The 144,179-nt window shown below is 41.4% G+C and overlaps 1 protein-coding gene across 1 annotated transcript; it reads right to left on the reverse strand.

Annotated features, from left to right (window-relative positions):
- Positions 1-55,467: 55,467 nt before the first annotated feature.
- On the reverse strand, positions 55,468-109,659 carry LOC126272233 (putative ribosome-binding factor A, mitochondrial). Its single transcript, XM_049974935.1, has 6 exons — positions 109,231-109,659; positions 94,157-94,343; positions 85,410-85,578; positions 67,402-67,541; positions 58,536-58,655; positions 55,468-56,186 (listed from the first exon to the last, which is right to left on the reverse strand). Exons 1-6 carry the CDS (start codon positions 109,386-109,388, stop codon positions 55,869-55,871), a joined length of 1,092 nt encoding a protein of 363 aa, XP_049830892.1. The 5' UTR covers positions 109,389-109,659; the 3' UTR covers positions 55,468-55,868.
- Between the last annotated feature and the right edge of the window lie 34,520 nt (positions 109,660-144,179).

Here is a 144,179-nt window from a genome sequence, read left to right on the forward strand (position 1 = left end):
GCATAGCCTTCAGCTACGTCAATTGCTACGACCTAGCAAGGCGCCATATTGATATTGTGAATCATATACCGTCAAGAACGACGTTCATCATTAATGGATTAAAGTTAAGTATTCCACCAGCTACGTCCGTTTTCCTAAATTCTAATTTCCTTGTCATGTTCCAGACCTCACGCCAGCCTGCGTGAGCTGAAACGCGTGCATTTCAGCTTCCTTTAGGAACATGGTTGGCTCTCCTGCCAACCACAACAAAAACACTTCCCGGTGTTGTGTAAAATAACATCTATGTGGTCACCAACCGGCTTTCAGCTTCTCAGGTCATCTTCAAGTGACAAGTGAATATCGCAAACACAGATAAACTTTATGTACGACTTATACAGATATTATTTGTTCAGAAGATACAAAACTGACAAAGCGTTTACACAGGAAAACATTATACACTATTGGCCATTAAAATTGCTACACCACGAAGATGACGTGCTACAGAAGCGAAATTTAACCGACAGGAAGAAGATGCTGTGATATGCAAACGATTAGCTTTTCAGAGCATTAACACAAGGTTCGCGCCGGTGGCGACACCTAGAATGTGCTGACGTGAGGAAAGTTTCCAACAGATTTCTCATAATTTTTTTTATTTATTTCGTATTCCATTAATCCGTATTGTGATAAATCACAAGGATGTGGAATGAGTCATGATTACATACAACAGATATAATACACATATATAAAATGACAAAAATGTACCATAAGATTATGAATAAGTTTGTAGGTTAAAATCAAATCAAAGGTATAGCTCAAGTAATATAAAACAATACCTAAAAAGGAAATATAGTACATTTTCCAAATTAAACAAATAATACACATATATAAAATGACAAAAATGTACCATAAGATTATGAATAAGTTTGTAGGTTAAAATCAAATCAAAGGTATAGCTCAAGTAATATAAAACAATACCTAAAAAGGAAATATAGTACATTTTCCAAATTAAACAGTTAATGTGATCTATAGCAAACAAATTTTTATCAGTATAAAAAATCATTGCTTTATCTGTAGATACTCATCAAGAGAATAGAAGGAATTTACCATTAGGTATTCTCTCAATTTACATTTAAAAGTAGGTAAGACATTAATGTGATCTTTAATACCTGATGGAAGGGAGTTGAAAATTTTTGTGGCTGAATAATGAACACCTTTCTGAACAAGACTTAAATGTTTCAGATCCCTGTGTAGATCATTTTTAGACCTAGTATTATGATCATGACATTCACTATTAGTTTTAAAAAGAGATAGGTTGTTAGAAACAAAAATCATCAAAGAAAATATGAATTGAGAGGTAAGTGTTAATATTTGTAACTTATGAAACAGACTTCTGCAAGAATATCTTGGATGAACACCACTCATGATTCTAACAGCTCTCTTCTGTGCAGTAAATATTTTTTTGGCTAAAGGCTTGTTGCCCCAAAATATTATGCCATACGACATGATAGAATGAAAATAACCAAAGTAGGCAGCTTTAGTAGCGTCCTCATCACCAATGGGGGTGATTACACGCAGAGCATAAGTTGCCACACTGAGCCTTCTATGTAGGTCTAAGATATGCTCAGACCAGTTCAGCTTGCCATCAATTAGAATGCCCAAGAACTTAGATGATTCACAGTGTAGTATATTTTGGTTACCACAGTTTAAGTGGCATACTTCATTTTCTTGTTGAGATGTGTGAAATTGCATATACTGAGTTTTCTGAATGTTTAGAGTTAGTCCATTGCACTTAAACCAGTGTAGGATGTCAACGAGTACAGCATTACATTTATTTTCTAGGTCACTGTTAGTTCGACTTTCAAGCAGAATAGTGGTGTCATCGGCAAAAAGAGTAAATTTACACTCGGTGTCTGTGCAAAGTGGGAGATCATTGATGAAGATAAGGAAAAGCAAAGGTCCTAGGATGGACCCCTGAGGCACACCACACTTTAATGTGCCCCAATCAGAAGAAATGGGACTATCATTGGCACTATTAATTATCACCTTCTGTTTTCTGTTTTGCAGATATGATTCTATCCATCTACCAATGCTACCTCGCAAGCCATAAAAATTAGCCTTATGTAAGAGAATGTTGTGGTCCACACAGTCAAAGGCCTTAGACAAGTCACAAAAAATTCCAATAGGTGACATTTTATTATTTATTGACTCTAAAATTTCATTTGTGAGAGAAAAAATAGCCTGCTCAGTTGATCTACCTTTTTGGAAACCAAACTGGTTTCTGTTGAGTATGTTATGGCTGTTAAGATGTTCTACAATTCTTGTATACATTAGTTTCTCTAATACTTTTGAGAAACTACTTAGTAGTGATATTGGACGGTAGTTAGATAAATTAGTTTTGTCACCCTTCTTGAAAAGTGGTTTCACAACGGCAAGCTTTAATCTCTCTGGGACAACACCTTGCTGGATAGACTCATTAAAAATGTGACACAGGACTTGACATATGTGGTCACTACAATGCTTCAGTATTTTTGGTGAAATGTTGTCAATACCAGTGGAATTTTTATTTTTTAAGGCCTTGATGGTATTTTTAACTTCTGTAATAGTAACTGGGGCAATACAAATTGGGTCATACGTGTTAGGGTTAGCTCTGTGTAATAAATGCGTAGCAGCATTTAAGGAACCGTTACAACCTACTTGTTCTGCTGCAGTTATGAAGTGATTGTTGAATATGTTGGAAACTGTTACAGGATTATGAATAACCTCATCCTTATAGCTTACCTCTGTGGTATTAACATTCTTGTTACTCTTGCCACACTCTCTCTTTATAACATTCCAAACTGCTTTTATTTTGTTCTCAGATTTATCAATTTCAGACTTAATATACAGGCTCTTGGATTTGTTTATCACCCTTTTTAAAATTTTACAATATAACTTATAATGAGACCTTTCAAGGGGATCATTTGATACTCTTAGTGAGGCATGTAACTCCCTCTTAGTCCTGCAAGAAATTTTTATACCTCCAGTAATCCATGGTTTACTGGAAGAAACCTCATTGTTCTTTCTGACAGTTTTTTTTGGGAAAGCCATTTCAAATACAGATATAAATTCATTTAAAAAAAGGTTAAATTTATCATTAACATCTGATGTGCTGTACACTGGCTCCCAATCTATCTGTGACAAATAGTCGTTAAAGGCAGACACAGTTTCAGTGTTTATACATCTATAGGACCTATAGGTGTGGGAGATTTTATTGCACAAACTGATGTTATTTACTTTCAGAAGTTGTCCATCATGGTCAGACAGGCCATAAATTACTTTGCTCACACTAGCACTGTTGACTCTATTCTTGTCAATGTAAATATTATCTAGAAGGCTCTTGCAATTTTCTGTAACTCTAGTGGGCCAGGTAACCATCGCAGCCAAGTTGTAAGAATTCATTAAGTGGTCCAGGTCAGTTTTGAGGTTGTTATCAGTTAAGAAGTTGACATTAAAGTCACTTACAATTATTAAATTTCTAGTTTTAGAGAACAATTTGGTCAAAAGAGATTCTAACTTATTCATAAAGATGCAAAACTTCCCTGCTGGAGCTCTGTAAATTGCAAGCACAGTAAGTAACATGTCCTTTGCAGAAATTTCAGTCCCGCAAACTTCAAAATGTTGATCTACACAATACTTACTTAGATCTAAAGATTTATAAATGATTTTACTGTCTATATAAATTACAGCACCACCTTTCTCCTTACTTGTTCTGCAGTAATGAGTAGCTAGATCATACCCATCAAGCTGCAGCCCACCAATTCCAACTGTTACATGATGCTCAGTAAGGCATAAAACATGAGGACGGTCAACAGTGTCCATGTCCCCTAAATTTACAGATAAAAACTCTAATTTACTTTTGAGACTTCTGATATTTTGATGAAGAATAATAAGATTCTTATAGCTACCTCTACTGTCTTTCTGCTGGTCTGCTTGTCCATTAACACCGTTTGTCCCCGTTGCACTCAAAACTGTGTTGGATACATTAAGACCTATGTCGCAGCTGGAGATTTGTTCACTAGATGTTGTTGGCGAGGTCGGGTGGGTGCTGGCCATAAAAAATCACTGTTTCTTTTTGGAATTCTTCTTTCTCTCGTAGAAAATCGGGGATTACCTTTTATCCTTGGAGATACTGCATCGGAATTATTTTCCAGTCCTTGAGGTTCTTTGGGTGGAACTTCATCATATGGTATTAATATGTCATTGGCAGTGACAGGGTGAGACACAGCTATACATCTGTTTCTTGTATTCACATTGGTTCCCTGTCTATCTTGGCATGAATTGGTTTCTACAGTACCGGTACAAAATCTGACCTTTCTTGCAGAGCTGGTTGTAAGTGTTTTTACTACATCACACTGTTTCCATGGGTTTGATACTGATGAAGCAATGTTCCTGCACAGTCTGAGCTTTCCTGTTTTGTTCAGGTGTAGTCCATGATTAGTGTAATCAGGCCTTTGCAAGAAAAAATTGACATCAATTACTTTCACATTAACAAAATTAGATGACAAATTCATTATATATTCATTAAATCTGTACACTGTTTCGTTGACTTCTGGCTTGTCATAACAGTAGGGAACGGTACATAACAATAGCTTTGTATGATCAAGTGCTGCAGTCAACTTTTCTAAGTCTGGAATAAAGTTGTTTTTCTTACGAATGTCATTTATTCCTGCAAGGATAATAACTGCATCGTCCAAATTGAAATCACTAGTAAGATCTGATGCCCCTTCAACTACACCACTGAGGCATGCATTTGGTTTAACAACAGATGATGTGTAGTACTTGGGTTTCAAAAATTCATTTAGCAATGATGCACAGTTTCGCCCATGACTGTCCGATAGTAATAAAATCTTATTCGTTGGCTGACTCTCAATTGGTCTTTTTGTCGAATTTTTAGGAACATTGTCTCGTCCTACCACCTGAGTAGATTTCTCTGTTTCATCAATTTTATCACTTAAGACACTAAAACGGTTGCTTGTATTCAGATGATATAACTGCTGAGAACCGAGATGTTTTGGTATCTTCTTGGGCTGGTGACAATTAGTGCTCTCGTCTTGAGATTCACTTTTGTTCTGTTGACTTCTGGCAGACAATGTGACATTTTCAGCTTTCAGTCTTTGCAGTTCTTCTAACAACACGGAAATTATTTCTTCCTTGCTGTCTATAGTGCCCACTTTTACGCAATTATCACATTTCCATATCTCTTGTTTTGAGTCCACCTTTGCACAGTTATAATGATAAACAATTTTACACTTAAAGCACATAATACCTTTAACGACTTTCTTTCTGCATGAGCATAGTTTGCTGTTTGTTATTTCTTGAAGCGCTATTTCGTGGCTGTATGATGAAGTTGATGCTAAGCAAACACTGAGTTTCTCATTTTTTACTACCACCTTCATAATTAAATAACAAGAGATGCACTTCCCATCACTAAATACGTCGAACTTCTTACACTTCACACAAACTTAGGATTGTTTGCTTTTATTTGCGGAACTCATGCTGTTCTGTTTACCGATCGTCAACATGGTTTCTTTTTCACAGTTTATAGATGCATCACAGTTTTTTTCAGATACTTTTAACACAATATAACACGTAATACATAACTGGTCACAATACCAACCGACATTTCTGCAAAATGCACACTTTTCTTCATTAAATTTACATTTATTACTGAAACTAACACAAACAGCAGTTGACCGGCGTTGCCTGGTGAAACGTTGTTGTGATGCCTCGTGTAAGAAAGAGAAATGCGTACCATCACGTTTTCGACTTTGATAAAGGTCGTATTGTAGCCTATCGCGATTGCGGTTTGTCGTATGGCGACATTGCTGCTCGCTTTGGTCGAGATCCTATGACTGTTAGCAGAATATGGAATCGGTGGGTTCTGGAGGGTAATACGGAACGCCGTGCTGAATCCTAACGGCCTCATATCACTAGCAGTCGAGATGACAGGTATCTTATCCGCATGGCTGTAACGAATCGTGCAGCAACGTCCCGATCCCTGAGCCAACAGATAGGGACGTTTGCAAGACAACAACCATCTACACGAACAGTTCGACGGCGTTTGCAGCAGCATGGACTATCAGCTCAGAGACCATGGCTGCGGTTACCCTTGACGCTGCATCACAGACAGGAACACCTGCGATGGGGTACTCAACGACGAACCTGGGTGCACGAATGGCAAAAAGTCATTTTTTCGGATGAATCCAGGTTCTGTTTACAGCATCATGATGGTTGCAACCATGTTTGGGGACATCGCAGTGAACGCACATTGGAAGCGTGTATTCAACATCGCCATACTGGCGTATCACATGGCGTGATGGTATTGGGTGCCATTGGTTACACGTCTCGGTCACCTCTTCTTCTCATTGACGGCACTTTGAACAGTGGACGTTACATTTCAGATGTTTTACGATCCGTGGCTCTACCCTTCATTCGATCCCTGTGAAACCCTACATTTAAGCAGGATAATGCACGACTGCATATTGCAGGTCCTGTACGGGCCTTTCTGGGTACAGAAAATGCTCGACTGCTGCCATAGCCAGCACATTCTCCAGATCTCTCACCAATTGAAGACGTCTGGTCAATGGTAGCCGCGGAACTGGCTTGTCACAATACGCCAGTCACTGTTCTTGATGAACTGTGGTATCGTGTTGAAGCTGCATGGGCATCTGTACCTGTACACGCCATCCAAGCTCTGTTTGACTCAATGCCCAGGCGTATCAAGGCCGTTATTATGGCCAGAGGTGGTTGTTCTGGGTACTGATTTCTCAGGATCTATGCACCCAAATTGCGTAAAAATGTAATCACATGTCAGTTCTAGTATAATATATCTGTCCAATGAATACCCGTTTACCATCTGCATTTCTTCTTGGTGTAGCAATTTTAATGGCCAGTAGTGTAATAATTAAACTGGAAAAGAGGTAAAGAAAGTTTTATGTGGAGTTACATGTAATAAATGATCGGAAATAAGATGAACTTACAGTTTGATTTAGTATTTGTAACGAAAAGTTAATTCAACAAAGGGGGAAACGGAAACTGAGTCTGATCATTTAATACTAGACTGGCATTCTGCATCAAGTGTTTGTTGATTTCCAGTATTTCCAATAGGGTTATTTTTCTGTTTTTGTTGAGAGAATGTAAAACTTCACATTCTACATCATATCAACAGTTTTCTGATAAAAGATGACCAGCAAAGGTCGAATCTTTCTTTCTTAATCGCCAGCTTTTCTAATGTTCACATAGCCTAATTGCCGCAACTCTGCCTGACTGACCATTATACACTTTTTCACCGCTTGCAAGTGATTTTATATACACCACTCTGTGTCAAGGACTGCAATTTGTCTTCCTTACTGAATACAAATTTTGATACATTATTGGTATTATAAAATGCAGATCTGTAGTTGTGAAACTTTAACTTTCTTGCAATACTATTTGAAATGTTGGCAGCATATGAAATTTTGCACCAGGTTTTGTAACATCTGAGTGACTGCTGTTGTTCAGTGTACAGAAGTGGTGTAATTTTAGTCATTTTCTTTTTGTCATAGAACCTTATCAACCAGGGCAGAGCTAAAGCCGTAGCTGGGACCCATTTTTATTATGGTTTATGGTGCTGTTTCAAAAGCTAATTTGGGACTTTTCTTACCCCTTTTTTAGTTAATGTGATTATTGTAATGTTTTGCTATGTGAATACGTTGTTATTTTTTACCCTTCTGTATAAATAATAGCTGTGTAAGTCGCACATCAGGTTTACCTTTGTTTGCGACATTCAGTTATCACCTGAGGATGGTCTGAGATGCCAAAAGGCAGTTCGTGACCAAATAAATATGATTTTGCAGAACATTGCGAGTCGTTTTCCTTCTTAATGGTATTATCATGTTCTGCCAAGCCTCCACGGTAAATTCAGTTAATGTTACAGTGTTATAATGTCAAAAACCTCATTTGGGATGGCAAGAGACACCACATCGCTACCATATACTCCACACACATCAAAAAATTCAAAACATTTAGAAGCACTTAAAAGCATAAATCAGAAACTGGAAATGGAAAGGGCGTTATTTACGAGGGCTTATAAGGGGAATTCGCGTTGTCGTAATTTATGATTGCGATTACATCCAAAAAACTGAAAAATTTGTTGCAGATACTAACATAGTAGAAGTCAAGAAAAATCCCGTCAACAAATTTCAGTCAGATATGAAGAAAACAATTGAGGAAAGTATCTTTTTGTTTCCAGATGAAAAAGAAAAAGTTGATTAAAAATGATGAATCCATCCATTCCTGTGATTCGTTCGCAAATTTAGTTACACAAGAGAGGAGAACTGATTCGGCCGATTATTAATAATATGCCATGTCCCAATTACAAATTGAACTGGTAATGCAACAAGATACTAAGAGCAGCATATACTTATAAAAAAAATCATTCAGTGTCAATAATAGTTACGAATTTGCGAATGAGGTTTAGGATGTATCAATCCCAGATGGAGCTACATTGGCTTCTTACGACATTGTTAACCTTTATAAGAACGCCCCAGTAAATGATACGTTGGAGATTATAAGGAGAAACTTGTTAACATATAAGAAGACTAGTCAAGGGGACAGTAGAACTTTTGTATATTTCAGAACTTGTGTTGTTTTTTAATTATTTTAAGTTTAACGATAAGATTTTTTGTCAGAAAGAGGGGCTGGCAATGGGTAACAGTTTGTGTAGTACTTTAGCTGAAATATTTGTAAATGAGCTAGAAAATAAGTTTATTGAACAAAATCGTGACATCTGCGAAAAAACTGTCTGTTAAAGACGTTTTGTAGACGACATCATACTACTGTACAATGGCGATGAAACTGAAATATATGAGGTAACAATAAGAATGGGTGAGAAGCACGAAAAAATTAAATTCGCAGTGGAAATGGAAGAAGAAAGAAGTATAGGTTTTTTTGATCTTAGGTTAACTAAAAGGGATGGAAGGCATAAGAGTAGCATATTTAGGAAGATGACGATCATAAATGTGAAATCCCATCACCCTAAGAAGCATAAATGGGCATACTTCAGAGCTATGATCAACAGGATGCTAAAACTGCCACTCATCCCTAACGACAAGGTGGAAGAATTAAAATAATAAATTAAATTTCAAAAGTATGTGACAATAAGGAGACAATAGAACCAGAGAGCAAGAAGTTTGTTGCTATGTGTACAATGGTGTATTTTCCAACAGAAATGGACAGGCTTTCATAGAAAGCTAAATAAAAATGGATTTCAAACAACAAGTACAGTTGGCTGTAGGCTATACCACAAATTTGGCAAGAACAGCAACAACCATTTGGAATCTGGTGTCTATAAGATCAACAGCCAAGACTGTGACAGATTTTATATCCGTTAGACAGGAATGAATTTCAAGACTCGTTTTAGACAGCATACATACACTCCTGGAAATTGAAATAAGAACACCGTGAATTCATTGTCCCAGGAAGGGGAAATTTAATTGACACATTCCTGGGGTCAGATACATCACATGATCACACTGACAGAACCACAGGCACATCGACACAGGCAACAGAGCATGCACAATGTCGGCACTAGTACAGTGTATATCCACATTTCGCAGCAATGCAGGCTGCTATTCTCCCATGGAGACGATCGTAGAGATGCTGGATGTAGTCCTGTGGAACGGCTTTCCATGCCATTTCCACCTGGCGCCTCAGTTGGACCAGCGTTCGTGCTGGACGTGCAGACCGCGTGAGACGACGCTTCATCCAGTCCCAAACATGCTCAATGGGGGACAGATCCGGAGATCTTGCTGGCCAGGGTAGTTGACTTACACCTTCTAGAGCACGTTGGGTGGCACGGGATACATGCGGACGTGCATTGTCCTGTTGGAACAGCAAGTTCCCTTGCCGGTCTAGGAATGGTAGAACGATGGGTTCGATGACGGTTTGGATGTACCGTGCACTATTCAGTGTCCCCTCGACGATCACCAGAGGTGTACGGCCAGTGTAGGAGATCGCTCCCCACACCATGATGCCGGGTGTTGGCCCTGTGTGCCTTGGTCGTATGCAGTCTTGATTGTGGCGCTCACCTGCACGGCGCCAAACACGCATACGACCATCATTGGCACCAAGGCAGAAGCGACTCTCATCGCTGAAGACGACACGTCTCCATTCGTCCCTCCATTCACGCCTGTCGCGACACCACTGGAGACGGGCTGCACGATGTTGGGGCGTGAGCGGAAGACGGCCTAACGGTGTGCGGGGCCGTAGCCCAGCTTCATGGAGACGGTTGCGAATGGTCCTCGCCGATACCCCAGGAGCAACAGTGTCCCTAATTTGCTGGGAAGTGGCGGTGCGGTCCCCTACGGCACTGCGTACGATCCTACGGTCTTGGCGTGCATCCGTGCGTCGCTGCGGTCCGGTCCCAGGTCGACGGGCACGTGCACCTTCTGCCGACCACTGGCGACAACATCGATGTACTGTGGAGACCTCACGCCCCACGTGTTGAGCAATTCGGCGGTACGTCCACCCGGCCTCCCGCATGCCCACTATACGCCCTCGCTCAAAGTCCGTCAACTGCACATACGGTTCACGTCCACGCTGTCGCGGCATGCTACCAGTGTTAAAGACTGCGATGGAGCTCCGTATGCCACGGCAAACTGGCTGACACTGACGGCGGCGGTGCACAAATGCTGCGCAGCTAGCGCCATTCGACGACCAACACCGTGGTTCCTGGTGTGTCCGCTGTGCCGTGCGTGTGATCACTGCTTGTACAGCCCTCTCACAGTGTCCGGAGCAAGTATTGTGGGTCTGACACACCGGTGTCAATGTGTTCTTTTTTCCATTTCCAGGAGTGTATAACTAAAATCAGAGCACTTTCGGTACACATTTAGACAGCGAAAAACATCGGTAGGGAATAATATAAAAGTGTTGCCTAGGGCGCCAAAGGGACAGTTACTGAACCTACTCGAAGAAATAGAGATTTATGCGCACATAAAACGGAATTACTGCTGAATGTACAGAATGAGTTTGACCTAAATGCTTATTTTGATGTACCGGTATTCAGAAACCTACTGGTTTGATCAGCGTCGGGCGCCCCAGCGGATTGGCGTGCGGTCGTTGTGTGCGCCTGCCGCCGGCGACGAGGAGTCTGGGCCTTCCTAGGGAAGTTCCACCGCAGGAAAAGGAGCACGACATACAGAGCAGCCACGATGTGCAGCCATTGAGACCACACTCCAGATGTATGATCGACTATCGATTTTTTAAGTTTCAATTAATAGTCGCTGCTTCGTTAATTACCTTACAATAACGTTTACGGTAAATGATCAGTCAGGCTGGAAGATTTTATTTTATAGGTGTTTTTAATGATATACTTTTTTATAATGGCCTTTATACGAGAATATGAGAACGAAGGCGATCGTCAGAGTAAGGACACGACACACCAGGTATGAACTGGATACTAATGCTCGCTGTTTGTATAACTGCCATCTCCATTTGTCTGCAGTCCTCTCAGCTTTACATTGGGAGTGGGTCGATATGTCGACGACAGCTCATCAAAGAGCTCATTATAGCAATACAACGGCTAAACAAGCTAAGAAATTTGAGCGGCTTGCAGGCACAGAAAGATTGGGTTCATCTCATGAACCAGCATGCACTGTCGTCAACCTGTCAAGCAAGAATTTGGGCGAAGGAACTATTTCGGCCCTTAATAAAGGACTGAATTTTGCTCCTACACCACGCACTGTTCCTATCGTAGATTTTATTAGTGAAGTGGAACAGGCTGTTCGACATCTTTCACAAGACGACGCCGACGAGGTAAGACTTACCACCAGTCGCATTTTAGCCTCAGCCAAGCCTCCCAAATCTAATATTAGTAGAGAAGAAAGAGAGGGTCTCCGTGCGTTACAGAGGGATGAAGATCTTGTTGTTCTGCCAGCAGATAAGGGTAAGACTACAGTGGTTCTTGATGCTAAAGATTATCATAGCAAAATAGCATCTTTATTGGAGGATAGCACTTATAAATGTTTGAAACAGGACCCAACTCTGTCATATAGCAGAAAAACAACGGAGCTCTTGAAAAATTCTGGTCTTCCAGAAGATGTCATAAAAAATCTTAAAGTTCGAGCCCTTAGGCCTCCAAGGCTTTACGGATTACCTAAGATCCATAAAGATAATGTCCCTTTAAGACCCATCATTAGTGCCATTGGATCTTCTACATACAGGCTAGCGAAATTCTTGGCTAATTTAATGACTCCCATAGTTGGCCATTGTGAACACCACATCAAAAACTCTCAAATATTTATTGAGAAAATCAAACAGATTAGAGTTGGTCCAAATGATATTTTAGTTAGCCTAGATGTGGTCTCGCTTTTTACCAAGGTTCCTATTGAGGACACATTGCAATTTCTGACAGAACATTTTCCTCCGGAAACTGTACAGTTGTTTCGACATGTCATGACGACCACCTACTTTCTGTATGGCGGGAAATTTTATGAAATGAGGGATGGAATCGCCATGGGTTCTCCGTTATCCCCTGTATTGGCTAACTATTTGATGGAATAATTTGAGGAACATGCACTAAATTCGGCTCCACTCCGTCCATCTATTTTTTATCGTTATGTGGATGATAGTTTTTGGTTTGGTCGCATGGCGCAGGAGCCCTCGAGAATTTCCTGGAACATATGAATAGTGTGCACCCGAATATTCAGTTCACTGCCGAGATAGAGAGAGAGGGAAAACTGCCGTTTCTAGATGTACTGGTGCAAAGAAAAGCAGATGGGCGGCTTGGCCACTCTGTGCACCGCAAACCAACGCACACCGATCTATATCTCGACGCAAAGAGTTTCCATCATCCAGCTCAGAAGAAAGCCATTCTAACTACATTGATATATAGAGCAAGAACTGTGTCTGACAAAGACCATTTAAATTCTGAAATTAATCACACTAAATACGTGTTTCGTAGGAACGGCTATGGTTCACGGGATGTAAAGTCAGCGTTCTGCAAGAGAAAGAAACGTGAAAATAATGATTATTCGCATGATGAACAACCTAGCGTGTTTCTTCCCTTCTTCGGTTCTATTTCCAGTAAAATAGGCAGGATCCTTCGTAGACGAGGTTTAAGACCGATCTTTCGACCTCCAAGAAAAATCAAGGGGATGTTGCGTCCTGTGAAGGACTGCCTCGGTCTCAGGATTCCTGGTATTTACAAAATTCCTTGTGAATGTGGAAGCAGTTACATCGGTCAGTCAGTCCGGACGATTTCCGATCGCTGTACAGAACATCAACGTCACATTAAAAATAGGGAGCTGGAAAAATCGGCAATTGCGGAGATAGCCTCACTAGGAAACATAAATTTTTTTTCGGTTAAACATAAGTTCTGTCTCAGGCCTCCACATACTGGGACTCGGTAATTAAAGAGGCGATAGAAATTAGAATGTGCGATAGCAATTTTAATCGTGACAATGGTTACAATCTTAGTGGTGCATGGAAGCGAGCGCTCGATATGGAAAAGCGTCAGAGAGATTCGCCGCGGGTCTTCGAGACTCCGGAAGCGATGGCGCCACCAGTGCAGGCGTCGACAACATCTGCGACACCGTGACGTATTCGCCATCCAATCAGGAGCCGTCCAATCACAAGCCGTCCTGGGGCTACATAAGGTCCACCACAGTTGCTGTTTAGCCAGTCAGTTTCCTGACGATGACGATGGTGGTGAATATCGTCGAAAGCTCGAGGTTTTACCAAGATTTGACGCGGCAAGAAGTCCGAGAATATTTTATTCATCGGCTTTTATACGACTGTATATGTTTTACGTTGAAAGGGTAGAAGCTTCACATTATTAATATTTGCACTTTTTATGTGGATTGTAAGTATGAATCCAATTCCACGTGGAGTATGTCAGTACATGTTTTACTGTCAGGCGCTCGTTTTGCCATGTGAAGTAATTTTAATTAATGACTACGCATACCACATTTTAACCATTACAATTGCGATACTGGTTAATCACGTAGCCCAGCTATAGTGCCTTCTGCTCGCCTCAGGTTCCTTGCATGAATACCAGGCGCATACAGACCATCACCAGCACTTACTAGGTACCTATATGTTTAATTTGACGTTGATGCTACATCAGAATATTTTATGGTGTGTATAGCTGGAATACATGGCTGTTAATCATGTAAACATTTTATCCTTCCTCTGTAGCACCAGGACTTTTATAGATTTAGGGTCAGCAAACTAACTTAGTTGGTTACACAGTGTTTTTGTTTTTGTAACATATCTGAAGATGGCAGTAGCCGAAACCGATCACAGTGAAAAGTAAAAAAAAAAAAATTATGTGATCGAGACGGACCTATGAAATAAAGACACAGAAAGCTCGCTCCGCACCTGAACTCGCCATGTTTGCGACTAGCGCTGAATATCGGCAAATTATCAAACTACGCTGTGGCGGTGTACATAAAAAAGTTTAGGGTTTCTCTTAAAAATGATATATGTATGATATCTGTAAAATGTTCGGTTCTTGTGCAATAAATAACTGAAAGTGTTCCCAGACTTTATGTACATCCTGTATGTGGAAATGAAGAGTAAGGCAGACAAAAGAGTGGATTGGTGTACTGCTGAAAGCTAACCTTAGGACTGAACCCTAAACAAGAAGAACATACATAGGTCAGTTTCTCAAAGATCGACAATGCCAGCCACTCGTGCTGGCGAAAAACGTCGACCGAAGACAGCGGGGCGAAAGGCAACAGAGAAAACGTAATCGCCATTGTTGTTTGGAAAGTAGGAGAGAGAGAGAGAGAGAACTGAAACTGTGAGGGCCGGTCGTGATTCTTGTCTGAGTAGCCCAGTCAGTATCAGTGTTGCCCCGAAAGACAATGTTCCAGTCCTGTACACTTTTTTAATCTTTCAGAAACTGTTCCACTAATCGATATGAATTTCCATTGTCGCTTCAGTCTCCATAAATGCATCACATATGTTTGAGACTTGAAAGTATCTCTGGAACCATATCGTTTCATTTGATTAAAGCACCTTAGTCTGGGTTTCAGTCAGCGTTCCTCACTTCATTCGAGGCTGAGATATTATTCCAGTACAGTTGGAGAGCCACTATGATGCTGTTTGAGTTTATGGAGAATACCAACTGGTGAGGTGTGAATGGGATTTGGATTGAAGACCATGGCATGCTATGGTAGGCTGTGCACTATGCAAAGCCATTGTGCCATGGTGGCACAGTGGTTAGTGTTCCTGCCTACTGAACAGGAGGCCTGGGTTCGAATTCGTAAAAATTTTCTTTCGTCGCTTCAGTCAGTATATATATATATATATATATATATATAGGGTGGCCCATTGATCGTGACTGTGCCAAATATCTCACGAAATAAGCGTCAAAAGAAAAAACTACAAAAGAACGAAACTTGTCTAGCTTGAGGGGGAAACCAGATAGCGCTATGGTTGTCCCACTAGATGGTGTTGCCATAGGTCAGACGGATATCAACTGCGGTTTTTTTAAATAGGGACACCCATTTTTATTACATATTCGTGTAGTGCGTAATGAAATATGAATGTTTTAGTTGCACCACTTTTTGCGCTTTGTGATAGATGGCGCTGTAATATTCATAAACATATGGTTCACAATTTTATACGAACAGTTGGTAATAGGTAGGTTTTTTAAATTGAAATACAGAGCGTAGGTACGTTTGAACATTTTATTTCGGTTGTTCCAATATGATACATGTGCCTTTGTGAACTTATCATTTCTGAGAACGCATGCTGTTACAGCGTGATTATCTGTAAATACCACATTAATGTAATAAATGCTCAAAATGATGTCCGTCAACCTCAATGCATTGGACAATACGTGTAACGACATTCCTCTCAACAGCGAGTAATTCGCCTTCCGTAATTTTCACACATGCATTGACAATGAGCTGACGCATGTTGTCAGGCGTTGTCGGTGGATCACGATGGCAAATACCCTTCAAATTTCCCCACAGAAAGAAATCCGGGGACGTCAGATCTGGTGAACGTGCGGGCCATGGTATGGTGCTTCGACGACCAATTCAGCTGTCATGAAATATGCTATTCAATACCGCTTCAACCGCACGCGAGCTATGTACCGGACATCCATCATGTTGGAAGTACATCGCCATCCTGTCATGCAGTGAAACCTCTTGTAGTAACATCGGTAGAACATGACGTAGGAAATCAGCATCTAGCGGCCAACCATAGCGCCATCTGGCTTCCCCCTTCAAGCTAGACGAGTTTCGTTCTTTGTGGTTTTTTCGTTTGATGCTTATTTCGTGAGATATTTAGCGCGGTTACTATCAGTGCACCACCCTGTATATCTCATAGATGTCTGAGACTTCAAAAGACCTCTGGAAGCATGTAGTTCCATTTGATACGCTACTTTCGTTCATTGTGTCCATTGTTTGACTTCGAAAGCACTTAAGTACGTTCTTGCTACTGAGGCACTCCGCTAAAATATTAAGTCGGGCACAGTTGAATTCGTTGACGAGGTGGTCGGACATATTCGTGGAGGCTGCTGATGGTGTTGCGATTTCCAGTTGGCTACAGACGAACGGCCTGCCATTATGTAACTGTCTCGACCAAATAGCGATAAATATGCTGAAACAGATCAGCGGCTTAGCTCTCTACAACAGCTATGCTGCTCCTGTCAGTCAGGATTATACGATCTGAACCACTCATTTAAATCACCACAATTCAATATTCATTTGGAAAATTGTAACTATGTCTGCTTAGCTTATCATTATAGCGCAATCACTCTTCTTACTGCTGAATTTGAAAGCTTTTTAAATAGTATATTTAACAGTCACTGTTGTTAAAGACTTAGTTAAATATAATTCCACATCGTTGCACTAAAATTAATGACAGCATAAATCAATTCGTCGTTCATTTAATCTGTTGCATTCGTAAAATAATTGTCGTCAAACAATTCAGTTTAACTAAATAAGACTGCCTTGCGATAAAACGGTGATTTTATTAACAGAAGCAGTTGGTACTAGTTTAATCTGCATATTGTACTTTAATTCGTCGTGTCATGCATGTGAGAAAATAAAGTCTGTTCTGGCACGATTGTCAGAGTGTATATGTCTTTGTGTTTCAGCTATTGATTTTCAAGTACCATCTGTTCGATGATCTAACTGCTCTGTTCTGAATGGCAACATACGTTATACTCCTTGTTCCACCTGGTGTCTGTTTTAATTTCAATCTCTTTCAGTCACTTTCAGATCTGGTTGACGCTCATAAAAATTTAGTGGGAAACAAGTATAACAGAGTTCCGTCTTGCTACAAATAACCTGTCATTAAGAGTCGGATAGGGAGCACAGTCACACAGTTGTACATGTCATATCGCTGTGGTATAAATCAAACGCCTCTATAAGCGCTTTTCAATAACATTACGGGCCTGTGCGTTGGTCAAGACGGATCTACTTAGCCGAATTTATTATGACGTGAGCACGACTTTTACCGTCCTGTAATTGTTATTTTTTTCCATATTTGGGTAACGAGTCAGTATTTACACACATTAGCTGTCAAATAGTATTACGACCTATATTACAGTAAACTAATAAAGACTAAGGTATTGACGTGCAGACTGTGGTGCCACCGTCAGACACCACACTTGCTAGGTGGTAGCCTTTAAATCGGCCACGGTCCGTTAGTATACGTCGGACCCGGGTGTCGCCACTATCAGTGATTGCAGACCGAGCGCCGCCACACGGCAGGTCTAGAGAGACTTCCTAGCACTCGCCCCAGTTGTACAGCCGACTTTGCTAGCGATGGTTCACTGACAAAATACGCTCTCATTTGCCGAGACGATAGTTTAGCATAGCCTTCAGCTACGTCAATTGCTACGACCTAGCAAGGCGCCATATTGATATTGTGAATCATATACCGTCAAGAACGACGTTCATCATTAATGGATTAAAGTTAAGTATTCCACCAGCTACGTCCGTTTTCCTAAATTCTAATTTCCTTGTCCTTTTCCAGACCTCACGCCAGCCTGCATGAGCTAAAACGCGTGCCTTTCGGCCTCCTCTAGTAACACAGTGTTGGCTCTCCTGCCAACCACAACAAAGACATTAGTGACAATCTACACGTAAACATTGAGAATCACAGACTACAAGAAATGAAGACATTCTGACACTTTGCAAGTGAAATAACGCATGACAGACGAACCAAGTGATCCTTACGAAGCGAAGTCTACTAGCATTAGACATAGGTTCTACTTTGAGAAAAAAAAGCGTGAAAATGTATGTCAAAACCACAGCATTGTACGTCGCCAGTCTCAAAATTTTCAACACTGGATTAATAAATAAAAATACAGAAACGGGCACTTGAGTACAACGAACAGAACGTTCATCCAACCAAGTAAATTATCAGAAAAGTCCTTGCCTGACAAGTAGCTTAATTCACGCGGCGCATTGGCTTGAATGTCGGTGACGTCGGTAATGCCGTCAAAGCTTTGACCCTTAATGTGAATCTATGATGGTTTTGTAATAGGTGCATGCTGATAACTCCAAGTTTCGTCGCCCGTCACTTTCTTATTTGTTTTTCAGAAAAGAATTTTCTGCGTTTCGCGTTTCAGCTAAATCGCTGTAGGAACGCACGCGTCGTGGTTTTTTGTTCGGGAGTCAAGGTGTGCAGGACGTCCACGCACACAGTTTTCTCTTCTTCAAAACATGTGTAGAATGTCTTGAATACTTGGAAATGTTGCTCCACTGCAATTTATGACACATCGACGTTGACACACTACGGTCACAAGTCCATTCCAGCTGTAGTCATTTATAACCTCGGAATAAAATCAGCCCCGTAACTTTTGGGACGGACAGTGTATGAAAGTGAATCATGGTCTCTGGCAGAGGTCTAAAATGACTAGACTATGAGGGCTACATATCAAGTTTTGAATCTCAGTGGGGGCCGAATAACAGCTTTTCTCTGAAATTAAGGAAGAACATTATAACGAAATTCATTGTTGTTTAACACAGATATAATATTTAGTGAAAACCTCAGATACACCTTATTACTCTTTAGTATACTTAGAGAGAAGTATGAGATTTATCTTTTGAATAAAAAATTTTCTTGAACTGTAACTCTGACTTAGTCTCTTGTATGAGTAAAATATCTTATATATGTTTGTCACTCAAGTTACTTCTGCATTTAAATTTGGTAAATTTCAGCATCATAGAAAATGTTGGTTCATACCTGTAGCGAACGCCAAATACAGATAACAAACCTCGTGTAAAGTCTTTGATCTTGGTATAGTTTTCTTCTCGAAAAAACATGTAGAACTGAACAAGACTTTCTTCTTTAAACTTGTCCTTCATGGAGTCATCAGCCTGCAGATCAGTGATTTCCATGTGCAGTGCTGTCTCAATATCTTCTACTTCTAAAGGGAAACAGCTACGGGAAGTTCGGATCTCCTCGCAATGAGTATCTAAATCTGAGAACCTGGAGAAGACATATTGCACACGTATTCGAAAGAAAGAAATGTTGGAATAACGACACAGCAAACACAGCCAGGAAGACACAGTCGTCTCCAGACAGAGAGCTTTTGGTGGATTCTCTGTTATTTATGAATAAGTCAAAGCAATGCTGCTAGAGGTCTCTCTTGGAGTGGGGAGAATCGTGCACTACTTAAAAAATTTTACGCTCAAGTGCGGGCCGGATTAAATTCGTTTGCGGGCCGTATCCGGCCCGAGAGCCGCATTTTGGAGAGCCCATGGACTACTGGAAACCCGAAAAGAATGAGAATCAAAGCGTTTAAGAAGCATGCTGTAAATTTAGTGGAGTGATAAGTTAATAAATGAGAAGGATTTTCGCAGACTCATCGAGGAGAAGACAACGTGGAAAACAAGAAGAAGGGATATGATGAAAGGACGAATTAAGAGAACAGCGAACAATTTCCATGATATTTCATGCAGCTGTATAACTCAAAAACTTTATGGAAAGACAAATATTGTAATATATGCAACAAATGGATGAGGATTCTGGGTGTAAGTACTACTCTGGAGATGAACAGGTTGCTACAGAATAGTAAATCGTGGCGGGCCACATCAAACTAGTAGCAAGACTGACAACATATCCCGTACATGACACTGATCGAGCGTCAATAACAACGGAGACAAAATACGAGAGTCACTCCAAAATAAATGCACACTATTTTTGTAAAAATGCAGTTTTCATTCTGCATGTGTGAAAGTTTTACAGTGTGTAGATACATCCTTCCCGCTTGTTTTCAAACTTAGTTCAACCTGTTCCTGAGAGTGGCGCCGTCACAGCATGCCTTCTCGATGGCTGTTACAATAGTTCGTCAGAAGCAACGTGCTGTCATAGAATTCTTGTGCTGTGAAAACGAGATTGTGGGAAACATCCACAAGAGGTTTAAAAAGGTGTATGGAGATGCTGCTGACAATCGCATTACAATTAGTCGGGGGGCAAGCAGGTGACGTGATGAAAGCGGGCACGCCAATATTGAGGATTGTCCTCGCAGCGGCAGGCCTCTTACTGCACACACTCCAGACAATGTGCAGAGAGTTAACGAATTGGTGACTGCTGACAGACGCATCACAGTGAACAAATTGTTTCGCTACAATGGGATAGGGGAGGGAAGTGTTTGCAGAATATTGAAAGTGTTGACGTTAAAAAAGGTTTGTGCCAGGTGGGTACCCAGGATGTCGACAGTGGCTCACAAAGAACAAGTAAAACGGTATGCAGCGAACTTTTGGAACAGTACGAGAATGGTGGAGATGAATTTCTTGGAAGAATTGCGACAGGTAATGAAACATGGCTCCATCATTTTTCACCAGAGACGAATAGGCAATCATTAGAGTGGCATCATGCAAATTTACCCAAGAAAACTTCAAAAGCACACCTTTTGCTGGAAAAGTTATGGCTACGGTGTTTTTCGATGCCGAAGGACTCTTGCTTGTGGACATCGTGGCAAGTGGAACCACCATAAATTCTTATGCATATGTGACGACACTGAAGAAACTTCAAGCTTGACTGAGTCGTGTTCGATCACATCGGCAAAAGCAGGATGTTTTGCTGTTGCACGATAATGCACGGCCAGTCAAAAAACCATGGAAGCGATCAAAAAACTCGGATGGACAACACTGGAAAACCCGCGTCACAGTCCTGACCTGGTTCCATGTGACTATCATCTCTATGGAAATCTGAAAGACTCTCTTCGTGAAACAAAGTTTGAATATGATGACTCCCTTGTGCACGCTGCCAAACAGTGGCACCAACAGGTTGGCCAGAATTTTACCATGTGGGTATACAGGCGCTGGCTCCAAGATGGCGTAAGGCAGTTTAGAGGGATGGAAATTATGTGGAGAAATGAAAATATTGTTCCTAAAGGTTGTATCTACACACTGTAAAACTTTCGAACATGTAGAATAAAAGATGGATTTAAAAAAATAATAGTGTACATTTCTTTTGGAGTGATCCTCGTACGATGGTTGCCACAAAGTAATGCACCACATTTTTTTCTTCAGTAATTCTTTATTGAACACAATGAGAATTACACACACGAAATAATGGCGTTTTAACTGCAATCCCTATTTTTCCATGTAATCTCCACCCCGTTCTATGGCATCTCTCCAGCGCGAAACAAGGGCGTGTATTCCCTGTCGGTACCGGTCCTCCTCCTGGTGGCGGAGCCAATGCCTCACTGTTCGAATCGCCTCCTCATGTCCTGAAAATGTCTTCCACGAATGCGTCTGTCCTCGCGAATGACATCAGCTCACTGCACATGTCAGATATAACAGCCATGGATGGTCTCCCCGACCGCTGCAAATCGTGAAGCTCCGCCGAACCGCCTTCTGATGACCTCACTCTCCGTGCCCAGAGACTAACCGTATTTCGGTCGACAGCAGCGTTTGTGAATATTCCCCCACTTTCTTTCTCTGCAGTGAGCAATCTAATGGCGGAACGTTGCTTGTAAGGTACATCACCTACAGACGCCGTTTTGAAACTGTTCTGCTGCTACGCTATCTGTCGGAAGTGACAGAAACTTGGCGCGCTCACTTAGGAGACTTCAAATAATACATACGTAACGTTTCGCATTAGTAGCATTGTTTACAGCTGAGAAAAAAATGTGGTGCATTTCTTTCTGGGCAACCCTCGTAGTAGTTAGACAACTAGCAGCATACCAAGGTACGTACCAGAAAGAAGCATACAGCGTTCTGGCAACGCCGTTAACGGAATGCAAAAAACTAACCATCATCCCAGATGGCGCGGCGATGTGAAATGAAACATAAACGGCCGTAACACATTGAAAATTAACCATTCTACACCTAAAAAAAACTTCTTAGCCAACTGCAAGTTACATTTACCTGTAGATGAAGTTTTTCAGCATTTTTAACGACTGATGCGCCCTGTGTTGGATACTTCTATACTTCGTCTTTTAGCAAACCTACTATCCACTCTACATTCATAGAGAACTAATACACAATATTCCCGTGTGTGTCGACTGCCTAGACGACATGGTCATAGGGGCTTCCTACTAGTGATACCTGCAAAATTTGCGTACACTAATCACAGTTTTACCACGCGCAGGCTGTTAGTTAATTATTTGCATGCTCCATGTATAACACGGTCTCCTAGAGAGTCATATCAGTAGATGGTGGCTCTCTCCTTTTTACCTCAAAAACTGAATTATGTATTTTCTTTAGGATGAGCAGTCGGCTCCTCTACACGGCCTGATCTGCTTTGAATGTTACGAAACTGTGAGAAAGTGCAACTTGTGAAGATATTGCCATTGCTGACAGGTAATTTCTTCTCCTTTTTCCTTCATATATATATATATATATATATATACATATATACTCCTGGAAATTGAAATAAGAACACCGTGAATTCATTGTCCCAGGAAGGGGAAACTTTATTGACACATTCCTGGGGTCAGATACATCACATGATCACACTGACAGAACCACAGGCACATCGACACAGGCAACAGAGCATGCACAATGTCGGCACTAGTACAGTGTATATCCACATTTCGCAGCAATGCAGGGTGCTATTATCCCATGGAGACGATCGTAGAGATGCTGGATGTAGTCCTGTGGAACGGCTTGCCATGCCATTTCCACCTGGCGCCTCAGTTGGACCAGCTTTCGTGCTGGACGTGCAGACCGCGTGAGACGACGCTTCATCCAGTCCCATACATGCTCAAGGGGGGACAGATCCGGAGATCTTGCTGGCCAGGGTAGTTGACTTACACCTTCTAGAGCACGTAGGGTGGCACGGGATACATGCGGACGTGCATTGTCCTGTTGGAACAGCAAGTTCCCTTGCCGGTCTAGGAATGGTAGAACGATGGGTTCGATGTCGGTTTGGATGTACCGTGCACTATTCAGTGTCCCCTCGACGATCACCAGAGGTGTACGGCCAGTGTAGGAGATCGCTACCCGAACCATGATGCCTGGTGTTGGCCCTGTGTGCCTCGGTCGTATGCAGTCCTGATTGTGGCGCTCACCTGCATGGCGCCAAACACGCATACGACCATCATTGGCACCAAGGCAGAAGCGACTCTCATCGCTGAAGACGACACGCCTCCATTCGTCCCTCTATTCACGCCTGTCGCGACACCAGTGGAGGCGGGCTGCACGATGTTGGGGCGTGAGCGGAAGACGGCCTAACGGTGTGCGGGACCGTAGCCCAGCTTCATGGAGACGGTTGCGAATGGTCCTCGCCGATACCACAGGAGCAACAGTGTCCCTAATTTGCTGGGAAGTGGCGGTGCGGTCCCCTACGGCACTGCGTAGGATCCTACGGTCTTGGCGTGCATCCGTGCGTCACTGCGGTCCGGTCCCAGGTCGACGGGCACGTGCACCTTCCGCCGACCACTGGCGACAACATCGATGTACTGTGGAGACGTCACGCCCCACGTGCTGAGCAATTCGGCGGTACGTCCACCCGGCCTCCCGCATGCCCACTATACACCCTCGCTCAAAGTCCGTCAACTGCACATATGGTTCACCTCCATGCAACCGCGGCATGCTACCAGTGTTAAAGACTGCGATGGAGCTCCGTATGCCACGGCAAACTGACTGACACTGACGGCGGCGGTGCACAAATGCTGCGCAGCTAGCGCCATTCGACGGCCAACACCGCGGTTCCTGGTGTGTCCGCTGTGCCGTGCGTGTGATCATTGCTTGTACAGCCCTCTCACAGTGTCCGGAGCAAGTATGGTGGGTCTGACACACCGGTGTCAATGTGTTCTTTTTTCCATTTCCAGGAGTGTATATATATTTCCTAGACTAAGTATTCGTATCTTGGATCGTGTAGAGTATCTATGTTTGGTAATAATGTTAAAATGTAACTGCAATTTATTTCTGTTTCTCTCGTGCATAAGTATGTTTTCTTATTATTACTTGAATAAGGAAATATTTTAATTTCTTTTGTTTATTTTATCTACATTTGTAATATTAACTGTGATGTGAAGAGCTGCTATTTAAATTGCAGACATGAGAGCACAGTGAATGATATCGAGAGTGACAATTAAGCAGCGATATTCAGTGAGGGAGGGTTAGTCAACATTGTTGATCTGAGATGTAAAAGCTCTCCGAGACAGTGAATCATGGAACTTAACGACTGACGCTTGGGATTGCCGTCGCTGTGCATAACGAAAGCTAAAGTGACCATTATGAACAGAAACGTCGTACGGTTTGAGTTCTACTAAATGGTCCGTTTAGGAGTACAGGCATTGCTTACGCGAGGTGGTATTCAGTGAAACTGATTTTACATTTAACCGCATCACGACGGACAAGCCTCCACAAAAATGTGTAGTGTATTTGCCTTCTTAATGAACAGCCGATTGTCTGAAGCCGTAGCTGTCACAGTAAACATAATTACAATTGTGGATCAGGTGCAAGAACGGTTTTACTGCCTGTTAATTTGAGATTGCAGTGGTTATATGCAAACGTGACGAACCATTAATCGGACATTATCACTAACAGTGTATAAAGTACTGAAATGAGAACTATTTGCGAAAAAATAACATATAAAGCTGCTGTAATAAATTCATCTGAAACATCACGAACCACCGTTATCATCCCAACGCGCCACCACGCCTCTCCAACAACGAACAGATAAGTTGCATTGCTGTGTGCTCTCGCCACTTAAAGACTAATAGAATTTAGCAGTTCATACTGAAAATTGTTTGTTTCATTATAAAACTATTTTCTTTCTTTTCCTTTCCTTACGTTTGACACCGAGCGAAGTGGCGCAGTGGTTAGCACACTGGACTCGCATTCGGGGGCCGGCCGCGGTGGCCGTGTGGTTCTGGCGCTGCAGTCCGGAACCGCGGGACTGCTTCGGTCGCAGGTTCGAATCCTGCCTCGGGCATGGATGTTTGTGATGTCCTTAGGTTAGTTAGGTTTAAGTAGTTCTAAGTTCTAGGGGACTTATGACCTAAGATGTTGAGTCCCATAGTGCTCAGAGCCATTTGAACATTTGAACATCGCATTCGGGACGACTATGGTTCAAACCCACGTCCGGCCATCCTGATTTAGGTTTTCCGTGATTTCCCTAAATCGCTTCACACAAATGTCGGGATGGTTCCTTTGAAAGGACACGATCGACTTGCTTCCCCATCCTTCCCTAATCCGATGGGACCGATGACCTCGCTGTTTGGCCCCCTTCCCCAAATCAAACACCCAACGTTTGCTATGTCAATGAAATTATACACTTATGCCATCGTCAGCGTCGGGGCGATCTGAAGTACTGTGAACAATGAATCAATTTTCAGCTACCAAGATCGCTAAAATCATTTATTCGTACAGATGACCGTTTTCGGAAATTCTCTGTTGCCATCTTCGGATCTGCAAAAGATGGGACAGATTACAGCAACTAACATAACAGCACACATAATTATATCCAAAAATCTTGCAGTACCTGAAATAGCAACATACGTATGTTTACATCATTACATGATCTTTTCCTTCAGTACCGTAAGTGATGCCATACCATTTATGTCCATGCTGGTATCGTGAGCTATACTAGAAGATAGCAAGTGAGTTGTAAATTAACAGCTATGTACACACATGTTACTGAGCCGGTTACAAGTATTCACATTCATCACCACTTTACAACTGACAGATCCCAGCGTAACCATTCTAAAAAAAATGCTTCAAATGGCTCTGAGCACATGGGACTTAACATCCGAGGTCATCAGTCCCCTAGAACGCGGAACTACTTAAACCTAACTAACCTAAGAACATCGCACATATCCACGCACGAAGCAGGTTTCGAATCTGCGACCGTAGCGGTCGGGCGGTTCCAGACTGAAGCACCTAGAACCGCTCGGCCACATAGGCCGGCAAAACATTCTCACTGATAACGTAAGTGCATCAGATGGCGCAGTGGTAGTACAAATCGGTAACACCACCTCACCTTAGATTGAGGCATGCACCTACTATTCCATATAATTACATATGCCTAAATTATTATCATTAGATGTAAGACAAGTCGGTACCATACATTTTTCAAAAACAGGTCTGTAAAACAATATGAATATTCATAAACTGTAATTTGTAGATACTTCTTTGTATATTGTTTTCAGAGTCCATCCCCGGTAGCTGAGTGGGCCAGCACGGTAGCTCAGCGTGTTCGGTCAGAGGGTTAGCTGCCCTCTGTAATAAATAACTGAGTTCACCGATCAACAACAAACTGAAACGGATGTCTTACGGCGTCCGCCTAAGCCAATGCAACGAACGAAAACGAACAAAATGAGATTTTTAAAAAAAGTGGTCAGCGCGACAGAATGTCAATCCTAAGGGCCCGGGTTCGATTCCCGGCTGGGTCGGAGATTTTCTCCGCTCAGGGACTGGGTGTTGTGTTGTCATAATCACCATCATTTCATCCCCATCGACGCGCAAGTCACCGAAGTGGCGTCAAATCGAAAGACTAGCACCTGGCGAAAGGTCTACCCAACCGGAGGCCTAGTCAGACGAGATTTTATTTATTATATTGTTTCAGAAAAAATTTTTAAAACATTTTATAAACGTTTTTAATAATTCTTTACCAAATTTTCATTTATACAAAATCACAACCAGCACGACTAAATATAATCACCTAAAAGCTCTCTATGTACACCTAATGGCATCATGTGAAGACTGATTTTAGTACATTCAGGAATAGCACGATATCTACATCTACAGATATGATATTACATGAAGCATACAGGGTGTTACAAAAAGGTACGGCCAAACTTTCAGGAAACATTCCTCATACACAAATAAAGAAAAGATGTTATGTGGACATGTGTCCGGAAACGCTCAATTTCCATGTTAGAGCTCATTTTAGTTTCGTCATTCCAACGTGATCAAATTGTAAATTTTCACAATCAACATGTGTGGGCTGACGAGAAACCGCACGCAATTGTGCAATCACGTCATCAACACAGATTTTCTGTGAACGTTTGGGCAGGCATTGTTGGTGATGTCTTGATTGGGCCCCATGTTCTTCCACCTACGCTCAATGGAGCACGTTATCATGATTTCATAGGGTCACTCTACCTGCGCTGCTAGAACATGTGCCTTTACAAGTACGACACAACATGTGGTTCATGCACGATGGAGCTCCTGCACATTTCAGTCAAAGTATTCGTACGCTTCTCAACGACAGATTCGGTGACCGATGGATTGGTAGAGGCGGACCAATTCCATGGCCTCCACGCTCTCCTGACCTCAACCCATGTGACTTTCATTTATGGGGGCATTTGAAAGCTCTTGTCTACGCAACCCCGGTCCCAAATGTAGAGACTCTTCGTGCTCCTATTGTGGACGGCTGTGATACAATACGCCATTCTCCAGGGCTTCATCAGCGCATCAGGGATTCCATGCGACGGATGGGGGATGCATGTTTCCTCGCTAATGGAGGACATTTTGAACAAAGTGTTTGAAGTCACGCTGGTACTTTCTGTTGCTGTGTTATCCCATTCCTAGATTAGGTTGGTTGGTTGTTTGGGGGAAGAGACCAAACTGCGAGGTCATCGGTCTCAGCGGATTACGGAAGGACGGGGAAGGAAGTCGGCCGTGCCCTTGCGAAGGAACCATCCCGGCATTTGCCTGGAGAGATTTAGGGAAATCACGGAAAACCTAAATCAGGATGGCCGGACGCGGGATTGAACCGTCGTCCTCCCGAACGCGAGTCCAGTGTGATTCCTAGAATAATGTGATTTGAAGGGAAGTAATAAAATGAACTCTAACATGGAAAGTAAGCGTTTCCGGACACATAACCACATAACATATTTTCTTTCTTTGTGTATGAGGAATGTTTCTGAAAGTTTGGCCGTACCTTTTTGTTCAAATGGCTCTGAGCACTATGGGACTTAACATCTGTGGTCATCAGTCCCCTAGAACTTAGAACTACTTAAACCTAACTAACCTAAGGACATCACACACATCCATGCCCGAGGCAGGATTCGAACCTGCGACCGTAGCGGTCGCGCGGTTCCGGACTGAGCGCCTAGAACCGCTAGACCACCGCGGCCGACTACCTTTTTGTAACACCCTGTATATTTAAGGTGTACCAACAATGGAACTATTTAATGTTTCAGTGTTTACACGAGCGTATCCAAGCAACACGTTACTCAAGTTCTAAGTGGAATCTCGTCATGTCAGGTCCGTGTTCAATTTAATAAACTGATGTCTAGGTGCACACGCATCCATCGTTTAAAATAACCACTGTACAGTTATTTAATAAACTAATGTACAATTATTATAATGTGGGACTATAATCGCTCTTAAACTGAGCCCATGATCCAGAATTACTATAGCTGGAGTCAGCAACTGTGCCGGTCGAGTTTAGGCTTGTTCTGTGTGCCTCCGTCACGCGTTCTCCGGCAGCCAATGGGCGCTCAGTAGTACTCATGAGTGCTGTGATGAACGACAGAATCTGCATAACCAAGCTGGATACACACTTTCATTGAGAGCAAACCAAGTGTATCCGCGTACGGTAACTGTCGTTTTGAACCGGCAACAATGCAATCGCCGTCTTTGTATCGACATGCGCGAATCGCCATCATTCGTGGAGCGGATCTGAGCTCACTCTTATAATGATCAGCCAGAACGTTATGATCTATGGCCACCGACCTCCTATCGATTTAAACCCATCTATAGCAGTGTCACTTGGCGAGGAATGACTGCTAGTCGGACATACACACATTGCATGTAGTATGTGCCGCCCGTGTGTAGAATGGAGAAGGCGCCCGATCTATCTGTGTTTGACCGAGGGCAGATCGTGATGATCCAGAGGTACGGCAAGAGCATTTCGGAAACTGCACGATTTGTCGGGTGTTCGAGGAGTGCTATGGTGAGTGCCTTCAACATGAGGCGAAACCAAGGTAAAACAACGTCCAGACGTCGTGGGGTTGGGCAGCCACCCCTCATTACAGGTGTCGGACGTCGTAAGCTGGACAGACTGGTAAAATAGGACAGGCGGCGAACCGTGGCGTAACTAACGTCAGATTTTAATGCTGTGCAGAGTACAAGGGTGTCTGAACACACAGTGCACCGTATACTCCCAATGATGGGGCTCCGTAGCAAGTGCCAATGTTAACACCACAACATCGGCAACTACGACTGAAATGGGCACGTGACCATCGGCACTGGACGTTGGTGCAGGGGCAGAGCATTGCATGGTCTGATGGATCCCAGTACCTTCTTCATCATACCGATGGGAGGGCGCGAATCCGTCGTCTTCGAATGAACAGCACCTTGACAATTGTACTGTGGGATGGAGACAAGCTGGTGGTGGCTCCATCATGCTCTGGGATACAGTCACGTGGGCAACCACGGGTCCAGCGGAGCTCGTGCGAGGCACCATGACAGCAAAGAAATATTGTACAATGGTTGCACACCACATACATCTCTTCATGACGATCATGTTTCCCGACGACAGTGGCATTTCTCGACTATATAATGCCTCATGTCACAAGGCCAGGAATGTGATGGAGTGTTTTGAGCAACACACTGATGAGTTCCAGTTGATGTACTGGCCCCCCAACTCACCAGGTCTGAAACCGATCAAACACATCTGGGATTTGACTAGACATGACGTCAGAGTTTACCATTCCTCTCCGGAATATACAGGAATTACATCTCTTGTGTGACCAGATGTGGTGCCAATTCCCTCCAGCGACCTATCAAGGCCTCTTGCTTCCATGCCACAACATGTCGCTTCTGTTATCAGTGCCAAACTTGGACATACCAGCTGTTAAGTCATAATGTTCTGAGTGATCAGTGTGTGTGTGTGTGTGTGTGTGTGTGTGTGTGTGTGTGTGTGTGTGTGTGTGTGTGTGTTTTAGAACAAATATGTTCACGTGATATTTCCCTTAGATGACTAATTCCAAAATCCTATCGTGTAAGAGAATACAGCAGTGTCCAAGGCATCACAATTTTAAAACCATTTATTATACAATAAACCCTTAACACTTTAACTGGCAACAACAGCACAAACAATAAATAGCGCCATTGTTGGTACCAATACCTTGAATGTATTCTTGAAGTAATATCATATCTGTGCCTGTACATCTATTCCTGGATGTACTAAAACCAATCTACATACAATACCAGTAACTGTATATAGATAGCTTTTTAGTGATTATTGGTACCGGTAATCGTATTAGTTGTGATTTTGTATAACAGTAAATTTGTTAAAGAATTATTAAGAATGTTTATAAAATAGTATAGCCCACAAGACCAACATGGAGATACATTGTATAGCACCACTTACTGTGCTGAAGGAGGAGATTATGTAATGATGTAAACATAAGTATATTGCTATTTCATGTATCGCAAAAATTTGTGGATATAATTCTGCGTGCTGATATGTTAGCTGCTTAACCTAGCGTTTTCAGTCCCATCTTTTGCAGAGCCGAAGATGGCAGTGGAGAAATGCCTGAACCAGTCATCTGTATGAACAAATTATTTTAGCAAACTTGGAAATTTTAAAATTTATTCAGTGTTCGTAAATAAAATTTCTGAAAATGAACTATTAACTTTAAGTGTGGCTTTGTTGACCCACCTTTAGGTACTTAAACTATCTTTCTTTCAAATTAATGCTGCTACAATTGAGTGCCTTTTGAGGGGATTTGTTACAAACGCTTGAAATAGTGTTTTAGTCTATGTCAGTCATATTGCAATATAAGCAATGTACGTATAAATTATCCGAATTTAAAAACATTTTAAAATCCTTGCCATTTAGCTCATTATTTGTAGTTTAAGGTGTATAAAATTACTATAGACAACATTAGGTATATATGTTTATATGATGTGAAAATGTACCTGAATCAGTGACAAAAACGCATATCATGGCAAAAATATAACTGATGGAATTTCAAATAAATAAACACAGTAATGAAACCGCATAAAATAATTTACTTTCATTAAAAAAAACTTCTTCGCTGACCCCACGTGCACAACAATCAGCCTCGCGCCCTTCCGAAGAGGTACCTTAAGGCACCCATTTTAGCGCTTATTCTGCCAAGAGGAACTTCAGTGAATGGTTTTGAGTAACCGAAATTTCTTCCAAATAGTGTGAATTTGCACGGACGTCTCATAAAGTACACAGAGAATTCATCGTCCACAGAAATTCAATTCTGGAGGCCACTATGTAGTTGCGTTCAAGCGAAAATTATCTACTGTGATTCTGGCGCTTATATTTAAATCCTTTATTCCTCACTATGCGTATCACAGATATAGCAGATCCTGTAAAATTTACGTTTTAAATTAACTTTTTTCCTCAAGCCTAGCTGTCTGACAACGTCTTTATCAAACTCGTTTGGTTTGGTGAAAGAGCTGTGTTGTTTAATATTGTTCCCTAGAGAACCGAATGTTGTGGACCTCCTCTCACGAAATATGCGCTGGATAGTTCTCAAACCAACGCGACAAGCTGCAGCACAAAAATAGTCTGTACATTAGCAAGGGTTTGTCTTGACAATGATAGTATATTCCGGTAACATATCACTGTGTTTCCTGATATCATTGCTACTGATTATGTCTACCTTCCTCAAATCTTTCCGAACGAGTGCACATGTAGATGCTAATCGTTCACCATCGTTGTCAACAAGTTGTTTTAATATTTACGAGCGGTGTGAATGTGGATTTGCTTTGCCACTAAATTCGATTGCCATTTACAGTCGCATCTTCCAGCTGTTAAAGTGCGTGTTGTCGGAGTTTTCCGTAAAGCCGACTCACGTGGAACAGGGCAAATCTCTCTCCCTCTCTTCCTGATTTTCCGTTTAAACTTAAACACTTCAACTTAGCAAATAAATTGCACAAATAACGCCAAAAAATATACTTTTTTTACTCTAATTCAAACTGCCTAAGCTAATAACTAAATAAGGAAAGGAAAAGATGAACTGCACGAAAATGTACACACCGCCTCACTACTGACGCTCTACTGGCGCTCGAACTAAGTAATTACGGATGCTCAGAGTTGCTATTTTTTAACATTAGAGAGGGAATGCTATGTGAGGTGAGGCCCAAGTGCGGCATCAGGGCGCCAGTACGCCTAGCCACAGTTGTAGCTTCTGGGCTTGTTCGCTAGGGGTCCAAGCTTTGCGGCGAGGGTAAATTGAACGTGGCAGCTGTCAAACCACGCAGACTATGTTTATTGCGTACTTAGCCATATTACCACACTTCCACGGATAATTACTTGGTTGTAGATGATCCAATTTCAATTAAATTGTGTGTGGAATCTTATGGGACTTAACTGCTAAGGTAATCAGTCCCTAAGCTTACACACTACTTAACCTAAATTATCCTAAGGACAAACACACACACCCATGCCCGAGGGAGGACTCGAACCTCCGCCGGGACCAGCCGCACAGTCCCATGACTACAGCGCCTTCAGACCGCTCGGCTAATCCCGCGCTGCTAGATGATTACAGGGATAAGTGAACAAATGTATAGTCTAGTCTTACAGTGTTTAAAAGGGTCAGTAGCAGAATTGTGTGCGATTTTCAAAATTTAGTGACTTGGTTCAATCACACTGTCCACATACACAGAACTCAGAAGTAAAACGAGTTCTTCTGTGGCGAAAAAATCAGACATCAACTCAGTTACGTTAGGTTGAGACTACTTTTAACCGGTTTGTTAGAACAATGTGAGGCAGAGGTCCGCAATAAGAATTAAAGGCAATTTTCCCTGTGCATTGAAAATCGAAAATTCGGATTTCAGAGCCCAACGTTTTTCATTAAAGATAAGAATGGCAACCTGATGAATCGTATGGAAAGAATAGTAGAGAAATGGAAATAATATTTCTCAGAACTCTTTAATCGTCTAGACCCAAATGAGGTGTTACAAGCAGACACCACGGAGGACTGGAAGGATGAAGAAGAACGGGAACTCACTGAAGAAGATGCACAGATTGCAGTCAAAAGGCACATAATCAACAAGTCTCCAGTGGAGAACAGAATAACAGGAGAAATAATCAAAGAGGAATGAGAGAACTTGCACTTAAGAGATATACAGGGTGGGGCAAATAAAAGTGACCTGGACGAGTGGATACGATTGTGGCAGCATTAACTGAGGAGAAAAAGACCTACAGTTACTTCCAACAGAATTAAGCAATTCCCCTTACAGCCGACTGAACCTTAGAGCACATTTACACGATCTTCACGCCTGACTGAGTTGTTAGCAGAAGTCAGTTTGGTCGCAACCCTAGCTGACCACCCAGGCCACCTGGTCACTCAGTGTACGATTACTTGGTACGGGGAGCCCTCAAGTCTGAGGTGTATCACAACAACGCGCATAGTCTTCTCGAACTGCAGCAGAACATTTCGGATGAGGTTGCAGCAATTCCAGCAGTTCCGATCTGATCCGCCTTCAGCAAATCGCTGGCCAGAGCCCAAAAGTACCAAGACATGAATGGTGGTCACTTTCAGTATCTCCTATAGTCAGGTTAGTACTGAATTTTCTTTCCTTTGCTGTGTTTCTTTCTACCATAAAACTCTGTCCTCCAGGCTATTTTCATTTGCCGCACCCTGTATAAACCGCCCCTGTTGAATATGGAAGAATGACACATTGAGAGAAATGGGAATGAACCGTAATATGCCCAATGTACAAGAAGGGAAGCAACATGGAATGCGGTAACCACAGAGGTATCAGCTTACTGAATGTAACCTACAAAGTACTGTTAATCGTTATCCTCATAAAACTACAACAATTCATAGGCAACGAAGGTAAAGGATTACCAAGCAGGCTTTCGACCAAATAGATCGACAATATACCACACTTCCACTCTCAGACAATTGTTTGAAAAACACAGAGAATATTTAAAGATATCTACAGTCCGTTAGTCGATTTTCAATGTGCATACGACACCATCTACAGGAACAGCGTATGCAATGCATTGCGTGACCTCAGAATCCCTGAGAAGTTAGTGAGACTGGTGCAATCCTGTATGGATGGATCAAGGGCAGCAGTGCATTTCTGAGGGGTCACATCAGGAGCATTTGAGACTGAAACAGGTCACAGGCAAGAGGATCCTCTATCATGTGCCCTGGTTAACGTCATCTTAGAAAAAAAGTGGTAACGAAATATAGGCAATAGGGGTGGTGATTTCAGTTGCCTCACATTTTCAAATGAATAATACTACCACGTGAATCAATCCATGCGTTGCAGGAAATGTACCAGAAAATGGACAACTAAGTACAGAAAGTTTGGTTAAAGGTGAATCGAGACAAAACGGAGTTAGGAAGACAAGAGCAGGAAGAATTGTTTGAGAAAAACGATATGACGTTCAAGATAGTTCACCAGTTCAAACACTTAGGAGCTTAGTTTACCAGTGACAAAAGAATAGAAATGGACATCAAGGAAAGAATGGCAGTGGTAATTAAATCCATTTGTTCCCTCAGGGAGACGCCTAGCTCAAAATAAATATCAGATAACACTAAGAAGAGAATATGTAACACTGTTGACTAAACGAGAAAAGGAAAAACTATTAATGTTTGGAAGAAAGGTAACGAGGAAGATATGGGGACTGCTCTCAGATAAAGGGTAATGAAGGAGGAGGAGGAGGAGGAGGAGGAGGAGGAGGAGGATGAAGAACGAGGAATTCTACCTCTTGGTGCAACAACCAGCAATCGTATAGAAGCTGAAGAGCAAAAGAATCCAGTGGGCGGGCCATGCAGGCAGTATGCCAGAAGAAAGACAGGTGAAGAAGCCACATGACGGGACACAAACACGCGACCTCCCACAGGACGACCAGGGGCAGCGCTTGATGGAAGAGCTGGCCAAGGACGTGGCAACCCTGAGGACGGAAGATGCACAGATGAACTGAGCACAAAACAGAAAGGAATGGAGGCAGTTTGTGGATGCAGCGCGTCGTCTACAGAGCACGTGATCGCTGGATGTGTGTGTATGCACCCATGGTAACTTTATGAAGTGAACAATGAAAAGCACGATTAATAACAGTTAATGATGGATCACACGCGATACGATTTATTAAAAAAGTAATTACTCATTTGAAAACCAATTTAACTTTACTCACCTTCGTAATATCCCGCATGCCACATTACGAAATTAATCACTTCACACTGAAACTTTAAGACCGTCTTCTGCTGCACGGATAATCAACTCGAAAACATATTAGCGAACACTGCCGCCAGATGCCGACTCAGTACAGCAGCTGTGCTGTAGAGGTGGCAACATAAAAAAAACCATAACTGATAGAAATAACCGGTTACTGAGAAGTATCAGTTATTGCGATAACCGCTGTTCTGTAACTGGTGGATATTTTAATAACTGCCAATAGCGTGTGGCGCCATCCGCTTACCGACTTACGTACTACACTTTCCCATTCGTATCATCTGATACCTGACTACGGATAAATAAACAGAGGGATGGACCATCCATAAGGCATTATATAGCTCATTGTAAATAACTGTCAGACTGCACGCCATCTGTTTATCGATGTGTGTTTCTATTTCATGCTATCTCACTACACCGTGAATTTGTATCTAGATGTAAATAATCATCAGTTGAGTAGAAGGTGTTTTTCCGTCTCAGGTACTTTTCGCTCACAGTTATTTTTCTCTGGGAGTTACGGTCTACCGCTACAAGTAATCTGTAAGTTGGTAACTGTATCCTGGACTCCAGTAGGTCGTGGGAGACAATCCTATTTCCAGAGACAATAGATATCAGAGTGAAACAAGTATTTTCGCACTTTTACGGAAGGATACGCGGAACGTCAGGGGGTTCAGAGAGTTTACAAATAACTGGATACTATTGTCTTCAATTCTTGTAGTTAGAGAACTGCTATCACAATAGCAATAACGTCTGAGAGGTTTAACTCTATTACTCGTATAAGGGCTACCACATTAACTATACTTCTACTGGAATTGTGCATACAATAACGCTAAACGAGATGCCTATCCAACACTCTGAAGGCTTGGAGAATTAATGTAATTAGTCATCCACACACTAAAAAATTAAAACCCTATTGATCGCCGGAGGAATTTTGCAGAAATTGAGCAGTTTTTCAAATCTCACACAAAACTTTATTACCATACTCTCACTTTTCTCAAATAAAATACCCTATACAGGAGAAAATGAAACTATCACATTGCATCTATTTTTGTGTTGTCTTTTAAGGCCGTACACTTACTGCAGTAACTGAACAGCACAACAAATTAAGCTTCGCATTTCACCTACATTATGCACCTTACACTCACTGAAGTTCCAAAGAAGCTGGTATAGACATACATATTCAAATACAGAGATATGTAAATAAGCAGAATACGGTGCTGCAGTCCGCAATGTCTATACCAGACAACAAGTATCCGGTGCAGTTGTTAGATTGGTTACTGCTCCTACAATGGCAGTTCATCAAGATTTAAGTGAGTTTGACTGTAATGTTATAGTCGGCACATGAGCGATGGAATACAGCCTCTCCGAGGTACTGATGAAGTGAGGATTTTCCCGCATGACCACTTCACCAGTGTACCACAAATATCAGGAATCCGGTAAAACATCAAATGTCCGACATCACTGCGGCTGAAAAATGATCCTGCTAAAATAGAACCAATGATGACTGAAGGGAATCGTTCAACGTGTCAGAAGTGCAACCCTTCTACGAACTGCTACAGATTTCAATGCTGGGCCATCAAGTGTCAGCGTATGAAACATTCAGTGAAACATCATTGATATGGGCTTTCAGAGCCGAAGGCCCACTCGTGTGTTCTTGATGACTGCACGACACAAAGCTTTAAGCCTTACTTGGACTCATCAACACTGACATTGGACTGTTGATGAATAGAATAATGTTACCTGGTCGGGCCAGTCTTGTTTCAAATTGTATCGAGCAGATGGGCGTGTATGGGTGTGGAGGCAACCTCATGAATCCATGGACCCGGCGTGTCAGGAGGGGACTGTTGAAGCTGGAGGAGGCTCTGTAATGGTGTTGGACATGTGCAGCTGGAGTGATATGGGACCCCTGATACTTCTAGATATGACTCTGACAGGTGACATGTATGTCAGTCTGATCACCTGTATCTGTTCATGTCCATTGTGCATTCCGACAGACTTGAGCAATTCCAACAGCAGAAAACAAAGAGCTTGAAGAGGCAATATTCAAGTGGTTTTAGCAGCAGTGAGCACTGGAAACCCTCTTTTTGGGGCAAAAAAGCAAAACTTTTACCAGAGCAACTCAACAATTTGTCCTCACTTAAAGCGAAGAAAGGCTGGTTACAGAATTTCAGTGTAAGGCACAGAATTCATGTCTTGGATTTTTAAGTGGTGGTAAACTATCAGCAGTTCTAAAAGCAGCAAGAAAATTTTATTGAAAAATTTAAAATTGAGGCAGAATCTGATGACCCTCAATTTTTTTTACAACACTGATGAGGCAGGCCTTATTTGTAAGGTTTAGCATGAAACAACTTTAGCTTCTAAAAGAGAAACTATTGCTCATGGCCATAAGGCTAGTAAAGGCCATGTTACAGGTTGAATTGTGCTAACCCTTCGGGGAACCACAAAATAGCCCTTCTTTTGATAGGAAAATCGTGAAAAAAAACAGACTTTCAAAAATGTTAAAAAAACTTCCTGCATTTTACAAGAATAGCCAAAGTCTCGAATAACTGCTACTTTGCTTTGTGAATGGTATGATTCGATTTCTGTACCTGAAGTCCCAAAATACCAAAAGGCTATAGGGAAAGAAAGCGGTAAGGTGATGTTAATTCTGGACTAAGCAAGTAATCAAACCCACAGAAAGTCTTCTTGAGGGAGAAGCTGGAAGTTTTAAAACACTCTTCCTGCTGCCATGTGTACCAAGTTGACTGCAGCCAGTGGACCTATCATTTATCAAAACTATGAAGTGACATTACAGAAGATAACTGTTGAGGAAGTGTTTGATAGGAGATGGAAATGAAGAAGGCATTGAGGCTTTCGCCAAAAATTGAATTTAAAAAATTGCTGTTACATTGTGATAGGCACATGGAAGACAAACACATTAAAAAGAGCTTGGAATAAATTAGAAGCCATTTCATCCAAAGATTTCATACAGAAAGATGAAGATTAAAAGAAGAAGCTTGAAAAGGAAGAGGAAGAAAGAGAAGTGGAGGAGGATGAAATATCATTTGAAAATTCATAGATATTCTGATTGCAGTGCAGATTGGTGTTGATGATATACCAGCAGTAAAGGCTGCATGATGAACTGTTCTATCTCATACAAGTTATATACGAAACTGGAGAGCTCCCAACAAACTTTAAAAATGTATCAGAGTTCTAGTACCAAAGAAAGTATCTGCAAACAGATGTAAACAACATACAGCCCTCAGTTTGGTTACACCCACAAGTCAAAGATCTTGATCTCTATCATTCTAAGGTGGATAGAAGGTAGGATAGATGCAATGATCACTGTCACCCATTTTCGTTTTAGATAAGGTGTAGGCACACAAGAAGCAATACTCACCTTATGATTAATTCTTGAGAAAAGACTAAAGAAGGGTCAAGCCAAATATATTTCTCTCATCAAAGTATTTGATGTGCTAGATTGGTGACAGGTTTTTATGATGCTGAGAGAGACTGACGTGAAATATAGAACAGAAGAGTGATTCAGAGACTGTAGAGAGAAGAGGTGGCTAATATAAGGTGCAGGGAACGTCAAGAAGAAGCAGGGTGTACGACAAGACTGCTCTTCTCTCCTGTCTTGTTCAGTCGGTACATTCAGAGGGCAATAGATAAAGTTAGGAAGAAACTAAGTGCTATACGAGGAATAAAAATTCATGGTAAGAAATTAGACGTGCTCAGATTTGCTGGTGATATCACACTGTTAAGTGAAGATGCAGAACAATTCAAAGTGATGATGGCCCAGATGTAAACCAGCCTCAGTAAACCTTAGTAGTGAGCAGACAAAACACTATTGCCCAATGCTCACATAACAATATGCAACAGGAGACTGTTGAATCCTATGCCTACCTAGGGAGAATAATTGCATCAGGCAGAAGGTCAATTAGTTTAGATTTACTTTCATCCCAATTGATTCATAGTGCTGAGGTCCTCCAGAATGTAGAACATATCAGAAAAACAATAACAGGGTGTCTACGTGGACAAAGAAAAAAAAAAATCCCGAATTTTTCCCGCTTAAAAATATACTTTCTCCCGAGCAAAAATACACTTTTTCCGTGTTAAGTGACAGGTCTACGTCCTCAGCATCCAACAATGCCCGCGCATGCCTCGGATCAGCATCAGCACATGCCTTCCTACTTCGATACCTCGGCCTGAAAAAGGAACAATAACTTGTTATCTGTACCTGACCTCCAACTCCGTCCCACTGATACGGCTCAGTGTTTTGTGCCCTGACATTCACCTTATCCGCACACCGTTTTGAGCGGAGTGACTATGAACAGTGAACTTTCACACCTTCCATCCCACGTTCGACATCATTTCCCACACTGTGCTTCTGGACAGCCCGCACCTCCACAGCCTCCCTGCCACACAGGTGGAAATCAGCGCTCGTGCAGTCGCACCGGCATTCCATACACTACTGTTTGGTTGGCACTTAGGTGTACCCTCCGATCCTATCTGTAAAAAATCCATCGGCATCATGAACTGTTACCTGGCGATTTAATGAAGCGGAGGGCATATGGGTGTGGGCGTTTCAAAAGATGGTGGAAGATGACGATTGGTTGAGTAATATGTTGTGGACTGATGAAGCTCATTTCATGCCCCGAGGGTCTGTCAATGCCCACAACTGCAGAATTTGGGCTACCGAAAATTCTAGAACTGTCATGGAAACTCCATTGCACGACAAGATAGTCACGGTATGGGTTAGATTTACCATATTTACCGTTATTGGGCCTTTTTTCTTCAAGTAAATGTGTGATTCTGGTTTTGTAACTGCTACCGTGATGGGTGAGAGGTACGCCGATGTGTTACAGAATCACATCATCCCCAGCTTGGCTGATAAACACCTGCTGGAACGTACGATGTTTATGCAAGATGGTGCTCCACCCCATATTGCTAGACGCGTGCAAGATCTCTAGCATGCGTTGTTTGTTGATGATCGTGTGCTCAGCCGCCACTTTCATCATGCTTGGCCTCCCTGGTCCCCAGACCTCAGTCCATGCCATTATTGGCTTTGGGGTTACCTGAAGTCGCAAGTGTATCGTGATCGACGACATCTCTAGGGATGCTGAAAGAGAACATCTGATGCCAATGCCTCACCATAACTCCGGACATGCTTTACAGTGCTGTTCACAACATTATTCCTCGACTACAGCTATTGTTGAGGAATGATGGTGGACATATGGAGCATTTCCTGTAAGGAACATCATCTTTGCTTTGTCTAACTTTGTTATGCTAATTATTGCTGTTCTGATAAGATGAAGCACCATCTGTCGGACGTTTTTTTAACTTTTGTATTTTTTTGGTTCGTTAAAACCCCGTGTCTTCCAAGCATGTGTGTCAATTTGTACCTCTCTATCTACATTATTCCGTGATTTATTCAGTTTTCAAATTTTTACTGACTTTTTGATCACCCGGGACTTTTGGGTACTTACTGTATTTATACATAGTGTAATAATATAAACTTTGGGTAAAAGATGACAACATTGAAAAGTGATAACAAAGGAATGACAGTTTCATGGGAGACTTTACAAGGACTACAACAGCTGGAAGAGAAATAATAAAAAAATGTTTAGTGACGGATAGATGTGGACAAACAAATAGTAAACTAACATGCAATAGGGGTGATATAACACACTGAACAATTTTTTTTTTTTTTTTGGATCATGCCATAGCATGCGTTTTTGTGGGAAGCAAGAAAGTGTGCCTCTTTAAGGGGAGCAGTTATACAGAATGACAATGACTTGTAAAACGTAATCAGTTACTGAGGTGGCCAGGTGAACAGGTATGTTCAATAGATGTATGCTGATAGATGTGAATGACTGAATGTGTGTGGGGAGAGGGGATTATCTATAGTAAATTTATGTAAGTAACATAGATAAGGGGGAGGTTTAAGTAAATTGGTTAGGGGTAAATACAATCGCTACTCTTATGGGATGCTGACCATTAAAAATAGGATGGAGGTTAATGAAAGAGGGTGCAGGGAGGGGGGGAGGGGTAGTATGAAAATGTGAAATATGTTCGAGTCAGTGTTGATGAGGAGTATTGATGAGGGTAAGAATAAATAGGTACTTAGAGGAGCGGTCTTGAAGTAGATGGTATGACACAAATTAGCAGTTCTGCTTAGAATATGGTGATATTGGCCTACTGGAAGTTCCAGCATGAAGATATTCTTTTCCCTGCAAGAATGAGCAATTCTTGTTTCTTCTTCTTTCACTTACTTGGTGATTAGTGAGTTCATTCGGTATAACACCCGCTTGCATTGTCAAAGTAAAACTCTACAATGTTATTACCTCTGTTCAGCTCTCAATTAAGAGAAACAAAATGGGATTATATCTGGGATGGCAGGAGAGCAGAAACATTATGCTAAAAATGCTTAAAACAATATCTGACAAATGTTTACATGCATGGATAAGATTAACTTATTTTCTGAGATGATTTTATATATGGGCAATTTCATCTCAAATCAAAGCGGACATGTCAATTCATGATGATTCATTGCTTTGGAAAAGAATATGTATTAACCTCTATATCATGTGTGTTTAGAAATAAAATATTTTCATTTTAACCTGATTTTTATAAATGCTACAGTCCTTTGAAAAATTTATATTTTGTAACTATCTCTTAAAACAGTAAAGAACTAAAAACAATACAACCAATAAACCAATAAGTACTGGAGACCTGACAGATGTTCTGCTTTAAAGCTCCCTCTATATGCTCAAGTTTAGTTCACACACACACACACACACACACACACACACACACACACACACACACTTATGGGCTTTTTTTAAACTTACAAATTTGAGAATAAAATGCATTTTTTCTAGTAAAAATTTATTTTTTATAATTTGGAAAGTTACACAATGCTAACTTCTTTGTTATAGTATCAGGTAATACTGATACAATTATAAACAATATCTTATCTGCTCCAGCTATCTGCATTCCATAAACATAGGGTGAGTCAGGAGTAAAGGTACATGCTTTGAGAGTGATAGTATTAGTGATTCTGAACAAAAAACTTCATATGGATGTATGCCCTATTCTGAATGGTTTCAATATAGAACACATTTAATATCACTATTATACGTTTTTCTTGAATAACTTGAAATCCGCACCCTCCAGCGAAAACACGTTGCAGTACAAAATTAAACTACAATAAATTTCCTACCAAAAATTTCCTATTCATTTTTTTCTCTTGAACTAACGGTTTGTGTGAAGAGACCGTGAGAAGGTTGAAAAACTCGCTCGATGCCCATGCACTGTAGCTTATGTAGTTTTTGTAGGCCACGTTGAGGAAGTTTCCCGACTTGATACACCACAAGGGTCCCACATCAAACTGTTCGTCTCAACTTGCTGCCTCAAATTGGCCTACAAAAACTACGTAAGCTACAGCATGTGCGTGTTGAATGAGTTTTTCAACATTCTCATGCTCTCTTCACACAACCTATTAGTTCTAAAGAAAAAAATGAAGAAGACTTTTTTTGTAAGAAATTTAATATAGTTTAATTTTGTACTGCGACACATTTTCACTGAAGGGTACAGTTTTCGAGTTATTCAAGAAAAACGTACAAAAGTGATATTAAATGTTCTATCTCGGAAACCGTTTGGTATAGGGCATACATCCATATGAAGTTTATTGTTCAGAATCACTAATACTATCACCCTCAAAGCATGTACCTTTCCTTCTGACTCACCCTGAATTTATTACCAAAATTTAAAAAAGTAACATTTTTACAAGTTTTTACGAATTGTTTACTAGAAAACTCCCACCACAAAACTTTGAAAATTGTGTTGTATAGTGTTTGGTTAATGTACTAGTTGTTACTGTAGCCAGTATTTTTCTGTATAAAGAGTTAGAAATTTTTCAACATTCTGCGTATTTCACATAATTGGATTTCTAGTGCAAAATATGCATGTTAGCAACAGTGTTTCCATCTATCTTCTGTTTATAACAAATGAGCGAGAACTTGCAAATGGATCATTCTGCATAGAGCTTTGTGTATGGCTTGAACTTTTTGTTAGGTACAATGTTAATTATGAAATACAGTAGTAAAAGGGTGTGCTGTGTGGACTATGAAAAAAGATACAAGAAGGTGGTATTCATAAAAATGAAACACACTTCACAATTGTTGAAAAAATTGTCAGAGGTATTGCAAAAATATCTTCTCCTCAAGTAGCTGTGTTACCAACACATCCTTTTGACGTGAATTGCTATAGTTACTACAACAATAAATTCAGGAATAACCTGCTTGAACGATCACTGTCACTGGAATGTGAAACTGAAGAAGAGAGTGCAGATTTTTATAATCCTTGTTGTGAATATGTTGATGCATTGACTGTTAGCATTTCTGTTATACCCCTTCATATATCCTGCCTTAAATTAAATTTCCCAGGCAAAATAAGAAGCACAAGAAGAAACCTTTAAGTACAAAGAAAAGTGGAAGACCTTGAGACAAGTTTTACACAAGTAAAATCTCCAAAACTTTGTGATGTTTATAATGTAGATGCACTTGGTGTGGAACCTGAAGATAGTGACATGTGCAACCAATTTGATGTGTCTTTTCAAAACCTAATTACTGCTATCTCAGCAGCTACCTACACTGAGAAGGTTTAATTACTGACACTGATATCACTTAGCTACTTCAAGCAGCAGATAAAGAAATACACACCTACTTTCTTAATTTCAAAAGCTCATAAAATAAAGACTGAAAAAGGTATTTGGGAATGCCCAATTCCTACTCCATTGCAAGATGAAGCACTTGATGTTTCTTTGGACAATTACCTAATGATGACGAAGACTTCAGCAAGTTAAGTTCTGATCAGGTGAGAACATTGAAAAGGTAAAAAGATATATGATAAGATCAGTAGTAAGATAAGCATATCTCCTAATGTAAAAGGAGAACCCATATTTAAAAACTGGCCTCACAAAAATCTACTCCTTAAGAACAAAATGGGTGAAATGCCAGCCAGTGAAGAAAGTACGGATATGCATTTACTGCACTAATTTGAAACTTATTTGTTTCACCATACACACTGACAGAAGGAAGAAGTACACAGAAAGGGACCTTATGCTTTAGTGTATATGTCACAGGCTGCAAGATAAGTGTTGATTGCAGGAGTGTGAGGTGTGTCCTGGTGCTGAAGGAATAGCCGTTAAAGCATTACATCTTCAGGATACTGACAATAATGTAATCTACACATTGGGGGGGGGGGGGGAGGGGGAGGGGGGGAGGAGAGTTGATGATGAAGAAGAAGAAGTAGAGCTAGGGAAGTTTGTTTGTTACAAAGGTCAGACATTGGGTCATGAAAGGAGTAGCTCATCATCATCATCTCTGCAGGATTAAGAAACGGGCCATAGAAGTAAAAATCGGCCACTTCACTGAATACTGACACATTAGGTCTCCATTCTGACTTTGCTGAGAAGTGGTCTGTTGACCCATCACAAGTGTCAGTATTCACATGTGTTGCTCACTTTCTTGGAACACCAGATTGTTTGGCTATTGTCAGTTATGATCTCATTCATGACAGTATACATGCATGCTATGCTGACAGCATGACACTTGATGACATAGCATCTAGAGGCCTTACATTTCATAAACATGTGTATGGGAGTGATGGTGCCGTATTTCATGTTAAAAACCACTTTCAATTTTATGAGCTTGGGAAACAATCTACAGGAATTAAGACAAAAAATGGATATTTTCAGATACAGGTCATGGAAAACATGCATGTGATGGGGTAGGGGGCTTCTGTAAACATCTTTCAACAAGATTCAATCACCAGCATGAAGCTGTTGATTCTATAAGATATGCTAATTTGAAACTTGTTTGTTTCACCATACTTACTGACAGAGGGAAGAAGTACACAGAGAGGGACCAGACACCTTTGTGTATATGTCACATCCCAGAGTGGCATATGCACTGGAAGAACAGTTCTCCATTATATGCAGCCTGTTGCTGTGTGTGAAATCCAGAGACCTCAGTACTTTGTAAGACTTTGTTGTGAGCAGCTTCATTTCTTGTGTATATGGCCATCAGTGGTAGGTGGGACAAGTAACTAGTGTCTCTTATGAGCTACAAGATGTAACCTTCTCCTTTATGACACCTCATGGTCTGGCAAATTCATTGTCATCATCAACAGACCAAAGTGCAATTCCCATTTCCCATGTACTGCTCTTGTTGGATCATCCTTGTCCATGTGCAAATTTAGATGAGGTACACATGTTCAATGATGAGCAGATGAAAAAACAAATAAACTCTTTTCAACTGTGCAGTGTTGACTGTTAATTCACAGAATGTCACAAGTTTTGCCATCCGCCTCCTTCAATTCATTTTATTTTCCGTTTTGCCTAATTTGAGTATAATCAGCGTTTCTATCAAAGAGAAAGGTTGGCCATCAGTCTTAAGGGATATAGAACCAGGTACTAATTTAGTGGTTATTTTTGTGTATTTAATTAATTTTCTAATTAATTTTGACCATTCCTAATTAATACTTTTGTTATAAGGTGATTTCAGTAATTGTTTCATGACTTAGATTCTACTGTTGACTCATAAACAAATGTAAATTCTGTACAAATTATAAACATTTGGAGGAAGAACTACTAGGATTCTTAAAGTTTTTATTTGGCTCTATTCAAAATCATATTAGTAAAGCCAGCCCTTAGTTGATTCCAAAATAATCACCAGGTTTGTCAAAAGCATTGTTTGTTTAACTATATCTGTTCATTTCATTATTTAAACAAATAATTTGGCATAACCTTCGTAGTGGAAGGAACTATTAAAAAAGGAGGAATTTTTCGATGTTTTCAGTTAATTGAATGAGTTATGTTTTAATTGCAATTTCTGTAACTTAAAAATCTAACGACGTATAGTTTCAGTTCCTATTATTGTGAGCACATATAAAGGACGGATTTTCGTCCCTGCACAGCCAGTTCATAGCCAATTTTCAAATGGGAATTATGTATTGGTTAAAGTAACAACAATGCACCAGCTTAACAGTGGAATAAGTATAACACAAATAGGCCGTGCGTTAGATCAAGTAATGACAATGCTTGTACAATTTATTTGAGAAATAGTGCCACACATACATTATTATTATTATTATTCTTCAAGAACTGTGTGGTTAGGTTTTTACTGCTCGTAGATGTTCAACAGCAAACTATTGTAACCGATGTTTGCCTACAACCTATTCATGAGTCTTATCAACATTTACCAATAGTGGACTGGCCATATAATAGTGTAATATTTGGAGGGAGGAGTGGGGATGGGGGGAAGTGAACAGTGAAAGTAAAGAACTGTCAAACGTAATTCTGCAACTGCCAGCTACATCATTTACAGTAGTCAGTGTTGAACTTCCACCTCCATTTTTCAGCCAGTATAACAATGCAGTATGTCGACACTGAGGACTATCAATGAAGAAATAAAGCAGGTGAACTTCACAATTTGGTTTCAAATCCCAGTAATGCTGGGATGCACACAGCTTCATGATGCCAACTGAAGAGCTACTTAAGTAATAAGCAGCAGCTCTCTGGTCTGTAAAGCTGACAAAGGCTGAGAGAGTGACATACAAACTCAATGCATCTTAGTGGCACTTCTTCTGAATGATGCCACTGGCAGAGGATGACATGGTGGTAGGTCAGAGCTGAAAGGTTCATAAGAGTTAGTACAGAAGCTTGTAGTATTACACTGAAGTGCTAAAGAAATTGGTATAAGCATTTGTATTCAAAATGCAGAGATACGTAAACAGGCAGAATATGGCGCTGTGGTCAGCAACGCTTATGTAAGACTACAAGTGTCTGGTGCAATTGTTAGATCAGTTACTGCAGCTACAATGGCAGGTTATTTTGGTTTAAGTGAGTTTGAACATGGTGTTATAGTTGGTGCATGGGCAATGGGACACAGCATCTCTGATGTAGCCATGAAGTAAGGATTTTCCCATATGACCATTTCACAAGTGTACCGTGAACATCAGGAATCTGGTAAAAGGTCAAATCTCCAACATGGCTGTGCCTGGAAAAAGATCCTGCAAGAATGGGTCCAATGATGACTGAAGAGAATTTTTTAACGTGACAGAAGTGCAACCCTTCTCCAAATTGTGACCGAGCACTTGAATTACCGAAAATTGTACACACGTTGGGTACCAAAAATGTTGATGGATGTGCACAAAACGAAACATTTTGACAGTGCATTGACTTTCCTTGAGCAGTACAACGATGGTGATGATTTCTTAAGCCAAATTGTTATGGGTGATGGGACATGGATAGCCTAGTCACACCAGAATCAAAGTAACAGTCCACGGCATTCAGATTCACCCAGAAAGTGAAGTTTAAGCAAACAATTTCTGCTCGGAAAATCATGTGCACAGTTTTTTGGGACAGAAAAGAAGTACTGCTTGTGGAATTTCTACCTCAATGCAGCAGCTTACTGTAAGACATTGCAATATCTGCACCATTCAATTCAGAACAAAAGACATGGCAAGTTGAGCAAGGGCAGTGTTTTGCTGCAAGACAATGCCCGTCCACATGTATTGAATCAGACCAAACATCTCATCATATCTTTTTGATGGGAAACTCTAGATCATCCTCCATACAGCCCCGATCTTGCGCCCAGTGACTACCATCTGTTTCTGCACTTGAAGGAACACATGGGCAGTCAGCGTCTGCAAGATGATGATGAAGTCAAAACAGTGGTGATGCAGTGGTTAATAAGTCAGGCGGCAGACTTGTATGAGGAGGGTATTCAAAAACTGGTACAATGTTATGAGAAGTGCCTCAATATTGATGGAAATTATGTAGAAAAGTAGATTAAGGTATAGGCTTTCATGTAAAAATAAAATTATTGAGATATCTTAGCACGTCTTCTTTTTAATTTCAAAACGGTACTTACTCAAAAAACACGCCTCATACATCTGTAAGCATCCTGTCTGCATCGATTCATGTCCACTGTGATTCCGACGGACTTGGGCAATTCCAGCAGGACAATGCAACACCCCACACATCCAGAATTGCTACAGAGTGGCTCCAGGAGTTTAAACTCTTCCCCTGGGCACCAAACTCCCCAAACATGAGCATTATTGAGCATATCTGGGATGTCTTGCAATGTGCTGTTCAGACGAGATCTCCACCCCCTCGTACTCTTACAGATTTATGGACAGAGCTGCACGATTCATGCTGTCAGTTCCCTCCAGCACTACTTCAGACATTAGTTGAGCCCATGCCATGTTGTGTTGCGGCACTTTTGCGTGCTCGCAGGGGCCACAACACAATGTTAGGCAGGTGTACCAGTTTCTTTGGCTCTTCGGTGTGTATTTGTGACAGTAAATGTCACAACTTAATTAACTAACATCTTCTGGGTTACAAATCATTTTGTAATAATGATATGGTATTTATTATTTAGAATTTTCAAAATGCAGTTCAACTGATTTTAATTTCATACCCTTCTTTAAAATAATTTAGGCTCACATGTAGCTCACTTGAACCAAATAGTGCGTGCAGTTAAACTGAAGAATTTGTATTTCAAACAATTTAATTTGGATAGGGGAGGTTTGAGAAAATTGTTCACTGTGACCATATTTTGCAAAAAGCCATAATGCTATTTTCGATCATTACCAATATGTGGAAGATGGAACAGTAGACCTTTCATTCAGTTGTGCTTTTGGCTGATAATGTATATTACTGGAGGAAATGCACCAATGATGGCACCAGTGACACTTGACTATCACCATACAGAATGTAACAGGATAAAAGCTGCAGTGGTGGTGGGGAGGGGGGGGGGGGGAAGCAATGGTGGTGATTTTGGTGTTAAGGGAAGTGGAAGAAGGAATGGGTATCAAGGTTCCTTCGTTACAAGTTCAGAAGATGAAAAATATAGTAATTATGCTTGCAAAAAGAACAAATCATTCAGTTTCCTGTGTCAGACAGCTTGTCACCAACAACAAAGTAAACACAAAACACATGAATCGTCAATATAACTTGCATTTAAATCAAAATTAAACTTAAAGAAATGAGATGTGTTAGAAAATTAATGAGACTTTTCTTTATGAAGTTTATTTTTTGTACACAAAATAATTCCTTTCAGCAGTTTAGTGACAGAGGCATATATAAATGACTTAGTAGATAGTGTCGAAAGTTCCGTGCAGCTTTTCGCAGATGATGCTGTAGTATACAGAGAAGTTGCAGCATTAGAAAATTGCAGTGAAATGCAGGAAGATCTGCAGTGGATAGGCACTTGGTGCAGGGAGTGGCATCTGATCCTTAACATAGACAAATGTAATGTATTGTGAGTCCATAGGAAGAAGGATCCTTTATTGTATGATTATATGATAGCGGAACAAACACTGGTAGCAGTTACTTCTGTAAAATATCTGGGAGTATGCGTGTGGAACAATTTGAAGTGGAATGATCATATAAAATTAATTGTTGGTAAGGTGGGTACCAGGTTGAGATTCATTGGGAGAGTCCTTAGAAAATGTAGCCCATCAACCAAGGAGGTGGCTTACGAAACACTTGTTTGACCTATACCTGAGTATTGATCATCATTGTGGGATCCATACCAGGTCGGGTTGACGGAGGAGATAGAGAAGATCCAACGAAGAGCGACGCGTTTCGTCACAGGGTTATTTGGTAAGCGTGATAGCATTACGGAGATGTTTAGTAAACTCAAGTGGCAGACTCTGCAAGAGAGGTGCTCTGCATCATGGTGTAGCTTGCTGTCCAGGTTTCGAGAGGGTGCGTTTCTGGATGAGGTATCGAATATATTGCTTCCCCCTACTTATACCTACCGAGGAGATCACAAATGTAAAATTAGAGAAATTTGAGCGTGCACGGAGGTTTTCCAGCAGTCGTTCTTCCCGCGAACCATACGCAACTGGAACGGGAAAGGGAGGTAATGACAGTGGCACGTAAAGTGCCCTCCGCCACACATCGTTGGGTGGCTTTCGGAGTATAAATGTAGATGCAGATATCACTTCCAGCCTTTGGATTGGTTCTGGAAGATTTCTGCTGCAGTGCCTTCCAGCTCATCAGTTATGCTCTACTGTATATTGTGTCAGTAGGGGGGCCTAAGGAATTACAGAAGTACTATTTTCTGTCAAAACTTCATTGTTGGAGATTGCCATCTGACTGGTCAGACTGCTGTGGTCAGCATTAAAATGTGCAATGCCTGGTTGCACACATGCCATACTTTCCCTGAGTCTTTGAAGAAGTTCCGAATTCTAAGTTTGAGTGACAGGTTATCCTGGAGGCACAAATTCTTAGTGGACAATATCCCAGCTGTCAATTAAAAAAAAAATACTTTTAGATTTGCTCATTCTCACTTTCTCAGGATTGGGGGGGGGGGGGGAGGGGTTGGGTTTGTGCTTGTCAAACCCAACTTTGGTGCTTTGTGTTGAGAACTTCATCAAAAATACGATTCATAACATGTGACAACATAACGAAAGAATTCTGGTCCAGATGATCAAAACACACACCCTTCTGATTGTTATTGTGCTCAGACGTGAGATTCTTTGGAACCTTCTTTGTGCAAACCTTTTAAGTGTCCCAATTCTGAGTTAAAATTTAATGGACTCTAACCATGTTCAAATTTCACTACTTACCGACCATTCTCACCATCAACCAACAATCTGATCCCACATGGAGGTTCAGTCTTTCCACACTGGCATTATTCTTAAGGTTGAAAGTCTAACCACATGAGTTTTATCATCACCTCCTTTCTGGCCTGATAAAAAAGACTTGTACCATCTAAACTCTTTGTTTCCTGGACACAGAATGCTCTCCATAAGCCCTTTGTAACTTTTTATAGGTTACTGGAGAGGTTTCACTTAACTTCAAACATTTGGATGTACAATGTTGTTGCTGGAAAAAAAAACTTCAGATGCTCTCAACATTCATTTCACAGCAGTAACAAATTCAAACTAGCACTGACTCAAGGGCAAAATTCAACCTAAGTGCAAAATGGAGGGGTAACAGCAAAACTGTTGGTTAATGGACAGTGTTGCCAGTCTCATAACTTTTCTAACCCACCTCACATGTATATGTGCTGATACATTACTTCAAAACAAAGATTCCAAGACTTACCAAGCGGGAAAGCGCCGGCAGACAGGCACATGAACAAAACACACAAACACACACACAGAATTACGAGCTTTCGCAACTGGCAGTTGCTTCGTCAGGAAAGAGGGAAGGAGAGGGAAAAATGAAGGGATGTGGGTTTTAAGGGAGAGGGTAAGGAGTCATTCCAATCCCGGGAGCGGAAAGACTTCCCTTAGGGGATGTCTGCTTTTGTCTGTGTATGTGCGGATGGATATGTGTGTGTGTGTGTGTGTGTGTGTGTGTGTGTGTGTGTGTGTGTATGTGTGTGTGTGTATGTGTGTGTGTGTATGTGTGTGTGTGTATGTGTGTGTGTGTGCGAGTGTACACCTGTCCTTTTTTTCCCCTAAGGGGAGTCTTTCCGCTCCCGGGATTGGAATGACTCCTTACCCCCTCCCTTAAAACCCACATCCCTTCATTTTTCCCTCTCCTTCCCTCTTTCCTGACGAAGCAACTGCCAGTTGCGAAAGCTCGTAATTCTGTGTGTGTGTTTGTGTGTTTTGTTCATGTGCCTGTCTGCCGGCGCTTTCCCGCTTGCTAAGTCTTGGAATCTTTGTTTTTAATATATTTTTCCCATGTGGAAGTTTCTTTCTATTTTAGATACATTACTTCAAGTATAAAAGTGGGAAAACTATATTAAAAACAAAGATTCCATGACTTAACAAGCGGGAAAGCGCTGGTAGATAGGCACAATAAAAAAACACACACACAAAATTTCGAGCTTTCGCAACCGGCGGTTGCTTTGTCAGGAAAGAGGGAAGGAGAGGGAAAGACGAAAGGATGTGGGTTTTAAGGGAGCGGGTAAGGAGTCATTCCAATCCCGGGAGCAGAAAGACTTACCTTAGGGGGAAAAAAGGATAGGTATACACTCACACACACACACATATCCATCCACACATATACAGACATAAGCAGACATATTTAAAAGCAAAGAGTTTGGCCAGAGATGTCAGTCAAGGCGGAAGTGCAGAGGCAAAGATGATGTTGAATGACAGGTGAGGTATGAGTAGCGGCAACTTGAAATTAGCGGAGATTGAGGCCTGGTGGATAACGGGAAGAGAGGATATATTGAAGGGCAAGTTCCCATCTCCGGAGTTCGGATAGGTTGGTGTTAGTGGGAAGTATCCAGATAACCCGGACGGTGTAACACTGTGCCAAGATGTGCTGGCCGTGCACCAAGGCATATTTAGCCACAGGGTGAGCCTCATTACCAACAAACCCTGTCTGTCTGTGTCCATTCATGCGAAGGGACAGTTTGTTGCTGGTCATTCCCACATAGAAAGAATCACAGTGTAGGCAGTTTAGTTGGTAAATCACGTGGGTGCTTTCACACATGGCCGCAACTACCCTCCCGACCTGGTACAGAAGCAAATAACCAGAGCCACTTCCTCATCCCCTCAAACCCAGAACCTCTCACAGTAGAACCCCAAAAGTGCCCCACTTGTGACAGGATACTTCCTGGGACTGGATCAGACTCTGAATGTGGCTCTCCAGCAGGGATATGACTTCCTAAAATCCTGCCCCAAAATGAGATCCATCCTTCATGAAATCCTCCCCACTCCACCAAGAGTGTCTTTCAGCCGTCCACCTAACCTTCATAACCTCTTGGTTCATCCCTATGAAATACCCAAACCACTTTCCCTACCCTCTGGCTCCTACCCTTGTAACCGCCCCCAGTGTAAAACGTGTCACATGCACCCTCCACCACCACCTACTCCAGTCCTGTAACCCGGAAGGTGTACACGATCAAAGGCAGAGCCACGTGTGAAAGCACCCTCGTGATTTACCAACTGACCTGCCTACACTGTGATGCTTTCTATGTGGGAATGACCAGCAACAAACTGTCCCTTCGCATGAATGGACACAGGCAGACAGGGTTTGTTGGTAATGAGGATCACCCTGTGGCTAAACATGCCTTGGTGCACGGCCAGCACATCTTGGCACAGTGTTACACCGTCCGGGTTATCTGGATACTTCCCACTAACACCAACCTATCCGAACTCCAGAGGTGGGAACTTGCCTTTCGATATATCCTCTCTTCCCGCTATCCACCAGGCCTCAATCTCTGCTAATTTCAAGTTGCCGCCACTCATACCTCACCTGTCATTCAACATCACCTTTGCCTCTGCACTTCCGCCTCTACTGACATCTCTGCCCAAACTCTTTGCCTTTAAATATGTCTGCTTGTGTCTGTATATGTTTTAAGGGAGAAGGTAAGGAGTCATTCCAATCACCACACACCATACAGTGGCTTGCATAGTATGTATGTAGGTGTAGCTGCAGATGTAGAGGTGTCTGATATTCACACATCATACAAGCACAAAGCATGACTAACCCATCTCCCTGTTGCTCTCATGGAAATGCATGCTTGAGGCGTGCATTAGTAGCTGGCCACCTCTACAGTCATTACGACAATCATCAGATATCAGGCAAATACTGCTTTCTTTGGTGAAGAGAAATGGATGCCATTACTCTACATTCCACTCCAGGTGTTCCCTTGCTCACTTCTTCGTGTACCACAGTACATGCAGTACTTACTGTTGTTCATAATGGATGCCTAGAGGCACAAATTGATCAAGCAGAGATGGTTGCATAGTGGCCGTGGTGACAGTCCTCCCAACTGCCTCTGCTGAAATGCACTGAAAATGTAGGTTATGCAGGTACCTGTTCACAGTGATTTCCTAAGGTTCAAGGCGTACAAAGTAAGATGTTTTCCATAAAAAAAACACAAATTGTCCCAGTCATGAGTGTAGTGCAAAACATTATTGAGGCTCTTGCAGACTAATATAAATCTGCCAAGGGAATCAATGTCTGATCAAATTATCAACTCTTGATACTACTACATAAAAAAGAAAATAAGACCTGTTGTTTTCACTATTACTGTAACTATGTCAATATGTGAAATGGCACTCTATGTGACTACATAGACTTTCCTAATGTATTAATTCACTATATTCTTTCTGAGTCTGTAACTGTACCATACAGTCTTTTCAACACAATATTACTGTGGCCCACTTTGTCACAATCTTCCGTATAAAAACGCTACAGTTCAGAGCAGGAATCAGTTAATTATCTTGACACAGTACTTTAGCAGTCCATCTAGCCACTATCTTCAAGTGAGAATGCTGTTTGATAAATCTCACTGCACCTCATTCCTGCCATTCACAGCAGGATTTAGTTCCATTAAGATTTACCAAACTGTGTTCTCACCTGGAGATAGCAACCAGATGCACTGCTAAAGTATTGTGTCAGAGTGACTGTACGAGGCTGCTGCAGACCTGACAAGAATACAATAAAATGACAATTTGTCCATGCAATTCTACACTGCAATTCCTTCAATAGTTTCATCCAGTGTCTTCTTTGGTATAACACCATTAACTGTGGAATTCCTCATGGTTGTGAAATTAATTGTCCTGCAATTCATTCTTTTTTTTTCTTTTTCCAGCATATTCCTTGTTTAGGAAAGTAGACCATCAGTTCTGAAAGATCAAGGATTTATTTTCTACACTACTGATCTACATCTACTTGAATACTATTTTATGAAGTGAAACTAAATAAATTAAGTGTTCCATTTATTGCAGTACTATTATTTCAGATTATGGAATACCTTATTTATTTCTTTTGAGACAATGATGCACTTACTGACTGTTGTGGCCCAACGAGGACAGCTTTCTTCAGTTCCTGTTTGATTTTATGTCAGAAACCTGTATGCTCCCAATCATTGATTTCTGCACTCCATTTCACTTAATCAGTAACTCCAATTTTTCTCTTCTTTACAACTGAATGATATATGATGCATTTATCAAGGAACAGTTTTAATTTCAAACAAGGACAGACGCTTCTGATACATGGATTACAATGGAAATGATTGTTTTATGCTTTCACAAAAGGCAACATCGTTACAATATTTGTTAACTGTAACAGCTGTTGGTTATATACACAATTCATCACCCACATATTAAACATTGCCAAGAACCTGCTGCCACATGCACCACTCACTAAGCTACATCACGCCAATAACAGCTAGGAATACAACATAGAAGTCAAATTAAATATAAGTACAGCATTCACTGTAAGCTCGCTATTACAGCACCACACTGAAAATATCAATTTTCAACAGCCCAATAACTTTTAAGACATTAATTTTATTTGATTATTATTCCTTGTACATGGAGCAACATCCTTTCAGCACTTACAATTCAGTGTCTTCTTAAATAAGAATCATCATACTCAATAAAATCTTGTTCCTCTTTATCATCATCCAAAAACTGACTGAAGGAACTGTTGTGAGTGACGTTATTCTCATCCAACATGTCCAAATCCACATTGGACCTTGTGCGAGTCTTGTTTTTAAGATTCTTCCGTTGTGTTAGAAATTTACTTAATTCCAGTCTTTGTTGCTTTGGAGTTAGATATGCAATATTCTGATCTGTATCACTTTCTGAAAGAGTGCCCAATGGCTTTTCAGGACCCTCAAATCTATGAGATGCTTTTGCTTTTTTCATTGACCTCACTATCTGTAAAATGAAACAACATTCAAAAGACTCAAAATAACACAAATACTTTTAGAAGTTTTTATAATAGTAGAAAAACAGTAAAAAATCACTAATTACACTATTTTTCTCATTTCACATAATTAGTCTCATTTGTGCCATTCATGAATCTTAACTGAGACCCTCATATTAAGAGAAATTTGTAATAAATGATGGGCATTCTTATTACTAACTGAAATCTTTATCAGGCTGTACAGTAAATATTTCCTTAGGACAAAAATGATATTTATAAACTGTTAAATCTCTTAAAGCAGAAATTACCTCAGAACGCTAGTGAATTCTGTATAAACACAATAAAAATATTTTGAGCTTAGAATATTAGCTACATGTTGGAAAGTGAGAAGTTGTCTACAACAGAGCCACATGATCTTCATCCATATGACAATCAAGTTCTGAAGTGCACAGTACATAAATGAATTTTTTTTTTTTTTTGTGCTGCTTCAGTTCTTAAGATCCTCATGACTGTTCATGAGACAAACTATCTATTCGTTTCTGGCACAAAAAAAAAGTATAACTCATGCTGCAACACAACAAAGACATAACTCTTGATGAAGATTATGCTGCTGATGATGATTATCAGGAGCAATTTATAGTGATAGTGGTGAGCAAATGAAGCAAACTCAGTTACTATTGAGATCATGAAACAGAGTCAACTCAAAATCTGAGAGAAACTGCTCACACGGATAACAGAGCTGAATGAAGAATAATGACTTCAGACGGAAAACTGACACACCGCCAAAATTACTCCATACAAAGGGAGAAAAAAGATTAAGTGAAGTAGAAATGGTAATATGAAAAGTTTAATGAAACAATGGAAATTCCAGGTTAGAATATCCCGAATACTAGAAAAAGGATAGCTAATTACTGTAAAGATGATACACTGAGTTGCAGTCTGGTCAAAGCAAACCATTACACACACAAGTGGTTTCTCCCAAATCTGTTCTGATTTACCGATGGACTCTTTATTTTCCTCCACAAAATTTCCTACCAGTTGAACTTACTGTGTGTCCTATGTCTCTGCAACATATCAGCGATCTTGGCCAGTAATTCTGTGCACCCTATCTTTTACCCTTTTTGTATAAAGGAATTACCTGCACTCTGTTCAGTTCACATGGGACCAGAGCTTTTTTTCTAAAAAAAGTTTGACAGTATTCCGACATTGGATATCATGCAGCGAAAATTACTTATAACTGAAGCATTGGATACCACCCGACTGCTTTTAGCCATGACGTCAACAACATAGCAGTAGGGGGGGGGGGGGGGGGGGGGGGGGAAGGGAATAAGAAGAAGAAGAAGAAAAAGAAAGAGAGAGTATCGGGCTCTTCAATCGACTCCATTTCAAAGATGCGGCATCCGTTCTCGACAAATGAATCGCTGGCAACCAGTTCGACAAGCATGTAGTACCCTCGCCCGTTAATAGTGGGTGATGGTAGTGCTAAACAGATATGTGATATGATATAGGTTAAAATATGTGTTTGGTAATATTTCCTTGTATTGTTTTGTATGTCAAAGAGTTGATTGGATTCACCTGTTTCATTTGAGGTATACTATAGGTCAACTGAAGTGTACGATACCATTTTCTTTTATTGTTCAGGTGTTGATGGGAATCACATGCTTCACGTGAGGGGATGTAGACTGAAGTATTCAATACCACATTCTCTTGTATGTTTGGGTGTTTCTCGGTATTGCCTACTTCACTGAGCTTTTGAAATGCTTGAAACAATCAATGAAATTGCTTTTCCCACCAAAAACTGCACTGGTATTGTTCGTATTGCATTTACCAACAGAAAAAAACAAAATAAAAAATTTACGTCCATCAAATAAATCTTTGGCATTTTTCCAAGTTCTCATCGTCGTAAAAAAATTACTTTGACGATAAAAAAGTTTAGGGGTACTCATTCCCCAGCGTTCTCCCAGAAAAACAGCACTGCATGGGACTATGAGTATTTAGTAATCTACATTTATCTAGACTGCAGGTGTGCATGTAAAGATCCCCACCCCCCCCCCCCCCCCACCCCCGCATAACTGTTGAGAAAAATGGACTTTTTAAAAAGAAAATCAACAAATTTGTGATAGTTGTGGTTTTAGCCGTGCTCATCGTTAACCACTTTAAGTTTCTGTTTTTATCCTCAGCTGCATCTAATTTTATGGACATTAGGTATAACATGTTATCTGTCATGCCCATGTCACCTGCAGCTTCATTTTTATATTATTGTGCAGATTATGTAGTATGAAATGAGCTTAACAATATCAGAATTTTTTGTGAAAATGAGTAACTCTTTAGAAAAAATGACAAATTTGTTTTAAAATTACCTTTTTCATTATTGCACTATGATCAACACCCAACACATCCATTCTCATGACTGGTAAGTCCAGGTCATCATCATTATATTCCTCTTCATTTAACAAATCATCTTTACAATCCTTTTTCTCCTAAAAACAGAAAAAAATTTATAGATGCAACAACAGTAATTGTGAAATCTAAGGGAAATAAGGCAGTTTACTTTACCAATGCTCTTGGTATATCTCACAGTTACAAAGTAAATATATAAGAAGCAGCAATATCACTAATCTTCAACAGGATTTCTTTTCTTTCCCTTTTGCAGTGGTGTTGCTGATGTGGTTTTTGGGTGTATGACAATTACGACTGTAACTCCCATACATTACATTGTATCAAAAAGCAACTTTTAAGATAAGAAGAGTTTTTTGAGCTGTTTCTATGAAAGTAAACTTACACATTTACTCCACAAGCCAGCTTACAGTATGTGACAGAGGGTAACTTGTGTACAACTGTCACTTTTCACTGATTACTCAATATGTTCATTTCATAGCAATGTTTCAAGTTTCTTACATGTCATTTTTTGGCAAAGTCTCCAGCCTCCTCAGTGGCCCCTCCACATGCACTACAGACATTTAATGCATCAGATAGTTGAAACTTCCTGGCAAATTAAAACTGTGTGCCCGACCAAGACTCGAACTCGGGACCTTTGCCTTTCACAGGCAAGTGCTCTAACATCTGAGCTAGCAAAGCAAGACTCAGGCCCGGACCTCACAGCTTTACTACCACATCCAGTGGTAGAGCACTTGCCCGCGAAAGGCAAAGGTCCCGAGTTCAAGTCTCGGTCGGGCACAATCTGCCAAGAAGTTTCATATCAGCGTACACTCCACTGCAGAGTGAAAATCTCATCTCCCCCCTCCCCCACTTTCAATTGCAGGGGTCCACATTTCCAGTCGCTCAACTGCCTGCCACTCCCACAACACCGCCTGTGTCTGCCGCGCCGGTCTCTCGCCCTGTTCTGGAAGCGGGTCATTTCCATCCAGTGCTCGTCACTCACGCTCCAGTTACTGGGCCCCACTCGTGTGGCGTCCATCTGCCTGTTTCCACGGTACCGTCCATTCCTGCCGCGTCATGTTTTCATGACACACAGTCAACTAAATCAGCTGCCGCTACTACAGATTCGCTCACCTGGTTTAAATCTGGGCCTACCGCACTGACCTCTGACTTAACCTCAGTGTAGCCGCTACCCCAGGAGACACCAAAGCTGCTGCCGTCATCCCCTCCTGGCTGCCTACCGAAGCTACTGCCCTTATACAAGGACAACCCAGCATTGTGGTTCGCGCTTGTTGAGCATCTGTTCAAGTTACATCATGTGTCTGACAACAACTCAAAGTTTCTCTGCCTCATCACACACCTCTACAACTACTTTGGATTTGATTTGTGACCTGCTCCTTTCGCCGCCGCTTGCACCAAAATACAAGTTTGCAAGGAAGACTATAATGGAATTACTTGCCTTCTCGCCACAAGAGTAAGTAATCAAGATTCTCTACGAGGAGCACCTGGGGGAACACACCCTCTCACAACTCTGGCGCCGCCTTCGATTGCTTGTGAACGAGCATACCATGCCTGACGCCACGCTATGAGCTGTGTGGCCTGCTAAACTACCTACTGATCTACAGATCCATCTGTTACCAGACTCGTTTGAGTCCATCGGCTCCCGCCTAAGCATCGCTGACCAGTTGTATTCGCTGCTTCACCAACATCAGCCAGTTCATTCCACACTGTTCAACGACACAGCCGCCCCTGCATACCAAACTTCAGCTGGTAGAGGCGGGGCTCGTTCCGCTGTCACCTCTTCTGCTTCTCCTGGCAGTGTCAGCTCACTCTCTCCGCTGTCTGAGCACTCCAGGATTGTCCACACACCTTATGTACCGGTCTATTTACTGGAACAAATCAATGATGACAAGCCGCCCCCGCTGTCACAGTCTCCACCTCCTCCTGACCCTGCTCACCCTACTCGACCTTTCTGCTGGTACCACAAATTGTTAGGCAACGATGCCAAGAAGTGCAGGTTGCCATGCCAACACCCATAGGCCGACCACAGGAACTAAGAGACGTTGAGTCCTGCTGGGAACCTAACAGGTGTTCTCTTATATTACACTCTGTTCACTTGTCCGGCCGGCCGATTGGTTGTCTCTATGTTACTGACATTGTGTCATGTCTAGTTTTTCTGGTTGACACTGGTACTGACGTGTCGATCATACCTATTTTGATGGCTTCACCTGCTTCTTCACAGATGAAGTCACTTCCACAAGATGTCAACGCGTCAACAGCACCTACCTCAGGCTCAGTAAAGGTTACGGTGACCCCATCTTCTTCTCTACGTTTTCCATGGATGTCTACATTGCCGACATCAATGAACCAATCCTCGGTTTGGATTTTTGTCTCATTACGAACCATCTGTGAACGTAGTACAGGGTTCAGTTCTCCACCATCCTACGAACACTCACATACCATGCACCTGTATTTATGTCCAACGCTCTGTTTCCACCACAACATACGATATCATACGCGAGAGCTCCGCCCTTGCAGGCAACATTGTGACCTGTGTTACTGACCTACTGTCAGAATACGACTTGGTGACGCAACTCCGCCAGGACAACAAGAAGCTGAAACAACGCATTGCACCCACTTGCGAGCTTGTCATGGCTCATACCTCGCTTCTGCAACTGCAGTCCACAGCACTGCCACCTAAACAAGATTGCTCGGCTGAGCCTAGCTCAAACTCTCACCAGGTTAGTCCACAAACGTTACTTGTGTGTGACGTTCCAACCCCCCCCCCCCCCCCCCCCCCCCTCCCTCCGTCCCGCTCACCTCAACCAGTACCGTGTGTTTCAAACAGTGCTGCTAATGACAGTCGCGAGCACGCTACGACCACGCCTACCTCTCGGACAGCTACCGTGCGTGTTGATAAGTATTCCCCCTCTCTCACTCACCAGCCACATGACCCACCGGCCATTGTGGCCCCATGTGTGATGCCTGCGCTGCTCTCGTCCGGCAGGTTGTCCAGTGCAAGGTTAACAGCAGACAGTCGCTGCCCGTTCCCCTTCGCTTGGCACTGAGTGCGCACCTACCCCCTCCACGCAAGCGCACACCACGCTCCCGTAAGAGACATGTGACTCTGGTGCTACCTTTCCTCATTCATGTTAATGGCTACACCTTGTTGCGCCCTACTCGTCCGAAGACTTGGCACCAGGATGTTAACCAATCTCATGGACAGCTCTCAGTTTCCTCAGTCACTGATGGAATGACATACAAGATAGTTACCACTGCCGGCCCTCCTATTAGGCATAAGGTCTGACGCCTCAACCCTATCAAGTTGCACGCGGCCCGGCACCAGATTAATGAACTTTTGGCGGCAGGTGTTCTACAACCTTCACACAGCAACTGGTCTTTGCCAATCCATGTTGTCCCCAATCAAGATGGATCTTTTCAAATGTGCGGCGATTACAGGCGCTTAAATGCTCGTAGCGTCATGGACAATTACCCAGTGCCGAACATCAATGACTTCACTCATGTGTTATTGGGCGCCACAATTTTCAGTGTTATTGACTATAAACACGCCTACCACCAGATTCCTGTGGCGCTGAAAGACATTCCTAAGACAGCTATTATCACGCCGCTCATTTTATTCCAATACCACTTCATGCCGTTTGGCCTAAAGAATGAGGTGCAAACATGGCAACGTTTCACAAACTACCTTGCGACAGTTCGAGTTTTGCTTTGCTTATCTGGATGACATTCTCGTTTTCAGCAGCTCAGCCTCCCAAATCTTGTGCTCAGGCTATCACATCTCTACCGCCCAAAGCTACTTACAAAAAGCTACGCTGTTTTGTCAGCACCATCAATTACTATCATTGCCATCTGCCCTCTGCCACTACTATTCAGGCACTCCTGATGGTCGCGCTATCAGGTAAACAACTTTCCAGTATCAAACACTGCTCCAATGCTAGAGACCTTCAAGGCTCTGAAGACTTCTTTAACTCACACTGTGACACTCTCGCCCACCCTGACCCCTCAGCCGAGTTACTCATCACTATAGACGTATAGACGCCACCGACATCGCAGCGCAGTGGGGGCAGTGTTGCAATAACGCAAGGGCGACACAGTTTCTCTCCTTCATTTCTTCTCAAAGAAACTATCTACAGCTTAGAGAAAATATTTTGCATTCGATAGAGAGCTCCTTGCTGTTTAGGAGGCAATCAAATATTTCCGCCTCTACATCGAGGGACGTTCAATTTTCGTCCTCACTGATGACAAACCACTGGCAGAAGCATTCTGCAACCCACCTGAGGACCCACCCCCTCGGTGTTACTGCCACTTTGACCTGGTTTCTCAATTCACAATGGCCGTCCATTACATCAAGGGTGCATATAATGTTGCAGTCAGTGCTGTTTCCCGCATTGTTAATCTTTCCAATCTGGCCTCCCTCAAAGCTTCTGATGAAGATTCTCAGGCTCTCCTACGAGACCCACAAACATCACTTGTTTTCACAAAGGGTAAATTTCCTGATGTTTTCAACGAGGTATAGTGTGATTCTTCAATCAGCACCCTACGCTCTTTGCTCCCACCTGAGCTGCACTGACAGGTTTTTGACATCCTGCATAACCTAGCCCACCCTGGCGTTCAAGCCACCACGTCTCGTGTCAGAACATTTTGTTTGGAAGAATATCAAACAACTGTCAAACCTGGGCATGCAGCTGTGTCACTTGCCAGAGCAACAAGATCAGCTGCCACACCTCCCCGCCTCTGGGCAAGTTCGACATTCCCGCAGGACGATCTCATCACGTAAATATTGATCTGATCGGTCCTCTTCCTCCTTCGGAGGGCCATAGATATATCTTATCAAATAACGACTCTTTGTCTCGCTGGGTCGAGGCTGTCCCTCTTCCTAAGATTACTGCTGAGACGGTAGCCAAGGCTTTCATTGGCTCATGGATCACTCATTTCGGGTGTCCGACCACTATCACCACCGATCAGGGTCGACAGTTCGAATCCTCCCTTTTCACCATCCTCTGCAATATCTGTGGTATTAAAAAAGTACACACTACTGCCTATCACCTACAAAGTAATGGGTTGGTGGAGAGATGCCATCACACCCTCAAGACGGCCCTTCGATGCCATGATTGTCTTTGGTTGGAAGCTCTCACATGGGTGCTACTTGGTCTATGCTCGACCTATAAAACTGAATTACAGGGGACTATATCCCAATTTGTTTTTGGTGAGAATCTGGTCCTACTGGGGGAACTTGTTCTTCTCCAGGTTAGTGAGGATCTTCACCCCTCATCAGATTTCATTAGCGGGATGCGCACGTTTTTGCAACAAACGCGTTTGCACCCACCCATCAGTCACTCACTGCCCAAGACTTACGTTCCCACCACACTCTCCGATTGCTCCCATATCATGCTGCATGGTGATGCAGTTAGGCACCCTCTTCAATCTCCTTATCTTGGCCCCTACAAGGTCCTGTGGCGCGGGGACACGAGTTTTGATATCATAATTAAAAACCATACACAGACAATTTCTCTGCATCACATGAAACTGGTTGTTGTCAACCCTGATGGTCTCACATTGCCGCAGTAAGACTCTGCAGATGATCCCCCCCCCCCCCCCCCCCCACACACACACACCTACTATCAGTTTGTCATGCAGCATGCCACTACACCGAGTGAACGACGTTTCTATAGTATTGAACAACTGAGTGTACTGACTACGAAGTGGACCTGCCTCTCACTGCTCCACCTGCACAACCCACCTCGTTTGAGATGGAAGTGGCTGTGGTGCGCCTGCCTACGCACACGATTTCTACGGACGTCAATGCCTGCACACCCTCACCCTTGGACATCTGTTGTACTCTGCAATGCGGAGGGTGGGGAGGGGGGCCTGTGTGCGAGCCTCCATCTTTACTTTACTCAGTTCTTTGTTATACTTCATTCTGCATGGAGGCGCAGTGTCAAGTGCAAATATATACAAGCTGCGACATAAATGGGAATTAAGTTTCCTATATCCCGATTACCAATCCAGTTCCCATAAATGTGTAGTTTCAATATGTATTATTGTGATAACATATAAGGGCCTGATTTTTGGTCCCGAGTCAGTCAGTCCACGGCTGAGTTTCAGACAAGAAACCTGTGTTGGTTAGAACAACAACAATGCTTTAACTTAACTGTGGAATAAGTGTTAAACAATTAGGCCTTGTGTAAAACGAACAACAGTGTCTGTTCTATATGTACCTTTCTATTCTTCAAGAACAGTGAATGTTATAATTTTACATAAGAACCGTCTTGACTGCAATTTTTTTTTTTAATTCATATGACCGGTTTCGGTTCATTCAGAACCATCTTCAGATCTGATATTTCAGTTACAGGAGTAACTCGTCCAAATCCAGCAATTTTCATATCAGATCTGAAGATGGTTCTGAATGAACCGAAACCGGTCATATGAATAAAAAAAATTTGCAGTCAAGACGGTTCTTAAGTAAAATTATAAAATCACTGATTGCTGTAATCCCATAAGACATTATGTCTGTTTTTGCAAAACAGTGAATGTTGTTGTTAGGTTTTTACTGCTCGTAAATGTTCAGTAGTAAACTATTGTAGCAGTATGTGGAGGTTTGCCGGCACACTATTAATGAGGCTTATCAAAAGTTAAACAATAGTGCACTGGCCATATAACTGTGTATTATTTGGGGGTTGTGAGCAGTGAAATTAAAGTACTGTGAAACACAACGGTGAACCTGTCACCTACATTATTTACAGTAGTCAGTGTCGGAATCCACAACCAATTTTTCAGCCAGTGTAGCTATGCAGTATGTCGACACCGAGGACAAGAAACAAAGTAGCCAAACTGCTACAAGTTTTTGACCAATTTACTTCAAATGTTTATATGATACTGTACTAAACATTCAGAGGGCATGGGCTGATATTTTTAAATTACAATGTACAGGTTTTCTGTTAAAACTGGCTGCAAGAAAGGAAATGTTGTGCTGTGAAAACATGTGGTTTAGTTTTCTTTCTCACAGTCAGCTGTAACTATGATAGTGGCGCATTTAAACCATTAGACAAACTGCTTCTCTAATGTATATTCTTTCTTCTTACATAATTACAATACTTAGCAGAAACTGTATACACAACAATGTGCTGTTTCGTTTTCTTCCTCACAGGTGGTTTCAACAGAAACCAGAAAAGTTGTGTTCATACCTTATTGGCTTGTAATAAGAATACTCCTAAGGAATATGAATAATCTAACACTTTCTAAGGCTACCTGTTCACAGGATAGAAGTATGTGACACAATGTCCAGCAGCTGGGGAGGTCTCCCTCATACCCTGCATACCAGTGATCTCAACTGATTTACCCATTCATTTTAAGCAACTTCAGTTCCCAATCAAAGTTTGTTTACAACAACAATGTACTAGGCTGAGTTCCGAGAGAAGGGGAAGGAAATGAAACAGAGAGAGGGGATGAGGAGAAGGAGGATATGGAGACAGACACACACACACACACACACACACACACACACACACACACAGAGAGAGAGAGAGAGAGAGAGAGAGAGGCCAATGCCATTACCCTGAGCTTTTGGGATAGAACTTTCAAACATTTAAGCGTATACTACCAACTTATTCTGCAACATAACAGAACAAAGCAGGGTGCACAATTTAATGGAACAGGAAACTATCTACTAACTCACTCTTATAGAAACATACACTCTCATAATTTTTATAGTAAACCACACTCTTGTGGCATTTAGCACTAAAGACGTATCATCATCAAAGTGACACTTTTGCATTAACTAAACAAATAAGTTATGAAACATACTACTCCTACTTGGGTCTTCTGTACTTCCTCCATTAATCCCATCTGGTGACAGTTCCACACTTATGAGCAATACTCAAATATTGGTCAAACGAGGTTTCTGTAAGCTATCTCCATAATGGGTGGCTTTCACTTTCTACGGATTCTCTCAATGAATCTCAGGCAGGCATTTGCCTTTCCCATGATTAATTTCATGAGGTAGTTCCACTTTAAACTGCCATGTAAAAATGCTCCCAGATGTTTAACAATAATGACTGTTTCCAGTAATTGCTCAGCCGTCACATAAACAATGATGGACCTCTCTGCCTATTTGTCCATAATAATTTTGTTGATGCTGTGAATTAATTACCAGTTTCTGCACCAAGGATCAATCTTCTATGGGCCTTCTTGAATTTTTCTTAGATTTTCTGGCTGCATGACCTCTCTACATGCAAGAGCATCATCTGCAAAACAGCATTAGGGGCCTTCCAATATTATCATAATAGTCCTGTAACACTCCCATGGGGTATGCCCACAGCTCCTTTTCAATCTGAATACTTCTTCAATTAATGAAAACACTCCCATGGGGTATGCCCACAGCTCCTTTTCAATCTGAATACTTCTTCAATTAATGAAAACACACTGGTGTTCTCTCGGTTACAAAATTTTCAATCCGATCACAAAGCTGACTCAGGATTTAAGGTACGCTTATGTTGGTCATTACGCAACACTACAGAATTGTGGCAAATGCCTTCTGGAAGTCAAAGAACAAGGCACCAAGCTGATTGGCGGTATCTACAACTTTCTGGGTCCCATAGAGTGAGTCAAGTGTTTTACTATTTTGTTATTTGTGGTATCCATGTTGATTCCTACAGCGGAGATTTTGGTCTTCAAAAACATCATAACATGTGAGAACAAAAATGTGTCACATATTTCTTCAGCAATATACCCTATAATTGTGCGCATTAGTGTGACAACCCTTCTAGGAAGTGGGACTGAATTGCACATTTTCCAGTCACTTGCAACACAGCTAAAAATACTATTTACCTCTTTCTTTTGATTTAGTGTGTATTCTTCTGTAAATTCTGATCGGATCGAAGAACCATCGGCAGAAGGAACATAATCTTCACCAAAATCTGCAGTTTGCAACAGACGTTCAACTTCAGCTGTTTTTGAGTAATGTTTATCTGGAATAACAATAATAATATTTTTTTTTTAAAAAAACATACTTTTCAAAAGTTAGATTACAGAGAGATGTATTCAATCACAATGAACTAAAGATAGTAAAAGCTTTCACCTTTGATGAACTGTTACTGACTTGTGCTACGAGGGTGCTACCCAATGCTATTTCTTTTCTCATGTCACGAGATTAATTCATAGCCATTTAACTGCCTTAGGAAGTAAATTAGACATTATTACTCCAACACTAATCATATTCATGCAACAAATCGCTGCCACCGATTGTCAACCACTGACGATTGTTGTCTATTGTCTACTCATGATTGCCAATGGTTTGCAGCTTCAGTTGGTATATATTGGCTTGTTTGGATAAAGAATCATTCATTGTGATCTCAACTTTTCAAATTTCCAAGTATCTGGCCTTGGCAGCAAGAGACAGTTGTCATGTGTGTATGAGTTGCATTTGTGTGAAGGTTGTCTAATTCAGAACGCTTTTAGCCTGAAAGCTTACTTGTTTAGCTGTCTTTTTGTTGTGCCTGCCTGTCACTCAGCATCTCACTATATGGTGAGTAGCAATCTATCCTTTACATTATATCATTTAGTAACATATAAGGCAATGTTATTTATGTTACCCGGACAGATGACTTAGGCTACAGTTGAAATAAGGCAAATTTAAACTCAAACACATTTATTAAATAAATAAGTATTGCGATGTACAATATCATCATTCTGACAAATGTGCTGTAAGAGAAATTCAAGCAAGCTACTTGTTTTCTTTAATACATATTTCACTTAACTGGAGACAACATGCAGAATGTTCAATACCACTGTGAAATTCCTTTTCAGGGACACAGAGACACTCACTATTCAAGTAAGAAGTGTTTGGTGACATATATATCAGTTTCCTTCTGTAGACCATAAATCTGCGAGAAAAAATTCTCAAATGTCCTCCTATCAACAACCATCACAACTATGAAAGTTGCAAGTTTGTCTATTTTGCTGTTTCCGCTACATTTTCCCCACAGTACCAAATGAGATATATACATGGAACAAAATGTTATCTACAACTTGTGTAGAAACCAATCTGATGTTCTGTGAATTGAGAAACATGAAAGGCAGGTAGTAGCTGAGAAGAGACTGAGATACGATTGAAAGCAACCTCCTAAGAACCAAGGAGAAACTTGGGAAGGGAATTAAAGAACAGGGGCAAGAAATAAAAATTTGGAGGTTTTTCGACAACACTGTTATTCTGTCAGAACGTGTAAAGAACTTGGAAGAGCAGTGGAACAGACGGATAACATCTCGAACAGACGTTATATGATGAACAGGAACATGTAATGTTGTGAGTATGTAGGCGAGCAATTTGGCCGCCTACAGTTGGCAGGAGGTACAGTGAATTTGCGTGTGCAGGCCTGGGGCTCAGGGCACAACGTGGTCACTCAGTCAAATGGCTGCGGATGATGAGCCACAGTAACTGGTACAGACCAGCCAGGTGCAGAGCTGAGCAGCATGGCCAGATGTGGGTTAAATCCCAGTACAGGGAATTCTGACGTGTCGATACCTTTAGAGGACAGACAATGCTCCAATAATCGGCAGGGTGTCGGATAAACTGAAAGATCATTTCTTACAGCTCTTTGAGAGTCTTAGAATAGTATGCAATCAAATATTAATTCAAATCTGAATACATCGGCAATCCCAGAAAAATGAGAGGCCACCAATATTACAACAATAATTTCAATATCTGTAAAACAACAAATGTTAATAATTTATAATGAACCTCTGAATTAACAACTTTTAAACACTTCATTTGATTTCAAATAACGATATCTCAGATAGCTATAATCCCTGAAAGTTGCTCATCTGCATCTGTTTTATTTACTGACTTATGATATCTTTTTATTATGCAAATTTTTGTCAGAATGTTGTACCCTCTACAATCAAACAGAAAATAAAAACATACAGTAAATTAATTTAAATAATAATTACACTTCATAATACACAATTATGCTAATTTAAGATGCGGTCAACTGTATGTATTAGCTGACACCAGCTTTGTAGAACAGTGCCAAAAAGGAGCTTCTGACAAGCATGCGTAAATAACATCTACATCTGCATCTACATGGTTACTCTGCAATTCACACTGAAGTCCCTGGCAGAGGGTTCATTGAAGCATTTTCATACTACTTCTCTATCATTCCACTCTCGAATGACGCGTGGGAAAAAGAACACATAAATCTTTCCATTCGAGCTCTGATTTCTCTTATTTTATTATGATGATCATTTCTCCCTGCGTAGGTGGGTGTCAACAAAATATTTTCGCATTCAGAAGAGAAAATTGGTGATTGAAATTTTGCTTCAGTGACTGCTACCCCAACTTGTGTATCATATCAGTGACACACTAACCCCTATTGCGCGATAACACAAAATGGGCTGCTCTTTGCACTTTTTCAATGTCCTCCATCAATCCTATCTGGTGAGGACCCCACACCGCGCAGCAATATTCCAGCAGAGGACGGACAAGCATAATGAAGGCTGTCTCTAGTCGATTTGTTGCATCTTCTAAGTGTTCTGCCAACAAACTGCAATCTTTGTTTCGCCTTCCCCACAATATTATCTATGTGGTCTTTTCAATTTAAGTTACTCGCAATTGTAATTGCTAGGTATTTAGTCAAATTGACAGCCCTTAGATTTGTGCAATTTATTGTATACCCAAAATTTGTCAGATTTCTTTTAGTACCCAAGTGGATGAGCTCACACTTTTCTTCGTTTAGTGCCAATTGCCACTTTTTGCACCATACAGAAGTTCTCTCTAGATCATTTCGTAATTGGAATTGATCGTCTAATGATTTTACTAGATGGTAAATTACAGCATCATCTGCAAACAATCTAAGGGGGCTGCTCAGATTATCACCTAGATCATTTATGTAAATCAGGAACAGCAGAGGGCCTATGACACTACCTTGTGGAATGTCAGATATCACTTCTGTTCTACTCGATGATTTACTGTTTAATGACAATCTATCAACATTTATTGTGAGTGCACTTGTACAAGAATACTTCCTTATTTATTTATAGAGAAACCTTTATTTATACGTGAATGGTCCGAGAGGCCAAAAGTTTATAACATTTATTTAGTTGAATATAGTCATAATATATTATTTCAGTCTGGAAAGTGGTCAAGTTCAGTCAATTATGTCAACAAAAAAAAATTATGTACTTTTGGTGGGGAGAGCCTTCAACCAATGGAAAAGCAGACAGTAGCAAAACATTACGGAATTAAGTAGAGACTGGGACTTTTTGAGTGAAGAGATTTTTATGTGAGTTATGGAAGAAGTCAGACCTGTCCGTGCTAACAAGTCGTATCCAATCATGGAGGTGTTTGATTTAGGGCACTGAACAGCTGCTACCATACTTCAACTTCAGAATGGAATTTATGTTTAGAGAGGTCTGAATATATGCCAGTGTAGGATTTTTTCCGCTTGTATTACGGAAATGAGGATAGGCAGAGTATGAGTTACTGTTCTTCGTATTGCATATGTTAATTAGTGAATCGTCATATTGAACTCTGAACTGTTTTGAGCTCGTGAATATTTCATGTGTTGTGGTTATGAAACAGATTTATTTTCACATATCTCTGATCAAAATTTAGTCCGGGGATTTTGCTACTATTCTCGTAACACTCTCAACCTAACTTTACTGCATTTGATAAGGGTATTTTCTTTCTGTATTTTAACTGAACGTTGTAGGACCACTTCCCATTTATTTGAGATGTTCTTTCTTGAATAAACATTATTCAACATAATACTCTGTCATCTACATCAATTACAGATGTTAGAATAGAACACTGTTATTAAATCATTCATTTCACTCTTATTTTGTATTTTGGCGTATTTTATTAACTGGCAATTCTAGCCAATGAAAAACTATTTGACTGCAGAATCACCATTACAGATTATTATTTGGAATGAATTAGCTGCGGGTCTTGAACGCAGATGTGTGCAGCTTGAGCCTATGAAATATTGAGCTATTCTTTTTAATCAGAGCTGCGAACAGTCCAAGTACCTAAAGTACAAGTAACTGCTCATAAAGACGCAACTGGTATGCTCTTATGGGATGCTGTTAGGAAGAGAAACTACGTTAACTGTAACCATCAGGTATGGTTGTAATTGGGTGTTTTCTCGTCTGGGATATGAATCTAGAATTGCAGTTGTAATTCTAACGCTCCAAGCATAAGGTTTTGCAGCAGTTACGTGCATGAGAATCAGGAGCAGAAGTTAGGTGTTGGGAAATTGGAACTTCAAGGAAGAAGAAAAAGGCTAGATAGTCATGGTGAGTTCATGTCTGTAGCAGCCAATAGCAGTGGAGATTTCGAGTAGCAATGGTGGAAGTGGCACCTCAGGCCACCAGCAGTGACTTCAAGTTCATCAGCATTGACACTTCAGGCAGCAAAGTGATAAGTTAAGTACTTGAACCATTAGCATTAATATGTGTTGGTTGGTTTGGGGAAGGAGACCAGACAGCGTGGTCATCGGTCTCATCGGATTAGGGAAGGATGGGGAAGAAAGTCAGCCGTGCCCTTTCAGAGGAACCATCCCGGCATTTGCCTAGAGTGATTTAGGGAAATCATGGAAAACCTAAATCAGGATGGCCGGACGCGGGATTGAACCGTCGTCCTTCCGAATGCGAGTCCAGTGTCTAACCACTGCGCCACCTCACTTGGTCATTAATATGTGTGGTTCAGATAATGTGAGAGGGCCAGTTAGTCCACAATCTAAATGTGGTAATGTTAATAGAAGTGATATTAGTGAGGCAGATAATCCGAAATCAGAGAAGGGAGACGTAATTGCAGATGGTTGAATGGCAGAGTTAAGGGCAATTCTGACAAATTTGAACATTAACAGGGTACTGCATATAAAGATAGGTTCAATAAATACAGCGTTAGGTTCAATACAGACAAATGCAGCAAAACAGTAAAAGCTGAGGTGAAAAAAAATTAAATCTGATATAGAAGGGATGACTGATTCGAAATCAGAAGCTATAATAGCAGATGTAGGCAAAATTTCTGAGGAGGTTGACCTGGTTAACACCAGAGTCAACACCGAAGAAAAAGTTTTGGGGGACACGGGAAAGATACAGGATGAGCTGGGTGGTGATGTTGAGAATTGTGTGCTAAGGCAAATGCACTTGAGGAAGTGACCACTAAGTCTATTAATAATTTATCAGGTAGAGTGATAGAATGTGAAAAAGAGACAATAGTTGGAAGCAGAGATTAATAAATAAGTTTTGCAGTGGGAACAGCAGATTAAAGATGTATGGGCAGAATTAAATTCTTTAGCAGAAAATCAGGCTGCTACTGTGGTAGGTGTTGTGTGTGTTAATTCAGGAATGACAAAATGTTTTGCAGATAATGAGTAATACCATCCAGTTGATTTTCTTGCTGCATGTAGAGATGGTTTTGTGCAACAAATGTCAAAAGAGGAAAAAGCTAGATTTACGAAAAGACATCTTGAGGGCAATGCACAATCATGTACAAATTGACTGAGTCCCTCATTTACCACCTATGAAGTGTTTGAGAGTCATTTCCTCAAACTTCTGGAGTGAAGTGAAGCTAATATGAATTCAGAATGAGTTCCTAACCAGATGAAGTTTCAAGCAAGGATGTGTGTCGATACGGGATTTTTTGTGCGCATGAACTGGCTAAGCTGACACGCATAAATCATTCGTTGGGGAAGTGTTGATGGAGATTACAATGCTCAAGAAATATTTCCCAGAACATTTACAATGAGACAATCTGCCAAATTCCATTGATGAATTTTTAGATTTCATTGAGAAACCTTTGCACAGGCATTGAAATTCAAGCCACATAATGGGAACAGTAGACAGGGGAATGGGTACCAGGACAGGAACTATAGTAATAGCCACAATAATTATAAGAGCATAATAGAAATAATTATCACCATAATAATAATTTTCAAAGGGGAAATTAAAATGGGAATTCTCACAATGGAAATCAAAACGGAGAACAATGATTTGAGGGGCAGGAGCCTCACATAATGCAACACCAGGATACAAGATAAGGAAATTAGAGATCACTGCATCTGGCAAAATAAAAAAAAGTGTTGCGAAGGTCATGTTATTTTAAAAATTCTGTAGGTGTCAAAAATTTGGCAAAGAAGCCATAAATGTTGAAGATGGAGGTTGTAGTTGTTGGTTTTGTTGTTGTTGTTGTTGTTGTTGCCTTCACTCCAAAGACTAATTTGATGTAACTCTACATGCTACTCATTTCCGTTCAAGCCTCTTCATCTCCACGTAACTACTGGAACCTACATCCTTCTTAATCTGTTTACTGTATTCATCTCTTGGTCTCCCTCTCCGATTTTTACCCTCCACATTTCTGTCCAGTACTAAATTGTTGCTCTTTTGTTGCCTCAGAATGTGTCCTACCAACTGATCCCTTCTTCTAGTCGAGTTGTGCCACAAATTCCTCTTCTCCCCAATTCTATTCAGTACCTCTTCATTGGTTACATGATCTACTCATTTAATCTTCAGCAGTCTTCTGTAGCACCACACCAAAAAAAGCTTCTATTCCTTTCTTGTCTAAACTATTTATCATCCACATTTCACTTCCAGACATGGCTACACTCCATACAAACACATTCAGAAAAGACTTCCTGACAATTAAATCTATACTCAATGTTAACAAGCTTCTCTTATTCAGAAACACTTTCATTGCCATAGCCAGTCTACATTTTATTTCCTCTCTACTTCGACCGTAATCAGTTATTTTGCTGCCCTAACAGCAAAACTCATCTACTACTTTAAGTGTCTCATTTCATAATCTAATTACCTCAGCATCACCTCATTTAATTTGACTAAATTCCATTATCCTCATTTTCCTTCTGTCAGTATTCATCTTATATCTTCTTTTCAAAACACTGTCCATTCCATTCAACTGTTCTTCCAAGTCCTTTGCTGTCAACTTTCCTTTTCATAATATTGTTACATGTTATCCTGAAGAATTCGTGTTAGTACTCTGCAACTGTGGCTTATTAAACCGATAGTTCGGTTATTTTCACACCTGCTTTCTTTGGAACTGGTATTATTTTATTCTTCCTGAGGTCTGAACATATTTCATCTGTCTCACCAGATGGAAGAGTTTTGTCATGGCTGGCTCTCTCAAGACTATCAGTAGTTCTAACTGAATGTTGTCTATCCTGAGGTGTTGTTTCAACTTTGGACTTTCAGTGCTCTGTCAAATTCTTTATGCAGTATTGTATCACTCACCTCATCTTCATTAATGTTCTCTTCCATTTCCATAATACTGCCCTCAAGTACATCTCCCTTTTATAGACCTTTTACATACTCCTTCCACCTTTCTGCTTTCCATTCTTTGCTTAGAACTAGTTTTCCATATCAGCTCTCGATATTCATACAGGTTGTTCTCTTTCCTCCAAAGGTCTATTTAATTGTATTGTATAGAGCATGTATCTTACCTCTAGTGATACATGCTTCTACATCCTTACGTTTGTCTTGTAGCCAATCCTGCTTAGTCATTTCGCACCTCCTGACAACCTCGTTTTTGAGACATTTGTATTTCCTTTCACCTGCTTCATTTATGGCATTTTTGTACATCCTCCTTTCAATTTAATTCAATATCTCTTTTGTTACCCAGGATTTTTACTGGCACTCGTCTTTTTACCTACTTGATCCACTGCTGCCTTCAGTATTTCATCTCTCAATGCTACCCATTCTTCTCCTACTGTATTGGGCCGATGATCTTGGTAGTATGGTTCCTTTGACCCCACAAACCAACCAACCAACGAACCAACCAACCTACTGTATTCCTTTCCCCTGTTCTTGCCAATTGTTCCCTAATGCTCTCTCTGAAACTCTACACCCTATGGCTCTTTTAGTTTATCCAGGTCCCATCTCCTTAAATTCCTATCTTTTTGGCAGTTTTACTCTACAGTTCATAATATAAATTGTGGTCAGAGCCCACATTTACCCCTAGAAATGCCTTACAATTTAAAACCAGATCCCTAAATCTCTGTCTAACCATTATATAACCACTCCGAAACCTTCCAGTGTTTCCAGGTCTCTTTCACGTATACAGCCTTCTTTCTTAAACCAAGCATAGTTATGATTAAACTATACTCTGTGCAAAATTCTATCAAGCGGCTTCCTCTTTCATTACTTTCCACCAATCTGTATTCACTTATGACTTTTCTTTCTCTTCCTTTTCCTACTTTCAAATTCCCCATGACTATTAAATTTTTGTCTCCCTTAACTATCTGAATAATTTCTTTTATTGCATCACAGTTTTCTTGAAACTCTTTATCAGCTGCCGAGCTAGTTGGCATATAAACTTATACTAATGTGGTGGGTGTGGTCTTTACATCTGTCCTATCTACAATAATGTGTTCGTAGTAACTTATTCATGTTCCTATTTTTTTTAATTCATTATTAAACCTACTCCTGCAGTATCCCTATGGGAGTTATAACAAGAATAAAATGGGGAACAATTTTAAGCACTGATAGAATAAAGAGGGCGCGAGAAATGTAAAATATGTAGAGAAATTTCGTAATGAAGATTCTCTCTCTTCTTCTGCAGTTCTACAACTCATTATGAGCCTTGGCCTCTTCAACTACCTCCTTTCATTTATCCTGGTCCCTTGCTAGCATTTTCCAATTCCTGTATCCCATTTTCCCTAGGTCTTCTACGACTCCATCCTTCCCTCTAGTTTTCGGTTGACCTTGTCCTCTGTGTTGTGGGCTTTCAAATAATAAATTCAATGATGTGAGGTGGTGACCCTCAACTATGTACCCTACTACTCAGAGTTGCAATATTAAAAGTCCTGGCTGGTTTCTTTGTCTAGAGGCTTGGATACGTAGTTGCCACATTAGGGGCCAAATACTGCTGAGTCCACAGTATACGATAAGAATACACACATGAATCGAATGGTCGAAGGTTTCTGTTACTCGGCAGTTGTAAATTATGAAAGTAACATATAAATTCATAAATGAAAGATTTCAATTAAGAAAATCTGCAGGTAATGACTTTAAATGACGAGTATGATTGTAAAGTATTTTCGAGAATGCGGTATATTTCTGCAAAACACTTATTGCTGTCGATGGTTATATTAAATAAAATATAAGCTGAATAACAGGGTGACAATAGATTCCTACTTCACATAATTAGTTCTGAACAACAACATAGCTCGCGAGATATTCGCTTCTGAACGCATACTACGACTTTACTGCAGAAGCCACGAAAATCACACAAGAGCACAGGTCGGCACTCCGAAATATTTCTATCCTCCGCGACCACGTGCAAACTGCTCCACTGTCCAAGTCTTTCCGCCGACTCCACGTACATCGCGCCATCGTGTCCAGCACTTCCCGTGTCCTGTGCTGCACTCTCCAGAACTCCCTGTCCTCTCTCAAAATGATCCACCTCCCTCACTTTCGTACAGTCTCACCATTAATGAGTTCTATGATTGGCTAGAGCATTCCCTTCATGTCTCCAAGTCAACATACACTCACAAACAAATTTAAACACACACGTAATACTGGAGTTACATTTAAATAACTTGAAATTAAATAAATATTTCTACAGCTGGACCATAAACACGCTCTAACACATATTATTAAATACATAAACAAATTAAATAAACATATGCCGAAGGAATAGTACAAAAAGTAGGCCAAGAGCCTAACGTCTCTGTGCTTTCTAAAACACAGTAAATATTTAACCAATTTCTTCATGAATAGTATATATCGGATATAAACAAAGACATAGATGAATAAATATATTTATAAGCATGCTGCTACCATTTTTTTTTTTTTTTTTTTGTGTAACTGTGGAGTACTTATGGCCTCACGCGATCGATAGTAATCGGCCACTTTGACCTCCAATAACGCATGTACTATTCAAGTTACATGCCTGCAATTCATACCAATTTAGGTTTACACTAATATCTTTCTAAAGACATGGCAATTGACAAAATTTGATGAAGTGTTTATATTTTGAAAATTAGTTGCTGGATGTTACTTGTATAATTTACCGTCAGATACTGAACTTTAAACTAATAAAGATATTGTAAATCTGATTACACCACCAGAATTATTGTGCAAATAATAGTAATGTACATGTTTCTTTTTGAGGTATCATAATTCATCTGGCTACTATTAATTTCTATATGAGCTGTGAAATGTCTACCATTAAGGTTTCGCAAAGTCTGCCATCTTTGGCACTCCCGGCGTGTCTCCTTCATCAACACACCATCACCATGGAATTCCCAGCCATGTGGCTGGACCGGCTGTTTTTTGGCTTCATGTGGTTGCTAAGCTAATGTTCAGCACCACATGGTCGCTGCCAGGCCGTGGCTTTGATGAGCGTCCTGTGCGGCCGTCCCAACTCCAAACATGTAATATTTCCAGGGCGCCACAACTCGCCCGTTACTTCATACTGCCCACCTAGCTTTCCTTGTAAAATCTTTTTTGGTATTTCCATATCATTCATCTGTGCCCCATGTCCAGCCCACCTCAACCTGGATGACTTCACAATTCTTCTAAAAGGCTGAATTTTGTAGATAGCATAAAACTCATGGTTGTATCTCCTCCTCCATGTTTCCCTTTTGCAAACTGGGCTGATGATTGTCTTCTCTCAAATGAATCGAGTGATTCAGCATTCTTTGCTGTCAGCACCCAGCCCAAGTAAGCACTGGTCTGATCAGTCTTTTACAGTGGTTGTAGTCAGGAGTCTTGAAGATAGAAGCTTTGCTAAGGTGAAATAACCTTTATTGGCTGCAATTAGTCTCTGATTTATTTCATGAGGTACCATTTAGACTGGTTACAATCGAACCCAGATAATTGAAATGATCGACTCTTTCAAAGGTATAACTACCCATCATAATTTTGGCTGGTATGTTCTCCCTGTGCACTTTCCCAGCAGCTAGTATTTTATGTGACTTCTGAAATTTTCCCGGCGTATTTGTTCTTCTAATAATTTCCGGGTATGCAGCCGGATCCCGTCGACATTCTGCCACGATATTTCGGCCCAGAGACGTCCGGCCATCATCAGGTGAGTACACAACTACTGAAGAGCCCAGGTGCAGTCGCGGTATTTATACCGATTCTCGCGCACGTGTTGACATGCGCGGCATAGCCGAGTTGTACGTGCTGCCCTCGGTGGTGAAAGTAAAAGATCATCTAGTCATTGAGTATCGAATGACGCTGTCTATTCCGCTGTGAATGTATAATTTTAATAACAGGATTCCAAGTTTTATCCAGTTGAAAGCCGTTGTCACGATTTATAAGATTATCGGCAAGACGTATTTCCACTGATTCCTTGATTACGGAATCCCAAAATCCGGAAACCGGAGCTAAAATTTTTGTTCCATTGTATTCCATTGAATGTCCCAATGAAATACAGTGCTCTGCTACTGCCGATTTTGACGGTTGCCGCAGACGGGTGTATCTTTCATGTTCTGTACATCGTTCATGGACAGTTCTTGTCGTCTGGCCAATATATGCAGAGCCACATTCACAGGGAATTTTGTAGACGCCTGCTTTCTTCAGTTGTAAATCGTCTTTAACGGATCCAACCAGGTCCCGGTTCTTTGCTGGTGGACGGAAGATAACCTTGATTTTATTCTTCTTCAGTAGTCGGCCTATTTTCGACGACACATTCCCGGCGTATGGAAGAAACGCAGTTGATTTAAAGTCGTCATCAGCGTCCTCAGTGCGCTGCTTCTTGTTATGACAGTTGCGCATGGCCTTTCTTATTTGGCGTGAAGTGTAGCCATTCTCTTTAAAAACCTTCTCCAAGTGTTGTAATTCTGCGTGGAGGTTTTCATCGTCCGATATTACATGCGCTCGATGTATTAAGGTACTGAGAACACCGGCTGTTTGTGCTGGGTGGTGGCAGCTTGACGCCTGGAGATACAGATCTGTGTGAGTCGGTTTCCTGTACACAGAATGTCCTAATGACCCATCATTTTTACGGCATACTAGCACGTCTAGAAATGGTAAAGTGCCATCTTTTTCAATCTCCATCGTGAATTTGATGTTCTCATGTAAAGAGTTTAAATGATGAAGGAATTTCTCCAGTTCCTGTCTGCCATGAGGCCATACAACAAAAGTATCATCTACGTACCGCCAGAAGACCGTAGGTTTTAAGACAGCAGACTCAAGTGCTTTCTCCTCAAAGTCCTCCATAAAGAGATTAGCTACCACAGGGGACAAAGGGCTCCCCATGGCGACGCCGTCTGTTTGTTCAAAGAATTCGTCATTGAATAGAAAGTACGTTGAGGAGAGTATATGTTCAAACAAGGCCGTCATTTCTGCACTGAATAAGTTACCAATAAGAAGTAACGATTCCATTAAAGGCACTTTGGTAAACAGTGAGACCACATCAAAGCTGACTAATAAATCCGAGCTGCTAAGCTTAACTTCCTTCAAGCGACTGACAAAATCCTCGGAATTACGTATATGGTGGCAACACTTACCCACATACGGCTTTAGTAGTGAGGCCAGATATTTTGCTGTAGAATAGGTGGCAGCACCAATATTACTCACTATTAATCGTAGTGGGGCACCATCCTTGTGTATCTTGGGAAGACCGTAGAGTCTTGGTGGTACTGCATTGTGTGGTCTCAATCTCTTGATAATTTGTTCAGGTAGAGAACAGTCGTTCAAAAGGGTAGCAGTTTTCCTTGATATTCGGCTTGTTGGGTCCTTTTCAATTCTGCGGTACGTGGAATCATTTAGCTGACAATATATCTTCTCGTTGTAGGCTTCCCTTGTCAGAAGAACTGTGGCGTTACCCTTATCCGCAGGCAGTACGACTGTGCTAGTATCTTCTCTGAGGCTGCGGAGAGCAGCTCTTTCAGCTGGCGAGATGTTACTCCGTTGTGGCGCACATTTCAGCAACGTTCGGCAAGATTCACGTCGAATTTCGTCTGCATTATCCGCAGGGAGACGTCTAATGGCTTCCTCAATGGAACTGATGAAATCCGTTAAAGGCAGTGAAACAGGAGTAGGGGCGAAGTTTAAACCTTTCGCAAGCACTGACATCGTCGCATCGTCAAATGATTTCTCCGTAAGGTTCACCACGGATCGTCCAGAGATAGCTTCTTGCGGCTTTCTTGTTACGAGTTGGCTAAACTTCGCACTTTGCCTGTTCGTACTGTTCCTGTGAGCCCAGTCTGCCTTGGCCCAGGATACACCGTCAATCCAGTCCCAGCTAAGGGAAGAACATCTTGCTGCAATCTTCAGATGTAAATAATATAAATTCCTGGCAACAGTGTCTAACTCACGACGCGTATAACGGATTCGTTCTCTTAATAAAGCCAGACTCGCCTTGCGTTTTATATTGTTGGCGGCCACACTATTAATAAAATGAACAATTCTGGCGAAAGTTGGAATCAAGTTATTGTTTCTACATTTCAGTAAAAAATTTAGTGAACACAGCAACCTGGCTCTTTTCTCACGTAATTTATCCAGTACGTGGATATCCTGAACCATCTCCTCCCCGTAAAGGTATTTGATGTGACTTCTGAAATTTTCCCGGCGTATTTGTTCTTCTAATAATTTCCGGGTATGCAGCCGGATCCCGTCGACATTCTGCCACGATATTTCGGCCCAGAGACGTCCGGCCATCATCAGGTGAGTACACAACTACTGAAGATGGAGATTGAAAAAGATGGCACTTTACCATTTCTAGACGTGCTAGTATGCCGTAAAAATGATGGGTCATTAGGACATTCTGTGTACAGGAAACCGACTCACACAGATCTGTATCTCCAGGCGTCAAGCTGCCACCACCCAGCACAAACAGCCGGTGTTCTCAGTACCTTAATACATCGAGCGCATGTAATATCGGACGATGAAAACCTCCACGCAGAATTACAACACTTGGAGAAGGTTTTTAAAGAGAATGGCTACACTTCACGCCAAATAAGAAAGGCCATGCGCAACTGTCATAACAAGAAGCAGCGCACTGAGGACGCTGATGACGACTTTAAATCAACTGCGTTTCTTCCATACGCCGGGAATGTGTCGTCGAAAATAGGCCGACTACTGAAGAAGAATAAAATCAAGGTTATCTTCCGTCCACCAGCAAAGAACCGGGACCTGGTTGGATCCGTTAAAGACGATTTACAACTGAAGAAAGCAGGCGTCTACAAAATTCCCTGTGAATGTGGCTCTGCATATATTGGCCAGACGACAAGAACTGTCCATGAACGATGTACAGAACATGAAAGATACACCCGTCTGCGGCAACCGTCAAAATCGGCAGTAGCAGAGCACTGTATTTCATTGGGACATTCAATGGAATACAATGGAACAAAAAATTTTAGCTCCGGTTTCCGGATTTTGGGATTCCGTAATCAAGGAATCAGTGGAAATACGTCTTGCCGATAATCTTATAAATCGTGACAACGGCTTTCAACTGGATAAAACTTGGAATCCTGTTATTAAAATTATACATTCACAGCGGAATAGACAGCGTCATTCGATACTCAATGACTAGATGATCTTTTACTTTCACCACCGAGGGCAGCACGTACAACTCGGCTATGCCGCGCATGTCAACACGTGCGCGAGAATCGGTATAAATACCGCGACTGCACCTGGGCTCTTCAGTAGTTGTGTACTCACCTGATGATGGCCGGACGTCTCTGGGCCGAAATATCGTGGCAGAATGTCGACGGGATCCGGCTGCATACCCGGAAATTATTAGAAGCTAGTATTTTGTTTTCTGCTTGTTGATATTTAATCCTATGTTCCTGCTGGACTGTTCAAGTGTGGTGAATATCTATTCCATTGTCATCAGAGTCCTTGCTTTTACGGCAATGTCACCCGCATAGGCCAGTATCTTCACAAATTTATGAAAAAGTGTTCCCCTATTCAAGATATCTGTTTCTCTCACCACCCTCTAAAATGCAGCATTGAATAGGAGGCAAGTCAATGCATCACCGTTCCGTACTCCATTTTTAATTTCCGAAGTATTGGACAACATTCCTCTTGTTTTTATGCTACCCTGCATTCCTCTCATTGTCATTGTTATTATGCTTATCAGCTTTTTGGAATACCAATTCACCTGGAGCCTTATATGGTTGCACTCTGTCTATACTATCATACATTTCTTGACTGACTTCTTAACATAATTTTACCAGCCCATTATTACCACATCGTCTAAAATGTTAAGCATATGGCCTTTAGATTCATTATGAAAATTTTTTAAATTTTTGGAACCATTAGAAATAGAATGTCTCTCATCACATAAGTGTGTATTGAGTGTTGTTTTTAGTTCTTCCTAGCTAATTGTTCTTTTAATCTAACCTTAAAACTTCTCCCCATCTCCAAAACATATTTCATTGGGCAACAGATTCAAGAAACCCTATACAAACCCGTACTACTGAACGGGTTAGAATCCAATGTCTCTTAATGTCTCATGGAGGCACCAACATTCTTAGGTATGAAAAAAAATAAAAATAACCTTCTCTGCACATGATGCTTTGCCAGTTCCTTCAGATGTTCTATTAAGATACAGTATACTATGGTACATCCTATTTAAGGGTCCCAGTCCAGAATTACAGTGATAAAGTGATCAGAGCTGGCCTCAGTGGTCCCATTACACTACATTATGCCTTGCAATACTAAAACTGAGGAATGACATAGTGAACATCATAAAGGAACAGTTTGGGAATTATTAAGAGACAGGAGAAAACAAATGAATGGATCAGGTAGAACACTTGAGTAAGAGATGTAATTATGAATGCTATGGAACGGTAGGCAGAACATACAGTTAGGTCAATGTACAATAGATAGACTAAGAAAGTTTTAGTGCATTAAAAGGGATAAGACTGAGACTTAACCATAATGGACAGTGGGTTGATGAGAGAAAACATGTAGGAGCAACCAGGATGAGTACAGCTGAAAATTGTAATGTACGCAAAAGACCAGAGGACATCTAACAGGGGTTGTCAAATGGTGGATGACAATGTGATGGTTTGGGAGTATGTCTCAATACAATGTTGTGATCATGAGTACTACATATTATGATAAATCACAACAGCAGCCACCAAACTGAGAATTTTAAGACCCAGATATTGACTTCATCAGGCAACGTCACATCATAGTTCAACAGTTCAATGTCAAGTCACATGAAGTGAGTATGTATTATCTGTCTTCAGAAAAGAATTGGTAGCCCTTTTCCCATGGCCTGCACTTTCCAAACTGGTGAAGACCACAAGATTAGGCTTCAATGGTGTCAGTAACAAGGTGATTACAGGCAAAGCATAAGGTCAGATAGGACAAATCTGAAGAACTAAACTGATGATATTTTAATTTTTGAAAAATACCATTCCAATATTTGCCTTAAGTAATTTAGGGAAAGCATGGAATTCCAAATCTGAATAGCCAAGCATGGAAACCATGCTCCTCCTGAAAGTTAGTCTAGCTCATGTACATATGACAAATTGTTCATTGAAATTGGTTTGCAACTTGTCTGCTGAACCAACAACAGTTTATGCTCCACAGACTCATATATGAACTGTATGGAATGAAATTTTCAACAAAAATTTCCATGTGTTCTTTGATTCCATGCCCAAAACATTCAGAAGTCCTCAATTGAGCAAACAAAGACTTCACAGTAAACTGAATTTTGGAAATCAGCAAATGTGCACAGTTCTGTATTCATCATTTGTGTATTGTCATGCAATTCTGAAGATGGCAGGGGTAAAATACAGGGAGCGAAAGGCTATTTACAATTTGTACAGAAAGCAGATGCCATTTATAAGAGTCGAGGGACGTGGAAAGGAAGGGAGCGAGACAGGGTTGTAGCCTATCCCCGATGTTATTCAATCTGTATATTGAGCAAGCAGTAAAGGAAACAAAAGAAAAGTATGGAGTAGGTATTAAAATCCATGGAGAAGAAATAAAAACTTTGAGCTTCGCTGATGACATTGTAATTCTGTCAGAGACAGCAAAGGACTTGGAAGAGCAGTTGAACGGAATGGACGGTGTCTTGGAAGTAAAGGAGTTTTGCTACTTGGGGAGCAAAATAACTGACGGTGGTGAAAGTAGAGAGGATATAAAATGCAGACTGACAATGACAACGAAAGCGTTTCTGAAGAAGAGAAATTTGTTAACATCGAGTATAGATTTAAGTGTCAGGAAGTCGTTTCTGAAAGTATTTGTATGGAGTGAAGCCATGTATGGAAGTGAAACATGGACGATAAATAGTTTAGACAAGAAGAGAATAGAAGCTTTCGAAATGTGGTGCTACAGAAGAATGCTGAAGGTTCGATGGGTAGATCACATAACTAATGAGGAGGTATTGAATAGAATTGGGGAGAAGAGGAGCTTGTGGCACAACTTGACTAGAAGAAGGGATCGGTTGGTAGGGCATGTCCTGAGACATCGAGGGATCACCAATTTAGTATTGGAGGGCAGCGTGGAGGGTAAAAATCGAAGAGGGAGACCAAGAGATGAATACACTAAGCAGATTCAGAAGTATGTAAGCTGCAGTAGGTACTGGGAGATGAAGAAGCTTACACAGGATAGAGTAGCATGGAGAGCTGCATCAAACCAGTGTCAGGACTGAATACCACAACAACAACAACAACAACAACAACAACAACAACAACATTGTCATGCAACTAAAGAGTGGTATAAAGGTAATTAAGTTGCTTATATTCTTCTTGGTGTTGCAATGGAGTGGAGGGCACTTGTTACTGGACCTAATGTATCTGGAAGAGATGCCAGGAGGCTTCAAAAGGAAGTACAAAAATTTGTTGGCCTACTAGAATGACAGATAACATCCACTTCACATTGGAAACGTATTTAACATAGTGTGCCTGGTATACCTTTAACAAACTGTATCCTGGGCACAACACCCATCACTCTAAGCTGAGAAAGTTCATGTCGAAGCTGTCCCGCCACTGACTGTAGTGTTTTTTCAATGTCTTCATCACCTCCATCTCCCTTTGCACACCAGTATACATTTACCAGATTAAAGTCAGATGCCACCTTCACCTGCAAGCAAGTAACTGACAATGTTCACCCAACCAAAATCTCCAGTTTACTTAACTGTAGCAGTAGGTATAATGTTGTACTTCAGATGTTACAGACACTAAACTGTGCATAGTTTTTAGTAAGTATCTTAGAGTTTGACAATGAGACAAATACAAGCAAAACATAAATAAGGGCACACAAATGCAGCCCAAGTTTTAGACATACATTACAAGTGTTCAGAGTTATGCAAGGCTCTGACCAACAACACAATCAAAATGTCAGATATAAATTACTAATTGAAATGCAGTATTATAAAATACATATAGATGCTGTAATAAAAAATTCAATTATTCACATGACATCATATACATTGACTTTTGCCGACTCTCAAACTGTCACCTTTCAACCCAACCTAGACCTTGTGCCATGCTACAGATCAGTTTGCTACCACAAACTACATTTCAAAAAATAATTTAAACACAAAACAAATATTACGTGTGTCCATTCTCTTTCTTTTTATGTGCCTGTGACGTGAATTGCCACAACACCATGACATCATAAGTTAAAGCCAATGTCTGGTATCAACAGGTTCAGTCGACCCCATATTTTCAGGTCTTTGTGACAGCCAACAAGCAAGGCAATGCTGCAAAGGAATGAGAACACACTTTGCTGGTGGAATAACTAATTATTGAACATTTCAACAGAGGCAATGTGATAGTTTTATAAGCTGTAAAAAATATGTCTAGATGGTATAAGCTCACATAGACTGCAACCATTAAGTAGTTGCTACACAAATTTGTAACTCATAACTAGGATTATTTCTAAGTAAGAAAATGTGATTGTGCTCACAAAATGTGAAGTTTTACAGCCATGTCTTATTCACTGTAGAGTTGATAAAAAAAGCAATGTGGTCATTTTCTTGCATTTGTCATAACTGTGATAATATGACTAACCATAAAACAATGGAAATACTGAAACTGGCCACAGACAAATAACTATAAAAGCATTTACGCCATTCAAACCACTAAACAACACTCTTTACAAAATGAGAGAAGACGACTGCACAACTTCTGCATTGCTGTGGCACTGGAGTCCTAGTTGAAGTTTTTAATGGCATTAGCTGCATTTGTGTACTGAAATGAACCAATGGTAAAAGGTGAAAATTTATACCAGGCATGGAACCAGGAACTGCAAGAAAGGGGTTTGTGGGTAAGCGAAAATACATCGGAACTGCTTAGATGGCTGAGGCAGTTAAGGTAACGGCTCGCATTAAGTGAGAAATCCAGGTTCAAGTTCCAGTCCAGCAAAAATTTTCACCTGTTGCCATTTTAATGCCCAAATGTGGCTAAGTAACCAAAACCTTTGACATTATATTTGTATGGCTGCTGGATCAAATAAAGGTGTCCACTCTGTTGGACATGACCAAAAGAACAGACACGACAAATACTTATATATAATTCTCCTCACGCAAGCTGAGCTTGAAATGAGGTATAAGTCATCATGAAATGATTATACTGAAAGGTTCGGTTCCTATTCACCACACATAGGAAGTGCTGAGTGGCAAACAGGCACATCGACAAAAAAAAAAAAAAAAAAAAAAAAAAAAAAAAAAAAAAAGCCACATATTACATAAAATAAGGGAAAGGCAACCAGTCACTACAGCAGACTGATGTGTGGAGTGCAGAAACACATAAGAGAAAACAGGACCACCTTCATGGGTAAAACAACTACATCACCCATTTTGGTGTTGTCCCTTAACACTAGCGGCAGTGCGTCAGCAAGTTTAAAGTTTTGTCGTAAGGTGGCCAAACTGGGGCAGCTGAGTAGGATGTGGGCCACTATCAGATGGGCACCACACTGACAAGGGACGGATCCTCACTTCGTAGGATGTGGCCATGGGTCAGCAAAATGAAGCCAATGTGAAGCTGACACAAAATGGTGGATTCCCCATGAGAACCATTAAGGAAGACTGCCACATGGCTGTGGCCCCTTCATTACTCATAGTTTGGAGAAATCAGGGTGCACCATCCATGTCTCAAGCCTCCAACAACTGATAGTGTTGAGTTGATCGAAGGTCCAGTTCCAGTACCCTAGTTCCTAATTTAGCATCATGGTAGCCAACATGGCCAACCGGTCAGCATGTTTGTTCCCTGGAATCCTAGTGTGACCTGGGGTCCAGACAAAGACGACCAGCTGTCCAGCTTGATGATGGTCAAAAAGGAGATCCTGGATAGGAACAACGAAGAGGTGTTGAGGGTAGCACTGGTTAATAGCCTGAGGACTATGCAGGGAGTAACTGCTGGTTAAGAACATCTCAGCAGTGCATGACAAACACGATTGAGGGCTCGAGATGTGGCCACCAATTCTGCAGTGAATACACTGCATTCACTAGGCAGAAAGCATAATTCACTGCATCTTACATACCAGTAGGCAAAACCAGTTTACTCGTCGACTATGCCCCCATCAGGGTATACCACTTCCCGACCCAGAAGTGCATAAAGGTGTCAAGGAATAGATTGTGATAAACCATGGGTCAATAGAGTCTTTCAGTAGAAAGGATAGGTCAACACAGATCTGAGGATGGGACATGCATCATGGTGGTGTAGACAACTGCTATCTGGAAAGAGGCAACCGTGGGGGAAGTTCAATTTCAGAGCAGAGACATACTATGCGAACTGTGATAATGACTCCAGATGTGGATCACTGTTGTGCGAAGTGAATCTCCCTCCCAGGGAAAAGGACTAAGCCTTTTGGATGCTCAGGGGAGCAACGAATGTGTATCGCTTAGTTGAGGAGCATTTGTTGGTTCCTGATCTATAGTGGAGGGACCCCATCATCCATGAGTAGGCTGTTCACAGGACTGTTTAAAAATGTACCTGCAATGCTGAAAGTGATACCAAGCCATATGACAGACTCTAATAATCAAGTAGGGACAGGATCTGCTCTTTGTACAGCCATAAAAGGTTAGAGAAATCTGTGTCCCAGCTGGTGTTACTGAAGCTGCAAAGAGTATTAAGGTGCGACCTGCACATTCACTTAAGCTGGTGATGATGGGGAAGCCACGTCAACCAAGCATCAAAGACTAGTCCCATAAAGCAATGAGACTCCACCATATTGAGCAACAGGGCATTGAGTTAGAGTTCTGGGTGTGGATTGGCAGTTTGACAGCAACAGAAATCTTGGTGATGGAAAACCAGAAGTCATAGGTGAGAGTCCAGGACTGCACACTTCATGTAGCAACAGTCACAGTGGAGGTGCAATAGTAAATGGAAAAACTGTCAGCATACAGGAAGGGTGACACTGTAACCTTCACAGCAGCAGCTAGACCTTTCATGGCCACTAGAAAATGGGGCACACTCAAAATAGAGATACCTTTGGGATTTCATTCTGCTGTGCATTGAGGAGGGGGGGAAGGGGGGGGGGGGGTACTGTGGGAAGTACCAACCTGGAAAGTATGGTGTCACAAGAAACCGGACAAAAATTGGTAGCAGGCACTGGAGATCCCACTCACCTAGGCTAAAAAGGATGTGCTGCCATCATGTGGTGACATAAGCCTTTTGAAAATGAGAGACCATTTGGATAGACGCTCAGGCAAGTGATACTGTAGATGACCAGAAAATGATCACTGTCACACATCATTATATGGATGGAGGGAACAAGACAAGGGCTGCAAATGAATGGCTGAATACGATCCACACAGCACACCGAAGTGTGTGAAAGTACCAGCATTCAAGAGACAAAATCAAGCTCTGAAAGAAAGTTTCAAGAGGTTTATCATGGCCAATAGTCATAGTTCCACCCTACAATGGGTTATGAGTGTTAAAGTCACCCACAATGAGGGGGGGGGGGGGGGGGGGAAGCTGAGAAATCAGTGCAAACAACGTGTTCTGAGACACTTCACCATCAGGAGGGGAGGAGATACACATTACAGACAGTAAAATCCAGAGACATCCTCACATGAAAAGCCACAGTCTATGAAGTTGTATCGAGTGGCACATGCTCACTGTTGACAGAGTCCAGAAATACGTACAATCTCCACCAACACTCTCTCATGATCAGTTCGATTTTTAGAATAACTTAGATAGCCATGGAGGGTAAGGGTTTGCTATGCTGGGAACTGAGTTTCCTTGAAGGCAATGTTGAAAGGGGAAATGTGTGAGAGATGTCATAGCTCAGTTGGGTGGTAGATAAAACCACTGTTGTTCCACTGGAGGATCACAGTTCTGCTATCCATTGGGGGCATGAAGGGATCATACCCCAGGGTCACTTGCTGCCACCAGTCACAAGGATACGGCATCAATACACATCAGTTCTGAAGCAGGTAATGTGTGTGTGTGGGGTTGGGGGGGGGGGGGAGGGGGGAGGGGAGAGGGCAGTACCAGAGAGGTCAACGGAAACTCAACATCGAGTACAGATCTGGAACTTGCTGGGTCTGTCTGATGGCATGGAGGCAAACGGACCCTCCTCCATCTTGGAGATCAACTTTTTGTTGCTCTTCTCTTTACATGATTTCCATGTCCACGAGGGACTGTCTACTGTAGTTTCAAGGATAGAGGCGAAACATGAACTCTTACAGACTAGCAACCTGTAGCTCCTTCAGCCACTGGCTCATACCCTGATGCAGATCAGCAGAATCCTGCGACAGGAGCATCCTGAAGGATCCTTTCCTGCTGAGGAACACCTTAGAAAGATATTACTTGTCCAGCTAGGGTTTGGCGATCGGTAGTCCTGGGTGGATGGGGAGTAAGCACCCCCAAAGTGGGCGTGGATGAAAAAGTTCAATGCTCCCAAAGTGTGTATGGGGGAAACAGTAGTAGGAGCACTCCCAACAACCTGGAGACTACGCAGAGTCAGACATCCCTGAGGGCCTGACATAAAAGGCATGAAGGGCAAGGGTACTTTTGCTACAGAGGTGGATCTCATTGTCGCCACAGTTAATTTCATCATCATGCATACAGGATACTAACAGTCATATTTCTTCTTGGCCCCTGATACATGAGACGGTTCAAAATCTTGAATTCTTGAATTCTCTTTTTTCTTTGGAAGACAGGGTAGTCCAGTCAACAGGGGGAATGGTGCTTCCCACAGTTAGCTCAGACGGCGCGAGGGCCACAAGGAGCGTTCGTATCCAACTGACATCCACAAATCCTGCTGACAAGGCTGGCATTACAACTTGGAAATATGTGCCAGAATACTATGCATCTGAAGCACTGCATGGGAAGGGGAACATACAGTTCAACATCACTTAGATACACCATTATGTGACCCTTTTCAGATAACAAGTCACCTTCAAAGGCCAAGACAATCAACCCTGCTGTACTCTGGTCCCTGCTGGACATGACAGACAAAATGCACACCCCACCACTAAAAATTAGCATGTAATTCATCATCAGTCTGTAAAAGAAGGTCACGGTGGAAGATGATACCCTGCACCATATTAAGACTGTTAAGCAGAGGGCGACAGAGGGGGGGAGGGGGGGGATAACAGTTACAGGTAAGTCACCCAGCTTGTCACAGGCAATAGCACCCGAGGCGCAGCAGGGGATGCTGTTTTATAGAACTGAATCATTTTTCATTTTCGAAATCACTGTCCTCAAGGTGTTCAACGAAGACTAATGGCTTTGTTGCCATAAAGAAATCCCTGTTGGTCCTAGAGTAAACTAAGTGTTGTGGGGAGTATTTGTCCCCTTGACTCTCAGCCTCATGCTCCTCCCACAGCACAGGCAGGGAAGGAAACATTGTGGGATCATCCCCCAATTTTTTTTCCTTCAAAAGAGATTGCTCAGGCTATGAGGCCACCACTGGGAGAAAATTTATGCCGCTTCAGTTGCAATTCATCCACCTTGTTGCCACCCACTCCAAATAGGGTCTCTCCCCATGGGCATCATCCACCACAGCAATGGTAACATGGCTGGTTAACCATTGTCCGGACTCCACCTGCCAAGACGGGCACATACTCCTCGACATAAACAGGGACTTTCCAACTCAGGCAACAATAATGCGATCACAGTGTGGTCAGGGGGTACCACTGTGCAGATACTGGATAACCCTCCCACAATGGGATGGTTACCATGTTAGGTTTTGGTCGTAAAGCTCTTGCCAGAAAAGAATGTTGCAAAGACAGAAAAGCACAAAAGGTCCAATGTACACCATATTGGGTGATCTTCCCTGCACAGTCTACACTTCTGTATAATTTGGAAGAGGAATGGTAAGTCAAACCCAACAATTGGGACTGAGCAGTGAAAGATGAAAAGCTGTGTGTGGGGGGGGGGGTTAACTCTTGTGCCCAAAATTATAAACCAAATCGAAGCATGGTCCTACAAGAGGAAGGCTATCCAATGGAATGGCAGAGGGGGGAAAACAATATTAGAAGGATGGACTTACAGTATGGAAAGTGAAGTAACACACAACGTCCAGGGCACTGTGCTGCCTAAGCACATACTCATAAAAGAGGAGTGAGCTCCCTGTGGGTGGAGTGGTGGTGGTGGTGGTGGTGGTGGTGGTGGTGGTGGTGGGGGGGGGGGGGGAGACCTTTTGTCTTTTTCTGCAGCTGCTGAGTCATCTGCCAAAAGAGCTGCCACATTTTATCCCACTACCCCCTCCTTGCCTTGTGTGTCCTCCCCTACCTTCTCCCCACCTCCATCATACCGGGCAACAAAAAAACATTGGGTTACATTAGAAATTAGAATTAGTTAGCTCAATGGATTGAACTATGGCAACTATGGTAAAAATGGAAGGATATAGAAACGGTTGTTAAGCATTGCCTTTTAGTATTGATGATAATTGGAAGACTTGAAATGCAGTTTTGCAATAACAAAACCCTATCACCAGCCCTCATAATTTTTTTACTATTTTGCTTGGTACATATCATCTTTGTTCCTTCCCACCCAGAAGTCTTTCCTGACCGGCATTCTGGGCAGCTTTCTCGTAACTCTTCCCATTTCCTAAATGCCACTAGTCATTTTCCTTTATCCTTCTCCCTTTCCCTTCAACCCTTCTGCCTTCTGGCTCTGAAAGGTCATGTTTCCACATCTTTCATGTTTCTTCATCTGCTGTTGCTGCTTGGTGAGCAGATTTTTTTATCTGCCCATATTATATTTTCAAACGTAGACTATTTTTGTTGATACCTCTTTTTATTCTGATCCGCTGATAGAGTCACATTATATCAAGAAGCCAAAAGCATGTCAGAGGTCACCCATTTGCGCTACCCAAACCTGACAAGTTTTCATGCATCACCCCTTGGGAAAAAATGTAAATAAGGGCATGTGTTTTCAAGTGTAATTCAGGATAAGATAATAGCCAGATTGTAATGGATATGCTCCTGCACTTAACCAATGTAAATGACCTCCCAATAACTAAAGAACCATATACGCCCAGGTGACTGCTGGAAAGACTTACAAGAAGTCAACATAAACACGGTCCAATTTCAAACAAAACTAACTTGTTGGCACCATAAATAAACATTAAGGGTTGCATACTCTATCAATCAAAATATATATGCAATTTCTCACTGTGCTGACAAAGACCAGAGTGCTAACTTTTTTTTCTTACATTCAGTTGCATTACTGAATTATCATCTGAAATTATCCAGCTAATATGAAGTGGGCATTTATCAAGTGAGGAGTAGTAATAAAGTATACAGAAGATAGCTGTACATATTAAAGATGCCTCTTCAAAGATCATTGAGTTCTTATGCTCTCTTCACACTGTACTTACTTCCTAATGATATGCCAACTAGTAACAAATATTACTGACTTTTGTTATGTGCTTCACGAAAATGGAATACCGAATGACAAACATAGTGTTCACATGGGCTGTGCCTCCGTAGTGAGAGTTCGGAGTGGGGTTCTGCATTCTGGAGCAAAGACTGAAGACACTGTTACCTCCACAACACTAATGTTCATTATGAACAGTCCTCTACTCTTACAGCAAATAGATAAATGATTATTGATGCAAAATATCGATGCAGTCCTCCAAATTTTAGGCTAGCAATGAGAGATAAGCAGTCACTAGTTAAAGCAAATGTCAAATTAGAAGCTTAGAATCTTTGTAAAGTGGTGGATTTTGTGCTACTGCATGCCTACTTTTACTGTATTGAATTCAGCTTGCAGAAGCAGAAATTTCTGGCAGCAGTTATCCATTATTTACACAATCTACAACATGTGATTGATTGGACTGGATGGCTAGATGGATGGATGAATGGAAATTGTTATTCTGTGACAGTAATCAACTCTCCGTTTAATAGAACAGTCTTATTTTCTCCTGTACAGTAATCCATCTACATATAGTTACAGAATGTGATATAGACATAGAGTATTTTGGCAACAAACCTTACAAAAACAATAACTCTGACAAACAAACTATTTTCATATAAATTATTCCACATCTGCTAAAGGGTGTTTAATTATTTTTTCTATGCTACCAATTACTGTCTCTTATCATTAAAACACGAGAAATATAGCAAAGCCTCCTAAAGTCTGTTAATTCCAATGGGTTAAACAGTTGGATAGCATTAATTTATCATTCATTTGATATTCACAACATTAAAATAAACCCTGACCTGACTACTAGTAAACCTGGATATGAAACAAATCTTTACCTTTGAAATTTCAATTCCTTTCCCAAGAATTTCTGCAGCTACTTCTCCTGTTGCCATCAAGCCTGTTATATTTTTCATAAATAATTTATTTAAAACAGCCACACGTTTTGCACTTTTCCCTCCAGTTGCACTTGCCATCTGTGTAGCAGAAGGGACAGAGTTGTCTTCAAAAGAACTCCAATACTTCCTGCAAAATAAATTTTTATACTGAACTACAACGTCATTCATCAATTAAATATTTTTAAGTAATGATTCACTAGCTTCAGTTTACTGTTATGCACATTAAGTATTTTCAGCAGCAGGGTACTGTAATTTACTGGCAATTATAGTAATGATGTTTATTAGTGCTCTGCTGTCATAACATCAATAGCATCTATCTCCTCCAGCCCAGGATTCCAACCCTCATAACAATCAAATTTAAATTTATAACACAAAGTAATAAACATTTTCTATTAATATTCATTTATTACATATCTCGCAACTGTTCAGGCACTGTATACTAACGGACTAGTATTTTCTGTAATGCAGTAATTGTACACTCCTGTTCAAACTAACTTTGGGCTTGCAGCCAGTCATTGTTTAATTTATCCCATGGTATTTAGACTGGGCACCTGCCAGTCAAAATATCATGGGATGACTTAGACGAAGACCGGTTGCAAGCCCAAAATTTGTTTGAACATTCAATCTGACAGGAAAATTTTGAAATGTACATTTGTGTTATAACAAGGAATAACACAATAACCTCTTCAGTCTGGTTTATTATATCACAAATCACTTTATAACAATTATGTTAGCCAAGTATCTACCCAGGCTCACACTCAGAAGTAATGCATAATTAAAGTTTGGTTATACCAATGTTCAAATGGGCATGGTGGGGTTCACGTCCCATAATTATTCCCAAGTCCAGTGAAGTTCAGTCTCTCCGAGTGAAGTCGCAAGATTTCCGCTGAGCAGCCAGGTAACATTGAGTGGTGCGGCGAGTCCTCCACAAGCAGCTGGAACACGGCGTACTGCACTTCCCGATGAGAACTGTCGTTTGCGGCGCCAGGCGGGTTTATATAAGGTTTGCTAGTTAATGGAGCCATCGGCTGGGGTCGCTGTTTTCCAGGGAAAACCAATCGCAATGTTTCCTGGCGTAGACAATTGCTGTGTGCTGACAAATGCACATGCGTGAAGACAGCCAGCGATGGTAGCCATGAGCCGCCCGGAGAAGTGTGGCCAGCGAGGTATTTCTCGGCCACATAAGGGAGCGTGCGTGTGAAGACGGCCGGCGATGGGTGAAGCGGGTCGTCCAGAGAAGTGCCGCCAGCGATTTATTTGGCGGCCGCATACTGGAGCGCATTGTTCGGTGTTTGTTAGAAGTGGTGTATACCACAATTTCTGTTTTGCATAACATCTTTTAATCATAATGTTTTGTAGATCCCTTGAACAGGAGGGTAGCAGATGTGGTCCACAACATTACAATCCAATATACTTGACATCCACTTTCTTGCAACAAGTTTTGATCTCAAAAGTAACGGCATATCTCGAACAGAATGTCTGCCTACATACCAATGTCCTTCTACATACCAGCCAGTATGGATTCTGAAAACATCAATCACACAAAACCCGTTACTTTCTCACATGGCATCCTAAAGCAATGAATAAAGATGGTCAGGTAGATGCAGTATTTCTCAAATGCAGTAAAACATTTGACTGAGAACCATGTCTTTGTTTATTATTAAAAGTATGATCACATGGGGTTTCGAGCAAAATTTTTGATGCGACTGAGGATTTCTTGATGGGAAGGGGACAGCATGTTATCTTAGATGCAAAGGAACAGTAAAGGGTGTGGGATCGCTATCTGCCTTCATCATCATTACCGTAACTTGCCTCTATTGTGCCAAAATAATGGCATAAGATTCCCTTGAAAACCATATAGGACCTATGTTTATCTATTCTGAGATGACTGGAAGCTTTTTTTTTTAATGCCAACAGGTTGGTTTCCCAGGCCCTATTAGGCATGGTAATGTGTTGTGTAGGGCCTATAGCACTAAACATACAGGGGACAGTACTACAATTCTAGTGATTAACTGTCAAATTATTCACAACAAAGTGCCAGAGTTTGAATCAGTCTTAAAAGGCTGTGGAGCTCACATTATAGTACATACATAAAACTGGTTAAAGCCTGAAATCAATACCAGTGAGATATTTGGGGAAAATGTAAGTACATATTGACAGGATAGGCTAACAGTAAATGGAGGTGGTGTATTTGTCATAGCTGATAAAAAAAAACTTGGCGCCACCAGGATAGAAATTGAAACTGCATGTGAGATTGTCTGGATAAGACTCAGTATCAAGGGTGAGCATAAATTTATAGTCAGATCCTTCTATCGGCGACCACACTCACTTCCAGATGTAACCAAAAACTGTAAGAGGAAACACAGTATGTAAGTTGCTCAATTGTACTGTCTTTGTCGGAGGAGGCTTTAGTAATCCCACAATCAACTGGGAAAATTATTGTTTGGTAAGTGATGCACATGACAACATTACTAAATGTGTTTTCTAACAACTACCTAGAACAGACTGTTCGGAAGCCCACTCGTGATGAAAATGAATTGGATTTAACAGCAGCAAATACACCAGACACCTTTAAGGATTCTGCAAAGAAACTTTTATCAGTGAGCATGAGGGAGTTGTAGCAAACAGTGATTGCCAAAATAGCAAGGGCAACTAAAATATGTAGAAGGATCTATATGTTCAGCAAAGTAGATGAAGAGGCAGCAGCGATGAGTAATCTCAACCAGGCACTCGAAACATTTTTAGGCTAGAGAGGACATGTAGAAGAACTATGGCTCAGGTTGAGAAGAATAACTGATCGCTCACTTTATAGATCAGCATCTAGAAAACAGTTCATGATGGGAGGAATCATTCTTAGTATACAGTCACCATAAACAAACATTGAAACAAACAATGACTACTGCATAATAGGTTTAAAACAAAGATTAGGGCTACAGCAGCATTAAAAGATTACCATAGCAGAATATTATGAAAGGATCTCTCGCAAGACCCAAAGAAATTCCGTTCATATGTAAAAGCTGTTAGTGGCACCCAAGTTAGTGTCCTGACACTCATGGATGATACAGCGAATTGAAACTGATGGCAGCAAAGCGAAATCACAAATGCTGAAGTCCATTTTCAAATGTTCCTTTAGTAATAGGAATCGAGCAGTATTGTCTCAAATTAATTACCAAACACTGCAAGGATGAGTGATACAAATATTAGTATCAGCAGTGTTGAGAAACAGTTGAAATAACAAAAACTGAACAAAGCTCCAGGGCCTAACAGAACCTATCAGAGTCTGTACCAAATTTGAGAGGGAGCTAGCCCCTCTGTTAACCATAATCTACCATAGTCTCTTGAACAAAAACCCATCTCCGGTTGTTGGGAGAAAGCACAGATCACACCCGCCTACAAGAAGGGAAGCAGATGTGATCCACAAATATCCTTAACATCCATTTGTTGTACAAAGCTAGAACATATTCTGAGTTCAAATGCAGGGATGTATCTCTAACAGAACGACCTCCTCCATGCCAAGCAACATGTATTCTGGAAACATCGGTCATATGAAACACAGCTCGCACTTTTCTCACGACATCCTGAAAGCCATGGATCATGGCAGTTGAGTGGAAGCAGTATTTTTCGATTTCCAAGAGATGTAAAAGTGTGCATGTCACAAAATAAAAAAAGTACTATCCCATGAATACAATATCAACAGGTCACATTTGGAATCAGCTAACATAAATACAAATACCAGGTCGTCGCACTTTGCAGGGATATGAAATGAAATGCTCACATAGGCTCAGTTGTAGTTAAAGCAGGTGATAAGGCTTTTGTTTCTTGGTAAGTTACTAGGGAAACACATTCAGTACACAAAGGACACTGCTTACAAATCACTTGTGTGGCCCATCCTAGAATATTGTTCAAGTGCGCGGGACATATAGACCTAACAGAATATAAATGTATACAGGGGAGGTCAGGATATATGGTCAAAGATTAGTTCGACTCATGGGAGAGCAATGCTGAAGAAACTGAACTGGAAGGGACTTGCAGATAGATGCAAACTATCCAGTAAAAGTTTCATGAACCACCCTTAAATGACGAATCTACAAATACATTACACCCCCTACATATTGTTCCCATAAGGGATTTTGAGGACAACGTTAGGTTACTTACAGTAGGCACAGAAGCATTTAAATGCTCATTCTTACAGTGTTCCATACACAAATGGCATGGGAAGAAGCATTAATAACTGATACAATGAGAAAAGTACCCTCTGCCATGCACTTCACAGAAGTTTGTAAAGTATGGATATACATGAAGAATCAAACATTACAAACACAGCCTAACCAGGGTGCTTTACAAATTCCAATCAAGGTTGTGATCTATCTCTAGTCATGAACACTTAACACTTTCTGCTTCTTATATTTCACTGTTAGAGAATTCTATTTTTATAGCTTGTAGAACAGTGTTAGAAGTATTCATTTCTTGGGTAAACGGAAGCATCAGATTCCAACTATCTACTTCGACCAGTAACATAATGATGATGTGGTGTGTGACATCTTTACAGCAGTGTTTTTGAGTGGTTGTGTATTTAGATCTCTTTTTGTTGTATTTGATGATGCTCTCTGGTGTTGGATGTGGATATGCTGCATTTAACATGTGGTACTGAGTTTTGGTTGACACCGTGCTAACGTGGTTTTAAGTTTAGGTAGTTTGTGTGGTAATGTGTGTGTGTGTGTGTGTGTGTGTGTGTGTGTGTGTGTGTGTGTGTGTGTGTGTGTTTGGAGGGGAGGGGGGTTGACGAAAGCGTCCGATCCCACCCGTTGGCTTTGACCTGTGATGTAAGGCTGTTGTGGTGTGTGACGTCACGATGATGCGTGTTTGTAGGTGTCGTTTTGATGTGATCAGTGGTGCTCTCTGGTGGTGTGTTTATGTGTTAGGTGATGTTTTGGTTTAGTTTGTGTGTGTGGCATGTTTATAGGTGGCGTATTGTTGTGGTTGGTGGTTCTCTCTGGTGGTGTTTCTATGGTTAGAGTGTTAAGTGGTGTATGGGATTCACTTGTGTGGTGGCATTGCATGTGTGTGGTATTGGTGGTGACTTTACTTTCAGCGGAATATTTTTCAGTGAGTTAATGATTTTGGTTTTGTTATGCCGACGTTATTGTAATTTTTTCTGTTCATCTTGTGTGAATTTTGGTAAATTGCTTTGTTTATGTCTTTATTAGGTATGGATATGACTGACAAGGTCAACAGTTTTTGGTTGTTGGCAATTATGGGGGACAGTACATTGTCTCTAATAAAACTTCTTCAGCTATTCGGCCCGTTGACTTAATTTGTGAAGTGTTCAGTGTGTCGTGAAGAAATGAGGCTTACTAAAGTTTCATCGTCTCTGACCAGGGACGGCTACATGTGGAGATGTCATAACAATAACAGGGCAAGGGAAGCGTTCAATTGCAATTTTGATTTTCTAGGTTCTTTTTTGTGGTAGGATGAAGTGTGGTGGTGGTGGTGCAAGTTTTGAGATTTATTGTGTGTTATTGGCTGTTGCTATTGACCTATATAGGTCACAGGAAGTGTTTGATTCCAATTTTGATTTTCTATGTGTTTTTTTGTGGTAGGATTAAGTGTTGCGATGGTGAAATTTTTGAGATTTATAGTGTGGTATCGGTAGTTGCTGTAGACCTACGTAGGTCAAGGTAAGTGTTCGACTCCAATTTTGATTTTCTCTAGGTTTTTTTTTTTTTTTTTTGGTAGGATTAAGGGTGGTGAAATTTTTGAGATTTATGGTCTGGTATCAGTTGTTTCTGTTGACCTATACAGTTCAAGGGAAATGACCGATTCCAGTGGATTTTGTGCTTAGTGCAATTTGGGAAGGTTGTGGGGTCTTGTTATTTTAGTGTTTTTTGCCATTTGGTGAAGTGGCGTGTGTTTATAGTTTGTCCCCACCCAAAAACCCCAATTTCCTACACTTGTCCCGATAGTTTGATTAGGTTTTTTGTGGAAGGTGTGTGTGTTGGATTTTTGACGTATTTTCGTGTTTGTTGTCATGTTTACGTAATGACGTCATAGGCGCGATATTGGAGTCCTAGTGGATGGTTTTTTCCGCTATATTTGTGACATCTTGGGTCAAAGCAGACGGCTGTAATCAGACGCTTTCGTATTTCCATGTGTGTGTGTCATTAGTTTTATTTTATTTTTGGAGCGAAACATAACTGTGCCATTTTTATTTTTGTTCACATTTGTTGGCATGTGTATTGTATACATTGGAACTAGCCGTATTAATGATGATGTGGGTCAAAGCAGACAGATGGAATTTGATGCTTCTGTAAAGCCCATTTCTTTGTACGGAGTCTTGCAACAATTCAACCATAATCAAATTGCTTTGAACCATCTGTTTACGTTTTTGAATGCTTAATTAGCTGTCTTTTCAGTGAGGAGGCTCGTACTATTTTATATTCCTATACTTGTACCATCTGCCGCCGAGCAGTGTGTCAGCAGTGCGCAAGTAGCAGCATTACTGCATTTACTAGGCAATCTTGTATTTTAATAACTGTTTAAACTTTGTGTCGATTTGTTTGTAATCTATGTAGATTAGTTCAGACGTTCTATGCACAACATGGATAGGGACTGTGACTGCTGTGTTTGGATGCAGGCTGAGTTGGCATCCCTTCGCTCCCAGCTTCAGGCAGTGTTGGCTTCAGTCACACAGCTTGAGGCTGCTGCCAATGGGCATCACTGTGGGGGTCCACACAGGGGTTTGTCGGGGACGGCCAGCTCATCCTGTGCATCCCCCAATCGGACTACGGCTGTGGCTGCCCAGGATACTGTCCACATTGAGGCTGACCCCTCACCCGTTGTAGAAAGGGAGGTCATCTCGAGGTGTGGCAAGGGGCGAAAGACATTCCGGAGGGCTGAACGGAAGGCCTCTCCAGTTTGTCTGACGAACCAGTTTCAGGCTCTGTCTCCGGCTGATACTGATGTTCAGCCAGATATGGCTGCTTGTCCTGTTCCAGGGGTTGCCCCTAAGTCTGCAAGATCTGGGCGGTTGAAGAGGGTGGGCTTACTGGTAGTTGGGAGCTCCAACGACAGGCGCGAAATGGGGCCCCTTAGGGATATGGCAGCAAGAGAGGGGAAGAAAACCAATGTGCACTCCATGTGCATACTGGAGGGAGTCATTCCAGATGTGGAAAGGGTCCTTCCAGATGTAATGAAGGGTACAGGGTGCACCCATCTGCAGGCGGTCACTCATGTCGGCACCAATGATGTGTGTTGCTATGAATCTGAGGAAATCCTCTCTGGCTACCGGTGGCTATCTGATTTGGTGAAGACTGCCAGTCTCGCTAGCGGGATAAAAGCAGAGCTCACCATCTGCAGCATCGTCAACAGGACTCACTGCAAACCTTTGGTACAGAGCTGAGTGGAGGGTCTGAATCAGAGGCTGAGACGGTTCTGCAACCATGTGGGCTGCAGATTCCTCGACTTGCGTCATAGGGTGGTGGGGTTTCGGGTTCCGCTGGATAGATCAGGAGTCCACTACACTCAGCAGTCGGATACACGGGTAGCAGGGGCTGTGTGGTGTGGACTGGGCGGGTTTTTAGGTTAGATGGCCTCGGGCAAGTACAGAAAGGGCAACGGCCTCAAAGGGTGTGGGGCAAAGTCAGAACATATGGGGACCAAGCAGCAATCGGTATTGTAAATGTAAACTGTTGAAGCTGAGCTGGTAAAGTACCGGAACTTCAAATGCTGATAGAAAGCACCAAAGCTGAAATCATTATTGATACGGAAAACTGGCTGAAGCCAGAGATAAATTCTGCTGAAATTTTTACAAAGGCACAGATGGTGTTTAGAAAGAATAGACTGTATGCAACCGATGGTGGCGTGTTTGTCGCTGTTAATAGTAGTTTATCCTGTAGTGAAGTAGAAGTGGATAGTTCGAGTGAATTATTATGGGTGGAGGTTATACTCAACAACCGAGCTAGGTTGATAATTGGCTCCTTTTACCGACCTTCCGACTCAGCAGCATTAGTGGCAGAACAACTGAGAGAAAATCTGGAATACAGTTCACATAAATTTCCTCGGCTTGTTATGGTCGTAGGTGGAGATTTCCATTTACCAGATATAGACTGGGACACTCAAATGTTTCGGATGGGTGGTAGGGACACAGCATCCAGTGACATTATACTGATTGCACTATCCGAAAATTACCTTGAGCAATTAAACAGAGAACCGACTCGTGGAGATAACATCTTGGACCTACTGATAACAAACAGACCCGAACTTTTTGACTCCGTAAGTGCAGAACAAGGAATCAGTGATCATAAGGCTGTTGCAGTATCCCTGAATATGGAAGTTAATAGGAAAAAAAAGGGAGGAAGGTTTATCTGTTTAGCAAGAGTAATAGGAGGCAGATTTCAGACTACCTAACAGATCAAAACGAAAATTTATCTTCCAATACTGACAATGTTGAGTGTTTATGGAAAAAGTTCAACGCAATCATAAAATGCGTTTTAGACAGGTACGTGTCGAGTAAAACTGTGAGGGACGGGAAAAACCCACCGTGGTTCAACAACAAAATTAGGAAACTACTGCAAAAGCAAAGATAGCTTCACTGCATGTTTAAACACAGCCAAAACCTCTCAGACAAACAGAAGCTAAATGATGTCAAAGTTAGCGTAAGGAGGGCTATGCGTGAAGCGTTCAGTGAATTCGAAAGTAAAATTCTATGTACCGACTTGACACAAAATCATAGGAAGTTCTGGTCTTACGTTAAATCAGTAAGTGGCTCGAAACAGCATATCCAGACACTCCAGGATGATGATGGCATTGAAACAGAGGATGAAACGCGTAAAGCTGAAATACTAAACACCATTTTCCAAAGCTGTTTCACAGAGGAAGACCGCACTGCAGTTCCTTCTCTAAATCCTCGCACGAACGAAAAAATGGCTGATATCAAAATCAGTGTCAAAGGTATAGAACAGCAACTGAAATCACTCAACAGAGGAAAGTCCACTGGACCTGATGGAATACCAATTCGATTCTACACAGAGCACGTGAAAGAACTTTCCCCCCTCCCCCTTCTAACAGCTGTGTACAACAAGTCTCTAGAGGAATGGAAGGTTCCAAATGGTTGGAAAAGAGCACAGGTAGTCTCAGTTTTCAAGAACGGTCGTCGAGCAGATGCATAAAACAATAGGCCTATATCTCTGACACTAATCAGTTGTAGAATTTTAGAACATGTTTTTTGCTCGCGTATCATGTCATTCCTGGAAACCCAGAATCTACTCTGTAGGAATCAACATGGATTCTGGAAACAGTGATTGTGAGAGACCCAACTCGCTTTATTTGTTCATGAGACCCAGAAAATATTAGATACAGGCTCCCAGGTAGATGCCATTTTCCTCGACTTCCAGAAGGAGTTTGATACAGTTCCGCATTGTTACCTGATAAACAAAGTAAGAGCCTATGGAATATCAGACCAGCTGTGTGGCTGGATTGAAGAGTTTTCAGCAAACAGAACATAGCATATTGTTCTCAATGGAGAGACGTATACAGATGTTAAAGTAACCTCTAGCATACCACAGGGGAGTGTTATGGGACCATTGCTTTTCACAATATATATAAATGACCCCCCCCCCCCTCCATGAAACCTAGACCTTGCTGTAGGTGGGGAGGCTTGCGTGCCTCAACGACACAAATAGCCATACCGTAGGTGCAACCACAACGGAAGGGTATCTGTTGAGAGGCCAGACAACCGTGTGGTTCCTGAAGAGGGGCAGCAGCCTTTTCAGTAGTTGCAGAGGCAACAGTCTGGATGATTGACTGATCTGGCCCTGTAACACTAACCAAAACAGCCTTGCTGTTGTGGTACTGCGAACGGCCATCTTTCCCGAGGGCATGCAGCTTTACTGTATGATTAAATGATGATGGCGTCCTCTTGGGTAAAATGTTCCGGAGGTAAAATAGTTCCCCATTCGGATCTCCAGGGCGGGGACTACTCAGGAGGATGTCGTTATCAGAAGAAAAAAAACCGATGTTCTACGGATCGGAGTGTGGAATGTCAGATCCCTTAATCGGGCAGGTAGGTTAGAAAATTTAAAAAGGGAAATGGTTAGGTTAAAGTTAGATATAGTGGGAATTAGTGAAGTTCGGTGGCAGGAGGAAGAAGACTTTTCGTCAGATGAATAACGGGTTATAAATACAAAACCAAATAGGGGTAATGCATGAGTAGGTTTAATAATGAATAAAAAAAGTAGGAGTGCGGGTAAGCTACTACAAACAGCATAGTGGACGCATAACTGTGGCCAAGATAGACATGAAGCCCACACCAACTACAGTAGTACAAGTTTATTTGCCAACTACCTCTGCAGATGACGAAGAAATTGATGAAATGTATGATGAGATAATAAAAAAAATTATTCAGGTAGTGAAGGGAGACGAAAATTTAATACTCATGGGTCACTGGAATTCAAGAGTAGGAAAAGGGAGAGAAGGAAACATAGTAGGTGAATATGGATTGGGGCTAAGAAATGAATGAGGAAGCCCCCTGGTACAATTTTGCACAGAGCATAACTTAATCATAGCTAACACTTGGTTTAAGAATCATGAAAGAAGATTGTATACGTGGAAGAACCCTGGAGATTCTAAAAGGTATCAGATAGATTATATAATGGTAAGACAGAGATTTAGGAACCATGTTTTAAATTGTAAGACATTTCCAGGGGCAGATGTGGACTGGGGGAATGGGAGAAAGAAGTACAGTAGAAGAAGAATGGGTAACTCTGAGGGATGAAGTAGTGAAGGCCGCAGAGGATCAAGTAAGTAACAAGACGAGGGCTAGTAGAACTCCTTGGGTGACAGAAAAAATATTGAACTTAATTCACGAAAGGAGAAAATATAAAAATGCAGTAAATGAAGCAAGCAAAAAGGAATACAGACATCTCAAAAATGAGGTCGACAGAGAGTGCAAAATGGCTAAGCAGGGATGGCTAGAGGACAAATGGAAGGATGTGGAGGCTTATCTCACTAGGGGTAAGATAGATACTGCCTACAGGAAAATAAAAGAGACCTTTGGAGAAAATAGAACCACTTGTATGAATACCAAGAGCTCAGACGGTAACCCAGTTCTAATCAAAAAAGTGAAAGCAGAAAGGCGGAAGGAGTATATAGAGGGTATATACAGGGGCGATGTACTTCAGGACAATATTTTGGAAATGGAAGAGGATGTAGATGAAGATGAAATGGGAGATACAATACTGCGTGAAGAGTTTGACAGAGCACTGAAAGACCTGAGTTGAAACATGGCCCCAGGAGTAGACAACATTCCATTAGAACTACTGATGGCCTGGGGAGAGCCCGTCCTGACAAAACTCTACCATCTGTTGAGTAAGATGTATGAGACAGGCGAAATACCCTCAGACTTCAAGAAGATTATAATAGTTCCAATCCAAAGAAAGCAGGTGTTGACGGATGTGAAAATTACCGAACTATCAGTTTAACAAGTCACAGCTGCAAAATACTAACGCGAATTCTTTACAGACAAATGGAAAAAACTAGTAGAAGCCGACCTCGGAGAATATCAGTTTCGGTTCTGTAGAAATATTGGAACACGTGAGACAATACTGACCTTACGACTTATCTTGGAAGAAAGATTAAGGAAAGGCAAACCTACATTTCTAGCATTTGTAGACTCAGAGAAAGCTTTACACATTATTGACAGAAATACTATATTTAATATTCTAAAGGCGGCAGGGGTAAAATACATGGAGCGAAAGGCTATTTACAATTTGTACAGAAACCGGATGGCAGTTATAAGAGTCGAGGGACATGAAAGGGAAGCAGTGTACGGAAAGGGAGTGAGACAGGATTGTAGCCTCTCCCCGATGTTATTCAATCTGTATATTGAGCAAGGAGCAAAGGAAACAAAAGAAAAATTCGGAGTAGGTATTAAAATCCCTGGAGAAGAAATTAAAACTTTGAGGTTCACTGATGACATTGTAATTCTTTCAGAGACAGCAAAGACTTGGAAGAGCAGTTGAACGAAAAAGGACAGTGTCTTAAAGGGAAGATATAAGATCAACATCAATAAAAGCAAAACGAGTATACTGGAATGTAGTCAAATTAGGTCGGGTGATGCTGAGGGAATTAGATTAGGAAACGAAGACACTTAAAGTAGTAAAGGAGTTTTGCTATTTAGGGAGCAAAATAACTGATGATGGTCGAAGAAGAGATGATATAAAATGTAGACTGGCAATGGCAAGGAAAGCGCTTCTGAAGAAGAGAAATTTGTTAACATTGAGTATAGATTTAAGTGTCAGGAAGTCACTTCTGAAAGTATTTGTATGGAGTGTAGCCATGTATGGAAGTGAAACATGGACGATAAATAGTTTGGACAAGAAGAAAATAGAAATTTTTGAAATGTGGTGCTACAGAAGAATGCTGAAGATTAGATGGGTAGACCACATAATTAATGATGAAGTATTGAATAGAATTGGGGAGAAGAGGAGTATGTGGCACAACTTGACAAAAAGAAGGGACTGGTTAGTAGGACATGGTCTGAGGCATCAAGGGATCAGAAGGATGTAGGCTGCAGTAGGTACTGGGAGATGAAGAAGCTTGCACAGGATAGAGTTGCATGGAGAGCTGCATCAAGCCAGTCTCAGGACTGAAGACAACAACAACAACAACATATAAATGACCTAGTAGATGGTGTTGGAAGTTCCATGCGGCTTTTCGCGGGTGATGCTATGGTATACAGAGAAGTTGCAGCATTAAAAAATTGCAGCGAAATTGCTGCCCTGCATCGCGGTGTAGCTTGCTTTCCAAGTTTTGAGAGGGTGCGTTTCTGGATGAGGTATTGAATATATTGCATCCCCACTTATACCTCCCGAGGAGATCACGAGTTTAAAATTAGAGATATTTGAGTGCGCACGTAAAGTGCCCTCCGCCACACACCGTTGGGTGGCTTGCAGAGTATAAATGTAGATGTGGAAACAACAGAGGACCCAAAGTCTACCTTGTGGCCCACCATGTCTCATTGCTTCTAATTCTGAGAGCTTATTGTTATGTGACACATGGAATTGTAAGAAGTGTGCCTTAAGTTATTCACTTAAGATAAAAACCATGAAAGTGCTGTGTCTGGTATCTCATAATATTCTTGGTTTTTCATTAGGATAGCATGGTTCACAGAATCAAATGCCTTCCCTAAGTCATAATATACTCCCAATGGTTGCAATTTCTCGTTTACTGATTCTAGTTTATCATCTGTCAAGGTACATATTACCTGGTCAGTTGATAGGCCTGTACTAACTATGTATGAAGTTTATTGCGCAGTACATTATTTTCTCAAACATTTTTCAATATGCAGGCAGTAATGAAATTTTTCAGTAATTCTTTACTAACATTTTACGTTATTTTTTGTGAACTGATTTAATAACACCATGTTTAAGTCTCTCTGAGGAGGTACTGCTGTGAAAAGATTCTGCACAAATGTCAATTAATATAGGCCTATTGCTAAGTAGAGCAGACATTTAATTTTCTTTTTTATCACCAATTTCATCTTAGTCACTTGAACATGCTTTGAAGATAGTTGTTAACACTGAAACCTGGTTGTAGTTGAATTTTGTGAAACTTGTTTTGGAAAGCATTTCTTAGGAACTGTGGGCTAAATTATCTGCTACTGACAGAAAATTTGTTAACAGTTTTTGTAATTTTTGGGGCTATCTTTGATCAGTTCATTATGTACCTTTACAGAAACTGCTACATTTTCCTGATTTGTTTTTCTTGTCACATATCTTACTCTGTTCCAAACAGTTTTTATATTCTTGCTGAAGCTTATTTATGCTTTATTCTTGAAAGTACCTACACTTTGGTGATCTTCTGACTTTGCTTAGAATTTTTAGTTACAGTTTGTTATGTAACTGAACCATGTTATAATCTGTGCCCCCTTGATGCCAAATGGAGGCTCTTCTTAGTTTCTTGTTATGTTTTGATGCTATTTGTAATCCAATAGTTATGCACATTTAATCTGCTTCCCCCACTTGTTTTCTTAAGAAAACTCTCTGCGAAACAGCCTATGACTATGTTACATTTTATTTTTCATTTACTCCAGACGTGTTGTGCACTTGTCACTATTTCACAAATTCTTCTTAAATTCCTCAATTCCACTTTTAATTTATTATTCTTGTAGTTTTCCAATTATTTTAATATGAATCATGTGGGCTAATCTGATTTTAAACATTAACAGTGGTCTGGAAGGCCATTAACTGTGAGTATTACATTATGACTCTAGTCTCAATGCATTTAGAAATGGGTTCTCAACAGCAGTGCTAATGGTTTCCACAGCCCTCATTACAAATTGTGTGAGGGTCAGCTAAAGCTACCAAACCTGTACTTGTTTAATGTTGAGCTGCTTCATCTTTTGGAGCAGCCAAAGTACAGAATGATCCTGATGTTCCGTTGTTCTATAATCACATTCGAATGTGTGGTACACATATATGACATTTAATATTTCGTCATAGGTTAACTTCTGACACTTATGTTCACATGTTACTGAAATATAAAATGCAACTACTTGGCGAGCGCCAAGTACTACTCGAATATGGCTACAGAGCAATGGGATATCTGGATCATTTTGTACTTCGGTTGTTCTATTCTTAAAGTTTATGAGTATCAACATTAAACAAAAACAGGTTCAGTACGGTGGGTTTCGTTAACAACGCTGCACCGTGCCGAATGAACGATGACATAAACAGCGAACATCATAGGCCGAAAGTGATTTTACATCCAACTGATATACGTAACGTACCACCTTCTGTACCATAATGCTTGTGTTGCAAAAACAAACGTGAGGTCTCATATTTTCAACAGTGTGGGAACGTTTATCATACCGGTGATACATCGTAGAACACAGTTTCCTGTGTTCAGTTGTGTAAGCCAGTATTGACATTACAATAAATTTTACTAATGTAGTATTACCTCTGCAATATTAAGATTTATAATGAAGCAGTATACTCAGATGACAAAAGGAAACTCACTTCTTCTTAGGACCTGATTTCATGACCTTTGCCAAGAATCGTCCTTCCCGTGCCGCGTATTTGTTCATTGCCCCACAGGACAGACATAGGCTCCTTGTTGTTGATTTGTAAGCAAAAGTTCTCAGTTTGTTAGAACACACTTGGCGAACCACCTGCATCTTGAAAATGCTTGGGGATGGGGGCCCTCGTCTTCGCACTAAAAGATCACGTAAAAACCGGGGTAACGCTTGCCGAAAGTTATTCTCTCACGCATCCTACATGGAGTCATATGTGTGTGCATTATTTCCACCGATACAACACAATACTATTAACTTCAGCTACTAATGTACCACAAGTTCCAAGTTCCCTAACTCTATTCTCTACAAGTAAAGTTGTAAATAAACAAACACGCAATTCACAACATCGAAGTTCTCAAAGAACTTCATGCTGAAGATAAAAGTAGCCACAGACGAGAATGTTTTTATGTGATCGGAGGCTTTCCCGGCATGTGTTTGTTGTTTCCAGGGCTCTCGTGTGCCCAGCCGGATGCGATCGTTGAACTCCTATCATATTTCGGCGAATATTCTCCAAAATATCGAGGGACTTCAACGATCGCATCCGGCAGGACACCCGGGAGCCCTGGAAACAACGAGAATGTTTTTGATGTATTTCAGCGCTCAACACATGTGTGGTCGAAAGTCTGATACCGATACATTGCCAATGAGCATCACTGATTATGGTGAGATCGCAGCCAAAACCAATCAATATTGTGGTTTAGAATTAAACAGACTAAACGTAGAAGTCTGATAAACGATTATATTTCCCAAAAATTCAGTACATACATAAAAGATCTTATGAGAATTCAAACTTACATTCTCGCTGACAAATAATATTGTTTGCATTCCATAATAACTACATTAAGCAAGTGTAGGATGAACAAAGAACAAAGTCAGCAACCGTAAATAACGAAAGTAGCTATGCCGACGGCGGCAAAGATGCTTTTTATAGTCCACGATAATTTCGTTCTCTTACTGCAACGAAGCGTATTGTGGTTTCGCCTTATCAGCCACCCCCTGCCTCTTTACTAAAAACAGAAATGGGTGCCTTCAGTATGTGAGGGAACTGGCACTTAATCTGCCTGGCACAGGCAAAGATTGCTCCTGGTCCGTGGTAAAAACTTCAGTGTCTTCTACTGGTGCCAAAGCTCCAGCCTCTTCATTGGAGCCAGATGTTGTGGCGTGAGAAGAGGACATACATTCGTCGGTATATGCAGGCTTGAATCGCTCTTTTCATACTGTCTCCTGTTTATAGTCTTTTTCAGTCTTGGAACTGTGGCTTTTGCTTGCAAGTACTCTGTATGGTCCTGAATGTGGCGAAACAAAGCATGGACGCATGACATCATACCTGAGCCACATGTGGAGCAAACACCCACTGGTGTCTGACAGGAGCGGTATGTTGAATGGACTTCGTTGTGAGCCTGAGTTATTAAGCAAACTGTGTGTATAGCTCTGGTACAACATTGTGCAGATACTGACAAGATCAATTCTCCCAGAACCCATAGCTGTTCACTGTCGACCAATTGAGCTGGTGAGCACTGGAGGTCCTCCTCCTTCATTGCTGTTGTTAACCTGGGCAAAACTAGTGGCAATGATTCTGATCAGGATTATGAACTGCACATTAGGGCCCTTTTGAGTACATGGTGGAATCAATCTACAATGCCGCTGCTCACTGGGTGGTAGTTTGTAGTGCGGAGATGGCTGGAGCTGCACATGAGGAGAAATTCACTGAAAAGTTGGCTTTCAAATTGTTTCACACAATCTGTAGTTACGTCTTACAGCATGGCAAACCTGGAAAACTAAGTGTGCAGTAAAGTTCCCGACCCAGTTCAGTGGATGTATCTTGTATCGCCACGATCTCTGACCACACGGTATAATGATCAATCATCCTTAGCAAATAACAGTGTTTGGCAGAGGATGGTAGTGGTCCTAAGACGTCCAAATATGTGCACGAAAATGTGTTGTATGGCACCTGGAAGTACGCAACAGGTGTGGAGAGATGTCTACCAATCTTATTACCGCAGCATGTCAGACACGTAAAAGCTCGTGCATGACAAATTTCCTGGCTACAAAACTTTAGTATAGACTAACTTTGCTGTCGCTCAGACTCCTAGACATGCTAATTTATGCAGTGTTTTGAAATCTTTGAAGACATCCGGACAGTATTGTCCCTGTATGTAGAGTCACGGCTTCCCTCTTGCTATGTCACACGTAATACTGTATGGCACACAAACGAGCTGCAGTGCAGTTCACTGTTCCTATATGAGACAGCGCAAAAGAAGATTTTCCTGTTGTTTTAGTGCTGTCTCTGCCCAACTAATATATAAGCAAGCGCATTTTCGAGACAGTCAATCTGAAACCACGTTGTTTCTCCTGCTAAGTGCTGCACATTGCTTGAGAACAGTGCAGTGTACTTGACATTCCTGCAGTGAGTTGAAATCACTGTTGCACTGAAAGTTGGATGGGAGAGATGGATGGAAATGCTTAAGTGACAAACGCTTAGCAAACAACTCATGATCAATTGCACTCATTTTTTCTGACACTGAGTCACGTTCTTAGAGAAAAAAGACAAGTGGGTGCCTGTTGCCCTCGACTTTCTGTTGTGTCTGTTTGGCTCGCAACTACCACAAGTGCCATGGGGTGTTCAATCATGGGTGTCCCAGGAACATTGCCTATGCCTATATTTCTTGAGGTCTTGTAAAGCTGCTTCAGTATCTGGAGTCGACAGTATTCTCACTAGCGAGAAATGGTATTAGCACCTATTGGATGGCAGTTAATTGAGGCAAGTACCATCGACAATGGTTCAGCATGTCTAAGAATCTGCAAAGCCCCTTGTTAGTTGTGAGAAGAAGTAAAAAAAAAAAAACCCTGCCCTGAGCACTATGGGACTTAGCTGCTTAGGTCATCAATCCCCTAGAGCTTAGAGCTACTTAAACCTAACTAACCTAAGGATATCACACACACCCAAGCCCGAGGCAGTCGAACAGACTGTAGGGCCTAGAACTGCTAGAAGAGGTACATCATACTGCTTCGATCTAATCTGGCAAAGGTGACTGTCCCACTGGGGACAACAAGTATCAGAAGAATTTCCCCAATACACACTTTGCTATGATAATAGTTATGTCATATTCTTGTGTAAAGCATCCAGATTTTATGGACCTTACATGAACTTTATCCATAACGACAGGATGATACAGTATGAGATCCTCAGAAAATAATAATTATAATATATCAACAAAAGGCAATTGTAGTTAACCTCATGTAACGAAAACTAACAAAACAATATCTACCAATATAGGACTGGCATTAACAAACAAGTTCAAGTGAAATGTATTTTAGGGACTAACCGAACAGTTGGTTAATGATATTGTAAAACTTCCAGTTAGCAAGAGAACGGCGATCTTCAGCATAGAAAGGGATAAGGTCAGAACAATACGTTATTCCTTTTAATGTGCATCAGGCCAGGACCAAGAGTAAGTGGCTGCACATCAATAACAGGGCTAGGCTGCGACCCAGCAAGAAAAATAAAAATGTATTCACCTCTAGTGAAACAGTGATTGGCTGAATCCATATTTGGCGACGCAGATGCGACATGGTGGGGAGATCACCATTACATAAAAGAATTTTGAGAGCTAAAATGAACACTCTCTCTCTCTCTCTCTCTCTCTCTCTCTCTCTCATCTGCACAAGTGTGTGGAAATAAGTGAGGGCATCGAGAGCTTTGCTTTCTGCAAAGTGAGGACGATAAGCTTCACGTATTGTGGCGACAGATAGCAAAGCAGTAGTTAATTATACCTGCAGGGATTTTTCAGGCAAAGAAATTGTGCACGTTGCTCCAACCCACAGCAAGTGAGCAATAGCCATTATTTCGATTAGGACAAGATTAATGTTCTATGGAACACAGGAAAGTTGCGACTGAGTGAATTCAGTCTAGGGCAGAGTAGGGAATTAGCGTTTGAGATCCAGCACGGAGACAATGCCATTGCAGATGCCACTTGGTAAAGTACTATCTTGCATTAGGCCACAGTAAATGTTGAGTCTAGATTTTGCTCACTCCAGCTTGTGTACCTTTAACCATTGAATATCAGAAGCTTGGATATTAACCTACCCTCACATTACGTACATGAGTCTTTTTTCATTGGTTCAAAAAGTAAATTTATTCTCCACCAACTCAGTGCATTGACCAGCTATGACAACACAGATTTAAATGAGTTGATGTGGATTTTTAATAATCATTCTTTCCTGTGATAAAAAGTTTTCATTTGTAGAGATAGCGATTTCTATAATCGTCATTTCAATGTGTCCAAGAATTAAATATTTTGTTATTGAGTGTCAAAAGTACTTGAACATGATTGTTGTTTCTCACTTAACCCCTGAAAGCAACAGCTGGTAAGTTATATGTAGAATAAAAAGGGGAATAGCTGTATTGTCTTTCTAGAATAGACACCAAACTTTCACTTTTATTAATTCATGCATTCGAGGTACGTGACAGCAGCATTTCTAACGATTTTGTTACGATCTGCACCTGATATCAGCTGCCTTACAGGGTCAGGATCAAATTTATTTAGAATGTCTGTTTGACACCCTGTGCTCGAGAAGACAGTTCAGATGTTTTGTCCATTTGCGCGCTAAGCGGTAAGCTAAGTTTGCACACATTAATACATTCACTGTGCAGATACAAAGATCGGATGTACGACACTTGCAGGCAGCTGAAAGGCTGGAGCAGGTGTACTCCAAGCTGTTCCACTGCAGTAGAAATTACAAGAATGTCTACCCTGTAGCAAAAACTGAATGGTAATTCTCCAAGCACTTCGTGCATGAATTGTTGCCAAGTTTGAACGCATTTCTGAGGCCAAGGAGCATAAAATGTATTCATAAAAGCCAAATAGTGTGGTCACTGCTGGTTTTGTAATGTCAGCTGGTGCCTCCAGAATCTGCAAGTCTGCCTTGGCAAAGTCTATGACGCTGAATATTTTTGCGTTACTAATGGTGCTGTTAAAATCCATTACATTGGGTTCAGGGCAGCAATCTGGAGTCGTGTGTCTATTAAGAACACTGTAATCTCCACATATCCTCCTGGAATTAGCTTTATTACGAACAGTGTTGATTGGGGAGGCCCACTTACTGTCGAATCTAATCACAATATCTACTTTCAGCAGTTTGTCAAACTCTGCTTGTGCTGTGAGTAGCTTTTCTGGATGTAGACACCATAGGCAGAAGGTGACAGATTGACCTCATGTTTGGCAGATGTAAAATATTTAATTTTTTTTATTTATGTGTAACATTCTCCATTACAATATTTGTAATACTACATGTATGTGTTGTGTGTGTGTGTGTGTGTGTGTGTGTGTGTGTGTGTGTTTGTGTGCGAGCCCGCGCACTCGCGCTCGCTCACGTGCAGTGTAATGTTTGAGTCAAGCACCATTGCACAAGCGTGTGTCAGCGACTTCAGCCACAGAGGCGGGAATGATGGGTACTGTGTGAGCGTTTCTGGTAGCACAGAATGGTTTGTGGAGTGCTAGAAAGTCTAAGAGTGGATTATGAAAAAGTGGGTCCTCAGATAATGCCATAATATTGCTAATAGCACAGGAATCGTTAGGACCCCCAGGGATCTAGTTGGATGACATACACCTGTGCACCCTGCATTGTACTTGCTATGTAAATGAACCAATATACTCCAGCACCGATGATGCGGTAGAGACACCAGATATCTTCATGCAGACCCATCATGGAAGGCACAGTAGGCGATATGCGTTCTGTGGGTTTTGGAACTAATTAGTGGTTGATCAGGTCGGGCATAGGTCATTAAAAACTTTAAAGGTCCAGTGTGATTATGTGATCAGGCACGTCTCACTCACAAAAGTCCCTGTCAGTTGGAGGTATGAATTCATGTGTAGTGCTAACCGTTTTTCACTACAGGTAGCGATCCTGGAATTGTTGGCTGCAGTAAGTATATGTTGCACTGTTGGCATCATTGAGTCATCGGCAAACATGTATCAGTAAGAAACGTGTCACCTGATAACTGGTCCTGTACAAACATTCGGTGTGGTTGGTTGATTGCTGCTAACTTGGCGATTGCATACCAGACTCTGATCTGCGTTGTTGCTGATAAACATTAGCGACTCTTAGAGCCCATCTTTGGAACTGGGGTAATTACAGTGTTGAATGCACTGATGGCTCAGTTGCCAAGAAACACCACTCTGGCAAGTATATGCATGTTCAGTTTTGTCACTTGTGCTGCTAGTTGTTCCACGATTGTTTTGGCCGATGTGTGCTGATGGTGACAAGTATTTGTGTGTGTTATGGGACCAGTGGCGTCCTTGTCTTGTGTCCTTGTCTTGATTGTTGCAGCCTTTTGCGTATGCAGAAGCCTCACTCAAGCTGTTTGCAATAGTGAATGATTTCTTTGCCAAGACTTGCAATAGCACGTCTGTTTGTGCTACAGTGATGGTGCAGATGGTGGCTGGAAGTTTACGAAGCCTTAATACCTCTAAAGACCATTTAAGTATGAGGGTCACTCCAAAAGAAATGCACACTATTTTTTTAAATCGATCTTTTATTCTACATCTTTGAAAGTTTTACAGTGTGTAGATACATCCTTTAGGAACAATATTTTCATTTCTCCACATAATTTCCATCCCTCTCAACTGCCTTACGCCATCTTGGAACCAGCGCCTGTGTAACCATACAGTAAAATTTTGGACTAACTTGTTGGAGCGAGTGTTTGGCAGCATACACAATGGAGTCATCATCTTCGAACCTTGTTCCACGAAGAGAATCTTTCAGTTTCCCAAAGAGATGATAGTCACATGGAGCCAGGTCATGACTGTAAGGCAGGTGTTTCAGTGTTGTCCATCCGAGTTTTGTGATCGCTTCCATGGTTTCTGACTGACATATGGCCGTACATTGTCGTGCAACAGCAAAACGTCCTGCTTTTGCCGCTGTGGTCGAACACGACTCAGTCGAGCTTGAGGTTTCTTCAGTGTCGTCACATAAGCATCAGAATTTATGGTGGTTCCACTTGGCATGATGTCCACAAGCAAGAGTCCTTTGGAATCGAAAAACACCATAGACATAACTTTTCCTTGGGTGAATTTGTGTGATGCCACTCCACTGATTGCCTCTTCGTCTCTGGTGAAAATGATGGACCCATGTTTCATTTCTTGTCACAGTTATTCCAAGAAATTCATCTCCACCATTCTCATACTGTTCCAAAAGTTCGCTGCATACCGTTTCTTTGTGAGCCACTGTCAGCATCCTGGGAACTCACCTGGCACAAACCTTTTTTAACGCCAACGCTTTCAGTATTCTGCAAACAGTTCCTTCCCCTATCCCAACGTAGCGTGACAGTTCGTTCACTGTGATGCGTCTGTCAGCAGTCACCAATTCGTTAACTCTCTGCACGTTGTCCAGAGTGTGTGTAGTGCGAGGCCTGCCGTTGCGAGGACAATCCTCAATATTGCCGTGCCCGCTTTCATCACGTAACCTGCTTGCCCACCGACTAACTGTACTGCGATCGACGCCAGCATCTCCATACACCTTTTTCAACCTCTTGTGGATGTTTCCCACTGTCTCGTGTTCACAGTACAGGAATTCTATGACGGGACGTTGCTTCTGACGAACTTCAAGTGTAGCAGCCATCTTGAAGACATGATGTGATGACGCCACTCGCGGGAACAGGTTGAACTAAGTTTGAAGACAAGTGGCAAGGATGTATCTACACACTGTAAAACTTTCACCCATGCAGAATGAAAACTGTATTTTTACAAAAATAGTGTGCATTTCTTTTGGAGTGACCCTCGTATAAAATCTGGGCCTGTTAATGTGCTTAGAGTTGTGAGCACTTGTGAGAGAGTCTTACTGCCCATGTTTTTACACTTGCGAAAATCTTTTGCAATTACCATACAGGCGACAGTGTGTAGCGCCATATGAGAGTTTCCCGTAGCACAGCGTAACTTTGCTGTGATCAGGTTTTTTCTGTTTCCTCCATCACTTTTAAGTCCACATGACAGACCGCCATATTAAATCGATCAGTGTTATTTAACACCTGGCACTGGCGAAATATGCATACGACTTACATGAACCAAAGCTGAGGTGGCATTGACCAGAACATGGAAAGCTTAAAATTTCCATATTCTGTTTACATACTCTGGTCTTGTTTATTTACGTCTGTCATGCTGTTTTGCAGTGAATTAAAAGTCATGGATGGTGTTATTGGGTCGAGCTGTAAGCCTTGTTTCTTCCCAATGTCAGTTACAAGTGTTTACATTAAAGGATCCATTCTTTCAGATGATGTGTTTCGCTATTACCCATTGAATTCCTTTTCCTTTTTGGGGCCCCTTCTACGGAAACTCAAACTTATTCTCTCATTCACAGTAAATAATGTCATATAGAATAATGATGTAATCTGATGAATGACGAACACTAACTTCACTTAACAGTGCGGAGCGAACTGCCTCCAGCCAGAACACATACGGTATATATACAGCTACAGAACATCCCAGTACAATGATTCTTGACATTTGTGGATACTTATAGAAAGTACTCGAACCGAATATAGAAATTAAAGTTGTACAGTCCAGGTGTGATCTGAACTCACGACCCTCCAAGCAAGAGTTTAGCATCGTAACCACTACACCACTTTTTTTTTTTTTTAATCTCATTTTGTCCGGTGCATCTGCTTGGGACACCCGTTTCAGTTCGTTGTTGAATCCATTAACTCAGTTTTTTTATTACAGAGGGCAGCTAACCCTCTGACGGAACACACTGAATTACCGTGCCAGCGCACCATGGTGCTACTCAGCTCCTGCTGCGACACTGCTCCCTCCTTCAGAGAACAGCGTCTTGGTGTTACGTCCTGCGTACTCCGACTTCTGAAGACTGATTCTCGCCCTAGCGGTGATTTTCTTAGAACTTATTTTGCCGCTACGCTCTTCGACACCTTTCCGCTTGTTGCCTGTCGCTGGAACTTCGAATTTACCCTGGGTTGCAGGATCCTTATAGGGCTTCATTCGAAGGACGTGGAACGTATCTCTGATCTTTCGCCGTTTTGTGTCGGTATCTACACTCCTGGAAATGGAAAAAAGAACACATTGACACCGGTGTGTCAGACCCACCATACTTGCTCCGGACACTGCGAAAGGGCTGTACAAGCAATGATCACACGCACGGCACAGCGGACACACCAGGAACCGCGGTGTTGGCCATCGAATGGCGCTAGCTGCGCAGCATTTGTGTACCGCCGCCGTCAGTGTCAGCCAGTTTGCCGTGGCATACGGAGCTCCATCGCAGTCTTTAACACTGGTAGCATGCCGCGACAGCGTGGACGTGAACCGTATGTGCAGTTGACGGACTTTGAGCGAGGGCGTATAGTGGGCATGCGGGAGGCCGGGTGGACGTACCGCCGAATTGTTCAACACGTGGGGCGTGAGGTCTCCACAGTACATCGATGTTGTCGCGAGTGGTCGGCGGAAGGTGCACGTGCCCGTCGACCTGGGACCGGACCGCAGCGACGCACGGATGCACGCCAAGATCGTAGGATCCTACGCAGTGCCGTAGGGGACCACACCGCCACTTCCCAGCAAATTAGGGACACTGTTGCTCCTGGGGTATCGGCGAGGACCATTCGCAACCGTCTCCATGAAGCTGGGCTACGGTCCCGCACACCGTTAGGCCGTCTTCCGCTCACGCCCCAACATCGTGCAGCCCGCCTCCAGTGGTGTCGCGACAGGCGTGAATGGAGGGACGAATGGAGACGTGTCGTCTTCAGCGATGAGATTCGCTTCTACCTTAGTGCCAATGATGGTCGTATGCGTGTTTGGCGCCGTGCAGGTGAGCGCCACAATCAGGACTGCATACGACCGAGGCACACAGGGCCAACACCCGGCATCATGGTGTGGGGAGCGATCTCCTACACTGGCCGTACACCTCTGGTGATCGTCGAGGGGACACTGAATAGTGCACGGTACATCCAAACCGTCATCGAATCCATCGTTCTACCATTCCTAGACCGGCAAGGGAACTTGCTGTTCCAACAGGTCAATGCACGTCCGCATGTATCCCGTGCCACCCAACGTGCTCTAGAAGGTGTAAGTCAACTACCCTGGCCAGCAAGATCTCCGGATCTGTCCCCCATTGAGCATGTTTGGGACTGGATGAAGCGTCGTCTCACGCGGTGTGCACGTTCAGCACGAACGCTGGTCCAACTGAGGCGCCAGGTGGAAATGGCATGGCAAGCCGTTCCACAGGACTACATGCAGCATCTCTACGATCGTCTCCATGGTAGAATAGCAGCCTGCATTGCTGCGAAAGGTGGATGTACACTGTACTAGTGCCGACATTGTGCATGCTCTGTTGCCTGTGTCTATGTGCCTGTGGTTCTGTCAGTGTGATCATGTGATGTATCTGACCCCAGGAATGTGTCAATAAAGTTTTCCCTTCCTGGGACAATGAATTCACGGTGTTCTTATTTCAATTTCCAGGAGTGTAAATCTTCAACTTCATAAGTACACCAAACAACAGCCTTACAACCTTATAAGGTCAAAAGTAGCGCCTGAGGAGGTTCTCACAGAGACCAACCTTCCGAACAGGAGTGAAGATCCAGACGAGGTCACCAGGCTGGTAGACAACAGGGCGGTGGCACGCGTCATACCTTCGCCGATCGATTTCTTGCGCCTGCAGCGTGCGGAGTCGAGCTAACTGCCGTGCTTCCTCAGCTCTGGTTAACACCTGGCCGATGAAGTCGTCGTCCACGTCACCAGGATGTATCGGAAACACAGTGTCCATCGTCGTAGTCGCCTCACGCCCATGCACCAGGAAAAATGGCGTAAGTCCTGTGGTGTCTTGTTCTGCGGTGATGTAGGCAAACGTCACGAAAGGTAGCACCTCATCCCAGTTGCTCTGCTCAACATTGACGAACAAGTTCTTATTAAAGCGTTCAGTAAGCCCGTTGGTTCGCGGATGGCAGACAGTCGTCATGTGATGAGTAATGTTGCACCGACGGTTTGGCTTGGTTCAAATGGCTCTAAGAACTACGGGACTTAACATCTGAGGTCATCAGTCACCTAGACTTAGAACTACTTAAACCTAACTAACCTAAGGACATCACACACATCCATGCGCGAGGCAGGATTCGAACCTGCGACCGTAGCAGCAGCGCGGTTCCGGACTGAAGCGCCTATAACCTCTCGGTCACTGCTGCCGGCGCACCGACGGTTTATCTCTGTCACAAGATTCGGTTGAAAACTTTCCCTCGATCCGTAATTAACGACCTTGGGTCTTCCACGATGAATTTGGCTATTATTGCCCTAGCCGACGTTGGAAATCGTCCGAGGAGGTGAATCCCAACACGCTGGAAAGGCGTTTTGGCTTGTGGAATTGGTATGAGTCGGCCAGGTGGTTTCTGAGGAACTGCCTTTCTCCTCTGGCACTCTCGACAGTGCAAAACATAGTGACATACACTCCTAAATAAATCTGACCAGAAAAATCTCTTGCGGTTCTATCGTATGTCTTAATAAATCCTAAATTCCGGCCTCAGGCGTGTCGTGGAATTTCTGTAGAACATCTAAGTGCATGTGTTTAGGAATCACTGGTAGCCACCTCTTTCAAAACGGATCAACGTTTTTCTTGCAAACTAATCCATTAACTACCTTAAATTGTCCTTTCACATTCTCTGACCGATTTAAGGCAAGCATAATCTGAGATATCTTGACGTCCTTCTTCTGCTAAGCAGAGAGATCCTGGAGTGCAGCGAGACAGTCACTATCTTCATCAAAGTCTTGATGGTCTTGCACAGGGTTTCTTGACAGTCAGTCGGCATCTTGGTGTTTTCTTCCACTTTTGTACACTATGGTAATGACATACTCCTTAAGATGTAGTGCCCACCTGGCGAGTGTATTGCAGAGTGGCTGACTCCTCCCCTTTTTTCCTTGCGGTCAACCAGCCACTTCCATCTGCTACATTGTTTCAGCTCCCTCTATGATTTTCTTCCTGTGTTGTCCATGTTTTACTGCTGACACCCTGCTTCACCCCACGCTTCGGTATGGGTGAGCAGATATTTTTCAATGATTGTTACCTGTGTTTTATGTTCCGTTTTATATTCCTGTTCTGGGATTTTTCTTGACACCCGTCTCACTATGTTACTGAACGGGCGCTGAAGAACTTGCTGTCGTGCGCCCAAAAACCCCTCTTCTACTACTACTACTACCACTACTACTGACGAGTCGTCCTGTTGGATCCTTAAGACCTGTCAACCTGTCAACCAACAAAGTGAATGATGGTCTGTAACTGTGAATGGCCTTCCATAGAGATACTGTCAAAATTTGTACATGGCCCAGATCACAGACATTCTCTTTCTGTAGTTGAGTAGTTTCTCTCGGATTTTATAAGTGTCCTAGAAGCATAGGCTATAGCCTTCTCTTTTCCATCTGAAATTTGCACCAGAACAGCACCGATCCCATACCCACTGGCATCTGCGTGTAGTTCTGTAGGTGCTCTCTCATCATACAGACCAAGTACAGGGTCAGTCGTCAGAGCTTTTCGCAGCACTTCGAAAGAATCTTGTTGTGCACCACCCCAGATAAATTTAGCATCAGCCTGGCTTTGGCACAAAAGTCTTTGATAAAACGACGGTAATAAGAACATAATCCGAGGAAGCTTCTCCCATCTCTAATACTTTTAGGTATAGGAAATTCCGTTATAGGTCTCACCTTTTCTGTGTCTGGCCGCACACCTTCGTTAGACACAAGGTATCCGAGTATTTTGATTTCTTTTGCTCTTGGATTAAGTTTCTGTTCACCTTGTTGGAGACACTTAAGAACGGCCATCAGTCTTTTTATATACTTATCAAATGTCTCTGAGAACACTATAATGTCACCTCAATAACAAAGACACATCGTCCACTTCAAGTGCCTTAGAAGATTATCCATCATCCGTTCAAAAGTTGCTGGTGCATTACACTAACCAAACGGCATTACCTTAAACTCATACAGGCCCAGAGGGGTGACGAATGCAATTTTCTCATAATCAGCCTCATCTGCTTCGATTTGGCAGTATCCCGAGTACATGTCGATGGTTGAGAAAAACTTAGCCACCTTCAGACAATCTAGTGTATCGTCAGTTCGTGGAAGAGGATAAACGTCCTTTTTACTTTTACTTACCTTATTAAGCTTCCTGTAATCAACACAAAAGCGCCAAATGCCATCCTTCTTCCTTCTTCCAGGCGAGGACCGCTGGTGAAGACCACGGGCTCTGCAAAGGCTAAATGATGTCATTCTTCATCACTTTCTCTACGTCGTCGCAAATTGTTCGACGTTCCGTTGCTGACACACGGTATGCTCTCTGGCTTATTGGTTGATTGTCTCCAGTGCTAATCCGCTGCTTCACAATAAATTTATCTAATTTGCTCTGTACCTGTGGATTGAAGCATTCAGAGAACGCTTGAAGAATGGCAAGTAGCTTCTTTTGTTGTTCCTTAGTGAGATCTGGTGACAGTCGAGCTAGAAGATCTTGTCTCGTAGTGGTAGCGCTAATTTCGCTCACAGACTCGGCATGGGAGGTTTATATGATGCTCAGATATTCTTCAATTAACGGCTAAGCGTTTTCTACACACATTCATCTTGGAAGGATCTGCGTTTCTCGGCGACAGTTAACTATCCATAATTCACCAAATCCGTTCTTAACCGAGACGACAGAGACTGGGATGACCAAGTTATTCTTCAGTGGTATGCTTCTCTTACATTCCACTACAAGATCCATGGGTTGATGCTTGGCTTGACGCGTGACAGTTACCTTTCTAGCGATGACTGCCGGAATGATCACTTCATCCAGCACACATAGTCTCCACACACTATGATGCGCATCTTCCTGTCCAGAGTATCTTATCTCGTCTAGCAAATCTTCGAGCAACCACAATCTATAATTCCCTGAGAAGCTTGCAAAAAGTCCCATCCGAGAATGATGTCATGAATACACTCTTGTAAGACGATGAATTGTATGGCCACTTATATCCACACGAATGGCACATCTTCCTGTAGGTTTTACAGACTTCCCATTAGCCACCTTCAGCAGAGACCTTTTGCTGTCGATGAATACGGTTTTCTGCAACTGGCGATGTTACTTCTCCGAAATGGTTGAATGTGATGGTCCAGAGTCCACAAGAGCTTGGGCTGGTCGGCCATCCATGAGGATATCGACGTAGTTTCCTATCATTTTTGTAGTGATCGACGGCGGGGGATTTTTCTCTTCGGAGGCCTCACCTCCAAGGAAGGTCGCACCCTTTAGTTTTCGGGGTTGCGGCGGCTAGGTGATCGGCTGGAGCTTCTAAACGGCGATGGAGACCTTGATCGGCATGTTGGGGAGCGTCCTCTCCAGTGGCTAGCTTGCGGCGATGGTGAACTAGTTGGCGTCGACTAAGATCAGTGTGTTGTCTGTTGGCGTGGGCATCATCAAATACCCGCCGCCTTTCTCGACAATAGCGCACCGCATGTCCCGGTCGCCCACAGTGGAAACATACTGGTTGGTTATGCTGGGTCCTCCAGAAGTCAGTCTTCCTTGGTGCCCAAACAGGTTTCTCATGCGACATTGTAGGAATGTTAACTCCACCTTGGGTCTCGACTTTTTCAGCGTTTTAAAGGGAAATGAAGGTCGAGAGATTGGGTTCAATGGCTGTTCCACTTCCTCCCTTATGACCTCTTGAAGCGTCTCGGTTTTTTGCTCGCCGTGCAATCCAAGTGCCTTCTGAACTTCCTCTCTCGCTATCTGACGAACACATGCGAACTCAGTTGCTTCCTCCATCACAGACATTGATACAAAGTTTGAAAGCCGTTCAAACTTCCTGCATGTAATTCTTTTTTGATGCATTGTCTCGATACACTGGCTAAGACCTGCTGGTCAAGGAAGGCAGGATTCGGTTACGATTGTGGACGGGACCGTAATCAGTTACTATTGGTTGACTTTTCTTTTAATCACACAGAATTTATTTAAAATCAACAACAAATTAAAATAATGGCAATAATTTAAGAATTGTTTCATGGCTCAAGGCCTTAATGGCAATAAATTAAGAACTGATTAAACTTTCTGCAGCTTACAATTACAGTTATTAAAATATAAAAGACAAGTGAGCAAGGCCTTCAAGCTCGCTGCAAAACACAATTGCCAAATTAAAATTTTAAGAGAAGTAACGACACTCACTGCTGAAGGCCTTAATGGCAATAAATTAAGAATTGTTTAGCTTGTTGCAACTTACAAACTACAGTTATTAAACTGTTGTCAAACAGCAAGGCAATAGCAAAAGTTAATTTAAAAGACAGGCAACTGATCACCAAACAGGTGAGACAAAATGACAGTATACTTGGTAGCACAACCGTTTACATTTGCTGTAATGCCAAGAATGGCAATTATATTAAAAAAATTTGGAAACATACAATAAAACAGCAAATATAATAACAAAGTTAATTCAAAAGGACAAGCAACTGATGACCAAACAGGCGAGACGAATGATGGTAACTTGGTAACACGATAATAAAATAATAACACAATAATAAAACACAAGGGCTAGTCACAGACGGTGCTCCAGGAATCGACCTCTGAGTAGGTCAGGCCAAAAACACTTCGGAGCGATGAGAAAGGCAGCCAAGAGTTGCATTCACTTCACAAGATGGTAACTCAGAGTAGTGGCAGTCTAACGAATGACTAATGATAATCTGCTGAAGCTACCTGACGTCCAATAACCAATGCAACGATGGAACGCCACGCCAAAGTCGGAAGCGGCGGTCAGCACTACGTCCTCAGAATGCTGTGTTGTTTAGAGCGTCCGAAAGGAGAAAGGAACCATTACTACCAGAGCAGAAGAAACACCAGTCGACCTACAAATCAAGGAACTGTCAAAACTACACGCCTTACCGGACAGCAGCGGCAAGGCGAGGAAATGTACAGTGCCATCACATATACTAAACTCCGGGGCAGGTCACTGGGGCGTTAGTGTCAACCAGGCAGGAAAAATACCACTGGATGAACTTAACAAATAGTAACACATAGAATGCACCAGTTAGTAACAAGAGGTCGAGGACAGCCAATTAGATCCGCCTTCACCAAGCATTCCACTCGCTGCTCTTCGTCTCGGCGACGCTGCGAGCAGCAACACGAACCCAAGTCACTGGAGAACCGCTAGATCTCACAATGGTGGAGGTTTCACTGCTAGGATTAAAATCCACTCAACTTAAAGCTTGTTGGATCCGGTTGACGACTAGGCCGTGTGCATGCGTGCTGCCAGCGGTCCCGGCGTGTTGCTCGCACTGCCCTCTTGGCTCCTCCGGAGTCCCCAATCGAACTGGCACACTCACACGACCCAGAAGAACGACGACGTAACTCCAAAAATAGGGCCACAGTTACTACGTATCGATAATGCTGCTGCTGCCATTACTGGACAGGCAACGCTTGCGAAAACAAGTGGCGCCAGTCAACACAAAAAGAATACAGACAACCGCAACTATGTCAACTAAACCATACAGTCTGACCTCCAACAGAGGATGGAAGCCTACAAGAGCACCAATGCGAGCCGCAGCACGTTTCGCTGGCACCATTTTACGAAGTCGGCTGCTGTCGAAACCTCCTTCAGTAGTGGGGCTTGATGCATGTCCTCAGCAATACCCTTCATGAGATGTGCAACTTTATCTCCCTCCTTCATTCTAGGGTCCAATTTTACACAGCTCCAAGACGTCTTGAATGTAGGATGCTGTAGTTTCTACTGGATGCTGTGACCTGCACTTTAATTTATCTTCAGCCTTGCATTTCTGTCGTTGTCTGTCGCCGAAATACTTGAGCAGTTCCACCTGGAATACTACCCAGCTTGCGAATTTCTCCTCGTTGTTCTCAGATCATTGCTTGGCAGCGCCCTCCAAGTAGAAAAATACGTTAGTCAAACATACAGTGTCTTTTTCATAGTTTTGCTTTGTTTTCGTACCATAATGCAAATGTTCCACGACGACTTGAATATTTTTTTAAATAGAGTGTTCTTCAAGAGAGAAGAATATTTTTTTTAAAAAAGCGAAAATGATTTAGTTTTTGCAATAACTGAACAGAGCAAAGGTCTACAGTGTGCAGTGTGTATAAAGAATCACATAAACTAAAAAAGCGATTTTCACTAAATCACCTCTTTCAAGTGAGAAAGTTACCTCCATTAAAGGTGAAAAATACCATAGTCTAGATTCGTCTATCTTATGAGCTCAATTTCACAGTTTATATTAATCTAAGCAAAATTATATTATGCTGACTTTCCACCTAGTATGAATTAGCTAGTTTCATGTTCCACAGACCATTTTTATGATCATTTGTAATGATGAAGAATGTCATTTTACTTTCACATTACACATTCATCTGGCAATATGGCTGCAAGCTGACCATTTTCTTTTTAACAAAGGTGTGATTTAATAATTTCTACCCATTACCTTTTACTCGTTTCTATCATAGAAATTCTTCTACAGAATACCAAATATTGTCACAAAGAAACTGTTTTGGTTTGCATTCAGATTTAAATTTGCTGTCTGTCAGAAATTCAATACTAGAGCTATTCAGAAAGTAAGTTCCGAGTGATCGCAAAATGAAAACCACTTTGAAAATCAGAAATATTTTATCTGCAAGAGTTAGCTACAACTTCCAGCCACTGCTCTACATAGTCACCACTCCAACTTAGACATTTGTCGTAGAGTTGTACCCACTTTCCAGTACCCACGTCATAGAAGGCAGTCGCCTATGCTTCCCGCCAATTCTCTACGCTCATCTATAGCTCATTGTCTGTGCGAAAATGTTGTCTTAATAGCCAGTAGTAGAGATGAAACAGAGAGGGAGCCAATTACGGGCTGTAGTGCGGGTGATCAAACACTTCCTATCGAAAACGCTACAGGAGCATTGTCATTGACCCTGCAGATTGCGACCGAGAACTGTCACAAAGCAGGAACCGTATGACAGTTCTGTAGTGTGGGCTGTATAACATCAGGCGAAATCTCTCACGAGGACCTTATACTTGGCGGGAGACACTATTTTCTACGCATCTTAATGAGCTTACCAAGCGCTCAGAACTGAAAAGAGCGACGTGATGTAACCGACAGGCATACTAGAGACGCTGTCGAACACATATGTGCAAAGCTTTATTAGATTTTCACAGTGGTTTCCATATCTTGACCGATCGGAACTTACTTTACGAATATCCCTCGGATCACTGAGCAAGAAAGAGAATTTTTTTGTTGCGACACTGTGCACCCGTTTTGTGCTAAAGACAATATTAATATGGGGTAATAAAGGTCATTTTTCAGTCTGGTATTGTAATTATACAATAACTGTTCCTTTTGAAGTACAGTGGATTATACTGGGTGAACATTAATAATACCAACAAACTGCAAGGACGAATTGGAAACTGAGGAAAAAAGGTCCTATGAATATGTATGAAACGACACTAGTCGTCCCGAAACACAATAGAGAACTGCATCGCTTCCACATCGCAACAGATGTTCAAAGTGGCCTCTGTGGAATGCAATGTATGCATTCATACATCGCATCATGATCTGCCACACTCTTTCGCACGTTACTGCCTCTGTGTGAATAGTGTTGTGAACACGTTGTTGAAGGGTCTGCACATCAGGAAATGGCTCAGTATACACAACGCTTTTCAGATGCCCCCAGGAGTAAAAAACCAGGGGATTTAAAGCTGGTGATCTAGCAGGCATTGATGTAGCATTTTTGTGTACTATCCAACGTCCAGGGAAGATGTTTAGATGTCAGCGAACTGTAATGCAGAAGTGGTGTGGTGCTCTGCCATGCAGAAATCACAATATGTGTCTTATTGCCTTTGCCTTCTCATTCAGCCCAATTTCAGAGAAGATCAGGTACGTTCCTCGGTCAAACAGTTGTGGAATAATAACCACCCCAAGTAGGTGGTAGCCACGAATCAATGCCCGCACATTGATGTTGAACCGATGCTGATGAGATCCCTCAACCATTTCCTTCGGATTGTCTGTAGTGTATAGATGATGACTATATAGATAGATGATGCCAGTTCTAGTGAAGGTTGCTTCGTCGGTAAAGAGGACTGTTGACAGAAATCGCATAATTATGATGATCTGGTGTTTGTTTTGATATAGCTGTGCTGCCTCTCAATCATTTCCATCTGCATGGCTGTACACAGACATCATCTTGGCTTGTTCCTAACACGAATACTGGACCATTCTGCTGCTGACAATAGGCTGTGTAATCACACAGCCTGCAACGCACAAGCAACACATGGCAGGTGGTCAGAGAAACTTTCATACTCAGCGCCATCTATCATGGCAACAATGCATTTCCAGACACTTGTTTGTAGGAATTTTTTCCTCTATATCCAGTCAGGAATCGGTCACAGCAGTTTGTCGGTTTTATTAATGTTCAACCGGTACACAACAAACTTCATGAGGGAATAAGTATACTGTGAAGCAGTATTGAAAATGCCTAACTCCTTAAAGAAATGTCTGTTATTCTTTCAGCACACTTTTGAGAAATGAAGATTTATTTTATTAAAGGCCACTGGCCTGGAGCTTGTACTAGGGTGCATCTCAACATCCTGCAGTACCCTGTTCTCCACACCTACTGTACACACAGTCCGGTGCCTCCCTCCACGTTTGTCTGTCTGAAAGGACCCATGATTGCACATATGCACAAAAAGGCCTTGAAATGTTGTGTGATGTGGTTGGTGTCTGGGAAGGTATTTGTTTTGGTATAGCCATTATTATTCCATATGACATTTTTAATGAAAATATGCCAACTTAATGATTTATCTACCCAGAAGATCTGGAATTATTCAAAGCTCAAATGTGGCTGAACAAAACTGTTTTCGGGGTTCCAATATGTGGTTTTTCCAGATTAAATTCTCATCAATACGGACACCTACAATTTTTGAACTTCCAACCTCAGTTATTATATCCTTACTGTGTTGAGCCGTGGTAAAAGTTGCTGTTTTGAAGAGCGCGCTGCAGCGCGTAGTGTGAAGCAGTCGCCCTCCATTTCTGGCGGTGGCGCCGCTGTGGCAATCGCAGCTTTGGTGTCTCCCTCTGGTGGGAAAGGGGAAAGGTTGCTGTTCACGTGCATTTAAGGGGCGCTATGAGCTCGCCAGTCAGTCAGTCTGGGCCAGTATCTCGCCCCCGGCTTGCTAGTCTGTGTCGCGTCCACATTTCTTAGGCAGTTAGTGTCTGTCTGTCGTTCGGAGCTGCCTCTGTCATGTTTGCGGATTTGGTGTGTTAACGAATTTATTGCTTGGAGTGTAACGGCCTAATTCCAGAAACATGTTTTGATCTTGCCTATCCTCTTGAGAGGCGGTATCTGTGTATTGTTGAGCACCTTAACTCGTTTGACCAACCCTGTAGAATTTTATATAAGATTGCATTTCATGTGCTTTTATTTAAATGATCACTTTAGTATATAAAGTTGCCACCCTTTCACCGTAAGACTTTCTTAGAAGTTAAAATCAAGTTGCACCTTCGGTGGTATAGTTAATATTTTAATTTTTAGTGTGTTGTACTATTTCCATCCCTCCTACTGGGGTGCATAGTTCGTGTGCTTGTGTAAATTGTTAAAACTTTTAGTTTAAAGTAATCTGGTGTGTTGAAGATTTGCACCAGAGGCTGTTGTGAGCGGTCATAACTACGGCCATGTCAAAAGGGGGTGGCAAGGGTCTTTGCCCGAAAGCTCATACAGTCAAAACTTGTTTCTTTCTGTCTCTAAATAAATTGTAACTTGATATTTATAGGGTGCTTTCTGATTATAATTTTAAATCTGTTTAAATGCTTTTAGGCACTATCGAAGTGAATAAAATTCCCATTTGTTGAAAACAATTTGGTTATGATTTCATCAGTTACTCCCTGGCAACTACATCCACACTTGCATAGTGTGATTAAATTTGTCAATGTTCTTGATGAATCGCTAGTAAATAAAATAAATTCTGGTGGCTTATTTTCGAGATGCTGAAAACTGTCTACTGTTTCGTGAGGTGAACACCACTGTTGACTGCGCAATAAAGGTTTAAATAATCAAATTTTGCGGGCCGCTGTGGCAGAGAGGTTCTAGGTGCTTCAATCTGGACCGCGCACCTACGGTTGCAGGTTCGAATCCTACCTCGGGCATGGATGTGTGTGATGTCCTCAGGTTAGTTAGGTTTAAGGAGTTCTTAGTCTAGGGAACTGATGAGCACAGATGTTAAGTCCCATAGTGCTCAGAGCCATTGGAACAATTTTTAATAAAATTTTACACACACACACACACACACACACACACACACACACACACACACTATATTAAACACACAGACAGAGTTACAAAGAAGCAAAGTTACAAACGTTAACAAATTGTGAAAGATAGACTCTCAGACCTTCGAACTTTCTTTATTACAATGTTTATACACTGGAGCGATAGAGAAACTGGTATAGGTATGCGTATTCAAATACAAGGATACGTACGAGTAAACAGGCAGAAAACGGCGCTGCGGTCGGCAACACCTATGTAAGACAACAAGTGTCTGGCGCAGTTCTTAGATCGGTTACTGCTGCTACAGTGGCAGGTTATCAAGATTTAAGTGAGTCTGAAAGTGATGTTGTAGTTGGCGCATGACCGATGAGGCACAGCATCTCCGAGGGAGCGATGAAGTGGGGATTTTCCCGTGCGACTATTTCACGAGTGTACCGTAAATATCAGGAATCCGGTAAAACATCAAACCTCCGACATCGCCGTGGCCGGAAAAAGATCCTGCAAGAACGGGTCCAACGACGACTGAAGAGAATCGTTCAACGTGGCATAAGTGCAACCCTCTTGCAAATTTCTGCAGATTTCAATGCTGGACCGTCAACAAGTGTCATCGGGCGAACCATTCAACGAAACCTCACCCATACGGGTTTTCGAAGCCGAAGGCCCACTCGTGTACCGTTGATGATTGCTCGACACAAAGCTTTCCACCTCGCCTGGGTCCGTTACCACCGACATTGCACTGTTGATGACTGGAAACATCGATCGGATGTACATTGAGGGATATGGAGACAACTTCATGCATCCATGGACTTGCATGTCAGCAGGGGAGTCTGTAATGGTGTGGAATGGGTGCAGTTGGAGTGATATGGGATCCCTCATACGCCTAGATACCACTCTGACAAGTTACACATACGTAAGCTTCCTGTCTGATCACCTGCATCCATTTATGTCGATTGTGCATTCCGACGGACTTGGGCAATTCCAACAGGACATTGAGACACCCAAGACGTCCAGAATTTCTACAGACTGGCTCCAGGAACACTCTTCTGAGTTTAAATACTTCGGCTGGCCACCAGACTCCCCAGACATGAACAATATTGAGCGTATCTGGGAATTCCTTGCAACGTGCTCTTCAAAAGAGATCTCCACCCCGTCGTACTCTTATGGATTTATGGACAGCCCTGCAAGATTCATGTTGTCAGATCCCTCCAGCACTGCTTCAGACATCAGTCGAGTCCATGCCACGTCTTGTTGAGGCGTGCTCGCGGGGGCGTAGACAGTATTGGGCAGGTGTACCAGTTTCTTTGGCTCTTCACTGTAAATGCTGTATGTGTCCACCCTTTGTCACACTGTCACATCTAATCAGTAGTCGAATTCTGCCCGCGCAAGACGCAGCATATCAGGAATGACGATAAGAACAGCCTATGTAACGCAGTGTCACAAGTCTTCCAGGTTCTGTGGCTCAGGTGGAACATAAACTCGGTCCTTAATGTAACCCTACAAGAGAAAATCGCAGAGGTTTAAGTCTGGGGACCGTTTTGGCCAACCGCGTAGCGCCAGAGCAGCTGTCACAATACGGCCTATCCATTGACATGGCGACGTCTCATTCAAGTAGTCTCGTATACAGTTGTCGATGTGTGGAGGGGCATCATCTTGTTCACAGATGCAATCCTTGCTTTTAGTTCCTAGGTGTGGCATGAGCCACAGTTACACCATATTGAGATAGGGAATACCATTGGCAGTTTTCTCAGAGAAGCTGAAAGGCCAATAGACTGTTTAGTTGGACACAGCACAGAACACGTTAACTTTCTCCGAATCCCACACGTGTCCAGCAGTTGCCTGTAGATTCTCTGTCCCCCATTTGCGTGTGCTGTGTCGGGTGATCCTTCCCGAAAGACGAAAAGTTACTTTGTCGTTGAATATTAATTTGCTTGTCAACTTTTCATTTTAAACGCAGTTCTGCATGTCTGTTTAACACCACACAGCTGAAACATGGCTTACATCTTGCAGCAGATGCGGTTTTCACAACTTCACTCTTAATCGCTTATGAAAGACTTTCCCCGCTATTTGCTGATGGCTGTTCAGTTCTGCACTATCTCGATAGGTAGACGTTTTGGGACTCACATCAAGCCCTTCACACGGTCCACTGTCTGATGTGACACTGTCGATTAGTCTGAACGTATCGCTCCGGACAAATACCCATCCTCTTCCAATTTCTTGTAGTACTATTCTATACTATGGTAAACTGGTGGTGTCTTGGGAAATAGTAAGACGGAAACTTATTTGCATCCGCACAAGCGATTGGCAGTGGGCACATTCTAGCAACGAAATGGCTGTTCTGCTTGGTTCGTTGCCATTTTCAGCAACTATAGACGGTGGCTAGCTTGTGTGCGTTTTCCGAACTAACTTGCCGACAACCTTAAGAATTTGTCATCGATGTACTGTACCATTTGTTACGTTATGTTAAGCCTTTTACTTATAGCAGCTATTTAAAATGTATCAAGGATTTTTGAACTACTCTGTAATTACGGGCAGTCTAGTTTTTCAAAACTAGTGTAACCACAAAAATAATCTTTGTGAGCGTTGACTGAAATAAACTTCATAGTGAAAAGTGATTTGCTCATTCATTAACGTCGCAAATACAAACAGCTCATGAATTTGTCCATAGCTCTAGTTCAGCAACGGCAGAATGTTTCAACAGAGATAAAAAGTCAGTTGTCAGTAGCACTAGAAAACCTTTATTTGGTTCACTTTACCGGTTCCGAAAGTTTACACCGTTGTCTTCAGAAGTGGAATAAGCTCAAATCATTCGTAATCCGACATCAGAATAAGAACCGGACGGTCAGAGTCAATAAAACAGTGACATTTCTAAGAATCTGTGATATGTGCGATGAGACAAATTTCACTTCGAACATAGTGCGTGCGAGAAAAGTCGACCATCAAATTGACTGACTCTGTAGCAAAGGACATTACCGTCCGATTCTTAATCTGAAGTTGGTTGGCTGGGTTGGAGAGTAAAGGGACCAAACTACAGGGCCCTCAGTCCTTTTTTGACATTGGCTTACGAATGACTGAGCCTATTTCACTTATGAAGATGACACCTAAACTGTCGAAATAGGTGAAATGAACGAAATAAAGGTTTTCTTGTGCAGCTGGCGACTGACTTTTTATCTTTATTGAAACAAACACCTCACTTAATTCACTCATGGAAAACAAAATTCTTAGGTGTACATACAGACGAAAATTTAGACTGGAAATCCCATATCCTGTACCTCTCTCATAAGTTAAGCTCTGCTTGCTTTGCTTTACGTGTTATTAGCTTTGTATGTAGTAGGGAATGTAGCAGAACTGTTTACTTTGCTTATATACATTCTGCTATTACCTATGGCCTCGCCTACTGGGGTCATAGTAAGAAAAATCTTAAAGCCATCTTCACTCTACAAAAACGAGCTGTTAGAATAATTACCAACAGTTCAAAGCTAACGCCTTCAAAGCAATTATTTATACAGCTGAATATTCTACCCCTACCGTGCCTCTATATACAGAAAAGTGTAATTAATGTAAGACGAAATATTAACAATTTCCAATCCAACTCGGATCTACATACTTACAACACAAGAAAGAGCAATGACATTCATATAAAAAGAGTTCTCAAGGCTTTGGCGCAAAAAACAAACAAACATACAAGGAAGCAGATTGTATAACAAACTACCGGTAAAGATAAGAGAAATAAAAAAATTGTCTTCATTTAAAGAAGCAGTATTCAAATTTTTAATGACCAACTGCTATTATAATGTAAAAGAATACCTGGAATAGCTTCATACTAAACAATTATATTTATGTACTCTGTGCCAATAGTAATTTTTATCTGACCGTTGCTATGATGTAAATAAATAATATGTACAAAAGTGCTATAATTATATGTGTTATATCTAAATATCAACTGTGTATTCTACGTAAAAAGTCTTTCTCATACATCAATGTAAAAAATCAAAGTTGTACGTGCTATTTCAATGTGGTCTGATGTTATATATTGTACTATGCAAATCTGTGTTTTGTATAGTATTGTTCACCCTATATGTGTGTACATATATACTATGTATTTTTTGACGAAATCCATGCAATGTACTTTGTCTCTGGATGAATAAACTACTACTACTACTACTACACAGGACAGCGAGTGTTTAAGAGAAATGAAAGTATCTTTGGGCGTAATAGGACTTCTAATGTTACCTATATACGAGGGTCACTCCAAAAGAAATGCACACTATTTTTGTAAAAATACAGTTTTCATTCTGCATATGTGAAAGTTTTACAGTGTTTAGATACATCCTTCCAGCTTGTTTTCAAATTTAGTTCAACCTGTTCCCATGAGTAGCGCCGTCACAGCATGTCTTCAAGATGGCAGCTACACTCCACGTTCGTCAGTAGCAAAGTGCTGTCATAGAATTCCTGTGCTGTGAAAACGAGACAATGGGAAACATCTACAAGATGTTGAGAAAGGTCTATGGAGATTCTGCTGTCGATCGCAGTACAGTTAGTCGGTGGGCAAGCAGGTTACGTGATGAAAGCGGGCACGGCAATATTGAGGATTGTCCTCGCAGCGGCAGGCCTCGTATTGCATACGTTCCAGGCAATATGCAGAGAGTTAACGAATTGGTGACTGCTGACAGACGAGTCACAGTGAACGAATTGTCACGCTACGTCGGTATAGGAGAAGGAACAGTACGAGAATGGTGGAGATGAATTTCTTGGAAGAATTGTGACAGGTGATGAAACATGGCTACATCATTTTTCACCAGAGACGAGCAGGCAATCAATGGAGTGGCATCATGCAAATTCAGCCAAGAAAAAAATTCAAAACCACACCTTCTGCTGCAAAAGTTATGACTACGGTGTTTTTCGATTCCGAAGGACTCTTGCTGGTGGACATCATGCCAAGTGGAACCACCATAAATTATCCTGCATATGTGGCGACACTGAAGAAACTTCAAGCTCGACTGAGTCGTGTTCGACCACATCGGCAAAAGCAGGATGTTTTGCTGGCACGACAATGCACGGCCACATGTTAGTCAAATGCCATGAAGCGATCACAAAACTCGGATGGACAACACTGAAACACCCGCCTTACAGTCCTGGCCTGGCTCCGTGTAACTATCATCACTTTGGAAAACTGAAAGACTCTCTTCGTGGAACAAGGTTTGAAGATGATGACTGCCTTGTGCAAGCTGGCAAACAGTGGCTCCAACAGGTTGGTCCTGAATTTTACCGTGAGGGTATACAGGCGCTGGTTCCAAGATGGCGTAAGGCAGTTGAGAGGGATGGAAATTATGTGGAGAAATGAAAATATTGTTCCTAAAGGATGTATCTACACACTGTAAAACTTTCAAACATGTAGAACAAAAGATGGATTAAAAAAATAGTGTGCTTTTCTTTTGGAGTGAGCCTCGTACGTAAGGCGTTTCAAAGTGTATCCATCAAACGTTTAGGTGTGGTGGATCACGTAATGCGGAATAACTTTTGTTAGAGACAAAATGTTCGCTGATGCTTTCCGGTGACACCATCTGTCCTTTTGTAACGGTTATGTCCCTGAGAAGTGGTGGAGTGTAGGTAGTATGTGGAGAGCGTGTGCCTGCGTGTTAACTATAATCCACTTACGTTCTCTTTGGAAAATGGGGTAGCCCCAACAAAATTAAAATTGCTTACTCGTTTCTAAAATATCTTTCTCCTTTTAGAAACATTCATTCTTAAGGTTTCCTTGTTGGAAATTATTCTGTCAATTTACTGGAGTGGGCAGTATGCAGCAAACCTGATTAGTAGATCTTGCTAGTTTAGTGAAATCTCATCTCCCAAGACTGGCGAATACTAAAGAATGTCTACCGAATATTATTCCTCTAACCAAAATTGTTCCTCATGACGTGGTCTATCACCTGTAGAGTTCCGATGCAAAGACTTTGAAACATTGTGTATAAATGATTTATCAGACATTGTGAGCAGCACTATCGGACTGTTCACTGACGAATCTGCTGTCTACGGGCAAGTATCACTCTTTGACGATTGCAAGAAAATAAAAAAGACTTGGTCAAAGTTTCTACTTGCTATAATGAACGAAGGTTAGCTCTCTTCATGTCTGCTTGATTGTGGGATAATGCACATAACTAAGAGAAAGAACCTAATAGTATTCTATGACAAGGTTATTGGTGAATACCTTAAGCACGTCACATCGTACAGTTATTTAGAGGTAACACTAAGAAGCGAAACGAAATAGGACAATCATTTAAAATCAGGATTAGGGAACGCTAATGGGAGACTTAGATTTGTTGGTAGAGCTCTAGGATAGAGCAATGCATCTTTAAAAGAAAGGTATGTACAAGACGCTAGTGCGATCAATTCTAGAATATTATTCCAGCAGCTAGAGTCCCTATCAAATAGGCATGCTTACAGACGCGTAGTGGATTTAAACATGGGCTGGTATGATCTTAACAGATCGTTATAGCCCATAGGAAAGTGAAACAGAGATTCTCGAGGAACGTAAATGGAAATGCTTAGTGGAAAGCCGATGTAGTTCTCGTGGAATCCCTGTTGGGCAAATAAAAAAAAATTACATCCGAGGAAGACTTTAACCATTCTGCTGCCCCCACTATATGTCTCGAGTGGGGCTAACGGATTTAAGTCAATGGACAACAGGGGACCTACAGAGACATATGCTCAGCAGTTTTTCACTCGCTCAACATACGGATGTAATACAAAAAATTGCTAGTATACGTTCGAAGTAACCTCCGCCATACACTGTACAGAGGATTGGTGAGTATTATGAAGGTGCAGGGATGCGGCTGTGGAGGCGGTAACGCTGTCACTCTTCACAGAGTATCGAAGTCTACTCTGCACAGAGTATCGAGGTCGACGTAAGGTAAGTGTAGATAGAAATAGTGAAACAGCAGCCATATTGTACAATTAAAGCGACGGACGATGCCTTTAAAAAATCGATACACGGCGCATTCCCCTCTTCTCCTCAGATCATAAATCTATGCATGCGAGCGAGGGAACAGGACTTTTTGTCCACTTCTAATTTATAGGAACATCTACTAGGTAAAAAAAGTTTAGTGAACAAAGGATCCTAGCGTGTTTGGAGACGAGAATTTGGTGCAACTTTTAAGGATTTCAAACATCGTAATAATTATCATTATAAAAAATTTCACGTGAGACACCTTTGCCTGTTCGAAAAATGAAGCAATTTAAAGCTGACCGCTCCACCTTCTTCGTGGTCGTTCTGTTTTTCTAGTACCCTTGGGTCTGTACTGTAGTCACAGGTTTTCGTCGGTAACTGGCTTTGATCCATAAGCAGTAGACGGTCATGGCATTCCTTTCTATACTGTTGGACCTTTTCTACTACTCCTAGAAAATGGAGCTCCTTCTTTAACTCATTGATGCTGTTATGATCTTTTAACTGGTATCCCACGACATCTCCTAGAAGTCTCATTTCTGCTGCTTCAATTATCTGTAACTGCTTTGTCGTTGTAGTCCATACTCGGGTCCACAAAGCGGTAAAGCTTACACTAACCCATAGAGCCTTATACAACAAACCGGTATGTCCTACCCTGTCGCTGGCGAGTTATTCCTGATTAATTCTTTACTCGTACAACCACTGTATAATTTCAGAGATAAAATTATGTCAAAAGTTCTATTTTGGTGGTCAATCAGCAGGGACTTAAGTTTTTGATAATTAGTAGTAGTTATTACGTTCAAGGTTTGGATTCCCTTATCACCTTCTAGTTTATTCGTTACTTGAACGAGAAACACAATTTAGGAACATAATTATGTTTTGCTACATTTAGTGGGCTCTCCGACAACTGCAAATTCATACAAAATAAATGCATATATTACAGAACATATAGCATAGATACTTAAGAACACATATGCAATTAACTCGCTGCCGATGCATATAGCAAATATTCGTGCACCAAATCCCAGCTCCTCCATGTGAACAAATATTTTTTTGTGTCATAATAACCTTGAGAAATGCACCACCTTAAAAACATTGTGCAAGTAACTTTATGTTGCTAAACCATACAATTTTACCAATTTCTACAAATTGTCTTTAGTGAGAGGATAGGTCAGCAATCAGAAAGCATTCCCTCTGTACACAAATGCGTTATGGTATTATCCTTCTGTTGTAGGTGCTACCTAATAAAATCGGCCTAATATCACTTGCATTGCACACTTGTTATTTGGTTCTGAGCTAACTTGATAGCCTTCCTGTTGTTAAAAAACACTTTGGTCTGCTTAATAATAGTATTTCACCATTTAGAGTCCTTAACGATAACATTTCGTGTATTGTGGAAGACAATGCTATATACTCAGCCTCAACAGCACTCAAAACCTACTGTCTTTGTTTCTTGCAAGACTAGGATATTAATCCTCCCATCAGCTTGACACACCTACGTGCAATATAGTGTCTGTTACATAGTTCATTTCCCCAGTCTTCATCAATATAATGTTCTAATTTCATGTCTTACGGTACCTTAATCTATAATCAACAGTTTCTTACAAATATCTAAATGTTATTTTAATTGCAACCCAGTGTTTAATTCTGAGGTCTTTACAAAATTAGCTCACAATTTTAATAGCAAAGACAATACTTGGCCCATAAGTTTGAGATAAATATAAAAGTGTTCCCACTACCTCCAAACAAGGTACGTTTTTTGTACATATTTCATCTTCTCGTGCTACTAACAACTTCCCACTCAGTTACATAGTTATGAAACTGTCTTATAATTGTTCATGCCAAATTTTTCTAGTACTCTGTGTTCATTCACTGATTAATCAACAGTTCTCCATTGTCACTTCCTATGATCTTCATACCAAGATACAGTTTCACTTCACCTAAACCATGCATATCAAGTTCAGATTGAAGTTATTTCTTCAGACTGTTCATTAGACTTTCACTTTTTGTAAAATAAAAATATCATCAACTCATATGGCCAAAATTATAGTTTCTCCCTGATTTCTACTGTGATATATACCAGTTTCACCTGCTAAATTGCTCAAATTTATCCTTGTTAATGCTTTATGTAAGCACTGCTTCCAACAGTATCCACTCTGTTTAACACCATACAGGTTTTTTTCCGACATTAGATTTTATTCTTATCTTGAGGATTTTTCTTCCTCTTATTCTCCACTGAGATATGCAGTTTTTACATCCATGTGGCATTTACGTTCATTTACAGTAAGGGATAAGAAATACCTTAAAGATGCATACTATATTTCACTACAGGTGAGAATGTTACTTTACACTCTGTTATCTCTGTACACTCTGTCTCAAAGCAGTCTTTAACTACCCAATGATCTTTATCATCTTCAGGGTTTTTGATACTAAATAGCCATCTCACTCTTAATGGTACTGTCCTTGTGGTGCATCAACCCATTCATAAGTATAATTCTTGGAACAAGCTGTAATTCCTATTCTATAATTTTCTTCCAGTTATCTGCATTCAGTCTGGCCAAGGCTTCCCCCTGTTGTAAGAGGTTCATTGTTGAATGTTTGAGCAGCACTATACATGTCATAATCTGTATACAACTTAGGTTTTATTTCACTTTATGACTGCTGTAAATTTACATCTTCTGCTGTTGTAGTTTCCTGGAATTCATTACCTGTTTCATCTTCAGTTTACCTGTGCAACTGTTCCTAAACAACTTCTTCAGGTTCTTAAGTCCCTAAATTTACTGGCACCTTTGCATATTCTTGGACATATTAGGATTAGTATATACCAATATTTTTTATAGTTTTTCATTTTCACCAGATTCTGAAAATATTACCCCTAAGCTAGCAATTACCCTTTTGTTTTTTGGATTTATGAATCTGTAACCGTGTTGCATTCCTTTATCCCTGTTACCATATCTTTTAACAAGGCCATACTTTTCATATTCAGATGTCTGAGTCTTCAGTACCAAAAAAACTTTTTGTAGAACATGTTGGGTAATCATTTGCAACTTGAAAGACATCTGACCTGTAAATATCCCTTTTTACATACTATGGCCATCATCTTGGCTTCCTAATCAATTATTTATGCACCATTTTGGTAAAAAATTACATTGTTGCCCTTGTTCACTATTTCACTCAGTGAAAGCAAACTTATAGCAATGTTCTTCACATAATGTACATTATGTGCTGTAGTATATTGTGACTCTCCTTTAACATTCAAGTTGAAGTTTATCTTGTAAATGAGAACATTGGAAATGAGAACCATTCACTGATGAAACATCAATATGTGTTTTAGGGGAAACACCATATTTAAAACTATTTGAGCTTTGGTAATATGTGTAGATGCTCCAGAATCCAGAAACCATGATACTCTTACTTTCACTTTTCCATAAGAATAATTTGCAGTAAGTGCTCCCCTTTCTTTCCGGACCTTCTGAAAATTGACTTTTTTAATGTGTGCTTGCTTTTCCATGCAGTGTAAAGCAAAATGTCCCATTCTTTGACAGGTTTCTTCTTCTTGTATTTTGAATGCAAAGAGATTGTATTGTCATGATTAGGGTAGTCTTGTATATTCTTTAGCATCTCATAATATCTTAACTGCCACTTGTAATTGGTATGCCTGAACTCTCGAAACCAATTAGCATGGGAGAGTTTTGATCAGGTAGTCTCACTATTAACAAGGTACCAATCCATTTTTCAGCAGTCTCGAATCCAATATTTCTGAAATGAGTCGAAGTGGAGAAGATTTTGTTCATGTATTCATCAAAATTTTTACATTTGTCTGAATGTGTGGTGATAAACACTCTTAACAAATCCATTTCTCTAGTTAAACCTGTCTTCAAAAGTTCTTCTTAGGTTTTTCCATACTTCCTTTGCCATGCCGGCGTTTTCTTATGAACGTAATTTATATAATTGTCTAGAATAATTAATTGTGATTTTGATTTACGACTTTTGTTCTGAAAATTTGAATCTGTGGACTTTAAGATTCCATCAGTGATGTTGACAGGTCGTCCAGCTGTAGATAAACTTCCAAGCTGCATAATTCTCTTGGCCCATGAGCTTCTCAATCTGTGGTACTCGGGCAAAAACAAATTGCACAGTTACAATATAATTACTGTAAACTATAAACTGCTCACAAACAATATTAATTTTGCATTCACTGACGGTTCTGTCTCTTCTTGGTAGAATATTTTGTACATTGTGACTGAAACAGGCACAAAACAGGTGTAATATTCTATTGTAGAATATTACACCAGTGTATTCTATTGTAGAATATTACACCAGTGTTGTGTGTGTTTAATTCATTAAATATTAAGTTTTACACCATTCACTGAACAAATGTATTCAATTAATTTCCTGGGCTCATAGCCGGTTGGACTGTATAATTGTGTGGTAAAATAATATTGACAGAGACTGCTTAGTAACATATATTTTACTATATTTAGTGGGTTCCTGGCTATTTATAAATGCATACTATACAACGCAAATGATACAGAACACTTAGCGTAGATACTTAAGAATACATATAATGGGCAGATAGGTTTATATACATTAACTCACTGCGAGCACAGACAACAAATGCTCTTTCCACCAAATTCCATCACAAACTCACAGATTTTCATTCCGTACGAGCTCAACTTACTTTACTACCTCTGGTTAGTCAATATTCACTTTGAAATTGTCAAGAAAGAGCTCACGAATATAAACCCAATTAAACTTGTACAGTCAGTCATAAGAAGTGTTCTTTCCTTGAAGGTATGATTTTATCACAGTTCTTTCCTAGGTACAACGATACTCAGAATTAATATCACATCTGTGGTAACCTGTAGCGTCTAGCAATATTAGTATTGATGCTTGTTTAAGCTTCACTTTACTTGCAAAGATAGTCTCTGTACTGTTGTTTCGGAACTGTCACTCAAATGATGTTTTACGCTTATACTGACTTTTATGGCATGAAATCTGTGTAGCCTTGGAAAAGGGCACTTCATAAAACCTTCTCCAAAATATTTTGAAATAAAATCGCCTCAAACTTAGTAGTGTAACTTCAATAATCCAAAGATGTTATTATTTTTTATGAATACTTGTGAGATACATTTTAAATGGCACTTTACCTTAGAAAACTTCACTTGATCTGAAAAACTTTCAACTAAGCCAATGTTCCGTGAAAATTTTCTTTGGGTAACATTAACATCTTCAAAATAGTTTAGCTCACTTTTTGAATCTTAGTTACATACCGCTAATATCGACACGTTTAAACTTTAACGAAATGCATTTATTGCTTCCAATTAATTGTGACAAAGCTGAAAATGAACACGTCGCATAATTTTACAATTCAAAGCACAATATTATCTGTTGTCATCATTATTAATGCAGGGCATAGCGAACTGCTTCATTATGTCTTCTCTGGAAGACGGCCGTCGATCCAACGCCAATATAGATCAGCAACGATGACTGTGTCTTGATAGATGAACTGTACTGCCACATCACGCTCGTAACATGAAATATAAGAAATGACTCACTTTTTTACAGCATGATATGGTCATATGACATATATAGAACATTTGCTTTTTATTAATATAACGAAACTTAGCTGTTTACTGTCCATGAATCCTGTGGCGGAGAATTACCGATAGTATGATCTCCTAACCACCATATCATCACAAGGTACAGTTTTTCTCGATTATAATTTTAGGTGTAAGATGCTATTTTCCACAGAAGGCCATAACTTTAGTTATCTTCATGGAACTAGCCAAAGTGTTTTCCCGTTACATGCAAAGACAATAAATCTCGTTGTAACTTGTTCATCTTTAAAAAGGTTTGAGTTAAATACTGCACATTTCTATGGGTAATTATCTTCCCTCTTCTGTTCCTTTGTGTGATTCTTTTCATCCCTGTCCCAATGGTTGAGCCGACATGTTTCTTGTTACCAGTTACACGTCGACTCAGCTATAGTACAGGAATGAGTGAAGCCATACAAGAAGTCAGACAAGGGTATGCTTTACCAGCCATACTCTTTACCTTTATATAAAAATCACATTGTCAATAAATACCAATAGAAAATGGAAAATTCCTACCCACTGGGATGTGCAGCAGGTTTCGAATATGTTGACGGTTGTATATATAGATAAATATTTGTTCACATCAAGTATATCTGAAACGATAAAAGGTACCGCCGCATCCTATCGATATGTTGGCTCCAAGAATAAATTTCTTATTGTCTCTGCTATTTCTTGTATGAAGACTTCGAAAACTGGTTCAACTGGCTCTGAGCACTGTGGGACTCAACTGCTGTGGTCATCAGTCCCGTATAACTTAGAACTACTTAAACCAGACTAACCTAAGGACATCACACACATCCATGCCCGAGGCAGGATTCGAACCTGCGACCGTAGCAGCAGCGCGGCTCCGGACTGGAGCTCCTAGAACCGCACGGCCACCGCGGCCGGCACTTCGAAAAACATACGTCGTTACGAACATGGATAACAATTAATATCGGCCGTTATCAATAAACATTTTTAATGAGAACAATAGTGAGAAACTAGGACGTGTTAGGTAATGAATGGCTGTTTAGTTCATTGTTGCTGTTTTCCTAGTGTCCGTCTCGTGAAGGAAGTTTGCAACATGCGTCCTTATTACTTCTGAAAGTTTCACAGATGCTTGAATTCGTCAAC

The sequence above is a fragment of the Schistocerca gregaria genome, chromosome 5, assembly GCF_023897955.1.
Source record: "Schistocerca gregaria isolate iqSchGreg1 chromosome 5, iqSchGreg1.2, whole genome shotgun sequence".
Taxonomy (NCBI): Eukaryota; Metazoa; Arthropoda; class Insecta; order Orthoptera; family Acrididae; genus Schistocerca; species Schistocerca gregaria.

What these genes read in the sequence shown, in the direction of transcription:
- LOC126272233 (XM_049974935.1), bottom strand. Translation starts at nt 109,388, where the DNA reads ATGCAGGTGGTTCGCCAAGTGTGTTCTAACAAACTGAGAACTTTTGCT. An exon ending in CAGGATACAGTTTGTTAAAG is followed by an intron (nt 67,542 to 85,409) that starts GTATACCAGGCA and finishes TTGTTATTCCAG; the next exon opens with ATAAACATTACTCAAAAACA. An exon ending in CACTAAATCAAAAGAAAGAG is followed by an intron (nt 58,656 to 67,401) that starts GTAAATAGTATT and finishes TTCTGTTTTTAG; the next exon opens with GAGAAAAAGGATTGTAAAGA.